The sequence below is a fragment of the Hakea prostrata genome, chromosome 1 (assembly GCF_041222555.1).
Source record: "Hakea prostrata isolate BN-2017 chromosome 1, UWA_Hpros_2, whole genome shotgun sequence".
In the NCBI taxonomy this organism is placed as follows: domain Eukaryota; kingdom Viridiplantae; phylum Streptophyta; class Magnoliopsida; order Proteales; family Proteaceae; genus Hakea; species Hakea prostrata.
The window spans coordinates 15,399,213-15,541,834 of NC_142600.1; the positions used below are offsets into that span (position 1 = coordinate 15,399,213).

The window sequence follows — 142,622 nt, forward strand, 5'->3', positions numbered from 1 at the left end:
TTAAATTTCAAAAATCGGGGGGGGGGGGGGATGGCCCCCTCGGTCCCTACGTGGCTCCGCCACTGAATTTGGAAAGCATATACCAGTTTGATTGACTCCTCTGACAATACAACTGCTACTCAAACATACTTCGAAATATGGAAAAGTCTCCAATTTTACTACCCTAAATTTGAGAGAATTTCCCATAAGAAAGGTCCCATTAACATTAAATGGGAGGCACCTATTCAACCTCAGATCAAGTTAAATGTAGATGGATCATTCTTTCAGAATAGACAAGTTGTGGGATATGGAAGCATAGTGAGAGACCATCAAGGACACATGTATTTTGTTTTGGAAGAGGTGTGGAAATTCAGGATATCCTTAAAGTGGAAGCATTAGTCATTCGACAAGTAATGATCTGGGCTCGAGATTTCAAATTAACTTACATTGAGGAAGAATCTGACAATCATCAATATCCTACAAAATTCCATCACAAAGGTTCCTTGGAAGGTGTATCTAATAGTTGCAGACATTTTGCACATTAAGGAATCTTTTGCGTCTATCTCGTTTAGACATGTTCTACGTGAGGCTAATATGATGGCGGACTCCCTAACAAAGGACTGTGCACTCACACAAAATGCCTTCTTAACTATAATTCTCCTCCACCCTGTATTTACTAGCTTTTTTGTAATAGAGGTTAGTCATTTTAATAATATAATTTACTTCTTACCAAAAAAAGAAAGAAAGAGGGTTTTTCTAACTATAATTCTCCTCCACCCCGTATTTACTGGCTTTTATAGTCATTTTAATAATATAATTTACTTCGTACCAAAAAAAAATATAAAAAAAAAGTGAGGGTATCATCACTAGGGGTTTTCAGACAAAGCTTTTAGGTTAGAATTATCCCAAATCTGTGGTGTTTGATGTTGTGATTTAATTGTGGTTGGTTGATAATGTTGGGTAAATCAGCTCTTCCTTATGGAGAAAATCTTTTTAGCCAGTGGAAAGAATATTAAGTATACACTCTTTTACAATTCAATTCATTTTGTCTCAAGTCTATCCCTAATAAAAAACCAAAATAAGAGAAGAAAACAGCTAGCCTCATAAATAAGCAAGCCATTCGGAGCTTTTCTCGGTTGGTTGGTTGGTTTTCTCTCTCAAGCTCATGTCTGGGTCTCTATATAAACGCATTAAAACGCAGCTTCCTTTGTCCTCAATCAAACGCTCTTCAAGAGGCTCGAACACTTCCATCTATTATGTCCCAATAAATTTGGTTGTTTCTCTGGTTTTCATTCCCATTTCGACAAACCCATCAAGCAGATCAGAGGAACAATTATATATCAATATTCTATTTATCAATTTTCTTTCCACAAATAATTTCATCATGGCTCCCAAGATGATTACAACTCTCTTCCTTGCCTTCGGTCTCCTCTTCGTCCAAGGAGCTCTCGGTATATATATACTCATCTCTGCTTCTGTTAGCTGGGTTTATGATGGTGATCATATATGATGTTGATGTTGATGATGATGATTTGTTGTTATTAATGACTACTGTTTCAGGTGAGATCGTATGTGAAAAACTGCCAAACGAACTGTGCGGATTCTCAATAGCTTCTTCAGGGAAGAGGTGCGTATTGGAGAATTACAAGTCAGAGGAAGGGAAAATGGAATATCAATGCAGGACTTCAGATGTGGTGGTGGAGAGAATGAGTGGATTGATTGAGACCGATCAGTGCGTCAGAGATTGTGGTGTTGATAGGAAATCTGTTGGGTTATCGTCTGATGCTTTGCTTGAGCCTCAGTTCACCGCCAAGCTCTGCTCCTCTTCTTGCTTCCACAGATGCCCCAACGTCGTGGACCTCTACTACAACCTCGCTGCAGGAGAAGGTATTCAATTTTGTTTGATTCCTTATTGAATTTCAATGCAGCCATTTTGTGAGAATTGATTTTGATTTTTTACTTTCATTGAATTATTGCATCTGATTGCAGGCGCGTTCTTGCCCGATCTATGCGAAGGCCATAACAACCCTCACCGAGCAATGATGGAGCTCCTCAGCTCTGGGGTAGCAATGGGTCCAGTCTCCGGTGGATCATCATCGCCATTCTTTGCATCTGCTCCGGCGCCAGCTTCTTGAGCAAATCAGAGAGGTTTCTTCTGATGTTGTTTTCTTTCTTTTTTTCTTAGACCAAAGATGTTCGTTCCTTCCTGATATCATCCGTATCAACACGGACACGTGGTGAGTGAGGTGCTCTGTATAACCCCAAAAAAAAAAAAAAAAAAAAAAAAAGATAAAAAAAAAGTGAGGTGATTTAGGGTTTACAGGGAATTTATTCAAGTATTATTGTATATTTACCCGTCCCTTTCCTTTTATGTTCACCCACCATTTGTTAATTCTTTATTATTGCTTAGTAAAAAGGGCATTACCTTAATTAAATTACAATATTTAAATTCATATCTAAGAATTGTGTACCATCTTTGTTTTCATTGGCTTCTCCTTCATTTAATTGTCATTCGCATTTCCATCTCAAAATGATAATTATCTTCGATGGTTTGAATAACCATCATACGCATATATAAGATGAATAATAAGGAAAACAATCTTTTAGTTGCAAGAAAGAGTACTATCTCTTAAATCTTATTTCTAACCATAGGACCTTCAGTATTTCTCATCCTTCTCTTATATAAAAAAGGTAAGATGCTTGCCAATGAGCCCCCAACATCCTCCTTTGCAAAAGAAAATTGGTTATTCAAGAGGTTCAAGAGGACAATATAGCTTCAACAGAGTCGGATCAACAAAAAAAAAATGAAAGTAGATTAGTATGGGATGAATTTGTACTGCTCTGAGGCAGTGATGGCCAGCCTTGAAGGGCCATCACAAGAGAAATGAAAGATTTTTTTTCTCAACTGTAGATGATTGGGTCGATCCTCTCTACAGAAAAAACTGAAACTCTTATTCAAAAAATACAGACCCAACTTTGTTTTTCTTTCAGAAATGAAATCAGTTTCTGCTGATATTAATTGGTTATGTAGTTTGTGGAGTTGCAGTAAGTTCGTGTCGGTTCAGCCAAGGGAAGAGCGGGAGGTTTGGTGTTTTGTTGGTGTGATTCCCTAAAAGTTGATGTCATATGGTCTTCTTCATGGTGTGTACATCTTATGTGTGAAGATGCTTCTAATATATGGTATTTTACGAGTGTGTATCTAAGCTCTAATCTTTCTATTCAGCAATATCAATGGCAAACATTGGAGAATCTAGCATCATTTATTGATAAACCTTGGATCATCGGGCGGGATTGGAATTCATATCTATCTTCTTTAGACAGATCAGGTGGGACATATCTCTAATGCACTTCTCTCTCCGTTGCAACAATTCTCAGTTGAATATAATATGATATGTCCCCCTTCTAATGGACCCAAATTCACTTGGACCAACAAACAGAAAGGGCCCAATCGAATCGAAGGCTTGTTAGACAAATTCTTTTGCAATATGGAGTGGTTTCATAAATACCTAGAAACTAGTGTAACACATCTAACAATGATACATTCGGATCACAATGCTCTTTTGTTAAGTATGGAAAGATGGCATATCAATCATAATTGTCCTTCTAGATTTGAATCTTTCTGGATACAAGAAAATTTTTATGGACAGCTACTACATAATTCCTTGATGTCATCTTCCTTGATGTCATCAATTAGAGGGTCACCTTCTTATTGCTTAGCAAAGAAACTGGAATTCTTTCCAAGAAACTAAAGTTGTGGAATAGAAATACTGTCAAGAATTTGGAGGAAAAAGAAGCTAAACTTCGACAGGAAATTTCCCAACATGAACACCTTTTGCCGGTCCTGAGATATGATTAGTGGTTCATTGAAGAAAGTGATCTGCTGGCAAAATTAAAACTGGTCCTCCATCAGCAAATAGACAAATGACAACAAAAGACATGTCTCAATTGGAAGCTAAAAGGAGATAGGAATATTCGCTTCTTTAACCAAAGCATTCTGGTTCGCCGAGCAAGAAACAAAATCCGATCTATTAAACACAATGGGATTTATTTAACGAAATCTTCATATATTGTGAATGCTTTTGGAGCACATTTCAAAAGTTTGTATTCCACGGTCTCTCCAACAAGCAACGCTAGACACTTCAATCCCATCAGGAACAGACTTAATGATTCAAATCTGGTATGGCTTTTAAGGCCTGTCATTGAAGAAGAAATAGAAGAAGCAGTCTTTAGTGTCAATGGCCTTAACTCTCTAGGCCCTGAGGCTTTCCAGGAATATTCTATTAGAAAGGATGGGAAGAGATAAAGCTTGATGTTCAAAACATGGTACTTCAATTCTTTAACTCAGGTACATTTTCCAAATCACATAACTACACTTTCTTAGCACTAATTCCAAAGGTGTCTAAGCCCAGTATCGGTAGGTGACTTCAGACCTATCAGTTTATGTAACATGAGCTACAAAATTATCTCCAAAATAATGGTCAATTGCTTGAAAAAGATCATTCCCAGCTTAATTTCCTTTCAACAAAATGGTTTTGTCAAAGGACGGCATATTCAAGACAATATTTTGATAGCTCATGAACTAATGCATAAAATTCACAGGCACAAAAAAAAAAGGAAAAAGGGATTGATGGTTGTAAAATTGGATATAAGCAAGGCATATAATAGAATTGAATGGAGCTTTATGGAAAAAACACTAAAAGCCTATGGTTTTCCAAAGAAATGGTTGAAATGGGTGATGTTCTGTGTTACTACTGTAACATACACACCACTGATTAATGGCTCACCTTCTACTTCCTTTTGTCCTACTAGAGGTCTTAGACAAGGAGATCCGTTATCTTCTGATTTATTTGTACTTTGTGTGGAACTGTTGACATCTCATTTATAAATGCACATACAGGAAAATAAGTTAAAAGCCATACAGTTGAACAGAGGAGGGGAGAAGATCTCTCATTTAATACTGTTAGGATAGGTTACCACAAAGGAAGCTAAAGTTTTTGTTATTGTCATCAAGAAGTATTGTGAATTCTCTGGACAAGAATTGAATATTAGCAAAACAAGAGCTCATTACAATCCAAATACTCCACCGGCTATCAAAAGAGAGTTGTCTTCACAATTTCACATTTCTCCAACGTCATCTGAAGATATATATTTGGCATTCCACTTTTTCTAGGTAAGCTGAAAAGAAAGCACTGTCGTACACTAAGGACAGAGTAAACAATCGGTTATGAGGATGGAAATCCAGATACTTGGCCTCACCTGGAAAAACAGTATTGATTCAATCCACTCTTGCCACTATGCCCTCTCACTTTATGTCTTGCTTTCATCTCCCTTCTGTAACAATTGAGGAAGAAAATGAGATCCTTTTTCTGGTCTAATGGCAATAAACAGTAAGGTTATATGCTCACCAAAATCCTCAGGTGAATTTCAAATCTCTCTATGACTTTAACCTAGCCCTTTTGTCTCGTAAGGCATGGGATTACTCAAAAACCCTCAATCTTTGGGGGGGAAGGTTGGTGCTATAGAAATATTGCAAACGTCTCTCTTTCTTGGAAGTTGCTCCCCTACATAACAGATTCATGGGGGTGGAAATCTTTACTAATGGGTTGGGATCTTCTCAGTAAAGGGCCTATGTGGCAAATCGGTAATGGACAAGAAATACATCCCTGGATAGATAATTGGATACCCAATACAGGTTTGGACAGAGGCTGTTATCCGTATGCCCATAGAGCACCTACAAAGGTATCACACTTCATAGATCCTCGCACTCATTCCTGGAATAGAAATACTCTTCAAAATTGGTCGCCGCCAGATATGGTAAATCGGATTCCCACAATTCCTCTACCACTGTCAGTACAATTGGATAGGTTAATTTGGCATTGGACTACAAATGGAAAATTTTCAGTCAAATCAGCATACAAACTTTATGCAGTAGGAGAGTTAGGGGTTGTATGGTAACGATTCTGGTACACTTATTCTGTGCCATTTGCCCACTTTGGCACAGAAGTCAGCAAAAACATGTATGGTAAACTGGTTCAACTTTTCTGTGCTAGTTTAGCAAAACTGTGCTGAACTAAGCATTTGGCACAGAAGCAATTCTATTTGGAAATGCGGGGCACATGTGAGGCTGGTGACGGTACTTAGTACTCCATGGGAAATATTTACACCTATGTATGAATTGAACAAGCATATTTACTTATTTTTAATTATTTTTTAAAAATATTTTATTAAAATAATATGCCCATTTTGGCACAGAAGTCGTACATACCATACAAGATTCTGTGCCAAGATGGGCCAGAGAAACATGCCCATCTGTACCCAACCATACAAGATTATGGTAATGATTCTGTGCCAAATTTGCCCACTTCAGCACAGAAGCATAAAAAGTGGATTCTGTTCTGAAGTGGAAATTTTGGCACTGAATGGTGGCCATACAACCCCTAATAACAACTCAACTTCACTTTAGCCACAGATGATCCCTTGGAATAAACTCTAGAAATTGCCTTTAAATCCAAGAGTCACTCATTTCATATGGAAAATATTGCACAAAAAGCTTCCACCTGTCTAACTTTTATTCCAATGAAGATGCTCATGCTCCCCCAGTTTTCTTTGATGTGGTGAAGACAATCCAACCCCAAATCATATTTTCATACAATGTCCATTTGCACTGGAGGTTTGGCATGCCCTTCAATTTTTTAATCTGATCATCACTGGAAACCATGAGAATAAAGTCTTACAAATGATAACTCGAAGTCATCCAGCAACAACTTCAGCATCCACACTCAAGATCTTCACTACACTTTGGCTATATTGGAAAGCATATACTAATTTGATAGACTCCTTTGACAATACAATTGCTACTCAAACATATATCCAAATATGGAAAAATCTCCAATTTTACTGCCCTAAAATTGAGGAAATTTCCCATTAGAAGGGTCCCATTAACATTAAATGGGAGGCACCTATTCAACCTCAGATCAAGTTAAATGTGGATGAATCACTCTTTCAGAATAGACGAGTAGCGGAATATGGAGGCATAGCGAGAGACCATCAAGGACATGTGATATTGTGCTTTGGAAGATGTGTGGAAGTTCAAGATATCCTTAAAGCGGAAGCATTAGCCATTCAACAAGCAATGATCTCAAATTAACTCATATTGAAGTAGAATCAGACAATCAGACAATCAGACAATAATCAATATCCTACAAAATTCCCTCACAAAAGCTCCTTGGAAGCTATATCCAATAATTGCAGATATTTTGCACCTCAAGGAATCTTCTCCGTTCTATCTCATTTAGACACGTCCTACGTGAGGTTAATATTGTGGCAAACTCCCTAGCAAAGGATTGTGCACTCGCAGCCACACATAATTTTATTCTATTTTTTTATTTTTTTATTTCTGGATTTGAGGTCCAGGCAAAATTTATAAATAACAAACATAAATAAATTAGCAAACTAGAAGAAAAAAAAAAAAAAAAAACAAAACAAAAAAAAAAAAAAAAAAAAAAAAAAAAACAAAAAACAAAAAACGAAAAACAACCAAGCCAAACCCAACCAAAAATAAGAGAAGAAGAAAAAGGCTAGCCTCATAAATAAGCAAGCCATTCGGAGGTTTTCTCGGTTGGTTGGTTAGTTGGTTGGTTTTCTCTCTGAAGCTCAAGTTTGTGTCTCTATATAAACGCATTAAAACACAGCTACCTTTGTCCTCAATCAAACGCTCTTCAAGAGGCTCAAACACTTCCATCTATTATGTCCCAATAAATTGGTTGTTTCTCTGGTTTTCATTCCCATTTCGACAAACCCATCAAGCAGATCAGAGGAACAATTATATATCGATATTCTATTTATCAATTTTCTTTCCACAAATAATTTCATCATGGCTCCCAAGATGATTACAACTCTCTTCCTTGCCTTCGGTCTCCTCTTCGTCCAAGGAGCTCTCGGTATATATATACTCATCTCTGTTTCTGTTAGCTGGGTTTATGATAGTGATCATATATGATGATGATGATGATGATGATTTGTTGTTATTAATGACTACTGTTTCAGGTGAGATCGTATGTGAAAAACTGCCAAACGAACTGTGCGGATTCTCAATAGCTTCTTCAGGGAAGAGGTGCGTATTGGAGAATTACAAGTCAGAGGAAGGGAAAATGGAATATCAATGCAGGACTTCAGATGTGGTGGTGGAGAGAATGAGTGGATTGATTGAGACCGATCAGTGCGTCAGAGATTGTGGTGTTGATAGGAAATCTGTTGGGTTATCGTCTGATGCTTTGCTTGAGCCTCAGTTCACCTCCAAGCTCTGCTCCTCTTCTTGCTTCCACAGATGCCCAAACGTCGTGGACCTCTACTACAACCTCGCTGCAGGAGAAGGTATTCAATTTTGTTTGATTCCTTATTGAATTTCAATGCAGCCATTTTGTGAGAATTGATTTTGATTTTTTACTTTCATTGAATTATTGCATCTGATTGCAGGCGCGTTCTTGCCCGATCTATGCGAAGGCCGTAACAACCCTCACCGAGCAATGATGGAGCTCCTCAGCTCTGGGGTAGCAATGGGTCCAGTCTCCGGTGGATCATCATCGCCATTCTTTGCATCTGCTCCGGCGCCAGCTTCTCTCTGAGCAAATCAGACTGCTTTCTTCTGTTGTTGTTTTCTTTCTTTTTTTTCTTCTTAGACCGGAAGATGTTCGTTCTTTCCTGATATCATCAGTTTCAACACGGACACGTGGTGAGTGAGGTGATTTATCTACCAAAAAAATCAATGAGGTGATTCGTAAATGCAGGGTTGATTGAGTGGTAAAGATCCAAACTACTCCGTAGAGAGGTCTTGGGTTTGACCTTTGTGGATGGCATTTAGTTTCTAGTATTAAAAAAGCACAAGAACAAAAAAAACAAAATGAGGTGATTCGGGATTTGATTGACTGGGATTTTATTCAAGTATTATTGTATATTTACCCGTCCATTTCCTTTTATGTTCACCCACCATTTGTTAATTCTTTATTATTGCTTAATAAAAAAGGCATTACCTTAATTAAATTACAATATTTAAATTCATATCTAAGAATTGTGTACCATCTTTCCAATGCATGATTTTTTTTTTTTGGTAAACAACAGATTTATTCCAACCGGACAGGGAGTGGGGTGGAACAAAGTTCCACCAACCACAAAGTGGCAAACGACCATTTTTTGGGGCCCGAAACCGAAAGAGCATTCCTGGCTAAGAGATCAGCTATTACATTAGATCTCCTAGGGATATGGGTAGGGATACAGTGAATAAAGTTATCCATTAAGTAATAAATATATTGGATCAATAAATATATTGGATCAATGGCTCCACTATCAATGGGGGTTGAATCTCACCTTTAAGATACCGATTAAGCTGCTTACAGTCAGATTCAATAAGAATCGACTCATAACCACTTGTAAGCGCCTCCAATAATCCTGCTCTAAAAGCGATAATTTCTCCCTCTTCAGCTGAATTATAATGTCACGATATCGATGAAGCACCCAGAAGTTTGCCTTCGGCATCTCGAATAATGATGCCAGCCCCACCTGCCTTTGTTCTTTCAACCCATGATGCATCGGTATTGACTTTCACAAAACCCAATGGAGGAGGTTTCCAAATCGGCCGCACTATTTCTTCACATTCAATCCCCAAGTCTGAAGTTGGATTGACTTGTTTTTGAGTGTCCCAAAACTCTTGCAAGGAATAGCTCGCCTTGTCAATTACTTCTTGTGGCGTCCAACTCCTATCACCTATGATTCGATCATTCCTAGCTTTCCATAACCACCATACTACAAAGGAACAAAGGCTTTTCATAATTTCTGCATCCCTCTTACCCATGCATGATTGATAGTGTGGTAGAGATCCATCTTTGCTTCTCCTTTATTTAATTGACATTCGCATTTCCATAACCATCATACGCATATATAAGAGGAATAACAAGGAAAATGTTATTTTAGCTGCAAGAAATAGTATTATCTCTTAAATCTTATTTCTGATTATAAGACCTTTGGTATTTCTCATCCTTCACTTATTTTTAAAAATTCACTTAAAAAGAAAAGAAAATTTAAAATTAGATTTTAATACCTACTTGCTATTTTATTTTTATATTGATCTTCAGTGAGGTGTCAGTCATAGCAACCCTTTAATAGTGAAATTGTTCTTTTCGTTTCAAGTACATATGAGAAAAATTCCTAACCTTAAAACTCGAAGAATTTTTTGATTAATATTTTTTTTATATTTATATTTTCACTTGGCTCCTTAAATTGAAGATTTATGCCAAACTTTAGTAAAAGGAGGATTATTTTTAGCTAACTTTTTGTTTAATTATTTAATATTAAAATTTTGTCTATTAAGTATTTTTTATGAGAACATATATTTTTATATATAAGAGATGGAGATATTACATATGTTCTACAAAGAGTTGAATTCATGACTTTTTCACTAAAAAGTATGGATCTTATTAGACCAACCTTGTATTGACAAAATTAATATTTCTATTGTACTTCTTTATTTATCCAATGGTTTTTCATTTTAAAAGTTAGGAGAAAATAGAACATTGATTGCTAAATTCAGTAAATTTGATGTTTTATCTCGTGATTATGATTATGACGTTGATTGTTTAATAATTTTTATGTTCAAGGTATATAAGTTAGATCTACAACATCAGTGTTGGATTAAAGTTGAAGACTTAGGCGATCAAATGTTATCTATAGGCACAAGCACTGGCGTTTCTATCACGGCACTTGACTATCGTGGATTTATAGGAAATTCTATATATTCTACAGATGATTACTTTCATATTAATTCAGTCATACGACCTCCATCACAGTTTGAGAGAACAACTCTATTTATTGGCACAAATATTGGAGTTTCTATTTCGGCCCTTGACCATCCATTAACATTCTTCCATGGCACTAAGCATATATATATATATATATATATTTTTTTTTTTTTGGGGGGTTCAATAAAGTCATTTATTGAAGCTCAAAGGGGAAGGCCAAGCAGAGCTCCAGTAGCCACCGATTGGAACAAGGCCACTCGCTTGAGCAAGAAAAACTGAGGGCTTTCGTGGCCAAGAGGTTGGCAGTAGCATCGACACTTCTAGGTACATAACTAGGCTTAAAGCCCAACAATCTTGAAGACAATTTCCTGACTTTCTATGTTACCAAATCTATTGTGATGTAACTTGGGATTCAAATTCTATGGATGAGAGTCGATGTTGCACAATTTGAAGTGCGGTTGGGAGCTCTGTAGCAGCTAAATCAAGAGTTTCCCGAGGCATTTCAACCACTAAGTATTGAACTAGAGGTGATTAGAGATTCTATTATGTTAGCTAAGTGTTGAAACTTTTTGAATATTCAGGTCTACTCCGACTGCCAACTAGTAATTTTGCCTCCCAGTCGCTAGATTAGGCTAGTAAGAATTTGGGGACAGATATTTAAATTTGTATTCCTGTTTTTTACTTGCATTTGGTTTGTATACATTCAAGAGCAGAATTAAGATTCAAAATTTGGGGGTAAAGAATGAAAGTTCAGGTAATCTTCCTGTTGGAAAAGTACTAATGTATTTTTTCGCCACACATATTGTGTAGACCTTTATAAGATTCATTAGGGGTTCTACCACACATATTGTGTAGACATTTAAAAGTCTACATATATTTTGTGGGACCCACACATATAGGTAAATTAAAACAACAATACAAAAAAATAATGCAGATGACTTTAACCCTAAAAGTTTAGATGCAAAGTTTTTTTTTTGGGTGGTATCTGAGGTTCATCCGGACCAGTTGCGCACACCTCGATTACATCTTCAAGGGGGAGTTTTGTCGTCTGCAGGATTGAACCCATGACCTCTCCATTGAGAAGTATAGATCTGACCACTCTACCAACCTTGCAAACCAAAATGCGCTTTGGTAGGAGATACAAACCAAATTTTATTTATTTATTTTGGTAAGAGATGCAAACCAATAGTATTTAGTTATCTTACTAACTATAGACATTTTATTCAAAATATAAAATAAAAAAATAAAAATTGCTGAAAAAATAAAGAAACAGATAATAAAAAATCAAATAAAATGAATAACAAAAAAATGAAAAAAAAAAAAGGAGTAAGGATAAATATTTGAGAAAGAGAAAGATTACCAAATAGTGGAGAATTTTTGTTTTTAAAATTTTGTTAACCCACATTTATAAAAAAGAAAGAAAATAAATAGAAAAAAAAATGGAAACAGAATAAATAAGAAGAGAAGTAGAGAGTTGCCAAAAGTGGTATGTTAAAGTAGTTAAAAACCCAACTTCCTTAGGGGAGGTCTTGGGTTCGCACCCACTCGGCGGCATTAATATAAAAAGCTCACCTCCTAAGGAAGTAAATCGTGGTGCGCGCAAGTGGAGATACTAACTAGGAAGAGAAGAAGAGAGATAAGACAAAAGAGAATGACAATTTGAATATCTAATAAGAATTTTTTTCAAAAAATTTCTTTAATTCATTTATAACAGAAGAGAATAAATATGAAAAAAATATGAGAAAGAAAGAAAAAAAAGAAATAACAAATAGGGATTGAGGATTTAGCTTTTAATTAGGAATGATATTTATAGTTATTATTTTATTTTTAAAAATTAATCTCAATATTAATGGGCCAAATATAATATTACACATGTAAAAAAAGAAAAAAACTGAAAAAATTAAAAAAATTTAATATAAAAATTTTAAAAATAAAGAAATTAATAAAATAAAATAAAAAAAATCAGCGTGTAACCGTAACTCGCAAGTTTTCAACGAAACAATGAAAAACAGAGTCATATTAGAAGACTAAAGAGGTTAAATTCTACTCGAAAAAGGAAACACAGAGATTTTAAATAAAAAAAATCCCCTTATAAATACAGCGAGAGGTTCGAGGAGTCTGAAACTCGGAATCCAGCAACATAGATAAAATACGCTAGAGCCCGAGGAGCGGAAGCGGAAGCGGAAGCGGAGCGGGTGTTTCTTCTTCTTCTTCTTCATCCAGGTAGTTTCTTACTTTGTTTGTTATATTCATTGCTGTAGTTGGACCGACCTAGGAACAGCCAAGCCTCTCTCAATCTTGTAACTTAGCTTGTATGGCTTCCTCCTCAAGTGCTAGAAAGCGTTCGAAGGTTTCAACTGCAAATTGCCATTCTGGTGTAAAGAATAATAGTATCCCTAGTAGTACTATTGCCCTACTTCCAGATGAAATTCAGATTCTGATATTAAAAAAATTAGACCTGGTGGGCTTTCATCGTTTCGGTGCTGTGTGCCGGCAATGGCGGCAATTGCAATCCATCGCCATTGCTGCCAACAAGATATGGCAAGGATTTCTCCTCAAACCTCAATTACCATGGCTAATGCTTTCCTACACGGAGTCAGAGTGTCATCTTCATCATCAGGGGTTTTTCAGTCTCTTCCATGACAAAGTTTTTAGGTTAAAGATGCCTAGAATTCGTGGTGCTCGATGTTGTGGGTCTAACTGGGGTTGGTTGATAATGTTGGGTAGTAACCGAAACATGTTCCTTCTGAATCCATTTACTCGTATCCGTATCAAACTTCCACCTAAATACACTCTTCCCGATTTGGACCCTGGAGATGTAGCGATGGAATCTGAGTCGAACCCATATTACATTCGCAAGGTTATGTTGGTGTCGCCTCCTTCTGCTGCTGTTGCTAACGATTCCAATTTGGATGAAAATTTTTCTTCGGCGGTGGCAAGGGATGATTGTTTGGCTGTAGTGATTTATATGAGCCGTCATTTAGCCTTCTGTAGACCAGGAGATGAGGCATGGACCTCCTTAACAAAGACCTTTATAGAATCAAAAAATTCTGGATATGAAGATCTCATTGTCTATCAAGGAAAATTATATGCAATTAAGTACAGTTATGATCTTATACTTGTGGAGTTGTCTTCTCAACCAACAGAAACAAGTTGTAACATTGCTCCTCCCCCATTGGACATAGGGGATATGTGTTCTCTTTATTTGGTGGAATGTCATGGAGAGTTGCTAGTGGTTACAAGATGGACCAAATTCATTATATTCGACGATTTAACTCGCAATTATGATTATAATGCTCAACGTAAGACAACTTATATGTTCACGGTGTATAAGTTAGACCTCCAGCATCAGTGTTGGATTGAAGTTAAAGACTTAGGCGATCAAATGTTATTTATTGGCACAAGTACAGGCTTTTCTATCTCGGCACATGACTATCCTAGACTTAAAGGAAACTCTATATATTTTACAGATGATTATTTTCACGGTTATAATGCCATGTGGCTGCCTAGATCACAACATGAGAGAGCAGCTTGCTATGATATGGGTGTGTTTCACTTACAAGATAAAAGCATTGATGCTATTTTTCCAAATGCTTCACATTCCTATATGTCTGCGCCGGTATGGTTCACTCCGGTTTCTTGGTAGAGAGAAAAGGCATCTGATTTTATTTTATTATATTTTTTTTCTTTTATTCTTGTTTTTCATACTTCTTATGTTTTTGTCAATTGAATTGGCTTCCTTTTTATCTTTTTCTGTATTGGCTTCCAGATTTTTAGAAAGTTCATTCATTTCATTTTAAGGACAAAACAGAATTGGATTAGTTAATAATAAAAATTCGACCTATGCGTCCTGATTGGGTTACAAGGCAAAGCAGGGTTTGTATACCTGTATGGTTACATCTAGTTGAAGTTTCAATGGTACAAGCGGTCAGTCTCAGAGGAGCGTGCTGGTCTCAAATTGAGTGGGTTGGAGGTCCTCAACTCCAAGGAGAATGTAAGTTAATTGTAAGGCACCAAAGACTTGCTGGGGAAAAAGTGGGCCACTATAGCTGTTTGGTTTTTGGTCATGTCATGGTATGAACATGTTGGATGAAGCATTTGAATCCTCAACTGCCGAAACCATTAGAAATGGGAATGGATTCTTAAGCTGCTAATTAGAAGGTAAATTAATTAAACTGAGGTTCTCAGGTTTGTCAGTTACAATCACTCAAGGAGACAAAGACACAGGTTGTTCCGTTTGAGTGTAGCCACATTGTGAAGCTTTAAGTTCCACTTGCAGAGGTTGAGGCCATCTTTAACACTAATCATACAATTGTAATTACAGGTAGGGCAGAGGATTTTACAAGGGATTTAGAACAAACATGGCATTCTTCGAGCTAGAAAATAGTAATTGTAAAATATATGTGCTCAGAAAGTTAATACTTCATAGATCTTGTTTCAGGATAAAGGAGCTTAAAGCTTCAATTCATAGTTTTCTATTCCATCATCATTCAATTGATTACAAATATTTAAATAATAAAAATAGGCATACTTCAATACTAGGAGTTTTGGTAATTTAAAACTCTCAAGATAACTGATCATGATATGACGCTTTGTTCACTTTTATCTTTATATATATATATATGGCAACGTGCTTAATTATTATTTATCTCGCTCTCCTCACTATGAGAACAATTTCTATGTTATTTTGATGTTTCCATGAACCTGCTATTGTTCTAAAAAAAAATTTTATACAAAGAATTTTCATAAAGAGTACAAAGTTACATATCCAAAGCCAATTACAAATATTTGGAGAAGCAATTTAAAGAGGGGTTACATTAAAATTACATATTCAAAGCCATATACAAATGTTTGGAGAAGCGTGGCTCGGTGAGTTCTATCGATGCTCCGCGCACTTTAACTGCCTTCGGCAGTTCAGGCGGCGTTCTGCGTTTGTTCAGCACATCAAGTTAGAGCATATACACGAATTGAGGCACAGGAGGCAGTCTGATTGGGTTGTAGATGAGATGCGTTTGAGAATTGAGACATCACTTTTTCATGGTTATCTCAAACGTCATTATTCTGTGTTGTCCTGCCAACACTGCAACCAGTTTTTTGCCGACGTTAAAGACTTTCGGGCTCATCTTAGACAACACCATTTCCAACAATATGTTGTAATGCAACGGGCATATGAGGAGCTGCGTGCAGAGGCCGTTATGTTAATATAGTTGCCTACAAGGCTATATTCATTACACACGGGGGAGCCTGTGATGCATTCAACTAGTACCTGCATAGGGTCTTTTATTCATTACACATGGGGAGTCTATGATTCTTTTTACATGGTTAACTCCTTACTTTATAAAACCAAACTAAATAACAAGTATTATGGTTAATATAAAATTACCACCTTATCTTGTTTGGACAATCATTCAATCAAAACCAGGTCTTAAAAAGTCAAAATAAAGAAGAAACTTCAATGTATTCAGTCCTCAACTCTGATATGGACTATGTTAAAAGTTTTATTTAATAGGTGTGAAGCTCTCAATTATAGTGGATTGTAACCATTAAAATAAATCTGTTTTAAAATATTATATGACAAACTTGCAACTTGCTTGCAGTGAATAACGAAAACATTCAAATGATTTCAATTTCTAAAAAAACAAAATCAAATAGAAACTTTTTAGAGTTATTTTGTGATAAATTTTGGAAAATCAACTTGCATTCTATATCAAATGCTTCAATAGTTAAATTATTCAGTTGATGTATATTCTTCAGGAAATTAAATAAGTATAAACATCTATCAACCAACAACACATTCTAGATTTAAGATCCCAATTAATATCATTGATTCAAGTATTTGTAATTTCTTAAAGCAAATTGTAATAGCTAAATTAAAAAAAGAAGCAAAGCTTATTATATGGGATGAGGCTCCAATGACAAAAATTAGATATAATAGGTTTAATTATTCTTTATATGTATTAAATACTAGAGTTCCTTTTCTTTTCCTTTCAATGCTAATTTTTATTTGAATTTACTATTTCAACTAAATTTATTTATTTCATTATTATAACATTGTTTGTTTAGCATATAAAGTACAACAAGGGACATGCAAATTATTACTTCTTTTGGTCTCCTCTGCAACTAGGGATTTTGTCCTCTTCCCTGTCTACTAGGGATTTTTCATTGCTCTTTCTAACACACGTGCCGTTCCGCCTCACTAGCAAGGCCTGAATGTCACTGGGCTTTCGCCATTGAATGCCTTCTCCTTTTTTTTTTTTTTTTTTTTACAGGTTTTTTTCCTTCTCTTTTCACCTTGTAGTCTTGTGTCTTCTCTCCTAACAAGATTCTATTTTTGAGAACTGGTATTGTCTCTTTACTTTATTACTTACACCATTAATACCTTATGTATGTATTAGTTTATTCTCGCTTTGTTTACGACATTCATTGCATTCTTACGGTTTATCAGGATTTGTGACTATCATAAATTGTGTTTCACCCTTTGCCTACACAAATACCACCATTTTTCTTGTTATTTTTATTCTCTTTTAGGTTTCTCTGTTTTTTTATTCCTTCTCTGTTCAGGTTTGGATTGATTAATTGAAATTTCATTGGAAAATTATTTTGTTAACCATTTTGCAATTAAAATTTTTTTCTTGCTTAATAACTAAGACATTACCTTACTTAAATTACTATATCCAAATCCATATTTAAGAATTGGATGCATTCTTTGTTTTCATTGGCTTTGCTTTTGTTTAATTATCATTCGATTTTCTCCCCGCAAAAGTAATTATCATTGATGGATTCAATTTGGGGTGTCAATAGGTTAGCTAGGCTAATCTGGGTTGGGCTTTAACCAGGTTTATCAGTCCAAAAAGATTGGATCTAGTACTTCATGTTTAGTCTTTAGTTCAGTCCCAAGTTGGGCCATATCAGGCCATGACTGTTTGGGGGCCCAATTGGGCTTAATCAAGCTATGGTCTCGCCTAACTTGGCTATGATCACACTTTACTGATTTGTGAATCTTCTATGAATTATTGTAATGTTAAATTTGAATGATTTTTTTTTGGTCAAAAGATTTGAATGATTTACACTAAAAGAATAGAAGGAGACACCTAAATATATACTCTCTCCTCTTCTATATATTTACTAATCATGCATGGTAGATTTGCTGCAAACTTATCCATCGGACTTTACTCAGATCGGTAGACTTTACCTGCAAGGCTTGCAACTTGTTTAAGTTGGGGTAGGTTGAAAGACTTATTTTCCCATTTAAGGAAAATGATCTTCTTTGCTGAAACGAAAAAAAAAAAAAACGTTCTATTAGGGGCAAGGAAGAATACCCTATTGTCTCTATATTTATCTCTTAAATATTCTTTTAATCTTAGAATCACCTGCTATTTCAGCCTATGTTGCCTCTCCACTAAAGCATGAGAAAACTGTTTGCTATGATTTAGGGTTTTTTTTTTTTAATGAAGAAAATATTTTATTATAAAGAAAAATCACGATTACAACCTAAGGAGAAAACATCATACAACATTAACGATCTAAGATGATTTAGGTGTGTTTCATTTAGAAGATAATAGCATTTGTACGTTTTTTCTTAAATGCTTCATATTCCTATCACCAGTTTTTCAGAAAAGAGTTCTTAAAGTGTTGTTGAGGTGGGCATTTGAATTTTATTTTCTTTCTTTCTTTTATTTTTCTTCTTTCATACTTTTTATGTTTCTGTCAATTGAATTGTTTCCCTTTTATCTTTTCATGGATTTTATATAATGTTCATTTATTTGATCAAAATGTTTATAAGAACAAACAGTTGGATTCATTATAATGAAAATTCTCTCTATTTGGCTCTATCTCTTGACCAAGTCTAATTAATTTTACTAGATTGACAAACATATCAACTAACAACTCTAACAACTATCTAACTTAAACAACAAGACTTAAGAGAGTGAGAAGGGAATTTAGGTGGAACATAAAGACTAAAATTACAACTCCATTGTAACTAATGAATAAAACGATTAAGATACTAGAAGGATATTTCTGTTTTTTTATTTGTAAAAAATAAATGATCTTAAACATGACAAATATCTGAATGCTCATGATCAACATAATTTTATAATTTAAAATAAAAGTAATCTAAAGGTTTTATATTCAACATATACTTACGAAATTAGTTTTCTCCAATGTCTCAATCTTTGTAATGGAAAACTTATCATTAAATTTTTTTTTCTCACATTATGCTCACAACTTACATTTTGAATGATAAAGAGAAAGTTAAAAAAAGGAAAAAAATGTATAGGGAGACAGTGTTAGACTGAATTTATCTATTTAATGTCAATAATACATGCAAGTTGCATGACTACTACTCATAATTAAAATGCCTTCTATTATTACTTATTTTTATTTATTTATTTTTATAAGACTTTTTAATTGTTGTTTAAACAACACTTAGTTTGCATTTTGTGAAAGCAAAATAGTTATTATTTTGGGATGCTTTTAGAATATTCAGCTTGGCTATCAAAAAAATATGAAACTAAAAAAAAAAATTGTATAATACCCTTACCTAAATTCTTAATACATTGGTGTGATGTAGGGTCTAGACCCAATGACTTGGTGATGCGGGACAAACAAATGTCCTACTGATAGCACAATAGTCGAGTTCCAACCCAAATTAGGGAAGGCTATAAGGGTATTAGACAAATTGTCCTTCATATAAAATTAGGGGTGTCAATGGTGCGGTTTGAGGCGGTTTAGAGCTAGGCCTAACGGTTTCGAACTGAAAAACACCTAATCCAAATATGGTCCATTAGCAAAATAACAGTTTCAGACTGGTTTGGTTTGGGTTCGGGCTAACTAACGGTTTAGACTCGGGTTGACTAATGGTTTATGTGAAAAAAAAAAAAAAAAAAAAAAAAATCCTACAACAAAAGTCAAAATTCTATGAAAAACAAAATTGATATTGGTCAATTTCCATTAAAAAATTCCACCCATCCTATAGAAATGAAGAGCCTAGATATTAAGTAGTAGAATGGCTATTTGATCTTTGAATCAATGTATAATTTTTTTAATTGTCTATAACAACTACCTAGTGATAATATAATGATTCAAATATTATTTAATGTAAAATTATAAAATAGGTTGTAAAACGGGCTATAACGGGTTGCGGTTCGGATTCGGGTTATTGTAGGCTCCGCCACACTCAGCCCAAACACAACCCATTAAAGTCGGTTCGGGCCGGTTCAGGCTATAATGGGCCGGTGCGGTTCAGTTAATGGTTCGGACTCCAAATTGACACCCCTATATAAAATAAAGATCTTTAAATCCAGAGAACAATTGTAAAAAAGAATTGAGTCACTTGGCTAGTATCAATGGAGCTACTCCAAAAGGTGGGTTGGGGTCAAATACCTCACTAGTGGCACAATAGCTAGATTACAATGAAAATGTGAATTTGAGTAAACAAATAACTTAGCCCTCCACATGACAATGCCAGTAAGAAAAGACATTAGCCAATAAACGTATTTGTTTTTTATTGATGCCGAAGTATTTCAAATGTCAGAGAACTAAAAACCCTCCAAAATCCTCTCTTCGAGGAATAGCTCTATGTTTAGGATACAAGAAAAAAATAAAAAGGATCAGAAACCAAAAAGGGCATTCAAGGTTTGCTACACATTCAGATCGAGTTTGAAAAACCTTTTGGACTCCTTAAAAGATCTGAATGGCCCTTTTTTGGTTTGCTCCACATCCACCACATAAGAATGCAAGTTTCAAATGAGAGAATGAGCTAGTGATTCTTAACTCTTGCATCTAGATTCTCTATTCACATAAAGAGGAAAATTTTAAATCTACATGATTGATACTTGATACATGACTAATATAAAAATAAAATTCTGATTTAAAAAAAGGAGAGAGAAAATTTAAATTCTTATACTTTCAAAATTTTCCTTAAAAAAAACTTGTTTTCAAATTGATTATGTGCCAAACCTCCAGTCATGTGGATAAGAATTTCTCCTCTCTGTGTTGAAAAATCTAAACTCATTTTATTTAATCATGTGGGTTTTGTGATCAATGGTCATAAACATGCAACCAACATAAACTAGTCAATAGACACCACGAATTCCATAAAATATACAACAAATGGATCTCCATTGCTTCTGATGATTCCATCCTACTTGGTCAAAGATACAATAGTGGACTGCAGTCATCAATGTGGATTCACATGATTTATTAGTATTTTGATTTTTGCAATTATTTAATTAAAAATATACAGAAATTAAATTGAATAAAAATTATGAAATGATTTGATGAAAGAGGAGAATGAATCTTTCCCTGAGATCTGTGAATCTTCTTCAGTCAGATTTGTAAGGAAATTGACAACCCAACTAAGGAAAAGAGAAAACAATATCTCTAAAGAGGTGGTCCAGGTTTGAATCTCATTAAAGGAGCATTGAATCTGCTCCCATTTGAAAATTGTCATCCATACGATTTGGACTTTCATAAACCTTTCAGAAAGCTGTTGTAGCGCAAGGAGGGGACACTTGCCTATAATTCTCCCATTTTCAGGGACAAAAACCTGAATTGTACATTAAGGTTTTGTCTTTCAATCCTTCATTCATTGACTAAAACATCCACGAGAAATTCTGTGCTCACACATTATCTCCTGTCAAAGATACTGCTGGATCAAATTCGATTCCAGAGGAAGAATCAAATCTGTGGTCTAGACCCAGCATGATCCACTTAGGGCTTTGCCTTGGAGCCAACACTAAGAAATGGGGGGAAAAAATACTGTACAGATGGAAGGAGAGCTAGAAAAACTCTGTTGTATGTGGGTCTTTTTCTCTTTTCGTTGTATGAAAAGATATTGATCAATCTTCTCTAATTTGGAAACACAAAAAAAATGAAATCTGGCATTAATCTCACGGGGTTGGTTCAATTAGTGAAGACCACATTGCTCATAGTATGGGGTCAAGCGAATCTTTTTGGGCGAAGGCTGAACCCAAACCGTATAGTTAAACTGCGTAAGAAAGTTACCTTGAAAATGTGGTCTACGGGTGTGTAAGCTGACCTAGATAAATCTCAGATCCACCCCAAAAAAAATCATAAAATTGGAAGATAGAACTTATACTTTTCCATCGGATCAAATAACTGAATAATTTTGTAGTAATAACATATAAAGACTTAAATGGTTAGTTTGAAAATAGACAGGATTTCTTTTCTATGATTTTCTTTACAATTCCCATCAAACAATCTGAATCTTCTTCTTGTTCCTCTTAAACGAATATTCGTCACTATTATAATTTAGAGAAAAAATGGTTGAAATGGAAGGGATTAAAGGTATCAAAGGCAAATCAAGAATGTCCTTAGGAGAAATGATCCGAAAAAACAAGCATAGAACTTATGCCAACTCATTACTTGTATCAAATATGACTTTTATTGAGTTGGATGGAGAAAAATGGTCCATTTACACATCCATCCATGGAATGTGCTGCCGTGTCTCTCTCCCTCTCTTTCTAGATCTCTTTCTGTCTCATAATCTCATAATTTTATTCCTTGACGCTTTGCTGTAACGCAGGTTTGCAGTTGCTCTTGATAATCAATTAATCATGGTTGTTGGCTCAACAATGATGGGGTTTGGGGAGGAAGCTTCAATTCAAAGTATGGGAAGAGGGAAGTTCTGATTCAACGCTAAGATTGCATTATGGCGAATGGGATCCACTATTTCAAGAGCTGTTTGTAGGTGAGAAAATGAATGAAAAAAGTCCTCAGAAGGAATAGGATCCATTTGTCGTTTTTTTAAATTAATTTTGACTTGTCTTCCTTGTCTTCCTTGTCATTCTTTTATATGGAATTTTGTCCCTGAAGGGTAGCAATCAATGTGCTTAAAGGTACACGGTTTCAATGTTCAAAAGGACTTCATTGAAGTCCACCTAAGTGACCACATGACTTTGGACATGTCTACCAAGGAGACATAAATGAAGCTATATATTCCTATTAATGGTGAATGATCTGGACTAGGACAAGAATCAATGCAAAGATCTTATGGAACATCATGAAAATCCCCAAAAGGGTCGACATGAAACATTACTGATCGAAAGCAATAATTCAATCAACACCCACTTCCACGCTTGCTGTTCCATCTCTCTATTCATCTCCACTACAACTACTACTCTATGTTCACATTGATTTCTCCACTCCCCCCACAATCTCAAGCCAACTAGCTGCTAGCTATATCCCTCTTTCCCCTTCCCACCAAACTCTTCTTCATTTTTGGGTTGATCCACTTTGGCCTCATCAAGAAAGCCTATCTAGGGTTTGAATGATCATGTCTTGCACTTGCTCATGCAAGAATGCAAGGGAGTCTTTTAAGTGTTTGACATTTTCAAAATGAAAAAGACTGTTCAGCATGCTTTTAAAATTTATTTTTTTAAACCAATCTTAGACAAAACATAACAAAATCATGTAGAGTTACAGTGAACCCTTCTAGGATGAATGGTGTCTACTGTTCATATGTTGTCTGCTACTTATAAGTAATAAGGGCGGTGAACAACCTGGAAGATTCACCTGAAACACTGTTTTATTTGCTAGAAGGCTTACAGCACACAGAGAGATCCAAAGAAAGTTGAAATAACAAACATTAAAAAGAAAGGGAGAAAAAAAATGAAGGGAAATTAACTCAGATATATAGATTGATCCAACATAGCTAGTAATAAATCATTGTTAAAATTTGATAGGCTTGGAGAAGGAGAAGATGATCGATGGTCACTTACGTAGATTTTCCTTACTGTTTCACTTACCCAGAACAGATCCATACTTACTGTTACCGATCAGCCCAGGAAGAAGAAAGCTAAAAGTGCGTCACTTGATCCAAACTGTTATTATTTTCCTTGCTTTTGCTTTGGAAGCGACCGGGGGAGGATTCCAAAAGGATCGCATGATCCCACGCTCAGAACCATAACCTCCACAGTTTCCATGCTTTTAGAAATGGAGTGTTAGGGATCAATGCGATCCCTTTGGATTCCTCCTCAAGCCGCAGCAGGAGATGATCCGAACAGAGATCCACACACAACACCTCCCCCCCCCCCCCCCTCTTCTCTCTCTCTCTCACTTTCTGGAAAGAAATTAAAAGGTGAAGAAGGGAGCCCTTGTTCAATGTAAAAGAGGCATTCAACAAGGATTTATATAGGATTTCCTCATACCTTTTGTTTAGGTAATCAGGATTTCCTCATACTTGTGTTGTTTTCTTTTTTTTTTTGGTTCATACTTGTTGTGGTGTAACTACCAAGTATACTTTCAGATATTTAATTGAAATGAGGTAGCATCGGTCCCATCCTCATGTAATTAAAAGCAGCATAATCAAAAGGATTCACCAGTAAGTGGGTCATCATCTACCCTCCTCGTTGAAAAAATAAAGAGGAGATGGGGTGTTTGAAATTTCAAGAACACCTCAAAGATATATGATGAAAATAAAAAGCACTTTAGAACTATGTCAACTTGGCAATTTTCATTTTTCCAATAGAAATGTATAATGATAAAATGTTATGGGAGCGTTATCTTCTAGCTTCGAGGGTAGAGGAATCAGGCTTGTTACAATGCATTTATGCCACATGACACACAATGGGATAAATCGAATCCTAATCAGCTTCACTAAAATGTGTTGAATGATCGTTGACAATTTAGCCAACCCTTTGGTAGTAAAGCTTTGACGCTGTTAGATGTATTCTACTATATGTATGATGTGAGCTTGATGATCAAGATTTATGACACTCCAAATAGTGTAGGATCAAAATCTAAAATACTCCTATCAATGTCTAATCTCACTCTCAATATCATCTAATTTGCTGTCATGTTCATCACGATCTCATTAGTCATATTTCTATTACTGCCCAAATCATCATTGACATCCTCATCAAGTCCCCTTGGCAGTTAGATATGTGTTTTAGTCATAGAAGCAAGATGTGAGTTCTTGATATTCACTCTCACTCTCCAACTTGAAGGAATAGGATGAATTTTTTTTTTTTTCCGTCTTAGCACTTTTTCTCCTTAATGGCAAAATGGCTATCTTATTTAACACCTTCAAATTTCGATAACTGTTTTGTGGTGGACTTGTCAATAGATATCATTCAGAATTTGGGTGCTAAAAACAGTAGGTCCGAAACTAATTCAACCGACCATGGTTTGAGAGGGATGGGTTAAAATTCTGTAATTTGATTCCAGTTTATCCAAACTAAATCAATACGAATATCATATTACTGTGACCGATGATTTTTCATTATTACATTTATTTCGTTCCTTTTTCTTATTGATTTGTTTCTATTTTGAGTATTGATATATATATATATATATATATATTCTTACTTGTCTCCCCCATTATCAAGATTGATAAAAATTTCATACTCTTAAGACTTAAATTCATGTCTCCAACATTTTTCCTTATTGTTTGTGTATATGACATATGGAGGTAAACATTAATTCTATGTACCAAAAGAAAGATTAACATCAATCATTCAAAGTCATTGATCATCCAAGCAACTTACTGCATTGTGAAGACATATATATGATTGTAAACGTACCTAGGAAAGATGGGTGAATATCTTTTCTTGTTTTCTGGGTGGAGGAGGATGGGTGAATATCTTAACTTAATTACCAATGTTTCAGTACTATTAAAATTAATTTAATTTATTCATTAAAGTCAGGAAGGATGAGGATCACTGTCAGCCTACCAACCTATACCTAATTGTGCCCTAGAGCTTATGCACATGCGAAGGTGGATACCTTTCAATGGACCCAACTTTCATGTCCTCTCACCCTTTAATCAACTCCCTAAACTTAATATTAATTTTTCTTAATATCATTATTCTAATGTCTGAGCCTTAACCAGAGTACCATCGAAGCATCAAGGTTTACATGGGGCAGCAAAAACAATACAAGGACGAAACCCTAATCCCCTATGGTTAAGAGCACGATGAAACTGTTCATCAGTTATGACCCAACAAAAAAGGAGACAAATTCAAAAATAGTGTCATGACATGGATGACTGGCAAGGAAAATATGTCCTTCCATGTCGAGTCTAAGCTCTACATGGTCACCTGGTCCTAGAAGAAAGATGAGACAAGGGGATAGGTATGGGAAAACAAAATTAAATAAGAAATGAATTCCAGATCAACATGTCCCCAGATTCAAGGTGGCCGCCTAGGATTCCAGCTGCTCTATCTATCAACTCTCTATACAAACCTAAGCTCATTTCCTTTTTATGTTATTGAATTGATTGATTATTCGCTATAAAGCTCTTACTTTTATGTGATCAACTGGTTAAAGTCTCTTTGGACAGCGCATCTGGAGTAGTTCATGTTCAAATTACTGTGTATGTTAAAAGGTTTAGTAGAATGGAAATAACAGACAATGGATATAAAAACTTATATGGGTCGGCGGCATTAGTTACATACATGAGAGATGAGAAACATTTTACTATTACTGGAGAATATAGTTTTCGTTTTTGTCTAAATTGATGAAGAATAGAGTTACAGTGGTAGTCTTCAGACCCTTTTTTACATTGAGATTATCAATACCTTCAACTTCTTAGCCATCTCAATGGGATCAACCGAAAAGCCAAATGATGGAATACAAGACATCATGCAGTGAAACAAAGCTGTGTCCGTTAACCTAAATTTTTTTGTTACTAGGGTCACTGCATATTAATGAGTTTTTTGCGACACATGCATCCCTGTTAATTCGACCAATGGAACTTAAGATTTTTAGTTTATAACCCTTATTAAAGCGGTTGGGTGTATCACTTACAACTAACATTTCAGGGTTGCACTTGAGAAATGAGGAACAGAGAAGCTAGTGGCAATGGATTAAGCCTCTTAGTACAGCTCAATAATCCAAGCAAGTGATACTTGAGTGTCAAAAAGATTGTTTGGCTGTTAGAGTTTTCAGGCATGTTAGCCGCTAGGATCACCCCTGATAAGGAAGAATTATTTAAATTCAATTACTTAGGCTCTTTTTGGTATCAATTTTCATTCTCAATTATGAGATTTTTCATTATTTTAAATTGTTTGACACTTATTATCAGTTTTATTTTATTCAAAATAATAGAAAGACCTCCAAAATCCATAATAGAAAAGTCTATTATGGATTATGATGAGACTTTCATTCTCTTCATTTATGTGCAAGTTTACTTAAAGTTTTATAGTTAAGATGAGGGTAAAATAGTCAATACACTTTTTTTTTTTAATAAAAACCATATTTTTTCCCTCTTTTCTCACTTGCTCATTATCATTTTCTAATAATTTTTATTTTGACGCCAAATTTATTTTTGACAAAATTCATCAAACAATTTTTCATTCTTGACCAATAATGAATTCTTGTACTTATTTCTTTTAAATATATATAATAGAGAATAAGAATTAATACAAAAAAGAGCCTTAGAGATAATCTCTATTAAGAAAAAACATTTACATCGAGATTACAAAATCCCATAACTAAATGTATCTGACTTTATTGAGAATAACCTGGCGGACATGAACACTCCATAGTGTTACCTATGCTATAGGTCTCGTAGGCCCCCACAATGTCTGTAGTCATTGCATTTGTCAATGGGAGCTGAATAGAATAGAATGTGTTTCATCGACGCCCGTCCCATGTTGTCCATTGAACGGCATGGCATCACAAGAATCCACCACAGAAGTGGAGAAAATGAATGAATTATATACGAACTAGATCATGTAGAGCTCATTGGCGGTGTTGACGATGTCATACCTGAATCATCACGGGATTTTTCAGATGGTAATCAAAATCTCTTAATGAAGAAGTTGTGGATTTGACCTTCTATGATAGGTATAATAGTTGAGTCCAAGTTGACTTTCTGTGGGAAGTTAATACTTTTTCACCACATATTAGGGAGGAAGAACATGTGGGACCCACTTTTGAATTATTTTATTGATGTCCAAACATGACCTAACGCCTATCGTATGGTGAATAAGTGTTAGGGGAGCGGTATGTGCGCTTTCCTAACAATGAAGTAATCCATAAAAAGTCTTAGTGGAACCAATTCGAATGTCATTTCTGAATTAATTTATTAATTTTCAGATGTGGACAAACAAAATTACAAAGCTACCAGCTCAAAAAAACAGGGGAAAAAATCATACCTAAACATGTAGTTGTTTTGAGTCATATGTAGGACACCGCTGAGCAAACAACCGTTCTAGGAACCGAATCTCTAGAACAGTGCCGACTACTCATACAAGAAGAATTCGGGAAATCCATGTGGGTCCATGTTGAACGGGTACACTCCTTGGCTAGGGTCGTCTTGGGACTTTCAAAATGTTAGAATCCGGTTTAGACTAGTAGTCCGGTCCAACCCTAGTTTTGCGCCCGGAAGCGACATATGTGTTGAGTGATCGAAGCTTTGCCATAGGATCCTATCCTTGCCATGTGTGCCACTGCCACCACCACCGCCACAGACTCCATCGGTAAAACAAGGTTTTTTGGTGCTAAGGAGCCGAAGAAAGGTGGTATTGGTACCTATGGAGACATTGGTGGACCAAAGAGAACGTCTCTGACCACTACCAGAAGACGCTGCTATGAGATTCCCATTGAAGGTGAGGAGAGAACTGCGGAGGAATCGTTAAGTGCATTAATTGCTCTATTCGCAACCTAAACCACGGTGTTTTTCAGGAATTTTGTTGTACTAAATTCCAATGTATCTGTAAGGACAAGTGTCAAGACTGAAGAAATCGAACGCGAAATTGCTTCCAGTAGAAACGAGGAATTGGCCATCCGTGATGGATATTCAAGGGGCTTAAGTGCTTAACGTATCTCCGTTTGAAGAGATGGAGACACTGGTCAAGGTGCATAACTGCCAAAAGAAAAGGCAAAACCTTGTGAGAGAAAACATGGAACCTGATGACGATTAATGCTTCTTTTTTAACTCAAAAGTCAGAATTTAAGCACAACGATTACATCGAAAATCTAACAACCATTACCCTACTCTACATATAGAGAGAGACAAACATTGTTCTTCTTCCTTCGTCTTTTGTTGCTAGCCTTGATTATATGAAATGGATGGAGGTACTAGAAACCATCGGCTTTCCATTTGCTTTCGTTATGGACCACAGCAAAAGGCCTTCATTCTTGACTCCGACAAAGTCGTACGTTTTGGAAGCGCAAAGACCCAATTGTGCCTTTTGTTCCTTCCAGGTATTTCTTTAAAGTAACAATATCGTGCCCTAGAAATAAGGCTTGAAGCACCCCTCTCAATTTCAAGTTTCTTACTAACCAGAGCAAAGAACTCAAGATTCTTTTTTGGTTTGTAGATAGATGGGCTTTCATTAGCCGAAATGGATCGAATTACTAGAAACTTCGGACTTTCGATTTGCATTTGTTATGAATGATGAATCACATGTATAAAGAAGGTCAACTAGACCTCGCTCTTGACTCTAAATCAAGTCGTTACATTCTGTCCAAGAATATTGGACGGTAAAAGAGGCGATTACTACAACGATGCTTCTTCTAGCTTCTCGAAGACCTGGTGCTCAAGGTATGGACGGTGGGTATCTGTAGCCCGTCAAGATGGGTGTTTGTGATGGGTTGGACCTTGGATTTGGTCGTTTATGGATCTGGGCTGCAACGATGGATTTTGATAACCTGGCATCCATGTAAACCTTAGCTCGTGGATATAAGCTCCATAACCGGACCCATGCTTTTGAACTCATAAAGTATATTTGGGCTTTCTTTCCGATTCTATTATGTCTACTTGTGGGATTCAAACAACAAGTGATAGGGTACTTAAGATTGTCATTCCACGATTCTTGGTATAGTGTTATAAGACCCCTTTGATAAATCACCCAAAAAACAGTTTATGATGTTTCAAAAGTGGGTTGAAAAAAGTTTGATAAAACTGTTTTGTTTGGGTAAATTTTGCAATATAATGTAAAATTTATGAAAATTTATGTTTCAAGAAACACATCTACTTCTATTTTTTAAAACAAATGTTGAATACACTAGTTGAAGTGAAATAGCTTTACATAGAAGTATTCATGAAATTCGACATCCTTAACATAAGAACCTTACTAAAACCCTTGTATATGGCAATAAAACTCTTTCATTTTTTGCTTCTTCAACTCTAACGATCGAGATCATTTGACTCTTCATTTTCTCTATTTATAGTGACCAAAGTTCTCAATATTCTCTATCTCTGATCAAACCCTAGTCCCTGTCTTTGTTAAAGGGGTTCATGTCCTTCATTTTCTCTATCTTTGATTACTGTAATAAAACACTTGTGGATGTTGTTTCAACTTCCAAAAGCAAGTTTTGTCAAATGCCTATAAAAATGTTTTTCTATAAACGCCCTAAACTATTTTTTCTACAATTTATGTTTTTTTTTTTTTCATATTCTGCTTCTTGTTCAATTGTGATCTGGTTTAGATTTTCTTTAGCGGAGGTTAAGGTATTGCTTTGAACGGTGACTGCAATTTGTAAATATACTAACTACTTAAATATAACTCTTGAATCAACCATCAATTTTTGGAGGAATGGATATGAAGTAGACTAGCTAGACCTCTGATATTCCCTTCTTGGAAGGAAAAACTTGTGAAAAACTCTTTATTGGTCCTTGTTTGCTCAGGTGCATTGTTTAACTTTGTTTCAGCTACATCTTCGTTGAAATCTCTTGGAGATTGATTGGATCTATAGACATGATATTATCTTGATGGAAATGAGCTGCAGTTTCAATTTTGAAGCAATACTTATCTTGAAAATGCGTAGACGTCATCCCTGTTAGTTGGAATTTATTAATGAAACAACGTCTATGTTGTGATTTTGAATTTATGGTATCAATTTCAGTCTACTGCATCAATCACAAATTTTTTTAACAGTATCACTCTTCTTTCCCGACTCCAACCTCTTTTCCCCCTCTTCTCGAACCTTTCCGGTGTGTGACTGGATTTCTCTAGGTATTCATTAAATTTTCCTCCTTTGGATATTCTTGGATCTAAAATACACTGCTAAACTTGAAGCATAAATGTTTGCAGTTTGTCATCTCAGCTGTTCTAAATACAATGCTGAAGTTTCAGGATATCATAATGCCTTCCAGTCCTGGGAGACTGGGGAGCATGCATCTGTAATGGATATGGGGTGGGGATACACATTGTGCAAAATACTGCTTATTAATGAATCTATGTAACCTAGATATCAGGTTCTCAGACTACAAAAATCCCAAGGAACTCACCATTATGGAACATTTAACTTTTCAGAACAAATATTTTCACAAAGAACTTTTGCCCTCCCTCCCTGTTGGACCTAGCATATTCTCCTTTGATTTCGTGTAGAACTTTTCATGTCGAGTCCTAATATGAATGAGAAAAACATTCATGTCCCGAGCTACATAGTTGAATTTGTAACATTTCATCATCCCAAACCTCTCTCGAATGTTCTTCTGGAATCCTTCATCCAAACGGCCGTTTGCGATTTCAAGCTCGCGCATACGCTGTTTTTGCTCTAGGTCCAGTTATCTGGCATACTTAAAATGGTCGGTATGGTGAATTTAAAGATGCCTGAGAAACTCCTCACGAGAAGCAGTGGGCCCGTTGGCAGCCAAAGCTTCTCGGACAATGGTAGAAACCTGGTGGATAAGCTCCGCAAAAGAATCTCTGAGAGATTATCAGATAAAGATTATTTCTTGCGATTTCAAAAGAAAAGAACTTTTAAAAATAAAATAACCTTTGGCCATTTACCTGTGTGAAATTAAGTTCTTGGCCGTCTTTCAATTTCGTCCATTGCAGAATTCTGTCAGACGAATAAAAGAAAGGCACTTATTTGACATCACACTTTCAAAGAGGTAAGTAAAAATATAGAATTACTACTTTCATTTTCATACTTATAATTCGATATAGTTTATAGTCATATTATGATACTTGATGAAATGAACTATGTTTGTGTTTTTTTTTCCTTTTTTCGATATAGTTTATAGTCTTCTTCTTCTTCTTCTTCTTTTGTTTTTGTTTTTGTTTTTTTTTTTTTTTTTTTTTTTGTTTTTTTGTTTTTTTTTTTTTTTTTTTTTTTTTTTTTTTTTTGGGTTTAAATGAATGTGATTCTTGAATGTTTGCTTAGCTTATGATAGAAATTTTTCAGTTTAAAAATAGTTGTATTAAAAAAATTTGACTCAGCCGTTTTGATCACCTCGTTGCCGCCTAGGTGCCGCCTTGTCACCTAATCACCTAGGCAAAGCCCCAACTGCTTTGGTTGCCTAGTTGTCTTGACAACCATGGTTTAGTATGATTTATAACTCTTATTTCTCATTAAAATAAATTGATTTAAACATAAATTCATAAATAGATCAATATCTGTTTATGATTTATTGTCATAAATTGTTTATGAGGGTACCATCAACGACCATGTGGAAAATTACTACTTAAGTAGGGTTAAAATGATAAAGTTACAAAACATTACTTTTCTCTCTTTCCAACCTCCACCTTGCTTACATCTCCAAATAATAACATTTTAGGGATATTAAAACTAAGCTAAACTAATAAAATGAAGCAATCAAAGCCGAAGCCAATATTATACTACTATGATAAAAGCATGAACTCAAGAGAAATGCCTACATTTTTATTTCCTTAAAAGTTTTTAATCATTTGATTTGCATGTAATAATTGTAACTTTATTTCACAATATAATAATAATCAATATTAATTGTAACCCCATTTTCAATAATACATAATTACTTGATAATCTTTTTCTTTTCTTTTCTTTTATTTTCTTTTTTCCTTGTGTGTTAACTAATTTTGTGATTTTTTTTTTTTAATTCCTTAGCATTTTGTTTAATTTATGAATTTAATTATTCTCTCAACTCCTCTAAATTATAGGAGATAAGAGAAGTTACTTGCACACTACTATGGAAGAGAAAAATAAATATCTATTTTTTTAACCAAAATTAAAATATTAATAAACACTAAAAAGTATTCTTGTCAAATACAGCAGTAATTCCAATACAGTTTAACTCCACAACTATAAGAATATATTATTCAGCTAATTCCAATATAATAATATTTCAAAATTATAGTTCATGTCAAAAACCACCTAATACGTAAATTGAAATATATAAAATATTGAAGGATTTAAATTTAGATAATCATTTAACCCACTAAAAAAAATAATAGTCTAATTTAGTTCATATTGTTATGAAATTAGAAATAAAAAATTACCTAAGATTTTCTTGTTGTAGATTAGTATTATTTTCAATTGCCTCCAATATATCAAACTTATTCTCCCAAAAAAAAAAAAAAGAATTGAAAACCATTGCGCTCAAATATAACTAAATACATAGAATAGCCACAAAAATTTTGATTATCAATGCAAATTTTGTATAGTTATTTATTATCCTCAATCATGCATTATGTATTTCTAAATAAAAAAGAAAAAATTTCAAAGACACCTCAAGAAAATTGAAAAAAAGAAAAACTTCCCAAAAATATCAAATTAGCACAGACACCTTAAATTAATGTCTCTTACTTTTACAATGGCACACTTCATTAGCAAATTATGTCAAATCATGGTTAGATAATTTCATAACTCCTACAATACCCTTCGTCTTGATGACTTTACAATGTTGTCCCTAAAATTTTGAATCCTAAATTTCATCTTATTTTTTCCTCCATGAATTTCTTTTTCTTTTTCAATTTGCCATTTTATATTGTAAGGTATAGAATAATACAACTAAAGGTATATTCTTCATTTCATTTAATTAATTAAAGTTTCTAACCGAAAAGAAGGTGATTGCCAATTTGACAAAGTTTTGGGGTATTTATGCTTTTTCCCAATTATCGGGGTGTCCCTCAAATTTTTCCAACAAAAAATCATGCATAATGTATGAACATATTAGTTCTAAATCACCAAGAAAACATAAAAAAAAAAGAAATGAGGCACTCTTTAAATGCCTCACGTGATTAACATTTTTAATGAACATAACGATTTAAACATTTTTTTGTGTTCACTTAATTCACTTGTATTCACTAATTTACATTATATAGTTGAAAATATTAGTTGTTTTCATAATATATTCAACAACCTTATAACTAATGGTCACCTATGAGTATTATTTGGGATGGATTTATGAGTTTATCTAGTTGAGAGCTGGCTCAACTTAATTTTGATAAGTTTTACCAAATGTCCAAACTCTATTGACAAAGTATTATGAGATCTACTAGTAATTTTGTACATAAATATGAAAAGTAATTAATTATCATTTTTTTTAGAAATTAATTATCATACCATATATGTTAGATATATATATTACTCTCCTCTTTTGTTTTATATTTTTTCTCTACCCTCATATATAGCTACTTGTGCATCTACACATGGAGATTTACTGCTAAAACCCCGTTCACTAGGTTAAGAAAAATAAACCAATCCAAAATCAATGTGATGATATATATAATTTACATAAGCTATTCCAAACCCATTTCTTGTTATATAATATATTATATCTAGTAGTAAGCAAACAATTATTGTTTATTATACATAACCCATTATCACAGTGACTATTCATAAATATCATAAACATAAACATAAATTTGAAATAAGAACAAATTTGCCACTTCGTTTGGAAGGAAAAGAAGAAACGAAGAGATTGGGTGGGCTGAAAAAAGATAGGCGAGAAATTAAAGCCATGAAGTTAAAAAGCATGAGGAAATTTGTTTCTCTCTTTAAGTGCTCCTTTGTTTACTTTGTAGTCATTGCTTTAAGATTACTTCGCAGCAATTCAAGCTTCCCGACATCATTCCTTTATCAAAATGGAGGTTGATGTAATACTTGTGGTTGAAAGACATTGTACTTGCAGATTCCCTGGAATGGATATTCTGATTCAGCTCCTTGTCGCTGATTCTCCCCCTCTTTGAAGGATGAGGGTGCTTGATATAACAAAAACTAGTTGTTCTGTTTGGGCAGTTCTGATAAGGCTCTACAGTATTGTGGAGACTCCAAATTTATTCTGTTGTCTCCATTATGTTATTTTAATCCAGGATGAGGTAGTTGATGCTTTACCCTGATCAGGATCCATCATTACATGAATCAGATGATCTTAACCTTTGATAAATCATTAGTAGAAGGGATGGGAAAATAGTTTTCCTGGGCACAGTGAAGTGGGATCAAGCATCAGATTGAAGTCACTTCCACCTTATTAGTCCCTTTAGGTTTACAGTCAGTTGGTGGCAAGTTGTATGTAGCTCATGTATCATGGTTACTGTAAATGTTGCATCTTTGGCGTTACGTCTGCAGATGCTTTCATGTATCATAAATTTCACAACTGCATTTGTTTTATGCACTTTCAACACTCGTACAAAGGTTTTTGAGTAAAAATATACTAATAAATAAATAAATTTTGAAGGAGTCTTTCTTACCCTTCTCCCCTCCATCCTCTCACTGTGAGCAATAATCTTTCTATGGTCGCATTGTGGTGTGGCAAATGTTTATTTATCTCAATCTGGCAGTTTAACAGGTAATGTAGGCTGTAAAATAATTATATCTGCAATACAGTATGTCTTCTAACATTGTCTAAGTCCTTCTAAATGCTGATTAATAATGTTTTATCCGTTCTTGCTAGACCCAATGATATTTTGACAAGTGTCAAAGACAGAAACCATTTGAACAATGTAAATCAGGGTATTTTTCTTCATTAACTATCTTAATGTTATTACTGATGGGATTAAAGGTATGTATAATATATTAAAGTTCAGGGTTGTACAGTTTAAAGTATAAGACATGCGGGATTCTTGAAGTGATCCTGCGTTCAGATTACATGAATAAACCGGCACTGTGATCTTAAGGTACTATATTTACTCACCCCAAACCCCAAAAACAAAAAAAAAAAAAAAAAAAAGAAGAAAAGAAGAAGAAGAGAGAAGTATTACATCATAAATTTTCGACAGTACAGGTGGAAGGACTGAAGTGACCTGGATTAAAATGACCAAAAAAGTCATAAATATGTGTATGACAGGGTGGAGAAATGAGATTCAACATTCAAGTTAGTCGTGCTTTTATTTCTCCATATTTAATTCGTAATCATTTAATTCTCCACATTGTGCAGAATACTGTTTATTAATGAATCAAGGTAACCTACCTATCAAAAACCTAGCTATCAGGTTGTCAGACTACAAAAGTCACAACGAACTCACCATTATAGAAATTATCTTTTCAGACCAGATCTTTTCACATAAGAACTATTGCCTCTCTGTTGGATCTAGTGTATTCCTCTCTAATTTCGTTGTAGAAGTTTTCGTGTCTTGTTTGCAAGTGAATGAGGAAAACATTCATGTCCCGACCAAGATTTTATGGTGAATCTGAAGATGCCTGAGAAACTCCTCACGAGAAACATTGGCCAGTTGGTAGTCAAAAGTTTTCAGAAAGTGGTAGAAACCTTGTCCATAAGCTCCGTGAATGAATCTCTGAGAGATTATTAGGTAAACATTATTTCTTGCAATTTTGAAATAAAAGAACCTTTAAAAATAAAATATCCTTTACCTGTGTGAAATTAAGTGCTTGGCCAGTCGCCGCCCTTGGTCGTCATTCAATTTCTTCCATTGCATAATTCTATCAGATGAAAGAAAGAAGACTTAGAAAAATGAATGAATGAAAGAAAACAAGAAAGAACAAAAAAGAAAGAAAGAAAAATGAATGAATGAAAAGAAAAACAAAAAAGAACAAAAAAGAAAGAAAGAGGACACAGAAGTTTTAAGGAGTGCATAAGAAAGAAATAAGGAAAAGTAAACAAGATACCTCTGAAGAGTTAACTACCGAGCTCGAACTTTCAATACATCTTAGAAGAGGATAACGACAAAGTCTCGCTAATGGGAGAACGAAGATGCAAATGAAGGACTCTAGTGGGTCTGAAAAGAAGGTCTATGTGGCTGATGTGCAGATGTGGGTGAAAAACACAATTTGCCAGGGGGAAAAGTTAAACTGGTGGATATTTTATAGTTGTCCCGAATTCAAAACATCGGACTAGACTAGTAGTCAATGGCTATTTCTTCTTCTTCCTTTTGCTTTTCTCTTTTCTTTTCTTTTTTTTTTTTTTTCTCTTTTTTTATTTATTTATATTTTTATTATGGTGATGCCTTTTTTTTATTTAGCAAAACACCCCAATCTTAACATTTATTTTTTCTTTTTTTTGGGTGTAAAGCTTTATTTTCTGTTTATTTTTGCCATGATACAATTTTCTGTATGTGAAAAATAAGGTTGGGAGCTCATTTCTATTTTATATGAACAGATTTTTTTTTTGGATAAAAGTATAAATATATTTCGAAACTAAATACTGGTGGATGTAAAACAAATATAAAACCAACTTATCTTCTAATTTGTCCACACTTGTCTAGTATATCAAATAAAACATCACTTGATAAAATGGATAACATTATAGAATATCAAAATCTTTGGATTGATTTTGAACTCTTTTTATTAGGTATACTTTGAGTCATATATAACTTATGTTATAATGTAGGTCATTGGACTAGTTAGAGCCTAGTAACATAGTGGGTCTCGTGGGATATGGATTCAAATCCTTTGCGGCCATGAACTCTGCAGCAATCCAGCGGCATTCAACCAAGGAATGCCATCTGTCCTTCTTTAATTTTAACCATTAGATCTTTACAACCTCTGATTAAAATTTAAATCGGGTTAACTAATGCTCATAACTTGGGTCAAACCAAGCATCAAACCAACCCCTAAACCTTCTTGTTCTTGAAAGCTCTTATTTTGCGCATCCAACTTGCAGTGAGTTTTCTTAATAGTTTGCTTTTTCGATTACAGATCTACAGGTTTTCTTTTCAAGTCTATGATTTTTTTGTTCACATCTACAAGTTCTCTTGAGTTTTTGTCTTTGCGAGGTCTTCAGATCCGCTCTGATTTGGTATTGTGGTTCTGTTTTTTTATGCTCTGTTTGATCCTTTGTTCCTTTGTTTGGAACTTGGATTTCTTGTTCGACTTTTTTTTCTTGTTTCACATGTAGAATTGTTGTTGAATTGTTTTACTATTTCTTGAACTTTGTTTGATTCTTCATTCTTGTTCTTCTGTGTCTTGAAAAAACACATATAAGTAAATATATTTAGATTCTTTCAGACAAATAGTTGTAATCCATAAAAGCAACTTCAATCAGGAACTGAAAGCAGCTTCGGATACCGAAACAAGTATTCGAGATACAATAAAATATGGCGGCGATGTGTGATAAACAACAGGCAAATAACAAAAGGAACACAAACAAACAAAAGACAACACAAAGCCCCAGGCGAGACCAAGCAGTAGTAATCAATAAATACAAACTATGATGGGTTAGTTAGAATAACCCAAATGAGTAGTATAAAAGGGGAGGTCCCAAGCCAATGCATTGCTTTCTCTTTAATCTCCCATCATTGAGAGAGAATGAAAGATCAAAGATCTTTCAAAGGAGGGCGCATTCAAGACTTTGAAGTCAACGTCACATCAACTCGGGATTCGATCAACGATCCAAATTGAATATTTTATAAATCTTATGGATTCAGGTAAATTTCCGCACTTAATATTTTCTCGATGATTTGACATGTTTGATCCTGGGTTAATTAAGATTCTACATGGATGACAATCACCGCCACCAACGTTGAGAGAAAGAATGGGACGAGGCGAGTGAAAAGTGAAAATCGGATTATGGTTTGGTTTGACCCAAGTTTTGGCATTAGTTAACCCGATTTAAATTTTAATCAGAGGTTGTAAAGATCTACTGGTTAAGATTAAAGGACAGGCGGCATTCCTTGGTTGAATGCTGCTGGATTGCCGCAGAGGATTTGACCCCGTGGGATATACCATTATCCATAAAACCTAGTGTTATGTATATATAATAGTGTTTTTTTTTTTTTTTTGGGTCAAATTTGTATAATTAACACTTCTTTATCATAATGCTACTGATTGACCTCTGTTTTTTTCTTTTAGTGTGAATCTTATGTCAACTCCAAGGGTAAGAACAGGTCCTTTGGTAGCATTGCAAAGTATTAACCATTGATTTTTTGATCACCCCATTGAATCTCATCCACCCATGTCTCTCCTTTTTACATATGTACTTTGTAACTATTATAGGAATTCTTATTTTTTGTATTTAATAATGTGTTTGTTTCATGGATCAAATTTAATTGTTTAATGTGTATATGAATTAGTATCAAGACATAAGCATTCATGGTTGGACCTATTTACCTTTTGCTTGAATGATAATTTCATCTTGTTTGCTGCAATAAGCCAAGAACCATCATTTTAGGCATTATTTAGAAACACATGGGGTACCAAATCTAGCAATGGGCCTTGAACATGCATGATCGCTGGAATGCACTGTCAAAGAAAAATGCAACAGGTTACATTTAGCAACTATCCCACCTAATCCAATATCATCCATGGCTAAAGGCTTTCATCAATCATTCTAGAATTTTTTCTTAAGGCTTCTTTCAATCACATAAAAGACTCTCATTAGCCACAAAGATTTTCATCAACCATTTTTTCTAAAGACTTCTCTTAGCCACATAAAATGTTTCTCATCAGCCTATATTTTTTAAAAGGAATTTTGCATTAGACTTCTGAGTCATCATTTCTAAAGAGCTAATAGTCTACCATGATCAATATACTATTTAAGCTATTCATACAACTTCTTCAAGGGGAAATAATCTGAAGGTTTTAAGTTCAACATATACTTACAAAATTAGTTTTCTCCAATGTCTAAGTCTTTATAACAAAAAATTTATCATCAAATTTACTTTTCATATTATTCTCACAACTTACATTTTGAATGAAAAGGGGCAACAAAAAAAGAAAAAATGTATTAATGAAACAGTATTAGACTGAACTTTATATTTAATGTCAATAATACATGTAAGTTGCATGACTATTTTCATAACTAAAATGCCTTCTATTTTTTATTTATTTTTTGGATAAGACCTTCTAATTGTTGTTTTAACAACATTTCGTTTGCATTTTGGAAGACAAAATAGTTATTATTTTTCATAAAAGATTTGTGAAAATTGTGAATTTTTGATAGGTTGGGTTGGGATAGATTTTTCTGTTAATCAAATGAATTATTATATATATATATATATATATATATATATATATATATATATATATATATATATATATATATACATTGATCCGTTGTCTTTGTAAATTATAAATATTTGTTGACTATACCTTCAATTTATTGAAGATTTTGTCGTTGTCTATTCATTCTTTAAAATACGTTGGAGACTAGGGGTGTCAACGGTTCGGTTTGGGCCGGTTTCGGGCTGAAAAACACTCAGCCCAAACACGGCCCATTAACAAAATAACGGTTTTGGGCCGGTTTCGGGTCGGTGTGGTTTGGGTTCAAGTTGACTAACGGTTTAAAATTGGGTTTACTAACGGTTTGGGTTCGGGTTCGGGTTTACTTGCGGTATGTTTTATTAAGTTCTCTCCAAGTCTCTTGTATTTGGTGTTCAAACCAAAAACTTTTTTCTACAAAGAAGTAAAAATTATAGAACTAATATATACAAATGAAAGTTGGCATCTTGAAAAATTTTAGTGGGTTGTCTCTACTTATTCTACTCCCTCTTCTTAATACTTGTAAAAATGGATAAAAGTAAAGCATTTAAAGATTTTCAAAAAGTAATACAATTGCTAAATATTCACTAAACCCATCTTTCAAGTGGCAAAGGCTTTGACTGGCTTGTTGTTAGCATGTTCCAAAACAAAACAATTAAGGAAAATAAATGAACACTTGGGGGTTTTCTTGTCTTTTACATTTAAATTTAATTTATTTCATTTATTTATAACAGGTTTAATGGGTTGGTTTGGGTTCGGGCTAGTTTCGGGCCAAACGGTTCGGGCTAGTTTCGGGCCACACACGGGCTGGCCCAGCCCAGCCCTAACCATTGCGGGCTGAAGTTGTTCAGCCCAAACACAGCCCATTAAGCTTCGATTCGGGCAGGTTCGGGCTATAACGGGCCTGTCCGGTCCGGTTTTAACGGTTCGTGATTAGGTTTTGACACCCTTATTGGAGACTAACTCAAGACATGTAATGATTTTTAATATTTTATTTTTATTGAAAAATTGACGATGTCATTTCAAAAACTTTGTCCTTAAATTTTATGATGATTATGCATAAAACTTAATTATTACTAGTAGTAATTTTATACAATGAAGTCGAGTTTATAAACTTTTTTTTCTTCTTGTTTTTCAAACTTAGTTTTTATTGTTTTTAATTCTCACTTTTTCTCTCCTTTCAAAAGGGCTTTTTTTTTCCTTCTCCTCCCTTAAACAAATTTAATACAAACAATGAGTTGAATAGTACACTTTAAAATCTTGAAGGTTAATGAATGTAATGAAAAATTGACATTTGTTATTGCAGTTATAGGATCATATGGTTATTGATAAGTACGTAGAAGCCACATATGTATCAAGGGGTTGAAGCTTTGCCATAGGATCCTATCCTGCGTGTGCCGTGTGCCACCGCCACCACTACCACCGGCTCCGTCTTGTAAACCAAGTTTCCGGTGTTAAGGAGCCGAAGAAAGATGGTATTGGTACCTATGGAGACGTTGGTGGACCAAAGAGAACGTCTCTGACTGCTACCAAAAGAGACTAAGATTCCCATTGGAGGTGAGGGAGAGAACTCCAGAGGATTCGTTAAGTGAGTTCGTTCTATTAGCGACTCAAACCACGGTGATTTCAAGAATTTTGTTGTACCAAAATCCAATGTATCTGTAAGGAGAAGTGTCTAACTCTGAAGAAGCCCAACGTGAAATTGCTTCTAAAAGAAAAAAAAGAATTGGCCGTCGGTGATGGATTCAATGGGGTTTAAGGTATCTCCGTTTGAAGAGTTGAAGACAGTGGCGAAACCTTGTTAGAGAAAACATGGAATCTGATGACGATTAATGCTTCTTTTTTTAACTCAAAAGTCAGATTTTAAGCACAACATTACTTAAACAATCTAACAAGGATTACTCTACTCTATATACATAGCGAGAGAGAGAGAAAACATTGTTCTTCTTCCTTCGTCGTTTGTTGTTAGTCTTGACTAAATGAAATGGAGGTACTAGAAACCATTGGCTTCCCATTTGCTTTCGTTATGGACCGCACCAAAAGGCCTTCATTCTTGACTTCCAACAAAGGAAGTGCTTGATCTATTCTCACCACAAAACCACATGAAATGGCCAATAGATTATGTCTTAAGTTTGATAAATATATTTTGTAATATTAAGAAACCTAGTCTGAAACAATTCACCCTAGACCACATTCCAGGAATGGCTTATATATATAACATATATATCCTCCATAAAACATCAAAGAAAAATAGAAGTCACAGATGTTACTAGTCTGTTTGCTTGTTCTTTTATTTAATACTAAGTTTTCTTTCAGTATCAAAAAAAAAAAAAAATCGTACATTTTGGAAGCGCAGAGACCCAATTGTGCCTTTTGTTCCTTCGTTCCAGGTACTTCTTTAAAATATATATGACTATTCCATTTATCCACATAAGGCAATTGAAGGCTTGAAGTTGAAGCACCCCTCTCTGACATTCAAGTTTCTGACTATCCAAAGCAAAGAACTCAAGATTATTTTTTGTTTGTAGATGGGCTTTCATTAGCCGAAATGGAGTTACTAGAAACTTCCGACTTCCGATTTGCATTTGTTATGAATCACCTGTATAAAGAAGGTCAACTGAACCTCTTATTGACTCTAAATTAAGTCATTACATTCTGTTCAAGAATATTGATAGAGGAAAGAGGCAATTACTACAACGACGCTTCTTCTAGCCTCTCGAAGACCTGGTGCTCAAGGTATGGACGGTGGTGGGAATCTGTAGCCCGTAAAGGTGGGTGTTTGTGATGGGTTGAACCTTGGATTTGGTTTATGGATCTGGGTTGCAACGATGGATTTTGATAACCTGTCATCCATGTAAAACTCAGCTCGTGGATGTAAGCTCCATAACTGGACCTTGCTTTTGAACTCATAAAGTATATTTGGGCTTTCTTTCCGATTCTATTATGTCTACTTGTGGGGTTCAAACAACAAGTGATAAGGTTACTTAAGATGGTGATTCCACGACTCTTGGTATAGTGTTATAAGACTCCTTTGATAAATCACTCAAAAACAGTTTATGATGTTTCAAAAGTGGGTTGAAAAAAGTTTGATAAAACTATTTTGCTTTGGTAAATTTTGCAATATAATTTAAAATTTATGAAAATTTATGTTTCAACAAACCCTTTTACTTCTATTTCTTAAAACAAATGTTTAATATATTAGTTCAGGTGAAATAGCTTTACATAGGAGTATTCATGGAATTCGACATCCTTTAACATAAGAATCCTATTAAAACCCTTTCATATGGCGATCGAACTTTTTCATTTGTTGCTTCTTTTTTCGCTAATAGGATCATTATATTAAGCGAAGAAGAAATATTAAAAATACATCAATTAATACCGTATAAAGAACAAACCTTCCTTTACCCACAACAACTGTTGCCTCCAATACACCCTTCCATATTGGTTCCTGCTCAGATTAGAAAACCACCAACTTATAAAACGAAATCTATAACGTCTAGAGACTGAAGATTTTTTTCATTTGTTGCTTCTTTAGCTCTAACGATTGAGATCATTCAACTCTTCATTTTCTCTATCTCTAGTGACCAAGTTCTCAATATTCTCTCTCTCTAGTTAAACCCTAGTCCTTGTATTTGCTAAAGGAGTTCATGTCCTTCATTTTCTCTATCTTTGATTAGTGTAATAAAACACTTGTGGATGTTGTTTCGACTTCTAAAAGCAAGTTTTGTCAAAAGCCTATAAAAAAAAATCTTTCTAGAAATGCCCTAAACTATTTTTAGAATTTATCAAAACAAAAACACTTGGTGAATTATTAAATATTTTCATATTTGTTGATTATTGAAAAAGGTCAGGTGTCCCATGGGCTAATCTTAGTTAGGGCTTGCAAATTTTGGGATTTACCGTTTAGAGTGAGGTAAAGCTAGTGGTTCAATTATGCAAATTTACAAAATATTAAATAAAAAATATAAATATAAATTTTTATAATTATACATATATTTTCACTCTTGTAGCTTTTTTTTAATTTTTGTGGTCATATAGGGTTGGAATAACACTTTGTACTCTCGTCAGAAAAGTGATCTAGGGTCTCCAGCTATCGGGTGCAAATGTGCGAGAGGATAACAGTCTCAATCCCAAGTCAATCCCAAAGTCAAGATCTTAATATTTGAAAAGGATTGGAAATTCTTATTCGGTATGACCGGTTCTATTTTGGACCCAGGATTTGGATTTTGAAACTTAATCCGTTAATTCGTTCTTCACGCTCGTTGAATCAGGTTGAACGAGATTGGAGGTCCGAAAGATCCCCAAAACACTTAAGTGAGATAACCGCCGCAGGCTAGATTACGGAAAAACCCTCAAAATTCTTTCACACTGTGTGTTAGTCTAATATTCAATGGAAGGGTGAAGCTGTCAAATTAAAACCAGCAACGAGCATATTTCCAGCCATTACCCCTTACATGAATCCGTTTTGAATCTTCGAACACATTCTATGGAAGGGTGAAGCTGTCAAATTAAAACCAGCAACGAGCATATTTCCAACCATTACCCCTTACACGAATCCGTTTTGAATCTTCGAACCACTTAAAGGAAAGGGTAAAGAAGACATTACGAGATAGGACATATGAGTATTTAACTGAAAAACACTTCAGAAAACTGGAAAAGAGCGTTGGAACACCTACCCTACGAAAGATTTCAGCTGTCTTCAAGTTCAAGCTACAACTGCAGTTAGGCGGGTAAGTACAGCTGCGGTTACAGAGGCAGCGAGAGCGGAGAGATGAAAGAAGAGGAGATAGCAGCGGTTGCCGACGGGGAGGGGTTCGATGGTGGCGATGGTGGAGAAGGTGGTGAGTGTGCGAGTAAAATTGGGGTTGGAGATGGAAATGGAAACGGCAGCAGTCGAGTCGGCACTGCGTCGGAAGATCGAGTTAAAGGACCTTGGTCGCCCGAAGAAGATGCCATTCTTAGTAGACTCGTTAGCAAGTTCGGCGCCAGGAATTGGAGCCTTATCGCCCGTGGAATCTCCGGCCGTTCTGGCAAGTCGTGTAGGCTCCGTTGGTGTAATCAGCTCGATCCTGGCGTGAAGCGAAAGCCCTTTACTGGTAATCTCCACGACCTATCATTTTCCTCTCCTTTTACCTGTGAATCGATGGTTTCATATTCTACTTCTTGTTCAATTGTATTCTGGTTTAGATTTTCTTTAGCGGTGGTTAAGGTATTGCTTTGAACGGTGCTTGGAATTGGTAAATAAACTAATTACTTAAATATAACTCTTGAATCAACTATCAATTTTTGGAGGAATGGATATGAAGTAGACTAGCTAGACCTCTGATATTCCCTTCTTGGAAGGAAAAACTTGTGAGAAACTCTTTATTGGTCCTTGTTTGCTCAGGTGCATTGTTTAACTTTGTTTCAGCTATATCTTCGTTGAAATCTCTTGGAGCTTGATTGGATCTATAAACATGATATTATCTGGATGGAAATGAGCTGCAGTTTCAATTTTGAAGCAATACTTGTCTTGATAATGTGTCTGTGTCATCCCTGCCAGTTGGAATTTATTAATGAAACAGCATCCATGTTGTGATTTTGAATTTATTGTATCAATTTCAGACTACTGCATCAATCATGAAATTTATTTAACGGTATCACTATTCATTCCCGACCCCAACCTCTTTCCGCCTCTTCTCTTCTCGTACTTTACCAGTGTGTGACTGGATTCTCGAGTTATTCATTAAATTTTCCTCCTTTGGATATTCTTGGGTCAACATTACACTGCTAAACTTGAAGCACAAATGCTTGCACTTTATCATCTCAACTGTTCTAAATACAATGCTGAAATTTCAGGATGTCATAATGCCTCCCACTCCTGGAGGAGCGTGCATCTGTAATGGTCTTGTATTCAGTGAGTTCAGAAAAGGATCAGGATCAAAATACTTTTGCTGTTGTTGTCTCTTTCTGATGCAGACACACTGTCTTGGACTGGTCCAACGCAACTGGCTTTCTAGATAGGATGAATTGGGTCCAGTTCAAGTCATGGATCATAGTATTCAGGGAGATATGTTATTTGGGGAGATGATTTCTTTGTTTATCTTAATTTTAGTTACTTTAGATCTCAGATTTGTAGGATATTCTGTTTTTAATTTTTTTTTGTTTCCTAATTTGAATTAGTTTCTTGGGTCGAGGCTTAGTGTTATTTTGGGGGAAATAATTGATGATTGTAGGGCATCACATTAAGGTTTCCATCATATCTTACATTTCAAGTATCAAGGTGTCATTGATTTACGAAAAAAAGGCCATCGAATTTGTATTATCAAGTGGCATTGATCCAGTGATATGATACTGTTAGGTGGAATAATTTGGCTCATTACACTAGTTTTTCTCCACTTCCACCAAGACAGGGATAACTGAGGATTTAATCACCCATGGATGGTAAAGCATGGAAGTACTCATTAAATTTTTTGGGTAACCAAGACAAGGAGCTAGTATGTTTGGTATAATAGGCCAACTTAGCAGTTATTAAAGTTAATATAAATCATCCGTCCCAAAAAAAGTTAACTTAAAAATCATTCTAGAAAAAAAGGGTAATTTGGGAGGGGAGGGGGATGATCTTTTTGGTACCACTTACAATGCGAAAAATAAAAAAGGTTTCAACCCTCAATACTCAAGTGTTTTATTGCAAGGTACCTTGGGAGATTGATTCTAGGTTATTATGGCTGGTGGAATTGATATCCTTGAATGGGCCACTTGCAAATTTTAGTAGCACATCTCAAACACTATAATAATGTGTAGCAACTTGGAACTTGGTAGAAACTTAACTTAAAGACATGCCCACTTAATTTAGGCATTGACCAAACTAACATGTGGTAGTTAATATGTATGACCTGGGATCAAACCTTATTTTATCTCCAAGACCAAAAACTGATCATTTGGGACAAGGGATCAAGTCTTAACATAAGCTCTTGGGTGAACAATCTTGGTACTGGAACCATATAAGGATGCATATGTAACATGTTAGAATCTGTGGGAGGTTTTAATTCAGATCAATCAAGATGGATCTGTGAAAGATAGGCCGTTCTCCAAGATTCCATTTCAAGTGCTGATATTGCCTGATCTACCAACCAGATTGATGGCTACAATTACTCAGATCTAATATTTAGAAGTTAAAGGTAATTACAAGTTGTGTTTGAGATTTACTCAAATTTCAAGAACAGGCAATGAACTAACTAAATAGGAAGATTCATGGGGAGTTTATAGAGGAGACAAAATAAGGAAGTTGGAGTCTAAGATTACGATCTAAAACTATCAATTGATGGAAGGATAAGGAAGGCAGAGAAAGCTGACAATAGTTGATGAAGCGAGAAGGAAATATTTTATCTAGTATATGTGATCCATGGGAAGAAAATGAGGATAGAGAATGTTGTATGTGAGTGTATGTAAGAGAGATATGAATCTTTATATTCTCTTTCAAGTTGTAATTGACTGTCATATCAGTGTAAGCTACCTATTAGGTTAAGGATTGGGTTATTTTTCTCCTTTTAACTGTAGAAGTCTATCTTTTTAGGCTTCTATATGCACTTATAACAGGGATAACTTTAAAAGCAAATTGGTGAACAGAATTTTGATTGTGCTTATTGCTACTAGTGAGGTACAATGGGCATTGCATGGTTGTATGACCATCATCTTCCCCAGCCCCCTATTTCTTATGCAATTTCTTCTCCTTCAACTTGCCGAAAATTCTTGCAAGTTCAAGGACATTATCCATTAAACAAGCTGATGTCAAGGTGTTTCTACAACAACAATAAATTTAAAGCATTCCCAACCCCGTCATTCTTTGTTTAATCCCCTATATCGAAATCATTGATTTTTGTTTTTCCACCCATCACTTGGTCACATACCAAACTAACCATCCAAACATCCCGAAATCAGGTTGGGATAACCCTTTTCATCCCTTTGACCCTTGATCCAAAGTTGGCCCAATGCTGTACAGCTAAAACCCTAAACTTCCCACAACATCTGTAACATTTTGTTTCCATAGACAAAAAATTACTTTTAATCCAGCCATCAAGCTCCTTGCAAACTTTGACCACATATTTTCCTAACCATTAGCGAAACTCAATCTCCTTCTCTTCCAAATCTAATCACAGTAACCCTAAGTTCCCTCATCTCAGATTCTTCTCAGGAAGTTCTAAAATTCTCCCAGCCCAAACCAATCATGATAATTAACTCTAGTTCTGACTAATTACTTCCTACACTCTCCTTATAGAATCATTCAAGTTTGGTTGCATTATGACCAGTTGAAACCCTAGATTCCCTCATTTTTGAATTTTCATTAACTTGAAACCCTTACCCTTAATTGTATCCCTTTGCAGCCTCCCTCAGTCATCCATGAAATCCCAAACCTTCACTGGTAGACTCTAGGTCTTACCAACCATAAATCTTTTGACCTAACACCCCTAAATTGACCAATTTGATGATGTAGGTCCCAAGGTCTACGCCAAGTGGAAACCCAAGCCATGGACAAGTCCTAGGCCTGCTGCCAGGCAGTAACATCGGGCTTGAGTAGCCATGCTTAGTCCTTTCTCAGAGTTTAGGATTTCTCCCCCTCTCCTGTACTTAGTCCTTTTCCAATGTAGTCCTTTTTAAGGCTGATGCATGTTGTTTAATTTTTCTTTATTGAGGCTGATGCATGTTATCTACTTAATCCTTATTAAGTTGATAGGTAGTCCTCTAAGAGTTGAAACTATATAACCCAAGCTAAGTTTGGGTTGTTTTTCTAGTTGCTCAAGTCCTATTTCCATTAGGGCTTTAGTCGAGGTTATAGATAGGCTCTCCTCCCAGTCTATGGAATAGAATACTTAAGATTATTTATGAAGTATTTCAGCTTTGCTGCCTAGTCTCATGTTCTCCATTTTGTTCTTAGTTAAACTGGTATACTCAGCCCTTGGCAAATCAATCTTGACTGTTGTTTAAGGGTTCTTCGTAAAGTTGAGCAAGATCCTTATTTGGTTCTGATATTCAACCTTCATCAACTGGTCCAGCTCTTCCATAATAAAAGACAAGGCTCCTCCACCCATTTAGTGGCAGCCTGTATTCCCCCATCCCCCTTCTCTCTTCCCCTCTAATTTCTTTTTATTTCCCCCAACCCTTTCAATCCCCTCTTCACCCCAAAATCAAGACACCCAAGAACTCCCTTGATCACTTTTATCTCAGTTTTGACCCACATCAACCCCTCATCTCCACTAGCCTTCGATTGAAGTCCCATCAATTTCTAACCAGCCAAACACCTAGATATCCCAACTCTTGTTTTGAAACCATAAATTCAAACCCCAAAATCAAAAAGTTCAATATCTTGAAACTTAATCATTAGAATCCTACCGGACTTGGTTAGCATCTCCTTGGGATTACCTTAAGGTTTGATCCAGGTTTCAGCCTAAACAGAAGACCCTGAGGCTCCCAAAACAACTTAAAGGAATTCATCCCATATCCCCTTATGGGCTGAGTATCCTAGAAAACCTTTGAGATTAATGGGAATTCTTATATAGATTAGACGTAATTTTACCATCGATTCCATCCCATCACAGCCCATATCATGAAATACCAAACCTCCTCACACACCACCCCCCCCCCCCCCCCAAAAAAAAAAAAAAAAAAAAAGAGTACCACAGCCCTAACTGAATTTACCTTAAAACTGACTTGTTTTGAAGCTGGTTCTTGCCTTGATGTTGGTTGGTGGCTCTAATTCAATCAAGGCTACATCTTAAGTAGCCTATTCATTGAAGATCATGTTCTCGGCTCCTTGTTGATATCTCATCGTTGTAGGACTGCATCACAGAGACTCCTCACCTTTGTGCACTGTTTGATCCAATTATGGTATACTTTTAAGGATCTTTGACTTCAATTGATTTAGCTTTAGCATTTGGTCATAGAACTTCTAGTCTACTTTATTTTTCGTTCTTTAATTTATGGTTTGGTGACTTTATAACTTGCATAATTTTGCAAACATGTCTTGTATGCCCACTTTGGTTGAGTGAATATCATTTTTCATTAGGAATGGCGAGTTGTTGGTACTTTGAAGAACATTGGATTAGGCAATGGTACCAAACTAGTGTGGATTGGCCAAGATGAATCTGCAGGTGATGTACCAATCTCCAAGATTCTGTTTCAAGGGCTGGTATTGCATAGATCTACCAATCTGATTCAATGGCTGTGATTGCTAAGAATAATATTTTAAATTTAAAGGCCTGGAGTATCTATGAAAATTTTGGATGAGACAAAATAAGGAGTGGGGTCCTTAGACTTATGATTGGAAACTATCAATTGATGGGAGGAAAAAGAAGAGAAAGCTGCAAGGTGATTAAGAGAAGAAAATATTTTGTCTAGTAGATGAGATGAATGGAGTATGAAAGGAGACGGGCTAATATTGACTGCTGCCCGAAGAGTCAGACAAATTAGAGAAGAAGGATAAGATAAGGAAGAAAAAGATGGAGAATTGGATAGGAGAGAGAAAGACCCAACTAAGTTATTACAAAATCAAACAAGATTAATCCTGAACCTACTCATAGGGGGTGGTTACTTCTATTTATGTTAAAAATACATTGGAAATTTTCTAACTTGAGGACCTGTGTACAATTAATCAACATGTCTGATGAGAGCCCTGTTTCTTAACAGCCACAAACAAAAAAATAAAATAAGATAAAATAAAATGAGAAAAACCTTAACCTTATATTTTAGTAAATTATGGTATTTTATATTTAGAAAACCCTAATGATTGCTAAACATGAACTATACAACCCTCCAGAAAATTCCTATATAAAAATATCAGACTTATCCATTCATCAAAAATTCACATTTTTCAATAAGATAATTGCAGTCTGCACCTGGGTTTTTTCATAGTTTTGGGGAGGGCAAAGGCAACCTTGGATTCATCCTGGCTGACTTTGACACTTCAAAAACCCAACGAATAAAACCATGCTGGTAAGACTTCCTAATTTCCAACAGACACAGAGTCCATCAACATGGCCCTGATACCACACAGCCTTGGACCAATCAAAGCCCCCTTGGGCATCCAGGCAAAGGTAAACTGGGTCCAATTAAATTTGGGGTTTTAAGAGGATACTTTATCATCTTGTGTTTTATTCATTGAGCTCATCTTGTACTGGGGTTTTATTTAGGATTAGCATTATTTGTGTTAGGAGTCCCTTAAGTTATCATAAAGTACTTGTGTAATCATTGTTTATTTTCAGGTATTAGAAAAAATGGATTGAGTTTATGTGCATGTGTGCTTTCTTCTTCTGCACTCCTTCCTCCTCCGTGAGTTTTCTCTCTTCTCTCAATAAATCAGACTCTTCTCAGGTTTCCCAACTCCTCCCCTTCATTTTCCTTCTCTACCCAATTCTTCACTTTCCCATTCCCCATTAGGCCTTATTCAATATTAGATAGTGAGATAGAGTTATTGACTACCTTATTATCAACTACCATTGTAATGTAAGCCACCTAAGTGACAAAGCAGTCCTCATGGATCGTCATTACAAAGACATCAACAGCAGAGAAGTTTATAATCTTTAAAGGAGGTGACAGGAAAATCTAACCAGTTGATGACCCCAAGTCTTCCAGGATAACTGTATATAGCTGTCTTTTCGTTTTAACCTCGTCCCCTACCTGTTTTTCTGGTGGAGTCCCCCCCCCCCCCCGGCCCTTCTTTTGTATGGGGGCTTGTGTTCTGGTACTGGAATTGGTGAATTTTGAAGGTTCTGTTGGATTTGAAGTTAGGAGGTCTTTCAATTTCCTTCTAATTTTAGCTGGCTATTGTAAGTGAGAAAATTGTTTGTATTCCTTGTATTTTTCTTTGAGCTTCAGGCCTTCAATATCCTAAGTTCTGACGTTGGTTTTCTGAAGGTAATTGCGCTTATTTTCCTTCTAAGTTCAAATCAACCCTGGATTTATTTGGGAGAGTGGAAAGTTGGGATGCAAGGGCCTCAATATGTCAATATTACCCTTTGGTTGTCTAGAAGTGAGACGAAACTTTTGTGATCATATATTTTGTGGATGATCTGTTTATCTGAATTCAATTGCTTTTATTTGACATTGGTTCATCTCTTGGTGTCGTCCTCTGAACCTCCATTAATTTCCTTTTCTGGAGGACTTCTTCTTAATGCTAGGTGTGGTTCCTTCAGTTATTGCTAATCATTAATCTATCAATTTTTATTTATTGTTTCTAGTTCTAGAAAGTTATATACTTCTTTTTCTAATTACTAAGTTCTGTTGAACTTGTCTCTCAAAAATTTTAATTAACACCCGAGAACTTAGGTATGGGTGGCTGGAAACAAATTGTAGAGAGTCTATTCAAGAGGAAATTTTGGACTCAGCTACCCTGCTGTTAGTGATGAGAAAAAACTTGGCCTTGATGGTGTAGACGTGCAGTGCCTTTCCTCTCACTTTTTCTAGCTGGGAAAGGGTGCTGTGCTTAAGCTTGGTTCCTTTAATTGTGGTTCATTTTGATTTTGAAGTAATTAGTTAAGAAATTTATCAAGCTTTATCCTTCACACAGTGTAACAACATCAACAGACTGAATTTACTTTCCTGGTCTATGAGATAGGTTCTCTTTTACTGCCCTTCTTTCTCTCTTTACTCAGGCAGGTCTTAGGCAAAGTAAAAGCTTGTATTCTTCTTGGAGATTTTTCACTACATAGGTTCTCTGTACCAAATTGTGACTCCACTATTTCTCCATTCAATTGAGCAGCAGAACTCCTCCCTGATCAAGTGGAAGCCTCATTATAGGCCAGGAGTACTAGAAATAGGTGACTAGCAGAGCTAAAATGATAATCAGAATAAGTAAACCAGAAGAAAATGTGATTTTATTGAAATTGGAAAAGTCATTTGAGGGATATTTTATAAATAAAGCTTCATCCAAGGTTGGTTTAGATTCATGGTAAATGAAACTAGTACTGGTTTAGAGTTTGAGTGGAAACACAAAAGATACTTCATCACTTGATTGATTGCTTTGATTTTGTATGTGTTCCGTCAGTATAAAACCACCGCAGTTTTTTATTTGATGGGGGTAGTGATGCAATTTATTGGTCCTTTTGAAAATGAATGTCTTCAATTCTGATTGTCAATTTCTAGTTGAATCTTTAGTTATTAGATCATTAAATTGCATATTGGTAAAAGTCCTAGCTGGAAGGTTTAGAGCCTCTTTTGCTTCAGCTACAGTTCATTGTATTTGTTAGGCAAACTCTTATGGCTGGTTGTTTAACAGGTAGGCTGGATGTTTTTAGTTTCAAATGCAATCTTCTTGGGCACTTTTAAATGGTTCAGGCATGGATTGAGACTTGAATATTAAGCGTTTTCAGCTATACTTTATGTGCTTTTTGGTCATCAATTCCATGTAATTTAGCTAGCATGCTTGTGGTAGTAGCTAGAAAGCTCAATTAGCATATGCTGCTTCTATCCTTTTGTGCATGAAAATATGCTATCCTTTTATGCATGAAAAATATACCAAATTACATTGAGAAAATACAAAATATAAGAGATCCAAGATCTTTTCAAGCCACCATGCTGCCCTTGTATCCATCTGTTGTTTCTAGCTTCCACACAGATTTACATGGATGGACACATTCAAACTTAGTATTTCATTTGTTTTTCTTCCATATTAGTATGCACAGACTGCTTTATGAGGCTAATGGAACAGAAATTATTGCAGAGGAAGAGGATCGGATCATAGTTGCAGCCCATGCAATTCATGGAAACAAATGGGCATCAATTGCCAGATTGCTACAAGGTAGGACAGACAATGCAATAAAAAATCACTGGAATTCTACATTACGACGCAGATGCATGGAACTTGAAAAGTTTAAGTCAGCATCTGGTGATATGCTGGAAGATGCCAGTCTGGACAAAACGAGAGCATCTTCAGAAGAAACTCTATCATGTGGGGATGTTGATTCATTTAAGTCACTGGAAGGAAAAGATTACTCCATGGAGCATGTATCAGCCCAGTTTGAGGACAAGGCTCAAACAAAGGAGAATCATCTCATTTATGAAGCAAACAATCCCCCTACTTTATTCCGTCCTGCTGCACGTTTTAGTGCATTTAGTCAATATTATCATCAAGGTGCAACAGCTGCTGCATCCTCCTCGTCAAAAGTTGTCCCATTGCATGGACCTTTGGTTCAAACCTTGAAACCAGATTCTGGGATTTGCAAGTTGCTAGAAAGTTCATATTGTGAACCCCTTGTTCCTCTACAATGTGGACATGGTTGTTGTGGGGTACAAGGTGGGGGACACACTCAAAGCTCTTTGCTGGGGCCTGAGTTTGTAGAATTTGAGGAGTCTGAACCATTCTCAAGTCATGAGTTGGCCTCAATAGCAACAGATCTAAGTAATATCGCTTGGCTTAAGAGTGGCTTGGATAAAAGTAGCACCAGGGCGATGGCTGACATCACTGGTCAGGCAGCTTCTCATGGACCACAAATCCAAATGGCTCATGTTGAAGGTAACAGGAAGACTGACCATTTGCGTTTTGAAGAGGGAAAGAACAAGCTTATGGGCATGATGACAGATGTTTTATCATCCCAGATTTCCGGGCCACCTTTTGCTGTATCTGCTAATGTTGAGGGATTTAGTTGAGTCCCATGCAGGATTTATCTGTTGAAGTTCTCAAGTTTTGGTCAGCAAGTTGTAAATCCCCGTGCTTGCTGATCAGGTACTTGATCGCAAAAGATAGAGTTTCATCTGATGCAAGGAAGGAGAAGACCTTCGGGGTATCCAGGTGAGTGATATTAATGGCGGCTTATCTAGATACACCAAATGAGAATTGGAAAAACCAATTAGGCCAGTTAGTAGAGTGAGACCCAAAGACAAAACCATAAGACAAAACCATTACAAGGTCTCGAGCTTTGTTTAATTTGGAAGCATGGGGACCTATAGTTTCTGTTTCCCTGTATCCTGTTCTTCTGTTACTGTACTTGTTCTTTCTTTGTTGTCGATCCATTGTTTCCATAGCAACAGAATTTTAATTATCAAACTTGTTTCTGACCACATCACAGACATGCTTTGAAGTTGGATCATGTACCCTGGGGTGTGGGGGATGGGTCCAGTACACATACAAGGTCCCACCTCCGAGACCTAGAGGTGGTGCTGCTTGGATCCATATTCTTAGTTGGGTGATGCAATTACAGTCATAGGAAACTATAGGGTTGGTAAAAAGAGGAAATAGGCATGGATACCAGGTGGTTTGGTCATTTTCTGGCCTCTTTTGGCCTCTTTTGGGAAATCATTTGCTACGGTTCAGTGGATTTGATTTCGCACAGGTTCACAACATATGGTTTTGCGCAGGTGGGTTGGGATTAGAACCTTCCAGTTAAGGTCCTGTCAAGCCCAACTTTCGGTTGTGCCCTTCAAAAGACTCAGCCAGCCATGGCAGACTAAGTTGAAAGAAGCCAACAATCATCTTCTTAAAGAAACTGCAAATATTTATGTGAGGCTGCAAACATAGCCGATTATGTGATGTGTCAGTATAATCCAATCACATGTTAGGTGAAATCTTATTATTTTCCACGCTTTATTTGACTAACTCAATAACACAAAACGTGACCTGGGATGTTTTTTTCTCTCTTGGAGTTTGGATTCTTAAGGGTCCACATTGATTGTTAATTTTTTTTCCCTTGACCCGCAAAGGAGGAGAACAATGTAGGCGTTTTCCATGAGAAAAATATAGTACAATTATTCATCTAGAATTAATAATAATAACCTGGGGTCTTCTACTTTTTTTTTCTTTTTTTTTTTTAAAGAAAATTTTGTATATTTTATACTCAGGGTTTCTTTTTTTTAGTCAACATACAGACTATTCTATAAGTCTTCACTATTGATCAGAAGATAGTATATGAGTTAATTCATGTGATAGATAATTTAAGCATTTCATGAATTTATATCCTTTCAACTCTAGGGCATTACTCATTAAAAAAAAAAAAGAGTCCAGGGACTTTTTTTAATTTATTTTATGAATTCAATGGCTAATATTTTTAATGGTGCAACGCTTTTATGGGGATAATGATAATCTGCATCTAGTTGACACGATTTTGATGAAACAAAAAATAATTACTAGAACCACAAAAACTGTCATCTTATTTTTTATATTCATCTTCGTTTAATGATGTTTTGATATTTTTATCAAAATTTTCAATAATAATCTGAGCTATTTTAATTTCTTTATTTTGGACTAAAATTTGGCTATGTATGTGGGTTTAGGTCAGCTGTCATTTCTCATTTTATCTATTTCTTTATGGTCCGATAAAGGCAAAGAGTCTTGTCCGGATTCATGCAAATGAGGAAAACATTTTCATGAGTAATACCTACTTTTATCATTTCTTTTGGAAAACCAAACATTTTTTTTGTCACGTTTAAATGTTACATAGTAATTGTACATTTAATTAGTAATTGCAATGGTAACACATTGCTTTCTGAGAAGCAAATTATATAGCAGATAGCTTAAATGAAATGGTCAAAAGCATTGGTATTAATGTGAGATGGTTAAATGTCTTAATCTTTGTCAAGACATTACAAGTTTATAAACCTTAGAATTTATGGAGGAAAACTAATTTTATAAGAAAATAAAACCAAAGGTAGAGAGGGAGTCAATTCTTACCCTTATTGAAAGCTAAAATATTCTGACCTTAATCTGCCCTTAAGTCAGAATTTTGAACCCAAACTCTTTTTAAATTCTTATTAAATTCATATCATTAAGGCCAAATTTGTTCCCTAGACAAAACACTTTAATCTGGTTTTAGGTTTCCTTGGTACATGTGTATGGTTTTGACTTATGGGGGGAAACAATGACTTGAGCCTTGTATGACATTCCATTCTGATCTGAACAAGAGAGAAAAGCTTGGCCGAGGCCAGAGGAATAAAGAGAAAAGTTAGTGTTAATTCATAATCAAAGACTTGTAGACCCAATTTCTGCCGACACCCTCCGTGTCTTCTTCCACTTTTATCATTCTGGGTGTCTTTGTTTCATTCCCCAAAATTGATTTGCAGCTGTTTGGATACTTTAAATAATGGGTGTAAATCTTGATCCATATGAGATTTGGGTTACTGTTTAAGAGGCTAAGCATTTGGTTATTCAACATTAATCTTCATTAAAAGGAGCAGTTTGGATCTACTAGTTGGGTTCTTTTCTGTCTAGATCTCATTTGACCTTAATTGGATTCTATGGATTATGATGTTCTAGGTAACGTGTAACTGACACCAAAAACTGTTAAGTGTGATGCAAGATTGGTTGCAGTGGTGCATTGGAACAGATGGAATCAGTGGTTTTTGTTGGATGATATATAGAACTCTTATTAATTCATGAATATACTGCAAAAGAACCAAAGATGAGGTTGTTGGTCTTCGTATCTTTTCAGTCTCTTTTTCTTTATCATTTCTTCCTTCGTTTCATCCTTTGGTTGAACTTAATTTGATGTCTCTTAAACTGTGACTGTTTTCTCGTGGCTACGTAGCAGAAACTAATAAATTTCATCTTCGATCTACTAGTAGTTGCTTCCACCCAGTAAAAAAAAAAGAGAAATCTCTGAACCACTTCATGACTATAGTCATCTGTTGCAGCCACTCCATGGACTCAAAAGGGTGAAGAAGAATCACCAAACGCCACCAAAACCAAAAGAGTCCTAGTGTAGTAAGTACTATATAAGTCAAAGAGAGTGGTTCACCTGAATGATAATCTCATCTCAGATCTGGTCATTCCCATTCATGGCTCAAGTTATCGGTATTGTATCACATATGTATTAGTAGTTTTTCTTTTTTCCTTAGTGATATTAATATCAAGTTATAAAGTATAATTGATACAATATGGACAAGAATAGCATATTTAAAAAAAAAAAAAAAATTTAAGGTTCACTGCTTTATTTATGTATTTATTTAGTTTTGACAGTTGATACATGATACATGGGATGGTAATGATATTAGAAAGAAAGAAAAAAACGAAAAATAAAATAATTGTCACCTCCTTCTGTCACCAACACAACAGAATATACTTTACTATAAAAAAATAATAATAAATAAATAAAAAGGAAAAAGGTTTATTAATATAGCTTTCCACATAATCAAGTTGATCAGATACTTTTAAATGATATGAGAATTTTTTTCAAGTTCTTTATGTAAACCATCTACTAAGAATAAATCATAAAAATTCGTATTTAAGGTTCCTAAATTTATCAAGGCCTGAAGGGGATCAGATATATCAACTTTGTTTGTATTTTCAAAACTCAAACATATGATTAAGAGCTTGGCAAGTTAGTGTTTCATCAATGCATCAAACATTATCTAATAATGTATTATATATACTTTTGATTCTTTTTCTAATTTGAAATAAAATGTAAAAGTCACTTACCAAACACCACGCTCCATACATTTTTGCTCCTCATGAGACTGTGAGTCTTGTATTCAGATAATTCATTCATCTAGAAAAGAAAATTTTCAATCCATATGATAAGATACTTGATATACGTGTTTAATCTAAACACAAAAAGTCCTTATTTTTAAGAAAATTTAAGAAACATAGGAAACCTTTTTTTTTTCTTTTTTTCAGACAATTTTATTTTTAGGTTAGGTATGCTGCTATGTGATTTAAATATTTTTTCTCCCCTTTCAACATATAGAAGATCAAAACTCTGCACTATGGTGCAAGGTCGGCAATTGAATATTTACTTACCCATTGTGTTGGACACTTTTTTCTTTAGCACCTTGTGTTGGACTTGGACACTTTGTTGTAAGAAGATTAGCAAATCAATCCACCGGTATTTGAACCCAGTTTGTGAACCTTGGGATTCCACCACATTAACATCTCCTGAAACTTTTCTTTCCTTCCTTGTGCAAATGTCAGTGACTCTCCAGTTCCTGCTCGTATACAGAAACCTACACACAGTCTTTTGCTTTTTCCTTTTCTTTTTCTTTTTTTAATTCTTGATTGATTGAGTTGATAATTTAGTTCTTCCCATTTTAAAGTAAAATGAAAAAATAAAATAAAAAAATTCCTCCAGCGAAGGAACATCAATGATTGAATGTCTAAGCCATGTAAGACTTCATGTTGAAGGTTTCAATAGCAGAATCTACTACACTAACCAGTCATCTGCTTTCATTTATAGAAATTTTTTTTATCGTGCCATTGTTTTGTTTAACAGCAAATAAATAAACAAAAGTACTGAGATCAACGTGAAAAAGACAAGGATAAATTTCCATTACAGATTTCTGTCTTGTTTCAATATTTAGCTTTTCCTATAAATGAATTATTTTAAACTCATTTGTCACTCTGTCTCTCTCTCTCTGTCTGTCCTCACTATATATTTCTGGGTAATTGCAGATTGTGCTCCTTAACCCACTTCTAATGTATGATGTATCCTTTCTTCACGAGTACTCATTATCTCTTCTTACAGTGTCTTCCGTGAAGCGGCATAATCACTACAGTGAAGCCACGATTCTCTAGCCATGATTCTCTGCAATAAGGACTGTTCACCTGAGTATCTCAAATCCCTTCCTTCGCAGAACTGTTCGTATTTTGTCTGCTCTCTATCTGTAGATTTACTGCAAACAGCCAAAATGATAAACAGATCACCTTCACTCAAAAACTCAGTTGTTACTTGTTAGAGAGTTAAAACAAAATCCCCCAAAATACTAACTTTACTCTGATTGTCTCTTCTTTAACTTTTTCTTTTTCTTTGCTCGGCTGCCTTCTTTTTCCCTTTAGCCCCCTTCTGCCTATTATTGAACCCTTCGAAGCTTCAACCTAGGAGGGTTTAATGCTCTGCTTTTGCTGTTGCCTCCTTTATATGAAGTTTCTGGTTCTGGGTCTCGGAAATGGCAGCCATAGAAAAACCGCATGTTGATGTTGCAGGAGAATGGAGTCATCGTCGTTCCGTTGATGGTAGCGAAGAAGGGAGTGAAGTCAGCGTATGCTTCTCAGATGCTGATGACCAGTCGTGGCATTCTCCGTATGATTCCACTGCTGGTGGGTCGTACGATGATCGCAGGTTTTCTTGCGTTTCTGATCCCGAGATAGGAGATGTATCAGATCAACGCAGGAACTCCTGCGTTTCGGATTGTTCGGTAGAGATACATTTGGAGTCTGGAGTTCCGGAGATTAAAGTGCATTTGCCTACCAAAGTGGAGAGAGATTGCAGGATTTGTCATCTGAGCTTAGATTCTGTTAATCATGAATTTGGGATTCCTATCGAATTGGGTTGTTCGTGCAAGGAAGATTTGGCTGCGTCGCACAAGCAATGCGCCGAGGCCTGGTTTAAAATAAAAGGCAACAAGTGAGTAAAAACTCCCCTTGCTTTGTCTGCTTTCAGTCATTATACATTTTCTTTTGTTTATGCAGCTCATAAAAGTCACCCACCCCTCAAATCTTTCCTATTAATTTGCGACTGGGCAACCCTTGCTATTGATTCTGTAAAAATTTTGCTACTAAATACTCCTGCATTAGTTGAAATTTTACTGTTCGTGGATGAAGATATGATGATCAATTGGAGTTAATTTGCAGTTTTTTGGCTTTCATCTTTTCGTCAATTTTTAGAATTAAATCCTTAAAGGTGAGTTTAGAAGGTTTTCTATCCATTCAGCCAACCCAGATGTTAGTAATTCGCTCACTCTATTCACTTATCTTTAAAAAAATCAAATAAGAACAAATTTGCCACTTCGTTTGGAAGGAAAATAAGAAACGAAGAGATTGGGTGGGTTGAAGTTAAAAAGCATGAGGAAGTTTGTTTCTCTCTTAAGTGCTCCTTTGTTTGCTTTGTAGTCATTGCTTTAATATACTCCCAGCAATTCAAGCTTCCCTACATCATTCCTTTATCAAAATGGAGGTTGATATTGTGGGTGAAAGACATTGTACTTGCAGATTCTCTGGAATGGATATTCTGATTCAGCTCCTTGTCGCTGATTCTTCCCCCCCCCTCATTGAAGGATGAGGGTGCTTGATATAACTAAAACTACTTGTTCTGTATGAGCAGTTTCTGATAAGGCTCTACAGCATTGTGGAGACTCCAAATTTATTCTGTTGTCTCCATTATGTTATTTTAATCCAGGCTGATGTAGTTGATGCCTTACCCTCTGGATCGATCATTACATGAATCAGATGATCTTAACCTTTGATAAATCATTAGTAGAAGGGATGGAAAAGTAGTTTTCCCTTGGCACAGTGAAGTGGGATTAAACATCAGATTGATGTCACTTCCACCTTATTAGTCCCTTTAGGTTTACAGTCAGTTGATGGCAAGGTGTATGTAGCTTATGTAACATGGTTACTATAAATGTTGCATCTTTGTCATTATGTCTGCAGATGCTTTCATGCGCTCTTTTTCCTTTGGGTTTTTTGATTGGACACCCGTGAATGTCTGCTTGTTATCATATCTATTCTATTACTGTTTGCAAAGGCCAAATTCAATAATTTTCACTCATTTCTTAGCTTGGAAATCCATAAACAAATTTCACAACTGCATTTGTTTTATGCACTTTCAACGCTTGTACAAAGGCTTTACCTATCTGGAAAGGAGAGGAAAAATATACAAATAAATAAATAAATTTGGATGGAGTCTTTCTTACCCTTCCTCCCCTCCATCCTCTCACCGTGAGCAATAATCTTTCTATGGTCACATTGTGGTGGCAGATGTTTATTTATCTCAATCTGGCAGTTTAACAGGTAGTGCAGGCTGTAAATAATTATATCTGCACTACAATGTCTTCTAACATTGTCTAAGTCCTTCTATATGCTGATTAATTATGTTTTATCCGTTCTTGCTAGACCCAATGATATTTTGACAAGTGTCAAAGACGAAACCATTTGAACTATGTAAATCAGGGTATTTTTCTTCATTAACTATCTTAATGTTATTACTGATGGTAATTTTAAGATTAAAGGTATGTATAATATATTAAAATTCAGGGTTGTACAGTTTAAATATAAGACATGGGGGATTCTTGAAGTAATCCTGCGTTCAGATTGCATGAATAAACAGGCTACTGTGATCTTAAGGTACTGTATTTACTCTGCCCCACCCCCCCCCCCCCCCAAAAAAAAAAAAAAAAAGAAATTTAGGGTATTGCAATTCCTTGATTGGATTCCACTTACTGTTTGGGTGGGGTCTTGAACAATCCAACTTGGCTGAGGTTTGGAAGCTGAGATGTTTTCATGCATTGGAGCTTACAAACACCTCCATTTTCTGTATGAGCATGCTGAGCCACCCTGCATATTTCTTTTTTCAGGCAATAGGAAACATATCTTATAAAATGGTGAAAAACTTTGCTTAATTTATTGGAAATTCCTCTTAGGTTGTTATGCTACAGGAAGATGTCCAAAAGTGTATTCAGTATTTGGTTTAGTAAACCTTGGGTAGAGGGAATTAAAGCTATGATGTCTGTATGCATGCATTGAACTTCCAGAAGCAGATTTGAGGCTCCAACTGTAATCTATTCATGTTGAAATATCATAAAGGTGTATCGAAAAAATAGATAGTGCATTTAAGAGCTTTCTATGATTGAAGATTTTGAAATCCTGCATCTGTGTAATGTTCTATATAAATGGTTGTAGCTCAGTAATATTCTCACACATATTTAACTGTGATCTCTTATACAGTGACGTATAAGCCTGCATGCCCATGATTTTTGTTTGTTTTGTGTACTCTAGCGATACTGCAAAACATCTGATGTCAATTCTTCATGAAGAATCCCATAACATTGATTAGGAAGCTTTTATGGGCCCCTAACTAAGTCACCCATTAATATTTATATTGTCTATTGATATCTTACCTGTATTTTTCTACTTTAGTTGGATAAATGGCATCCAATTTATAATTAACCATCGCTGAGATGGAAAACTGGTTATGGATGATTTTTTTTCTTTTTTTCAATCAATGTGGATAAAAACATGGGCAGAAAATCTGCTCATTGCAAACCGAGTGTGAGAGAGAGATGCTTATTCTACCTGGTTCTGATTTTTTCCTGAACAAAGGTACCATTCCTCTAATTTCTAAGAAATCATCTCCATGACTCCAGTATTCTTTACTCTGTTCCAGATTGATGCATCTCTTTCAAATTCTTGTGCTATATTGCCTCAAGTTTACATCCCATCCAATGGAGTAGAGGTACAATCATCCACGTTTAAGTTCTATAGATATGAGTTGTTGCTTCATGAAGACAAAGCTTAGAATCGTACAGATACATTGATAATTTACAGAGCATAGTATCTTGAGTTGAATTATATTTGACCACTTGTCAGTGGTAATTAAGATGTTATGAACCTGCAGTGACTATTATACAAAATCCTTTTGTGCCTACTGCAGTTACTTTATTTCAGTCTCATGTTTCTTTATTAAATGATGAGCTTTCTGCTAAAGATTGTTCTTTTTATATCTCTACTTATATTTATATCTTGTAGGACCTGCGAAATTTGTGGTGCAACTGCACGGAATGTTGTTGGTGCAAATGAGACCCAGTTTATGGAACAGTGGAATGAGACAAACACAGCAACAGTCACAACAGGAGCCACAGCTGCAGCTGCTCCATATGCTGAGAACCGAAGCTTCTGTCATGGTCATCGTTTCCTGAATTTCCTGCTTGCTTGCATGGTCTTTGCCTTTGTCATATCTTGGCTCTTTCACTTTAACGTGCCATCATAAACTACTGTAAAGGGGATTCCGTTATTTCTTTCACCATGATGGATGAGAAGCAGCAAACAAGCAACACATCAAGCTCCAGAGTGTAGGTAACAAATGAAGTATCTCCCACTATTTCACCCAAATAGCCCTTCTGCATCCAAGGGCAGTGGTTATATCATAATATAGTATATCCTTGTATTTTCTCCTCAAGTCAGAGCTGTTTTATCTTCAACCCCTTTTGGGTTCTGGAAAACGAGTTGGTTTGGTTTTGTTTGTTGGGAATATAGTTCAGTGAAGAGAATCAGGATAAGTTACAAAGCCTGAAGCACACCAACCCAAGAACCCTCCAACTTTTCTTGCTCGCTCTGTTTCTTCTTTTCTTTTCTTTTATATATATATATAATAATATGGATTATGGTGCTGCTTTGATGATTTCTTTCTGTAATACCAATGGCGACTGCCCCTCTCACAAGTTCTTTGGTCCACAAACTTATCAAATCGATTCCAGGTGGGTGGTTGAATTGATTCTATATTGTTGCTTTAATTTTTTTCTTTTAATTTTTTTCTTTTTTGAGGGATGATTAAATGGTGAACCTCCCTTCCCCATGATTTAAGTATTCTGGAAAGAGAAAAAGGACAAAAGGAAAAAGGAGAAAACAAAGATGGTGTTCATGGTGACGTTGAATAGGCGTCCAAACCATCCGAACCAACTAATCCTTACCCCGTTGTCAAATATGCATACGAATCCCAGACACGTCACACGTAGTGGGTCGGTGTTTTTGCCCCCTATTCCATCAGGACAAAGTGAAAGAAAGTGCCGACCTGGAAAGTATCCTTACACGCAACTTCATGTGCACTTTCCGTTGTTCTGGCTGATTTCATCTTCTAATTTGATTGTAATGGGGAAATGTTTATTGTTTCGTTTTTTTTTATTTTTTTAATACGAAACTGAAAAGCTTCATTCATGAACCGAAGAAAAAAAATGCAGACACAATAAAGAAAAGAAAGAAATACAAAAGATAAATGCATGAGAGCACAAGGTTCGATCCAAACCAGGGAATGAAAAATGACCAAATGTCACACATGTAATAGACAACGTCATCCAGGTTAAGGAATGGGTCGAGCCCAATCCCTTAGAAAAGTGGCCTTAACAACCACAACAACAATTAAGCACAAGGAATACGACACACGTATCCTCCATAAAAAATGAAAGAGGCAACACGCCACAAAGGCGGATATAAACACGCCACGAGGACGGAAATACACGCCATAAGGTCGGAGAGATAACACGCCTCAAGGGCGGAGACAACAGCCACGGCAAAGATACACTAGCGGCGACCAACAACACGAGACTCTCGCAGTAGCAAAGCTTCCAGATCGACGGAAGATACTTCTAGCTCTGGTGTAAAACCTTCAGACCTGCAGTATGCACTATCCAATCTCGTATCAACCTGAAACTTTTTTTTTTTTTTTTTTGTCCTTCTTTAAACCTTATTGTTTCGTCTAGTTCAATAAGGAAAGACCATATATGAACGGTAATCAAAATCAAAATTTAAAGTATCCTATGAAACCATATGTATCCATATTTCGCCCAACCGATACGATACATCTCAATGCGTCTCTCCATTGAATTACACTAAGTACATAAGTAGAGCGATACAATACTCGATACAGGATGATACGTCTCTTAAAATCGCATGATCGATATGATACTTGATACCGATACTTTAAACCTATAAACCTTGATCAAAATTACAAATTGGGTGTTCTATTCAATAGAATTGTTTCTACCCTAGAAAAGAAAAAGAAAATTCCAATTGAGTTGTTGGATACACTTCTCTTCTTCAGTCATCCTTCAAATCACGTCGGAGAAGAAAAGTATGTTGCTACACCCAGCTTACAGGAATTTTCCTGCCACCAAAAAAGAAATGGAACAGGCATTTCTCCTTTGGGTCTATAAACTTCCGAGGTTTATTATTTTCTGAGACATACAATGTGGATTGTAGCATTGTCTCATTATTAGCGGTAATGCTCTATTGCCAAGACCATAGACTTAAGTTGAATTCTTTGAGACGTATTATTAGTTGTGTGAATTGATTAATTGTACGTATGTATATATCTGTATCCGAATTATTGCCACACATGAACTTGCAATGGTGACCGACAAGGGAAATCACAGGAGTGTGGAGTCGAACATTTGATTGGACTTGTTACGGGTATTGTCTCGCACCATAAGGACATCAAGTATGGGACAAGAGAATGTTATGGGATCATGTAACAACTGTACCAGTAGACAAGGAGTTCATTAGAGTGAATGCAAGAGTAAGCTGATTATATGATAATTTTTAGTCACTGGATCCTGCTTGATGCTACAGCATATTCAAGTTCTAACCTCTCACTGCAATAGCAAATGTTTGTGACAGAAGATAGAGCATTGAAGTGTGGTACCTCGCGAAGCACTGATCAAATTGGATTATGTTACACTGTTACTAGATAGGTTGAATCACATGGAACAAATAATTCGATTTCAAAATCCTTACATGTTTTTAGTACTGAACTTTACATAACTCCAAGTAGAGCCAGAGGCAACTGCAGTTTTCTTTTACGGATTTATGTTCATGGCTTTAGCAGCCTCGCTGGTTTTGAAATCCACAACAGCCTTTTCAAAGGTGGTCCTCACATGTTGGCTCATCCCCATAAGATCCTGGAGTGCATCTTTAAATACTTCCTTTGCTGGATCACCTGCAAAGCCCCAAAGGAAAAGAATATACTGCATATGATTACAGCTTGACCATTAAACCTTTCATACAGAAGAACTGATAATAATTTCCAGGCAAAAACACAACCCTTGTTCAATGGGTCGGGAGAAAGAGAAGTGGATGTGCAATCTTTCAGTTAAACAAGAACAATGACAAATAAAGTTTTACACCATAAGAGGGGATGTTAACTACAGGGATGGATGCTAAAAACTAACATTAAACATGACCTGAAATAAGTTGTCAGTGAGAGTTGCATGCCAAATACCTGTAGTCTGCACCCTTATGTTAATGCGAGCTTCTGAAGGATGAGGAGTACTATACCCACCGACTGACACCCTTGGACTGAAACATATAATGGAAAACAAGCTTAGGGAGACTTCAATTGGAAGAAGGGAAAAAGGAGGAAAAGAAAGAAAGAAAGAATTCTTCATTAAACATTGAGTATTACTCTTAACAGAGTGATCATTTTGGACATGGAAACATATTGCACTTAAATCAAATCTACATCTAAAATGTTAACAAAGGCATCACAATTATCCAAGGGGCTTAAAACCACAGCCCCAAGAAGACAAGGTAAAGGCCAAAGATGACAAAGATCCGAAAATCGTGTTAATTAAATAGTCTCTTAATTCTGCAGAGAGTAAAATTCACATAGCCAATATATTAGTAAGGCTAAGGTTTGGTTGAGCTGGGAATTGAGGGTGTAATACAATGTAACAAGGTAGCTACTACGATCATGGCAATAAGAGCAACAGATAGGCGGGTAACCAAGAACTTCTAAACAGGGTATTTCCCTATAAGGTGTTTTATGTTTTTCTCTTTTCCAGTGACTCGTTATTTGACCTATTTCTATCAGCTGAAGAATTGTAAGATTATTTGCTTTTTCCTTGACAAAATCGTACTTATTGGAACGAGAAAAAACAAGATCCCATGTGCAGAGAAAATAGAAAGAACGAATAATTTTGTACGAACTCTTGATTCAAGGCATATCTGAGTGAAATTGCAAGCGTGTGATCCTCATCAGTCAAAGAAAATGTTGCCTGCGTATTATCTGCGGAACCGAGTTCCATATTGATTGATGCTCCTGCACACAGAAAGAAAGGTTAAAGATCCTTTAAATAGAGTAAACAAATTAAACCTTCAATGAAGTCTAACTAATGCAGTTTCGTTCTAAGCAGAACACGATATGCAGTTATGAGCTACCGAGGCATCGATCAATAGATGATAAGAGATGCCACTAACTGCCTAAAATATGCAACAACTAGTGAACATATCGGATTTCATCAACAACAACAAAAATAAATAAATAAATAAATTGCATCACTAGTTTTGAAGTACATAAAAAGCCTTGAACGATCCAAGCAAATGAATTACAGAGAAAGCCTCACCTGAAAAAAAGGAGGAGTTGATGCCAGAGAGCGATGCACAGTGCTCCGTTATCAGAGACCGCTGCGATAAAAGAAAGCCAGAAAGGGTTGGGACTTGGGAACGAAGGAAAAGGGGTTAGGGTTTACTGGAGGGTATTTTAGGTATTTCGAGGACAACTACGCGTCGCCGCTTCGGAATTGAGGAGGGAGAGTTTACTTCCTACATCTTTTTCCCTTTAAACCCTTTCAGGCTCTGCTGTTCGGTCTCCTCGTCAGTTAGGGTTTATTTCTGGTTTTGCTGGCGGTGGCATCTCTGAAAACCGAGAACAAAACGTCAGACAGATTACAGGTAAGGTATAGCTTTAGTCCTTGAATCTTATCTTTGCATCTCCAAAACCTTGGATTCTAATGTTTTTTGCTGGATCTCCAAAGCCTTCCTCGTCTATCTGATGTTCGTATGCTCTTCTTCTTAATTTCGTCTTCTAGCTCTGATGGCTGCCAATAACCAGCCCACCGCATTTGACAAAGAACAGGTACTTTGGATGTTCTAGTTACCTTGTTCTTCTCAGAATTACTAGTTTTATAATTCATATTCATTATTCGTGAACTGTTATGCTCAATTCATGTTCAATATTTAGGAACTGCAACTGCTCCTAGACTGCTCTTTAATGGATTTTTATTTTATATGTTTTGGGAAGTCGGTAATCGTTCTATTGATCAAGCAAACTTACAGGAATTTGAGTCAGTTGTTCATGACTTACCAGAAAGAGTGTCTTTTTGTCAACAGAATTGCTTAAGATAGTCAGCTTCTACTCCCTAGGTCTATTAAAATTGCACTGGCTGCGCCCCCCCCCCCCCCCTTTTCCTGTCTTACCAATTATTATTCAACTTATTTGCGTGATTCTACAGATCTTTGGGATGGCAGAAAAAGAAATGGAGTATAGGGTGGAATTATTCAATAAGTAAGTTCACCAATATCATTAAGCTCTTTAAATGCTATCAATCTTATTATTTTTGGATTCAAATACAAGTAAATTGTGATTGGAAGATAAAGTGTGTATCCAATTCCATGTGCATTTGGTAGCAAACATATACATGATCGTATACAACACAGCTTTTCTTAGTGCATAATGTGTCTTGACTGTTTTCTCATTTGTTAAAAAAAATTCTCTTTCTCTCACTCTGTCTTCTCTTCCAGTGTACATTAGATTCTGTCCGCTGCCACCAGCTGGTTTGTTGAGCTGTGTTTTCTTTTCTTTAATCAAATTTGCATTGAGTCTCATATATTGCAGTAGTTTTTACTGTAACAAGAAAAAAATCCATTGGTTACTGCAGAAAACTCAGGCAGAAAGGAAGAAGATGAAGTGAAACTTGAAACGATGAAGATTAAATATATGGGAAAAGGGAAGGGGAAAACCTAGATAGTAGACACAGAATGGGATTTTTTCCCCTTTTTCCTCGTTGTTGTTGTTGTTGTTGTTGTTGTTGTTGAGGGGGGGGTGGCTTGGTGGGCAAAGCTCCCTTTAACCATGGGATGAAGTCATAATGTTATTGAATGAACTCCCCACCCCTCACAGTAGTGGTAGGTCGTGCACTGATGGATGCCTTTTTAGGGAGTTCACAATCTTTAAATAGAAACAGAAGCTAGATTCTGATCAATGTTTACTTCTTAACAAGTAATAACCACTAATCTACAAAATAGGACTCTTAAAATAATTAGAAGAGATGCTAACTTGACTTGCAGCCAGAACTAAGCCCCCCTTCAGAAAACATTACTAATAAAACATAAGCAAGAAAAGATTCTGCATGGAATTTTTAAAGATTAAGATTAAGCAAAACCCCCGACCCACCTGAAAAAGAAGTTATTACAAGAAACCTCAGTGAGACATAATCTTCTACCACAATGGGTCTTGGCCATATCTAATATGGAACTGCTTAGCATCTGGCTCCCAAGCAGTCAGCCCTTTGCTTAATGCAGCTGCATCAATTTATCTTTGGTTTTTCTGCTATATGCTCCAAACCTTCTTCTTTTGCGAAGTTTGTCGCAACCATTGTGGTCTTGGAAGCATATTTATTTAAGCATCCATTTGTTGTTCTTTTATTTGTATGAGTCCACCATAATAAAATTCGACTTTGAAATCCATTTAAATGTGTTTATCCAAGGGAGCTTGCTAGTAATTGATGATTGGAAAGTCTCACAAGATAAGATATGCATTAAGACATATCTTGATATAACATGTTTGATCTTTTCTTTGTCTTTTGATCCAGGCTTACCCATACATGCTTTAATAAATGTATCGAAAACAGGTATGCTCGACTTCTCTTTTCTGTATCCTGAGCATGCATAGATGCTAATGCAATTCTTTGAAATGGAGAGGAGAGAGGAAGGGGGGGGGGGAAGCAACCAACCTTCCATCAAAGTCCTCGTGTCTCCAAATATTTATATATGGGTGCTTTTGGGGTTAAATCGACTCTTATTAAGAACTAGGCACATGCTCCCACTTGAATAGGTTTTGTAAATAAGAAACAATTTGATAATACTAATTTTATTGAGAGCAGTGTATATTTTAGATCTAATAATGTCATTTTCAGTATCAAGAAGCGTATATGAGTACTAAGCATAGTTTTCTGAGACGGATTTTTAACTCAACTTATGATCCCCGGGAATTGAGTGTACTCCCGGAATTATGTATTCTAGTAGAGGTATGGAAGAGCTTAGGAATTAATAGAATAACTTGGCTTAGTAGTTAAAATTATGAGCACAAGAAAAATACCAAATGAATGAGGGAGAAACATTGTCGTTCTGAATGACATAAATAAAGGTGATATTTGGAAGCTGTAAAAACTATGGAGGAGTAAAATCAATGAACCGCTTTGTGAAATTGTATAGAGTAATTGACACCTGTCCATGAGAGAAGCAGCCAATTTCTTTGGATAATCAATTTGATTTTATGCTAGAAAAATCAATCACAGAAGCTTTCTCTGGTGTCTTGAAAATAATTAAGAAATGTAAGAAGGATCTCTGTATTCTCTTCCCCCCCCCCCTTTAGATGAAGCGTATGTTAGAATCCTTGAGAGATGGAGAGTAGAAGTGTTTTGAGTAAATATGTGGACATGATATGTGTAGAACCATAAGTATTGTAGGGAGTGAGCTGACTAGCATTCAGTACCAGATCCCTTGGTATATGTTTTTGCTGATGATATTGATTCAGGGAGTGAAACAAAATGAGGATAGTTGGACTTATTGAGATAACCTTTGAATCAAAAGGCCTTAAGTTAAGAGGAAAATAATAGAGTATTCCATTGTGTAACGATATTCAGAATAGGATTGATTGTGAGGTGGTGAAAATTGATGATAGGGGGATACCACTTGATGTAGGACCCACAGCCACCCCCGGAAGAGCCAAGGAAGACGCTGGGAGGTTGCCAGAACCCTGTGCCTAGGGGATTTCAGCCAGCATGAAGGATATTTTGATCATTTTGGGCAGTCCCAGTCAGGCTCTATTAGGTCTAGTTACAAGTAGAACACAAGTAGAATACAAGTAGAATTTTATTTGGAGACCTACTATACTCTTTACTTTGTAATTTGAGTCAGCCAATGACAAGTTAATTAAGAGTCCTAGACTAGTTAGGATTTCTATTTAAAGCAGAATTCCCTTAGTTGCTATTCTAGTTTCATTAGGAGTCTAGTCCTACTTTTATGTTGTTTTTTGGATTGGATCAGTCTAGGAGTAGTCAAGTTGGAGTCTTATTTTACATAAGGTTCCTTCTTAAAATAAGTCTTCTTTTGGTTTTGCTATCAAACTTGAGTCCTAGTGGGAGTCTTTCAATATAGATTATAAACATAGCCTATTGCTTGTAAACAAGCCAGTTTTGGGAAGGAATAAAATTATTGAGGATTACAGCAGAGAATAGGTGCATTTGTGAGCTCATGAGGTTCTAACTCGAGAGGCACTTGTTGCAGCCAGATTATTTACACCGGGTATTCAATTGATAAACCCTTATATCCCAAACCTTCGCCCTCTCTTTTTCGCCCATCGCAATCAATGCTAAAAGCCCTTCACTCTCATTTGCCCCCCCCCCTTTTTCTTACCCAAACCCTAGAACTACATATCTCTCAAGCCTCTCCTTCAAATCCCTCCCTCTTTTTGAATCCTCACCCCCTCCCCCTCCTTAACACTCAATCCCAAAACTAACCATAACCGCCCACTTAAAACCGCAACATTCGGGTTTGTATTTCATTCCTCAACTTCTAAACCCTAGCCAAACCTAGTATGCCATCCCTACAAACCCTAAAACCCCTAAAGAGCCCTGAATCCCTAACCGCAGGGTTTTTAGAAACCCTAATGTCCTGCTGATTCTCCTTATTAGATTCTCAATTATGGCCTTGCCCCAGTGAGGTTACATCCCCACTCAGTGAAAATTTTAGGTACCTAGGTTTAAGTATGTTGCACGGAATTAGAATATGGTGGACGAAGTGATGGTGTGCTAGGAGTACTTCTCCTTTTTATCCCTGCATTTTTTAAAATTCAAAGGAAAACTTTCTACTGTTGTATGACCAGTGATGGTGTATGGAGTTGAATATTGGGTGGTAATGGAAAAATATATAAGCAAATTTGGTATAGTTAAATAACGAGATAGAGATGATTAGTGGTAAAGCTATAAAAGCTAAAATAAAGAAATGAATAAATTAGCATTAATTGCCTAATTTGGAAGTAGATCTGATCATGTGAATTGTGAGGAATCCCTTTGTGTGGCAAGGATGTCACTAATAGAGGCCTTTGAAGGCTCGTATATTCTACTCTGGAGGGGTGATTAAATTGAAGGAACTAAGAGACCAGGAGTAGACCTGAAATGACTCTATGAGCATGGTGAGGAAAGCCATGCATGGCCTAGGAAAGTAACTTGTGCAAAGGTGAATGCAGGGGGGGTGGCCCAGGGGAGAGAATGGTGGTTTAGTATCTGTTTCACCTTGTTAACATTCCTAGCTCATTTGCTGCAGGATACCTTATGACCTCCAGTTCACCTGTGGTGCATTGTACAAACCTTCCCACAGATAACCCAAACATGAGCCTCCTTTTCATCTAAAACCCTATAATATTGATATGGTGCTTCAGTTGTTGCTAACTGGTTAAAAGCCCTTTTTTTTTTTTTTTTTTTTTGTTTGGGGGGGGGGGGTGGGGGTTGGTGTTAGAGAAGAGGGCATTTTTTTTAACCATCCAGCTTATATTTCATATGCTTAAATTCCCAAGATACTTTCATCTTTTGCAGAAGGGAATGATTCATTGTGGCTGTTTCTATTTCAGGCACAAGGATTCCGAGCTTAACATGGGGGAAAATAGTTGCATTGATCGCTGTGTGTCAAAATATTGGCAGGTTACATTTGGAACCTCTCTTTCTTTGGTGATATCATGACTCTGTAAAAATCAAGAGGCCAATTACCCAAAACAAAATACAGATATGATGAAGGAAGAACAACCAAATCAGGACTAATGACTCGCAACATGTAAAAAGCAGTTTTAGGCCCATACTAATCCTTTGTCTAGACTAAAGACTTGACAAGACCATCTACCCCGTATCCTTTTTTTGGGCGGGGAGTGTTGGAGCTTTGGTTTAAAGAAGTGAAATGTTTTAAAACTAGCCTGTGGAGTGACATGCAACTCTAATAAACTCATTTGCGTGCCCCTGGATCTTCACTTAGCCAGGGCAAGTCTCCCATCCATCGTAATTTTGTAGACATCTATCCCAAAAAGCTCTAGAGCTCATATCATCTGCTATGCTGTTTAGATTTCTGACCTGTTTAGTTCTTGATCAGTTTTTTCCATTCTTCGTAGATAGAGGTTGTGCGTGCCATGAACCTCAGCTCCATGCAAGAAGGCATCTTAAGCTATTATTGAGCCTTAGGATGCCAAACTTGGCATAGTGACCCAAATCCACTTGGAAACAATTTCACAGACAAAGAGCTAAAAGCTTGTAAAAATTAGCGATGCTGCTAACTATCAAATGGGGAAAATGCTTGTTTTATTGGTTCAACTTCTGCATTATTCCAAAATATTCACCACCCAGTCTGCTTGGAATTTGTTTTGTTCCCCCTCCCCTCCCCCTCTATGGCCCCCTTTGGTTTGGTTCAAAGGCCATATTCCTCGTCACTCTCTTACCCTTTGGAGAGCCCTAAACATAGCCTTACCAACCCAGTCATTCCTTGCTTCCCGCCACATCCCTGTGAACCTAAATTGCATTCTTTGTTGGAATGGCTCCGAGGACATCGAGCATTTGTTCTTTTCTTGCCCTTTCTCTAGTGCCCTTTGGAGAAAAGCCATTAACTTCATTTGGCCCCGATCCCGACGCTCATTTGGGTTTCTCAGGGACTGGTCTTGGGTTTTGAGTAACTTCTCAGGTACCTCTATCTGTGACCGAATAGGTAGGCTTGTTTTTTGTGCTTCAGTCCACCATCTGTGGTGGGAGCGAAACCTTCGGCGTTGGACTTCTAAATCCCGATCCATAGATGCTATTTGGAATGCTATTTATTTTGATGTATCCTCTAAAATTTCAGCTTTCCCCTCCCCCTCGGTTGTTGACTCCCCAAGGAACAGACTCATTGTTGTTGCCTGGGGCCTCAACTCCCAAATCCATTCTCCCCCATGATCCTTGACCTTTGGATCTTTTTGTATTGTTCTCGTCTTTTAATTGATTAATTATTCATCCAAAAAAAACCTTCAGCATTAGAGTCTGTCACCCTAGGAGGATGCCAAATGAACCATTCAAGGTTGTCAGCAAACTTTAATAGTGAAGCATGATTTGGATCTATTCTACATGATCACTAATGTATGGTTTGATGTATCATTTTTATTTGTGATCATGTCATGGCATTTTAAATCCTGTTACTCCCACCTTTGTGAGTCGAGTTAATTAACTTGATGAATCCAATTCCACCTGCATTTTTTACCTGATTTCTCTTTGATATGCCCTATAGGCTTCAAGATGAAACTCTGGTGCATTTGAAAGAGTAAGAGAAGAAGTGATAAGCCAACCTTAAGTAACTAGCTCAAAATTTGAGTGAAGATCTCAAGTTTCAAGGAATTCCTCTACAATCCACCAACATTCATTTTCACCCTTTTTAAGTTAATATTTTAGAAAATTTATTAAGCAAAATATGAAAAAATTTGAGGTTGCTGTTCTCTATTCCTTGAATTATTTAGTTTGTCTATAAAAACTATGGCTGGTTGATTTTCGGTTGATTCCCCTACCAACTTTTCTTTTGTGCAGCTTGAATTTGATAGCACAGTACGCCAAAGAAAATTTAAGAAAATAGATCCGCTTAATATGCATATATTTACGCCCCTCCCTCCCTGTATGTTTCGCAGGTTACAAATTTGGTTGGTCAGCTGCTTGGTAGTAATCGACCTCCAATGTGATGCAAGTTTTGGCATATCTCAGACCATGCATTCTTCTCAGGATCTACCTGTTATGCATATTCCATTGATTATCATTTTTGATAGTTAATAACTGGTTGCATCGCAACTATGTTTTCTTTTTTAGCCCTTTCTTTTAAGTTCCAACCAATGGCTCGCTTGCAAAGATCAACAGAGTTCTGCGGATATGTTGTGGAAAGTAATTCTATGAAAATTTTGGTTTTTATATGTAGACCCAGTATTTTTGTTGCTTATGTGGTGCTACCGTAGAAAATATGCTTGTTGGGTTGCCCGGCGGGTAAATTTTTTTTGGGAGGTAAGAATAAAGTCAGTTAACATTCATTATTATATCAATGAGTGTAGTTTAGTTCTTCCTGCCTGGTTGCTCTTCCTGCCTGGTTGCTCTTCGTCTTCTTCTTCCCAAATGGTTAGCTGAATTGGCGGAAAAGAATTATTCTCAGTGTTGTTCATTTTTCCTTGTTGAAATTTAATATCCAAATTGCCCACTTGGAGAGAGAGGAGACAAAGCGAAATGGGAACAAAACGGAATGTGGAGAAGTGTCCGAACCCCTTCCAATCAACGTCGTCTCTCAAAGTGAAACATGGTCTGTTGACGGAGTAGAAATTGAACTTTTTTAACTCTCACTTCTTCTGTTTCCTTCTCCTTCCATGCTCGAACGCTACCTAGTTCTCTTCTTTGCTCGTCTCTGTTTCTTCTTCCATGGCGTCTATTTATCATAAATTTTTTCCCGATTCAAATATGACTTCGGACTGCACAATTGAAAGCTGTGTTTCCTTCAGCAAACGATACAATTATTTGTTCGGATTATGCTTGCCCTAATCTTTCTTGTCTTAGTCCTCCCCCTCCAAACACCTATTATTCCTCTCATAGATTTTCCCCAAATATAGTCATCGTGTTCGCTATTCTTGGTGGCGCTTGTCTTCTCCTTACCTATATGCCTTCATCGTGAAGTTCTGTTCCGGTGGAATTGGATGAAAATTTCTCCACCCTAACACGATAATGACTATAAGGGTTTCTTCGATGAAGATCTGGGACCTGTTATAGATCATCCCATCTGGTTAATTGAAACGATAGGTCTCCCTGATAATATCGTCAATTCCATCACCGTCTGCAAGTATCATAGAGGAAGGGGTTTGGTTGAAGGGACTGAGTGAGGCTCAGTTTGTCTAAGTGAGTTCCATGAGGAGGATGCGTTGGGGCTATTTCACATGTGTAGCCATGCCTTCCACCTTCACTGAATCGATATGTGGCTCAGATCCCATACGAATTGCCCTCTGTGTTGTGCTCCAATAGTTTCTAATTCCATCCTCGATTGTGACTGCACTAATTTCGAGCAGTTCCAAGTACAGTGGGTGAAACCCAGTTGGGGATTTTTATTTTTATTTTCTTTTTCTTTTTCTTGTAATGGTGCATCAGGAAGTAATTAGAGCAGCGAAGGTGGGATTGGTACTGGAACAGATGGACCAAGTTGAATCACGGGTTGATGATGGAAGAAAGGATGCTGAGACTGAAAAAGAGGCTGTGCTATCAAACCCTGCAAATTATGGAGCTCAGATGGCCAGCATTGATTTCCGACGGGGGAGGGGGAAGGTGGGGGTGTGGTGGGGACAAGGTTGAGGGAAAAATACCTTCAGGCTTCACTGCTTCACCCACGGACCAAAGGGTTTGTTTTTTTTTTTTTTTTTGGGTAAAATCCCACCAAAGGTTAGGAAAAAGAAAGAGTGTACAAAAGGAGATGGAGGCATTATGGTCACAGTAACGGATAATTTTTTATTTTGTTGAAAGCAAACAATCAATAATTTTAATATTGTGGGTCTTCCCTCATAAGACATTGAATTTGACTAACAATTTGGTGCCATTGTCTCTCTCAACCTCTTTTGTTGACAAAGAACGGAGAAACAATGACTTTGAGAGTTTTTCTCCTTATTTTCTTATTAATTGAAAGAGGTTTGCCTGAGGAATGAGCAAAAGAGCGAGAGAACTCATCAAGTACAGGGTTTTGAGGGTTGAGTGAGGTGTTTTCTGTGTTTGAAGAGTGTATAAAAGGAGATGGAGGCATTATGGTCACACTAACGGATAATTTTTTAACATTGAATTTGACTAACAATTCGGTGCCACTGTCTCTCTCAACCTCTTTTGTTGACAAAGAACGGAGAAACAATGACTTTGAGAGTTTTTCTCCTTATTTTCTTATTAATTGAAAGAGGTTTGCCTGAGGAATGAGCAAAAGAACAAGAGAACTCATCAAGTACAGGGTTTTGAGGGTTGAGTGAGGTGTTTTCTGTGTTTGAATAGTGGATTTGAAACTCTTCAAGGGCTGAGAGTCGGAGTTGAGAAAGGTTGTCCAGGGGTATTCAGTCTTGGATACAAGGTTGAGTTTGGTTAAAAATCCAAACATTGTACAGCTGTTTTGTATTTTTACTTTTTCATAGTGAAAAATTTTATTCAACCCGTGGATGTAGGCAAAGCCGAAGCACATATATTGTTATTTCTGTTTTTCTTTTGTGATCATTTATTTTGTTATCTTTCACCTGGTTCTTGCGTAGGTACTATCCACATGGGCCCCACACAGACATTATTCATATAGGCATCATTCATAATTCATATACACTATTCACAAATACCTTTGTTGTATTTCATTTTCTCCGTCGATATTTTACAATGGTGGGAAAAGAGTGAACCACCGTCTATCGATTTTTTTTTCTTCCAACAAATGATATTAGAGCTTAATTTGCATGATTGTTCATAAAACATTGTCGATGGAGTCAAGCACCGTAGGATAGATGATCAGCTTGAACAAGTGCAACTGGATGATATAGAAATCAAAGATGGAAGATTTGCTATATTGCAAAAACTTGTATGCTCCGATAGGACTGCATCATCAAAACCAGAACAGATGTCTAAAGTAGAATGGAAAGTACTAGATTAGAAGGCTGTTGATTTCATTCGTCAATGATTAGATGTTTCTGTTTATCATCATGTTTACATAGAAAGTTCAGCACATTCACTATAGCAAAAGCTAGAAGGTCTGTATGAGAGAAAATCCGCTTGCAACAAAGTATTCCTTATCAAGGGACTTGTAAATTTCAAATACAATGAAGGGAGCTCTGTGGCAACACATTTAAATAAGGTACAAAGTATTGTTAACAACTCAGTTCTATGAAAATGACACTTGATGATGAGTTGCAGGAGTTGTTATTGCTTAAATGTTGCCAAAAAGCTGGGAAACCTTATCAATAACTCGGCTCCTGAAGGGAAGCTCACAATGGATATAGTGGCTGGAAGCCTATTTAATGAAAAATGACAAAAACAATTAATGAGAGATTGTTTTTCTCTCTTAATCACCCCCTTCCCCATCTATATAGGTTTGTTTGAGGAATGAGCAAGGGAGCAAGAGAATTCATCAAGTACAGGGTTTTGAGGGTTGATTTAGGTGTTTTCTGTGTTTGAGTAATGAGTTTGAAACTCTTCAAGGGTTGAGAGTCTAAGTTGAGAGAGGGTGTACAAGGATATCCAATTTTGGCTACAGGGTTAGGTTCGTTTCGGTTATAAATCCAAGCACTATACAAGTATTGTGTATTTCTACTCTCATAATGAAAAGTCTCATTACGCCCGTGGATGTAGGCAAAGTCGAACCACATATATTGTTATGTTTGTGTTCCTTTTGTGATCATTTATTTTGTTATCTTTCACATGAGTCCCATAGATATTATCTATGTAGAACCCCACACCAACACCATTCACAAATACCTTTGCTGTATTTCTATTTTTCGTCGATCTTTTACACAAATGGAAAAAGAATGAACAGTCCATCGATATTGTTTCCCAACACTTAGGTGGGTAGATCAGAATTTCATTTCACCCCCACATAAGTGAGCTAACGGTAGAAAAAACTCAATTTAATGTTACAATCATATTACTCGTTCTAAAGAAAAGAATTATTTATTCTTGTGTCAATAACTTGTGATTACCCTCTTATCATGGTGGAGGTTTCTTTTCCTACAATAATAATAAAAGACAAGAGAAACAATGGTAGCCAGGACTTCAAATTGCAAATCCTAGATTTCATTGCGCGGTTATTAGTGAATGCCTTACGGACTGGTTATTTGCAAGTCTAAGCTTTAAGATAAACGATGGTCTAAACATTGAAGGATAAAGCTAACAAAGAAAATCATATAAAAGAGCTGTGAACAATAGAACTCATCAAGAGGTTGCACGCATTTGATTGATATAATTAAAATGATGGTCGCTCCTCCACACTTTCTTGAGCAACACCCATTCATCATACAAAAGCCAAGATCTGTACCAAACTACCAACAAACAGAATCTCCAAATGCATCCTCCCTTTGTTTTGCAAAACATTCATTTGAGAAAATATATGAAAAAATTGATACTAGATACTAGATACAAGATGGTAAATAACAAAGACTAAGGCAGAAAAATGAAAAACCTATACACATTCACTTTCTACTCGTTCGGGCCTCCAAGTGTGTGCCATCCCTTAGTGTCTCCTGTGCGTCGGTCTCCATACCAATACTGAAGAGAGCGGCTGCTTGAAGATAGAAGGCAGTGGGCCAATCAGGTGATAAAACCTGGGCCTGCATAGCATCTGCAAGAGCTTCTTGTGGCTTGTCATTCATCAGGAAAGACAAGCAGCGTCTAGCACACACGGTTGGTGATGCCATGGATCCACTGTCTATGAACTGCACATACACAAGTAAAGGAGTGTATATGTTTATTATTGTGAAGGAAGAAAAAAAACAGTATTTACTCTTGCATTGCAAACTGATAACAACAATTTGAATTCAGGCCATAATTTTTGAGTAGATGGTAAGCATACAACAATGTTCTGAATATCTTTACAGAAACAAGTTTTGACTTTATCCATGATTTTGATATGGTCAGTTTTGAATTATATTCTTTAAACACACAAGGACTCTCTTTCCTATGATATGGTTGCTCTATTGCTTTTCAAAATGACAAATGAAAAGAAAAGAAGCTGCACTCTGGCTTTATTTTGAGCGACTGTTCTGCATTAACATTCACTGCATTTTGACTTCTACCCAGACCCCAGAAGCAATCTTTCTTTACCTAGATTTTATATTAGCATCTGACATAATGAAACACATTTTACTTGATCATAAAACTTTATAGACATGCGAAGAACCAAAAGGTCATATGCTTGTTTAAAATAAAAACACAGACACATTTTATATTCAGCCAAACAACTTCTTGGCTACTCATATCCAGAAAAACATTCGAGATTCCTAAGTAAAGAACTCACCCTGGTGTACCAATCAATGGCAGTCACGAAATCTTTAGCTCGAAAAGCAGAGTCACCTTGTTTCTTATAATTCAACATCTCTTGCATTTGGCCGGTCCACATTTGAAAAGAAAGCTGTTGGCACAGAGTAATTGAAATCATTGGAGTTAAGAAAATCCATCCAGGTTTTTTTTTTTTTTTTTTTTAAAAATGAAATCACCAAGCAACAAGAATTGATACACAAAAGAAATCACTATCAGTTATGAAAGAGAATTAATTGAAAGCATTACCAGTCAACTATTTGCTTTACACCTTCCTGTCTCATCATGAAGATACAAGTATAATTGATATAGGGTTAGTGTTCTCACAGACCAAGTTTTTGATGGTGTTTTGATCTGTTTTCCAGGCACTTGACCAAACAGGTAAGATCCTAAATCTGATGATACTGGGACAGAACTCCCAGAAAATCTCACGAAGTGGCATTGATGCTGATCTAATTCCTCAGCTGTGCAAGGTTTAGATAATATACAATTTGAGGACTGAATGATACACAAGAATAAGGCCCAACCGATAAGTTCTAAGGATCCTAAATTACTCAAAATATTCAGGGTAACTAGAAAAACAACTAATCACCCAAACAAGGAGATGAAGCATAACCAAAAAGAAGAGAATCTCTCAGTGGAGAGTTCGTGGGTTCAATCTTGCTTAATGGTATATAATGTAATACCCCATCCCCAATATACAAGAAATTGTCTGTTCAAAAATAATAATAATAATAATAAAGAAAGAAGAGAATCCCTCAATTCAGACTACATGGACACGGTTTGAGGGTTACACATCTCCTTGAGCAGACTAGCTGCAAGTGTAGAACCATCATCAGACACCAATCAGTAACTAAAATTTTTCATCTGCTACAGAAGATTATTTCCAACACACTAGTCTCTCTATAGAATACCCAGTACAGCTGTAGAGAATACTCAAATCAACCATGTCAGTTTGGACCTTATCAGTGAGCATCATGTCTCCAATGGCACAATGTAAATTCAAGGAACTCCAGCACAGAGTCAATAATCACTTGAATCTACAGAACATTTTCAAAAATTGAGCACAAGTGGCATAGCACATTAAATCATAGATGGAACACACTTGCTGTTCACAAATATATGACAAAGAAACTGCAACTGCAGGTGAGCACCACATTCCTTCCAACAAAACCAAAACAAAATTTCTGCCAAAGAAATTAGTCAAGTACAGCTCGCTAAAAAATGTCAGGGTCCTGGACCTTGCTGATTCAGCAATTCCGAGTTTTAACAGTCAAATGTCATACTAGACACTGGTACTGCCTATTGATAATTGTATGCACGTTAGCTAAAGCATAAATCTGAACTGAAGGCTTGTCTTTATTGTGCTACTTGATATTAAGAGTAATGAAACTCAAAAATATTATATGGTTCATACAAAGAAACTAAAGATACAAGGTTAATTACATTGAAAATTATATAGAATCCACAAGTATATTCAATGAAAAGACTAATTGAGGTTGAAGCACTATGTGTAAGGTAAAACAATGCCAATGACTATCTTAAGAGCAGAACATAGCAAGTTCTAAATATTTTGTCTAGGTTCAAGTTCATAGCAAGATCCTCGCATATTATACCCCAGAATGGGAAACCAACACACTCAAAGCCAAACCCAGTATAAAGCAAGGCATGGAATATTTGATCACTGTTTTGAATCAAACCATCATGCTTAGGTGAACCACGCACTTGCGGCTTGTCATTCTCTCTTTCTTTCCTTGGTTGTCTTTGAATCATTCCTTCTACTTCTTAACGAGCATGCAGACATTGGTATGAGAAGGAGGTGTATTCAGAGATCGAGAACCGGTATCCTCAGCAAGACATGGATCCCACTGAACGGCTATGGGACCAAGGCCCATCATCACCCACAAAATTCTGGACCAAAGTAGTTATCTTACATTCTAGCCTATGAAAGGTACAATGTACCTTAAGCATAGTTGAAATCTTGTTTCATCTCAGTTTCTCGATGCAGTCGAGACCACCAAGTGCCGAGATTTTGGCTGAAATGTTGCTGAAACCTGATACAAATTCTGCCAGTTTTTGACATATTTTGGTGCATTTTCTGCATTTTGTGGGTCTGGTTCTTCTTGAAGGACCTATTTTAAGGCATATTAACATATGTCCCTGGTTAGTTTGACTAAAAAAAAAAACTCTATGGCCTTTAGGATTCGCACTCATGCTTAGTTGTACGTGGTTGAAACTGAATGTTACATGCATAAAATGCTTTTACAGACCACTGGAGAAATCAATTAATTTCTTTGAAAGAAATAAAACAAGCAATTATTTATCTAGTATTTTTCCCCTTACCCATAAATTTTTACCATAGAAAACCATTTTTTAAAACTTTTCGAAAATAAAATTGGTACACCATAACAAATCCGATAACAAAATAATGGACAGCACTTGAAAAACATGTAGAAAGCCCTTTCGCATTCTTCTATGATCTTCAAAACCAAAGCTGGTATCCCCCCCCCCCCACAAGTTTTTGTAATTCTTATATGATCAGTTTAACTTTTGCAAAATAGAATAAAAAACTTGTGGGGTGAAAATATTTTGACACTGTCAGGCCGTATAATACACCTAGCATATACTTCATCTACCCATGGCGTTCAACATGTTTCCATCACCATACACTACATTTATCATATGATACCTTTTTGAAGTTTTACATAAGAAAATAGATTTCTTTAACCAGAAAAATAAGAAATTAATACATATTACTCCATTGTTTTCACCTGTTTGCTGGTGTTTTATGACAAATACCCTTGATTTGAAAGGAGAGATTTTGCTTAAAATGATCAAAACCCCTTTCTTGTGTGGTTTCCTATCGAAACCAAGTCTCTAACCAAGATCTTGATGAGATTTGGTTTTATTAATTTTTTTACGCAAGCCCCTTGAGACACCAAAATATCGAGATAAAAACTGAAATGTTTGTTCAAAAAGTTTGACTCCCAATCTCGTCTTTGGTTTTTTTTTGGGGGGGGGTTCAAGATTTTGCAAGATTTCACCATGGCCATGAGTGATGGAGTGACATTTTGCTCAGAAGACAGAAGATGAAACCAATGTGTAACTTCTATGAATTTTTCAATCATTTATTATTCTACAACAAAGCATTGATACAATCCCCATCATCACTTACAAAGCATTCAAAAGATGTAGCTGTCATTTACCATAGACTACGAAAGGTAAAATGTGGCTTGAGTGAGGTGTTGAAACTAAAATATAGTTAAGCTTTTGGTAATGAGATAAAATAGATCGAACTAATTCGCAATTTGATGAGTTTTCTAAATCATTTATTGTTCTATAATAAAGCATTGATCCATTTAAAAGAAGAGAGAGCAAAGCTGGTTCAGCCGTTGGAATGTTTGAATGTACAAGCTTTAAAAAGCCCAAGAGGAAAGGTAAAATAATACCTGAAATAGTTTCTGCAATGCAAAAATGAAAAAGTAACAAAAACCTAAGGAAACTTATAGTCATCCAAAACATTATTAACATTTGTCCGGCCATTTCAAACATACGGATATGACCAATAAAAACAAATATAACCACCACACACACACAAAAAGAAGTAAACGGCTGCATAACATATCAGAGCAGACACTTAAAATTCATATGAAATATAAAGTCTATTCAAAAAACAAGTAACTAACCTCATTAGCGACCCCGTCATCATCCTTGTATCCAACTTTCTCGAAGATTTCATGAATGGCAGTGAGGTCCAACCTAGAACATGCTTCACCTAGCGGAGTTAATGGCAACTGAGTTGAAGGTAAATCTCCATGTTGAATGCCCATCAACACATATGATGGCACCTGAAAAGAAATACGTGGGATGAAAATATGTACTTCCAAAGAAGAAATTTGTTACATCAAAACTAGAAAGATAGAAGCTCTCCTACAGCCCCCCCCCCCCCCCCCTCCCCCCAACTGAAACTCATTACATGTTCTTCTGCCTGTTGGCTGATGATTTGGCAATGTAACTACGATTTGGTGGATATTACCTACAGATCCACAGTAAGCCAATGTTTCACCAAGGTGGGCACCTTGTCAGTGTCACCTAGTGCCAAACACCCTAGCACAGGTCACTTAGACGCCTTGACAAATATGACCTGGACAGACCACATGTATAATTTGTTGACCAATCTGTCCCACCTAGATTTTACCTGTTTCACTTTCAATGATCACAGAAGGGCTCAATGGATTTCATGGGGTTAAAGGATTCTCCTTTGACGGTTTCTCATGGGTTTCGCTCGTCAGATTTCAATAATTCATGATTTTAAGTCAAGAATTCAGGTTTTCTGGTATCAAGTTTGATGAGATCAATTCAATTTTCATTTTTCCAAAAGCCACATATCAAGTAGAAGGTTTCATTTCCTGCCGGCCAAAAAAAGTAATGATTCCGTTCATGGAAAACCACCACCCTGCTGTGTGTGTATGTGTGTATGCATGGCAGAACCATACTTCTTTTATGAGAAAAGCAACTTAATTAGCAAATAACCACATCATAACTCAGAAAAGATCCAGACCATGCCAATGGAAAGTATTCAAAATATATGGATATGATAGGAAGGTACAGAGGCATGACACTTTAATAGCAAGAAAACTGTGTCCAGATAAATGGCAGAAACATACTTATTTTATGAGAATAGCAACAAATTAAAAACTAACCATCATAATTCAGGAAAGATCCACACCATGCCAATGGAAAGCATTCAGAATACATGGATACAATGGGAAATTATAGAGCGTGAACCGTTAATAACAAGAAAATAATGAGATCTGCCAAAGGATAATGGCAACCTTCCCTAAATTTACATGAACATCCTCTCAAGAAAGCCATCTCCTCCATTAAACTTTAAATTCAACTGCCCTAGATATGAGTGAACTTGGCAACTGTACAGCCAATGTTTGCAGGGGTCTAATGCTTAATAATGATGTTTACTTATGTGCAACATTGACCTAAACACTCAGCACAAAAAATTTTACCTCTTCTTCTTTCTGAAGAGAAGTTAGAGCGGTCACAAGGGACTTTACATTTGGCCTCTCACGAGGTTCATACTGTAAACAACGAGTTGCCAATCGCACCACCTCAGTTCCATCATCATTTCTAATATGACCCTCCAAACAAGAATCCATCAGCGTCAAAAGATTCTTGCCACGTATTAGGTCAAGTGCCTGTCAAAATGACAATTGAATCAAATTTCAAAATACTTAAATTGAGCAAACATTATGAAGCAAAACCAAATCCAACAACTACAATGCAACAGTAAGACTGATTATTTTCTTTAAGGAATATGAACACATCCACAGTATTGCAACTAGAAGGTGTGAGCAGTAAAACTAATTATTCTCTTGCAGGAGAATAAAACTATCCTCATTGCTGCATTTCTAAGTAGCATCTGAACTCTAGGTATGAAATCACCATCATAACTCTGATTTTCCCCCAATATCCAGGGAACACCATGAGCCTCAGAGAATTTCAGCTAAAATATTGAGCGTCCGTTAAGCAATAGCATACTCAAACCTATATATAATAAGCTGAATGAAAATTAATCCCAAAAAGGAAGAAAATTTTGATGAAGTTTAACATATTTTATTGCGTCTATCACTGTTGTTTTCCTTTTCTGGGAAGAGATGTTGCATACCTCCAAATCCCTGTATTCACCATAATCAGATGCTCCAATCGTTCAAGTTTAGTTGCTCTCTTTTAAATGCGCTTAATTATTGAATGAATATTACCTAAGTGCCCTGTTAAGAAAGGTTTCCTGCACAAGCCACAGCCCAGATATCTGCCACATGGCAGCTTCACCATCATTCAAGTATTGTGGTCAGTGCTGTTGACATCATCAACCCAGTTGGAGATTTCCAGACCAAGCCGGTTCAACAGCAACAAGAAGCCTTGTCCCAACTAAATGGGATCGACTACGTGGATTCTTGCCTTCCAATCAGCTCTATTTGGGGTCCTGATAGATACAAGGCCGGAGCTATGCATATCCTGTCTCAGCACTTCTCTTAGGCTCTCTTTGGTATGGTTTTCAAAGCGTCTGCCTAGGCAGTAAGGCGGTTGAAAACCCCCTTATTTGCCACCGTTTTGTTGACGTGTGCTGCTTTATGGCCTAATCACTACCCCTTGGTCACCTTGTGCGCTTTATTGCCGCCTAAATGCTCAAGTGATCACTTTTTTGACATTTTGTACATAATAATATTTTTTTTCTTGACTTTTTTTTTTAATCAAATTTTATTCTACAAAGCCATATATGAATTTAATAGTTAGTCATTTCGAAATCAAGATTCAACGAATCGTTAGATGGACAAGGCACTTATTTGGCATCACACTATCATAGAGGCAAGTAAAAATGTAAAATTACTACTTTCATTTTCATACTTATAATTTGATATAGTTTATAGTCATGTTAGGATGCTTGATGAGATGAACTATGTTTGTGTTCTTTTTGGATAATCTTTCATAATTATGTTTCTTGAAAGCTCTTCTTTTTTTTTTTAATGAATGTGATTCTTGAATGTTTGCTTAGCTTATAATAGAAAATTTTCAGTTTAAAAATGTTGTATTGAAAAAATTTGACCCAACCGCTTTGGTGGCCTTGCTGCCTTGACAACCATGGTTTAGCATGATTTATGACCCCCTATTTCTCATTAAAATAAATTGATTTAAACATAAATTCATAAATAGATCAAGATCTGTTTATGATTTATTGTCATAAACTGTTTATGAGGGTACCACCAACAAACATGTGCAGAATTACTACTTAAGTAAGGTTAAAATGGTAAAGTTACAAAACATTACTTTTCTCTCTTTCCAACCTCCACCTTGCTTACATCTCCACAAAATAACATTTTAGGGATATCAAAACTAATCTAAACTAATGAAACAAAGCAATCAAAACCAAAAGGCCAATATCATACTACTATTATAAAAACATGAACTCAAGAGAAATTGTTACATTTTTATTTACTTAAAAGTCCTTAATCATTTGATTTGCATACAATAACTATAACTTTATTTCATAATATAATAATAATCAATATTAATTGTAAATAATACATAATTACTTGATAATCTTTTTCTTTTCTTTCTTTTCTTTCTTTTTTTTCCTTCTATGTTAATTAATTTGTAATACCTAATTTTAATTTTTTTATTCCTTAGCATTTTGTTTAATTTAACTATTTAATTATTCTCTCCCCTCTAAATTATAGGAGATAAGATAAGTTACTTGCACAATACTATGGAAGAGAAATATATATATATATATATATATATATATATATATATATATATATATATATATATATATATATATATATATATATATAACCAAAATTAAAATATTAATAAAAACTAAAAAGTACTCTTATCAAATTAATCTAATACAACAGTAATTCCAATACAGTTTGACTCCACAATTATAAGAATACTTTATTTAGTTAATTCTAATATAATAATACTTCAAAATTATAGTTCATAACAAAAAGAACATGCAAAACCACCTAATACATATATGGAAATATATAAAATTTTGTAATTGAAGGATTTAGATAATCATTCAACCCACTTAAAAAAAAATAATAGTCTAATTTAGTTCATATTGTTATGAAATTAGAATAAAAAATCACCTAAGATTTTTTTTTCTTATAGGTTAGTATTATTTCAATTGCCTCCAATATATCAAACTTATTCTTCAAAAAAAATATAAATTGAAAACCATTGTGCTAAAATATAACTAAATACATAGAATAACAACAAAAATTCTGATTATCAATGCAAATTTTGTATGATTATTTATTATTCTCAATCATGCATAATGTATTTCTAAATAAAAAAGGAAAATTTTCAGAGACACCCCAAGACAATTGGCAAAAAGCACAAACACTTCAAAAATATATCAAATTGGCACAGACACCCTAAAATGTCTCTTACTTTCACAATGGCACACTTTGTTAGCAAATTATGTTAAATCATGGTTAGATAATTTCATAACTCCGATAATACCCTTCGTCTCTGATGAATTTACAATGTTGCCCCTAAAAAATTGAATCCTAAATTTAATCTTTCTTATTCCTCCATAAATTTCTTTTTCCTTCTCAATTTGCCATTTTATATTGTAAGGTATAGAATAATACAACTAAGGGTATATTCTTCATTTCCTTTAACTAATTAAAGTTTCTAACCGAAAAGAGGGTGATTGCCAATTTGGCATAGTTTTTGGGTATCTATGCTTTTTACCAATTATCTTGGGGTGTCCCTCAAATTTTTCCAATCATACATAATGTATGAACAAAATAGTTCTAAATCACCAAGAAAACATAAAAAAGAAAAAGAAATGAGGCACTCTTTAGATGCCTCACGTGATTAGCATTTTTAATTAACATCACAATTTAAACATTTCTTTGTGTTCACTTAATTCACTTGTATTCACTACTTTATATTATATAGTCCAAAATATTACTTGTAACTAATGGTCACCTATGAGTATTACTTGGGATGGGTTTATCTAATTGAGAGCTGGCTCAACCTAATTTTGATAAGTTTTACCAAAATGTCCAAACTCTATAAACAAAGTATTATTAGATCTACTAGTAATTTTGTACATAAATCTGAAAAGTAATTAATTATCATTTTTTTTAGAAATTAATTATCATACCATATATGTTAGATATATTAATCCCCTCCTTTGTTTGATATTTTTTTCTCTACCCTCATATAAAGCTACTTGTGCATCTGCACGTGGAAGATTACTACTAAAACCAACCCGTTCACTAGGGAAAAAAAAATGAAACCAACCCAAAATCAAACTGATGATATATATAATTTACCTAAGCTATACCAAACCCATTTCTTGTTATATAATATATTATATCTAGTAGTAAGCAAACAATCATTGTTTCTTATACATAACCTATTACCATAATGATTATTCATAAATAGGTCATAAACATAAATATAAACTATGCCAAAGAGACCTTAAGGTTATCTTAGGTCTGTCCCTAACTCTTCTAATTCCTTCAGTCTAAGATTATATCACTTCTCCATACAACGGCGGGCATTTACACGCCTCTGTTGAACGGGTCGTGCTACCTCAAACGACTTTCTCGTAGTTTCTCACTTATCAGAGCTACTCCTAAACCAACTCTAATATGATCATTCTTTATCTTATCCTTCTTAATTTTTCGACTCATTCATCTTAGCACCCTCGTTTCTGCTACACTAAGTTTATCTATATGATTCTTTTCAACAACCCAACACTCTGCACCATACATCATTGCTGGTCGAACGACCGTCCTATAGAATTTTCCTTCAAAGTTTAAAGGAATACATCTAACACACAAGACCCCAAACGCACCTTTCCACTTCATCCACCGTACTTTAATTCTTTTGGAAACATCATCCTCTATATCACTTTTTTTAAGCATGATTGAACCAAAGTACCTAAAACAATCACTTTGAGGAATATCCTTATCAACAAGCTCCACCACCTCATCATCTGCCCAATCATGACCAAAGTTACAAACTAGATATTTTGTTTTCGTTCTACTTAGTTTAAAGCCTTTTGATTCCAAAATTGTTCTCTATGATTCTAACTTGGAATTAATCCCTACTTGAGTCTTATCTATCAACACAACATCATCAGCAAAAAGCATACACTAAGGAACCTCGTCTTGAATGTCTTTGGTTAATTCATCAACAATAAGTGCAAATATATATGGGCTTAAAGCTGATCCTCGATGTAGCCCAACCATAATTGGGAATTCATTACTTTGTCCTCACACCCGTTCTTACACTTGTCACTAAACCATCATAGATATCTTTAACTATGTCCACATATTTACTTGCAACGCTTCTTTTCTTTAGTACTTGCCAAATTAACGCTCTAGGAATTCTATCATAAGCTTTTTCTAGGTCAATAAATACTATGAAGGTCTTTTCTACACTCTTCATACATTTTCATAAGTCTCCAAATTAGGTAAGTAGCCTCCATTGTAGATCTTCCCGACATAAATCCAAATTGATTCTCCGTAATTGTGGTAAAGTCTTTCAACCGGGTTTCAATCATTCTCTCTCATAATTTCATAGATGGTCATCAATTTTAATGCCTCTATAGTTATTACAACTTTGAATATCTCCTTTATTTTTGTAAATTGGAACTACGATCTTCTTCTCCATTCATCTAGCATTTTTCCTGTGGTCATAATTTTATTAAACAACTTGGACAGTGAAGCTAACCTATAGGTTCCTAAACTTTTCCATACTTTTATTGGGATTTCATCAGACCAAGCAAGTTTGATAATGAAAATTCAAATTTGGCAGCTCTAGACAAACTTCCATTAGACTGTAAGAATTCAAGGGTAAGAGTCATAACAAGGCGAACCATATGGATGGGTGCAATCTAAAGCTTGAACATGGCTAAGCTCTATACATGGACAAATAGGCAAAACATAGAGAAAACTCTCCACACAAGACAATAGAAAGATTGTCATACTTGTAATCTGTCTAAGGAAATATAAGTTCAGGTGGTTTAAGACTCACTTAGTCAAGTGAAATACCTAACCCTTCAAAAATAGGATCTATTTGAATTTGTGACAACATCATAAAACGCTCTTGAAGTTTTCAAGTTCATTCATATTCCTTTCTCTTAATTTCAGACCTCTTTTTATCTCCCACATCGCCAAGTTGAGATTTTGGGTTCAAGACTCAAGTTGGCAAACGCATGTACCAAAAAGTCATTTGACAACCCTAAAAAGGTCATGGCAACAAAATGTCTAGGAGTTCGGGACAATAAATAAGCCAGAAATCTTATTGAATGTCAAAAGAACAAAGTATAAAAATTTAACCATGTAACATAGCTGAAATGGAGTGAGGTCAACTTACGTGACTTGGGGGAATGTGTTTTCCACTGAGAAGATCAAGCAAAAGAGTGCCAAAGCTGTAAACTACGCTTTCTGATGTCACTCTACCTGCCAAACAAAGAAGAGTAAAAAAAAACAAAGTGACATAAGTTTACTAAAACTAGTGACACACATACATTTACACACACACATACTATAAATTTGTTCTGTATAATGCTCAAGTCAACTCCCCATATATAGAGCCATTCCAGAGGACTCGCATCGTGCCAACTAAACGAAGCCTTATGTCAACTATTCTATCAGCCTATGTAGATTTTTACCTCACGATTCCACCTATCCAAGGCCACAATGTCTATGCACTGAAAAACCATGAATTCCTTTCTTATTACTTTCAAACCATATAAGTGTTGTCCCTCCCTAAGTTGCTTATGCCCTTTCACTAGCAACACAGTAATCAGCACTGGTGCAGTTGTTGGCCTTTGATTCAAAAAATCAAATCATGTCAGATAACTTACCTTCATCTTTTCTAATTAGAAGGGAGGGAGGATTGGGTAAGAAGCATATACCTGTCCTCATATATTCTGGAGGAGTGAAAGCCAAGTTTGTACTATAGCTCTTGCCATCTCTACTATTCTTCATGAGGCCAAAGCATGACAGCCTAGGATTGCCTTCCTGTCAATCGCCGTTCCACAATAAGGACTAGTGAAAGAAAAGTGGGGTGTCTAATGACATGAAATAACAAAGTAGGCCCACACCAAAATGAAAACTTCACCTGATCAAACAATACTCTGTAAGCATTGAGGTCATGATACAATGCACGTCCTCTACTGCTACAGTATTGCAATGCTTGTGCCAAATACAAGGCAACTCGTAACCTCATCTCCCATTTCATGGGCTGGCTCTCCCCTATATAAGTTAATTAAAGAAGTCATTAGTGTGTAGCTCTCCAGGTAGTAGAGGATTTGGTAGAGTTTCGTACATTTTCAAGTCAATAGCAAGAAAGGATTCAAGGAGTCCAGAAGTTTGTATTCTGATCGATTGAAGCTCATACAAATAATCAATAAGCCGCTATGAAGGCAAAGAAATTCTCAGCCCAGTACTTTCAACAACCACCAAACCCAGCGTTCGAAAAGAAAAGAAAAAGTAGAGCAAAATTCAAGGCTGCAAATGATCAATTAACTTACATTCCAAATTTTCCACTAATAACTTTCTTAACGCAAATATCACATCTGAAATTGTCTTACAGCCAGATTTTCTTAAGAAGAGTAATGGGGAAGAAATGAGAAAAGTCAGAGAAATTGAGTACGGAAAGAAAGCTTACAATGAAAAAGATGCTTGGCAAGGGTTTCATTGGGCATGAACTCAGCAACTAGTAACCTCTCATCACCTTCACAGCAACATCCGATGAGATTAGCCAACCGCTGATTCCGAAGCTGACCCACCGATCGCGCTTCCTCCTGAAATTCAATTCGAAGAAAATAAGCAACAGAGAAAACAAAGAATGGCAAAGTAGAAGCGACATGGTAAAGAAGAAGGAAGAAGGAAAGAGCAACGAACAAGGAACTGGCGCATGTCAGGCCAAGCGGACTTATTGAAACGCTTAACAACAATCCATCGCTTGTCCTCAAGCCTTCCTTTATAAACAACATTTGGAGCTTTCTCGCCGTGCTCGGAGACAATGTTGTCCACGGAGAAACCGGAAGTGGCCGTTCTAAGCTGCTCGAATCCAAATTCGGTGAAATAAGAGCTTGCGCGATCATTTGACCCAGACTCTGCACCATAAAATTCCTGGTGAGTCGAGGAAATGTGTAAACAGATAGAGGATCCGCACCAGCGGAAGGAGAGAATGGAACATTACCAGAATCGGACGATTCACCAGCGGGCTTGAGACGAGATGACCACCAACAGAGAGAGAACCTGGAACAGCGAGCTCCCATTGCCGAAGATCTATTCCAAGCACTCACGAGTCACGACAGCGATGATAGGGTAAAGGGATCACAGGGAAGCGAGTTTCGTTGGTTCCGTCAAGCCAATGGGTCGGAAAAGCGGGAGAGGGAGGAGAGCTTTCATCTGTGAGTCTTTCGGAGAGAGAGAATAGGGAAGTAGCAACAGCAGAGAGAGAGAGAAAGAGAGACAGGGAGAGAGGGAGAGCACCAGAGCAGATGTAAAGACTTGTGGATCCAAGGTTCTCTTTTTTTTTTTTTCTTTCTTTTCAATATTAAATTAATAATGTGGTATTTAAATTAAATATTTAAATATACGAAAAAGAAAAGAAAGAAAATTATCGTAACCGTAGTGATGATAATGGCGTTGATGATGGCGATTACGAGAGGAGGCCCAGTTGGTTGCAGTTTCTCTCCTCCGGTCCTCCCTCTCTTGTCTGTGGCTTCTACTTTTTCTACGTATGTATAAATATAATGTATATTTGTTTCCCTCCTGCGGTAGCCATGATAGGAATGTTGGAGAAACCCATGTTCTGATGTTCTCCCAACACTCTCTCTTCTGGGCTTTTTGCTTTTCCTTTCTTCTCTTCTCCCTTTCTCTCTCTCTTTGTTCACCTCCTCTCCCGTCCCCCTCTCCCTGATTCATTCTTTACTTCCTGTGTTTCCTTCTTTTTTTTTTCTAATTTTTATTTTTATTGAGAAATTTTATTTTTTTCTGGGTAGATTTCTCTTGAGAAATGTTGGCCGTTGGGGAGTTGGAATTAAAATCAGTTAAAATCGGGTGATTAGTGGTTTGTTATGGCTTGAAGCCTTGAACCCACTTGTAATCACCATTTAGCATTTACTATTTATTACTTATTATGGGTTTCTTCCTCCAACTTTACTTCCTGTAAAAGCCTTCCAAAGTCTAGCCAAGGACATGTAAGTATGTAACTTTGTAACGTGTGAAAATAAAAACAGAAGTGCCTTTTAGCGGCTATGCCAGACAGGTATGATTACAGGCACCCAAAACCAAAAGTCATGTCCTTTATCGCCATTTGGATCTAAGTATGCTTTGGGAAAACAAACCATTTTTTATTTGGAGAGTATTATACGCTAGTGCTTGTGCTTTTCCATTCTCTTTCTCGATGAAATGGGAAAGAGACTTAACTTTACAATCTTCACCAAAAAAAACTTAACTTTACAAATATAAAATTCAAACACTGATGAAGGAACAGTTTGAAGACAAGTGGACTTGCGGAATTCGTTGAGCTCAATTTTTTTTTTCCTTCGTTGTCATATTTAGAATTTGTTTGGAATCAAGACTATTTGGATAAAAAAATTGGGACATGTATGAATTAAATAAAGGGTAATTTTTATTTGGACTCCTTGAGGTTGGCTCTATTACGTCATTTTGTAATATATTATTGTTTTTATAACCAATTTGTTCTTATTCTTTTTTTTGAAAAATTTTCACTTGAACTCTTGAGGTTTGGTTTATATTTCATTTTTAGTCTAAAAAATTGAGACTTTGCATTTGCCTCCTCTGTGCAATAGAAGAAGTCAATTTAAGGATAAATTATCACTTCTATAACCAATTTGTCCTTATATTTTTTTTTAATTTAAATTTTTTACATACAAACCTCTACCTACCATGAAACTCGTAACTCCCCTTTTAATCTAAAAATTATAGAAAAATCTTAAAAATCAAATAAATTTTAAATTATGACCAAAATACTCTTATAGTCTTATATATTAAAATGACTCAAGTACCCCTTAGCTTAAACTTTATTTACAAAGTAAAATCTTAGCCGAGATGAATGAAGAGATTCCCCCTTCACCCATCTTCTTCATTTCCCATTTGCTCAACTCAACCAAGAAGCAAACACCTATCTCCATTTAAGATATTAATCTTTGTAATAGAGTTTAAGCAAAGGGGTAACTAAGTCATTTTAACATATAAAGATATTTTGGTCATATTTTAAAATTTATTTAAATTCTAAGACTTTTTTATAATTCTTGGACTAAAAAGGGAGTCACAAGTTTCATGACAAATGTGATGTGTATGTAAAAAAATTAAATTAAAAAAATAAATAAAGACAAATTGGTCATATAAACGATAATTTGCCCTTAAATTAACTTTTTCTATAGCACAAGATAGGATATGCAAATTTCAGTTTTGCTGGGTTAAAAATGACATAGACCTCAGGGGTCTATATGAAATTACCCTTAACTAAGTCTTGAAAGCTCTGTTCAAGGAATAAGTCTAAGAAAGTCTTGGCCTGACTTCACCTTCGTCCCTCCTCGTTTTCCCCCTTTCTCCTCTTTTCATGCTCTATGCATGTGGGTCCCATGCCTTATGAAAAATCTAAAATGATAAAAAAATAAATAAATATATAAAGCTTGAAATTCCGAATATCTGAAAAATATAAATAATGGTCAAAGTCTCATTTTTTTCCCTTTTTTTGAAAGGAATTCCATTTAGTATTTCCCTTTCTTTTTTTGGGGGGGGGGGGGTGGGCACCAAATATTTCAACAATAAATGGGGTTAAAAATCACATTACTAATTTAACCCTCTGATTGAGTCTTTTCGGTCTTGTAAGACATCAAGAAGAACAAATCCAAGCCACATAAAGGTTGTTGCAATGGTATCATTTGCTAATGTAGGGTTGTATAATTGACCAAACAAATACTTATTAATGAAGGGATCGTTGATTTAACTTTGCTGATAGCATATGTAATATTCTTATTTTTTGTATATAAAAAATGTCTTTGTACTAAAATAATAAAAATAAAACTATTCATTTGAGAGAGTCAAAGAAAGGTAAAGAATTCATTTATAAGGGCAGTTGGTAAGTTTATGGAGCTAGCAAACACCTAAGGTGTACATCCCATTGTAATGTATGGACCTGCTTATCTGGTCCTTTTGACCAGGAGGTTTTTTTTTTTTTTTTTTAGGCAGATTTAGTTATTGACTTAGGAAAAGAAAGGAGATTGGTCTTTCTTTTTATCTTTTAAACTATTCTTTTGCAAGTTGTAAACTGAATAATATCGTATATAAGAAACAGATTTTATTTAGGTGATGTGTACAAATAATTAATTTAAGTAGTTTACATGTATATTTTGGCCAAAAAATATCATTTCAAGTGAAAGAAATTCGATTTTTCTTTAAAATGAACAATATAATTGAATAAAATTTAATGAAATTCATGTTGTTTACATACAATGGTGGGCATTATAGGCACCACGCCAAACACACTATCCAACCAAAATCTATGAGAAACACTTTTTGAGAAGTATTTTTTTCATTTTGGTAAAAATACTTACTGAGAAATAGTGTAGCCGTACCCGACATATACGATGACCTACCATATGTGGACTTATGGAGAAGGTGAGGCCCCAGGGCGCTTGGTTCAATGAATGAAACTTTTGCTGGTCCATTATAAGTGCGACCTTTGATAAAATGAGACTCAATGAGCGAAAAGGAAAGGTTGAATGTGGTTAACATCTTTGGCATGCTTACGTGGATTGGTCTAAAAAGATGTCTTATTTTCCATTTTTTCTTTATTTACCAAAAAAAATCTCTCTTTTTCTTTTTGTGAAGAATGATGTCTTATCTACTTAATGATTAAAATCATTCTTTCAACTTAGAAGATGGTCCTTTATGATAAGAATACTAAAGCTTGGTTGTTTAAATGTGTTTTTTTCTTTAAGCTCTGTTTGTTCTGGTGTTCAATATTTTCACGACAAAATTAGACTTTTACATCAAAACAGTGTATCTAGCACTTCCGTAGAAATTTCCTTAATTTTTGTGTATTTCATTATAAGAGTGCACTCAAATGTTAGTCTCAAAGAACCTTTCTCTTTATGAGCATCATCTCTGCTATGATTTATGTGGATTGCAGATTTAATTCTTGTTCTATTTTATTCCATGAAGGACTCAACAGCATGCAGATTCAAAAACAAAATAAAAGCCTAAATTCCGTGGCTAAGGCACTAAGTAATAGGTAATGGAAGAACAAGTGAAGGTGATGAATTAGAGGCTATACTCATGGCAATTTGGTATGGATTACAAACAGTAAAAAAAACTACAGATTTGCATTGAGGAAATATGGTGCAATCAACCAGCAGTAGTAAACTAACTATCCAAATTAGATCAGCTTGCTTGCCCTTGGCCTCTTATTTATACACTATTCTTGGTGAAAATTCTACTTGCAATATGTGCTTCGTTTTGTAACTTTAAATTCCCCACCCTCCTACAAGCCTTCACTACTGCTATATATTGTAATAGCCTCGTGTTGGTGCAAGAAATGTTATATTGGCTCATTGGTTCGCTCTAGATCCAGCCCTTGTTCCTGAGACCAAAGCAATGTGAAAGTGGGCCGCCTCTGAGGACAGGAAGCCACCTTCGACGATCTAGTTAGCTCAGGCCAATAAATAAAAGGCTCCATAGAGGAGTGAAGACCCCAAGAAACGATGAAGATCATCCTCCTGAAGGGTTCGAGAGCTAAAAGAAAATAATGGCTGGAGTGTATAGAGCTTACCCGTTTTAGGTGTGAGGAAGGATTATATGATGGACCCTTACCCTTTTTCGTGACTTCTGGGCAGCTGTGCGAGACAAGGGTCCCTTCAGCCGCCACCGTCTTACGGCGTGCAAGATTCAACAGAGATCTTGTTGTCCCTGGGCTCAAGGAGATCTCAGATCATGCTAGACGCTGAGTTTATTTGGATATTTGGCTCAAGCACGTGGGTCCCCTACCACGTAGGTCCTTTGTAGGGGATGAACTGGCTCGAGGCTTCTTAGCTGTCTAGAACCGGCCCCGAGACTTATCCTTCTGGTTCAAAGGTATCCACAACCACAACACCTCGTAACTAATTCTACCGACATTAGCCACGGTTCTTACCGGATGCTGAATTGTAACTCTTCAAACTATCTTTAAGAAATGCATTTTGTTTTTATAATTCTCAAAAAAAAAAAAAAAAAGAAGAGCACTAAGCAATAGGCAACTGAGGTCAAGGAAGACTGGGTGGGAGGTAGGGGGCTAATTTGAGTCAAATATTTTGTGGCCATGGGTTGTAATTATGCAATTGAAAATGGCCCAATGGGACTTAAGGAAAAGGGAAGAGAAAAAGCGGGGTGGCACTGGAGTGGCTTGGTGAGTCGGTTGGGTTGGTGGGGAGAATGTGGTGGTCCAAACATGCATACATGGCCTCTTGGAATGATAATAAAAGGTGAAAACTCCCCTCTTGGAATGATAATAAATGGTGAAAGCTCCCAACTCCCTAGTCTAAGCAGGCAAGCTCCAGCTTGGTTTCACTGGTATGGCTTTGGTCAGTCTGTTTCTTTTATTGGGCTTCTTCTACTAGAATGCTGCATCTAGCTGGCTACAGCAAAACCAGAGTACTTTAAACTTTTCCAGCTTAGTGTCGTTTGCTACAGCAATCCTCTTTCAGTTTTTTCCTACAGTTACGGGTGGTTGATTCATGCGATGACCCCACCCCCATATCACCCAAACATGGATGGGCCTCTGAGTTCCGATCATCTCTCATGACAGAAAGTACACTGCTCTCTCTATGCCTTTTGACGACAAAAATCAAGGCCACAGAAAAATTATTAAAAGTGAGACACTATATTCCTTCCAACTCCCCTCCCTTAGAATCCGGATCATCTCTCCGTCGGGGGAGCACAGATGGCTTCCTGACCACAAAAACCAGTGGGGCCCACTGGTAAAATTATTTTTTTTCTTCTAAAAAATGTTCTTCACCGTGGACCCCACTAATTTCGGATCACAGATCTGGACTCCCTCCCTTACTTGTGGTCAAAAGGCACGGGGAGCAAGGAGGTGATACGGACTCCCTCCTCACAGTCTGAACAAGAACCCACTCCTACTCTTCTCCCGAAAAAAGGGTGAGAGAGAATATAGTGGGTAATACCGTCATAGTTGTGCTGCTTGTGCATCATACATTCTTATGTATTCTTACTGATTTTTCATTTTATGACTGTTCTTCTGCGTACATGAATTAGTTACTCTTATATCCATGTCTTCATTTTTTTTAGGTCAACATTTAATGTCTTCATTTTTATTCTTTGAAGAAACCTTAAGTTCTTCATTACACAGTATATGCGTGTGCCTCCAAAAAGGGAGATCCATTTTGACGCAGAACCTTGAAGAGAAGATGAAATTGCATTCCCCAAATCTTCGTGTTGAAGCTGCTGATAGTACGAGACCGACCCATTAGAGACCCATAGGTAATGCCTTCCGAGGCAATTAGCAACTTCAGATGGCGTGCACTCACGTACTAGAAACTCACTTACCAGGATTTCCTCTTTTCAATCCATGCCATTGATTTGATCTGTCTAAGTGTGTGTCTCATTTAAAAGATCTTGCTTTAACAAGGGGCCAAGAATTGGAATCAAAGATGAGCGCAACAAAACCCTAAAATTTAAAAGTGATATTATACACGTTAATGACGGAATGGTATAAAACCATGAATTAAGGAAGCAAAACCCTAAAAACCCAACAAAAAAATTGGTGGCAACATACAAGGTGGTGATCGAATGGTATTAACCATAAACATAAAGGGAGCATTACTGAAGAAAAATAACAACTCATACTGCATTACCACTAGAATATGCATCAAAGTCTACCACATCTAAACTAGTCCACACGAGTCGAGGTCACACAGTCTCAAATTTCAGTCCTCTAATAACACATCAGCCAACTCGGTGCAACAAACTATTTACCGTTCATAGCCGAATCTGCATGGACTGCACTTCCATCTTCCAAAATCTTGCCGTTGACCTGTGTTCTCTGTCTCTGGACCAACAGAAGTCACCAATGTCAATATCAGCAAACGAAGGTTATTGGGTTGGGTTGACAAGAAACAGAAGGGAGGCTGCAAGGAAAAGACTGTTCATAGTTCCATCATACCCAGTCTGTAGAATCCCCTGAGTTTCCATTCAGCAGGATGTGGTGCTCTTCTTTAGTTTTGTTTGCCTTGTCTTTACTACTCAACGGAATCAAAGGAGTTGATGAAGCATTGGTCCTGTCTGGGAGTTCTGCATGGAGAATACAACCAAAAAACTGACTTTAAAAAAAATATCTAGCATTATTTGGGTCAGTAAAATTATTCATTTTTGCCCAACCATTTGTCCAAATGATATAAACATGCTATTAAAAAAAATGAAAAATTAACCGTCCACTCATTTAAAGAAAAGACAAAAGTCTCACAATTGGGGGAAAAGCTAAGAGATAATCAGAGCAACAGCAAGTTTTAAACTTTCACCTGGCAATTTCTTATCCACGAAGAAGACCACCAGATTTACAGTATACCTGTAGGTATGATATCAAAATGACAAAAGTCAAAGATGGAACAAGTAATGTTCTTTGAAAATCAAGAGCGAATGACAAAGACATTGCACCATGCAACAACGACGTCAACTGTGTAGTGCTTGCGTGATGCTATGATCAAGAGGCTCTGAATTATAGTAATCAACCATGCAAGTTGCTTGATGGTCCTGAAATCATGAATCAAAATAATAACTACCAGAATTATGGGGATGCATATATGGAACAACTGCTACATATTACTTTTCTTATAGAGCGAAACTCAGTAACAAAAAATTATAATGGGAAAGTTATAACTATGTTTGACCCAAAAAAAACAAGGATGTACCTCTTTGTGCCATATTTCTGATATGTGCGCACAAAGACTAGAGTAAAGATCATGTGAGACGAAAAAATCAAATCACCACAACCATAGAACACCCCCCGAGGAACTGTGTAAGATCAAAAGAATATCATTCAGTTTTTATGAGGGCACCAAAATTAAAACTCAAGTGTAAGATAATATTAATAAGGCAAGCACGGCTACCTCTCCTAATTAAAATTAATAATAAATCAACTGTGTGTGTGTGAGAGAGAGAGAGAGAGAGAGAGAGAGAGAGATCACTTACAATTAATTAAGAGCACCTCTAGTACACTTTTGGGAGGAGGCAGCCTGGCATACTCTGAACCCTACTAACATCAGAAGGAAGACTCAACTATTGGAAATTATCGTGACTAAAGCTTACATTTAAAGAATATAAAATCAAATCATAAATTTACCAAAACCCCAGTTATGACCAACCAAACATAAAAAAATGCAACATATCATGCATTGAATCAAAATCCTACCTCGTGACAATGATAGTTTGGACCAGGAAGTTGAGTAGAATAAAATGAGAAGATCCGGAGGATTTGAGAAGCCTGCATAAAAATGCATATGGACGAGAAACTGTCAGTCGTGTTCCACTGATGTTGGAGATGATGAAAGCAGAAAATAGCAGGCACTGTGAGCATTGTTCCAGGTGCACATTAAATCATAATAATAATAATGCATGATCCAAAGTGAACTTACAACTAGAAATGCCAAGACCCTGCACCATAGCAGAACTGTGTGGAATTTTTTACTCTGAAAAATGAAAGGATGAAAAGTCCACTGCAGCCAAATATACACATTAGGAAACAATAATCTAAAATTAAATGTTTCATGCTAGTTAAAACAAAGGAAATAACACCACAACTTGATTTACAGAACAAGCAAATTTGAAATAATATATTGGCATCCATGTGCAGAACCTATAGACTGCAGAGAGTTACATCTTTCTCATTTGGAGACCTTTATCTACAGTAAACCCGCCCCCATCCCTTCTCTCTCTCTTTTTTCTTTTTCTTTTTTCCCTGTTTGAGGATGAATGGTGCTAGAAAACAAGCTATGAGACAATCATAAAATTTTGAAGAAAATTAAAGATTAGAAGGATTACATAAATACAGAAGATAACCAACAGAAAGACTGGCATTTTACTTGCATCCATAACCACCATAGCTACCATACTGAAATAACAAGTCTCAACGACTCAACGTCAAACTAAATTGAGCCAGCCTCCCCCCCATTTAGCCCTTATGCATGGAAGGAAAACTACCACAAAAAATGAAAGAAAATGGGTTGCATACTTCTATTAAACTGAGAAACCAGTGACAAACGTATTGACTAGAGTATAAAGCTGGAACGATCAATTCAGCAAGAGCTTGATCAGAAATGGCTCTTATGTGATAAGCATTGCTTACCACGATCATTTCTTATAACTTGTTTACAATATATTTATATATAATCGCCTCCCTTCCACAGGGCGGAGTATTTGTTTGCAGTCCATAGTGGAACTGGTAAGCAGCTGACCTGTAATGATCTATACTATCAAGGTGTTTAAGCCTTTAAGGACAGAGGACAATTACAAGTTCATATAAGATTACATGATTTATTACTGCATGTTCATGGACACTACCCCACAATCACATATATGTAGAAATAGTTCTGAGAGTTTAAAACCAGATCACTTTTCATACCAGAAGAAGCCTATGTATGTTTAGGCAAATAGACTACAAACACTGCCACAACTTGCAATATGGTCCACATGTTCTTCATCAAGGAAAGTGAAAGGGAAAATCTTCTACAAGCTGCTGGAAAATATTTTCACAGTAAAATTCTATAACAAAATAAGATACTTTCATCTAAACTGTTCTTTAAGCTCTAGGACAACCCTGATAATTTGTATATTTTGCTTCATGACAGGTAATTTAGGATCCACAGGAAAATATATATATACCCAATGCATGCAGCCTTCATATACTCACTTTCAACATGCAGCTACTGTTATGGAGAATTAATTTGGATTTATGATTGGAAGATGCATGACACTATTTACCCCATTAGAGAACTTAACAGAAAGATTTAGAGATTGCTTGAAGGATCTCTATATGATCTTTATTGACCTAGAAAAAATGTAAAACAGAACCTCCTAGAGTAAACCTGGCAAGTACTAGGGAAAAGAAGTATTTCAACTAAATATGTGAAATAATTAAAGAGATATATGAAAGTGCTGTTATAAGTGTTAAAACTGTGAGGGACCAAGATACTGAATTCTCAATTACAATTGGGGTACATCAAAGATACACTTAAAGCACATATTAACCACAGATGTTCAAGCTGAGATTCCTAAGTGTATGCTTTTTGCTGATGATAGTGTTTTGGTGGATGAGATGGAAGTAGTGGAGCTTACCCTTGGAATAAAAATGTTTTGAGACAAATGGATGAAGATGGGAGTATATGATGTGTGACTTTGATTACACTAGTAATGATAATGACATTGTGAAAATTGGTGATGTAGACTCCATGAAGTGAATACTTTTTAAGTAGTCTTAGCTTAGCCATACATGAATAAGGTTATACAAAGGATGATGTTTCACAAAAAAATTAAAATATAGAGACTCCATTTAACTTAGGTTAATCTAGGCCGGAGGAAGACCTACTTCAAGGTAACTGATGAATGAAACTGAGATGTATGTGTAGAGTTTAGTGTGATTGGTTAAGTTCTTTAAAACTAAAAGGAAAATTTCATAGGACAATTATTGTATGATGCAAAATACTGGGCAGTTATGCAACACTTGTTACCCTTATCCCAACTAAATGGGTTGGCAACATGGATCCTATATAGGTTATGACAATAAGAGAAAAGAAGAACGAGGAGTTAAATTACGTAGAGACAAAATTAGAAGGAGACTAAGATAAAGTAGCAGTTAACAAGCATCATACAAATAAAATCAGTGTAGCAGAAATGAGGGATGTGTAGAAATGGATGAGTTATAACATTAAGAAGCATAAAATACGAAATGATCATATTAAAGATGGTCTAAAAGTAGCTCATACATGATAAGCTACAGTAATGAGGTGGCAAGGCCATTACCAACAAAGGCTTATGGATACTCCAGTATGGAGTAGTGAATCGGCTCAGATTGAAGGAACAAAATAACAAGAGATGAGTCTAAAAATGACTTACAGAGAAGCGAGGAATGACAAGCATGCTAAGGCCTCATTTCAACTTTCTAGTTTCCACTATAACCACAAATAGAGTTGATTGAAGGGCAAGGATCCATTTGTTTGTATGTATATACATAGGCCTCGTCTATTGACATGGCTTGTTGTTGTTGTATGTCATTAATTGAATGCATTTGTTTCATCATACTTTGTTTTCTTTCCATACATGATATATTTTACACATTTGGCTATGATACTATTTTATGGCTCAAAGCTGTATTCAGCATGCATCCTAGTTTCCGTATGTTTCTTGACCATTTCCATACAGCTTTAGCGTATCTTGCATCTCTCTGATATGATGAGATACGTCTGTTACACTCATCCATCAGGCTACGATAAACTCATAAGCAAGACCAATACTTTAAACTTAGAAATTATCCAATATTGTGAATAGTATACCAATAAGACCACCAGAGTTCCAACTTCAAAAGCAGTAGTCCTCTCTAACAAAATAGCACACACTTGCATGTGTGTGTGCATGACTGTGTTAGGACTACCTATGTAGAAAGAGAGTGAGAAAGCAAAAACATGATTAATTAACTATGATGGGACATAATCAATGCTTACAATGGAGATAAATTAACAAAAACATGATAAAGTTATTTTATAGCCATGATAATCAATCAATACATACGTAATAGAGAACAGATGAATAACTTAATGACCTGTAGAAACCCTTCCAACCCCCCCCCCCAAAAACACACCCCAAAAAAAGTAGTGCCCTTTTTCTGTAGGCCTCCTCCCAACCAGTTGAAATTTTTAGGCAGGTCTGATCAGCAGTGCCCAAGATATTCATCTGACTAACTATACATTTAAGGAAACACTAAGAAATAGTGATCATAAAAAAACAAGGCCGAACTTGGTGCCAAAGGCTTCCACAAAAGCAGAGTCCAGGGGGTAATTCCTACACAGCCTTACCCCAGCAATTGTTGCTGAGAGGCTGTTTCAATGCCTTGATCTCAGGCTACACTAAGAAATCATGATCATAAAACTATAGAAAACTATATTCTTATGCACAAATGAGAAAAACCATGTATGTAAATAGGAGAGAAAATATACCACGAAGAAGTTACCAAAGACGAAGGTGAACACTGTCTCACTAATGTAAGAATTGTCTTCCCCAAGTTCCTAAAATGGCAAAAATGCAATAAAGCAAATCCACAGATGGTTAGCAAGTGCATACAGTAAGATCAAAAGTGAACTACATAGATCAAAAGCAAGACAAGAAACTCAGACACACCGGAAGAAGAAAGAAACCAACATCCTGAAGTATAGGTCCTGGTCGATGAAAATAATGAACTCCTCGAGCAGCTAATCCATGGATATACTGTAAACAGAAGCATATTAAAGACACAAACCTCCAGAATTACCACATTATATATCTGAAGCCCCATTAAGAAAAGACTGATAAGGAACAACATTAATAAATTAAGTAGGTATTAAAAGTTTCATGAATTTCTTTTCCTTATTTTAATCCAAGTAGCTGAATAAATTTGTACATAAAACACATAAAATTGAACTAGTTAAAGAACCGCAGAACGGTGTAAACGTAAGTACATGTTCCACCAGGCAAAATACTTTATGGAACGTAAAGCAAAGGAGTTAAAATGAAGTTAATTTAGGAATATCACATAATTTCATGTTTCACCCACCCAAAGACCAAGACCTAAGAAAAGTTACTTGTTAGTTCATAAAACTAGAAAGAAACCAAGCTATATTTTGTGACCGTCCCAAGAACTGATATGTTGAAGAAGACTAGGCGTCTGAATGAGAACTAGCAAAAAGTACAACGAACCAGATTGGTGATTTCCCTACAGGGCCACACCCAAAAAAAAGAGTAAAATGCTTTGGATGGGTACTTAATGAAAGCTGGTCAACTCATCCTTCCTTGCCTCTCTTCTCAAGTGGATACTAACTGATATAGTGATATGAAATATACAATAACATGAGACTTTATCACTAATTTTCTTTGTTGAGGCCGATCTTTTGCATAGAATGACGACCATAACCAAGGCTGACACTATATGCCCCATCTTTCTAAGTCCAAGCGTTTGCTAGAAGCCTAGAACAGCCTTTTAGCCCAAAATCTGCAGGCTTAGTATCCATGGAATCAGAAATCCTATGCAGTAGCTTTTACTCGTGAAATGCGTGAGAGAAAAACAAAAACAAGTAAACCGAAAATTCTAGCATCTAAAAGATAAAAAAGGGAATAAAAAGGCAGGTAATAAACCTGAAAAATTAATCCGGCAAGAAGAAGCTTCCACTTCTCGCCAAGAAGACTGAGTTCTACCTTCGTCTCTATGCAAATCCTCCGCCATACCTACTCAAAGAAAGAAGGTCAAAGGATCAATCGAAACACAGAAAGGCAGACGCAAGCAAATTAGGCAGAGAAGGGAAAGAAACAAGTATGAAACCTAAGGGAGAGTGAGATTAAAGGATAGACAAAAGGTAGCAAAAAACGAACCTTTGGGGCTTCGCGAGCAACATGAAACGGCATTTTTCAATCTGGGAGCCAGTGCCATATTACTTCATAATTTGACGGTTAAGGTCGACATGACTCATAGAGACTTGAGAATTCAAAGTTAGAACATCTATTTCCCACAGAATCCCAACACGCGAGTTCTACAAATAATCAACTTTGGTGGGAATTAAATCCCCAACAAATTTCCTTTCTCCTGGAATGAGTCTCAGGGTCAAGACTGGCCGCCGCTCGTGTAACCGAAACCAGTTTCGACGAATCAAACCGTCAAAGCACGATAGGAATGAAGATAACCGATCGACGACTACCTCCGATCCCGCGGCAACTGGCGTCGAAAAGCAGTTTCAAACCTGGAAACTGCAGCAATTAATTCAAGATGGGCCCTAGGAAGACCTTCAACGCCAGCAGACGGGACAAGGTTGAAGAAGAAGAAGAAGAAGAAGAAAAAAATCACTTCACTACCTATCTTTATCTCTAGCGTTCCCTCTTCGTCGGGTCTTTTCTCTCTTCCGCTAAGGCTGCTTGAACGCGGATTGAACACGGCTGGGTCGGCTGAGGAGTATTAAAAGTCAGATATGGCCGCTACGTCACTCCTTTATGAAAAAGACGATGAAACGAAGGGTTAGGTTAACCCAGTTTCGTTGGTAAGTCCAAGTTGGTCCACGCCTGGTGGGGTTCTGTGTAGAGCAAATGTCTGGAAATGTTTGCCTTCCTCCTCCTCCTCCTCCTGGAAGGGCTAAGGAGACTGAGAAGATGCAAGGAAGCTCTGCCTGTAATCTGATATCCGGCAACGGGAGATGATCAAAGCAGGTAGAGACTCTGGTGAGGTAAGGTATTCTTCCGAGGCCGGATCAAATGATAGTCAGAGGAATCTTCCTGAAAGGTCAGTCAGAGAAGAGAAGAAGCAGCAGCAGCAGCAGAGCAGAAAGGCTTTTTTACCGGATAGAAGAGCAATTCCAGTAAGCTCTTCGGTTCACGTCGAAATCGATTTCGCCCGATTTCGAGGATCACCCAATTCCAGTTCCACCCTCTTCTCCCTCTCTGTTTCAGCTTTTTCCCCTTTCTAGTTGCAGAATGCAGATCACCACACCACAGGTCCACAGGGGTATATAATGCATTCCCCAAACTCCCAAGGGTAAGATGGCAAATTTCTCTTCTTCTTTATGTTATGCACTTATGCTAGGGTGTAAACAGGTGGTATCAAAGATTATATGACTCTAATTAAAAATTTATCTTGTAAACAATTACGAGTCGATGTCACGTTCAGTTAGATTGGAATCCGGACACGTGTCAGTTAAGATAAGAAACCGGTAATTGAACCGGCATCGACCCATTAAAAACCTGCTTGCTTTTTTATCTAATATTTTTATGAATTGATTTGGTTAGTTAGAGTAATAGCCAAGTTTTCTAATGGTTCCAAAATTGATAAACCAGTAGTTAAAAGATTGCATGAATTATAATTACCTAATCAGATACACAATACAAGGAAACTTAACGTTTTGAAATCTGTTTAGGTATGAGCTTAATAAATTAAAATTAATGAGGGTTTGGTAGTAAAATCCAAAAGATTACAAGTGTTGTTACTTAACATTAACATCATGAACAAATAGTTGCAAAGGAAGGAGGGAAGCATACATAGGCTTTGTATGGGCAGATTGGAGAGAGAATTTAAATTAATAGATAGATAGATAGATCATAGATGGATAGGCAAAGGACGGTTGTCAGGGAAAAGTTAAAGAGTATCTCTGCATTTGTATCAGAAATGTCACATGCGAGTCGTTGTTTGAAATGAAGGAGGAGGAAGTGAAGTAGTGAAGTGTCCCTTCCATTCTATAGTTCCATTAACTACTTCTACCGCATAGTTCTTTAAACGGTATAAATAATAGAATAATACAGTATGTCTCGTTTCTTCAAAATTCCTTTGGCAGAGAAAAGGATTTATTTATTATTATGTCAGTGAAACCAAAAGTACGGTTGTGCCCCTGTAAAATCAATAATAATTGAAAACCTCAAAACCCTAACTACACGAATGGCTGCTGCATTCCTCATCCCTCTTATTGGCGACTCATCATCGGCGGTTGGACCCTGCTGTTGTTGTAAGGCCCACCCACCTTGGCCCACCTGGTAAATCCAGGCCCATCGTGCCACATGGGATGATGATCGACCACGCAAAACCCAAAGATGAAGAAGATCAATCACGGGACCTTCGTGGGAAGGAAAGGAGGCCAGGCAGGGTCAGGACTCAGGAGTCAACACACCTTTTGTGAGACTTTTCAAAGAGGCGGACTTGTGGTTTCAAATTTTAAATGTCAAATGCGTGTATCTCTTTATCTTTCTCTTTCTCTCTCTCTCCACTTGTATGCCACGGAAAATAAAAATATGTGGTTGAATAATTAAGAAAATGGTTCTTTCAAAAGGGAGAGTTGAGTTAGACAAGAAGATGATTCAGGGAAAAGACATACATGAATGATGGCCGTTTAAAGAAGACTTTTTTTTTTTAAGGATTTTTCCGTTGTTATTATTATTATTATTATTTATTATTCATGGACGGTTCAAACTTCAAACTTCAAACTAGAGAGACGACTACGCCCAACGTCGTCCCTGGTCTTGGTGTTCAACGGACGCAATTGATTCCAAAGCGTGACTTTTTCATTACTTTTTCGGTTTTTTTTTTTTTCTTTTATATGGAGAATTGGGGATAGGGATTCCAAACTCGAATTGGATTGTATCAAAAAATCTTTATTTATACTTCAACTTCTCCCGTGTGAACAAAATAGAATTACTGCTGCTAATGTATGAAATGTCATACTAGTATTACAAAAAGCATGGATTTTAGAGAAATTACTATATTTCTATTTTCTTACAAGTTTTTAATCATTTGTTATATATAAAATAATAAGGGAAGGGGTAGGTGAACGGAGATATAGGTTAACTGAACAATTTCAAATTTCTAATGTTAGATTTGTTAACAAAATCTCTATTTTCTTTCCTATTATTTATGGGTTAATTAAGATAACCTTCTTTCACCGGTTATATTTTTTAAAAATTAAAAAGATAAAACCACTCGATCGCTAGTAGTTAGAGTAAGATTAAATTTAACACATAAATAATGTCGTGATTTTAGGTTAAACTTAACTAACACATAATTAATACGAGGAAAAATAGGAATGTTATTGGATGATTCAGGTTTAATTTAACAAATCTGTGAATATTCAAAACCGTTCACACATAATTAATACGAGGAAAAATAGGAATGTTATTGGATGATTCAGGTTTAATTTAACAAATCTAACTGTGAATATTCAAAACCGTTCAGCTAACCTATTCACAAGTCGTCCGTTCAAATACATTCGATATTAACCGCATTCTCATGTTCAATAATGTATAATTACTTAATCATCAATTATCCAAACAAAATTTACTTAATCATCATTTTTTTCTATATTAATTAATTTTTGTAATGTCTAAATTATATTTTTTTCAATTTAAATATTTTTTTTCTCATTCCTCTTAATTATAGGAGATAAAATAAATTACTTATCTACTAATCTGGATGAGAAAAAATAAATGTAACTAAAATTAGAATATTAATAAACACTAAAAAGTAGCCTAATCAGATTAACCTAATGCCCAACTAATTTCAATGCAACCTTGCTCTACAGAATTTTAATTATATTCAACTAATTTAATAGAACAATAATTCAAACTTACAATTCATACAAAAAAAACGTAAATAAGCACCTATGAAAAAACATTTTACCAAAATTCGCCAAACTTCGATGGTTTAGATGAAAGGCGAACCGAAATAGCCACCTACATTCGAAATTGCAAAATATAAACCAATTTTTGGGCGATATCTCACAATTTATCTTTGATCGTTGATATCTTGCAAATATTGCCGGTGGTGCTATAATTGTTGAAGATGGAGAGGGAACCGAAGGCCGCGGGGGCCTCTTTGCCTAAGTTGGAGGTAGTGTTGCAGAGGACATGATCGAGTTTCGTCCAAGTCCACCGCCTCATCTATTGTTCAGATTTTTTGCAAATTTTGGTAAAGTGACAAAACTTGCAAAATTTCGCTTCTTCCTTTCGTTTGTCAAAGCACCTTGCAATAAAATAATACTGGCAAATTTTTTGGCCTCTGTGACTCCAATTATTCCTTTCATTTAGGGAAATACCGGCGAAATTTTCCAAACTTTCATATCTTGTAAGCACCTCCTCTGTAGATTTAAATATATGCAATTTGATAATTGAAAGATTTGGATAATTATTCAATTCATTAAAAATGAATAGTATAATTTAATTTATATTGTTATGAATTTAGAAATATAAACTTACTTGAGATTTATAAGCTTGTAGTATTACAATTGCCTCCAGTATATCAAATTTATTCATAAAAAAAATTGAGAATCTGAAAATCATCATGTTAAACTATAACTAAATATGTAAAATAACAAATACATTAGCCACAAAACATTATGATTAACCATGTCGATTTTGTAAGACTATTTATTATCCTCAATCATGTATAATGTGTTTCTTTTAAAAAAAAAAAAAAAACACCCTAAAAATACATCTACTTGGCAGAGATATCCCAAAATATCTCTTAAATTTTCACAATGGTACACTCTTGTTAGCAAATTATGTTAAATCATAATTATACAATTTCATATTTCTTAAATTACTCCTAATATCTTGTATCTTTGCAAATTTGCCCCAATAAAAATTAAATCCTAAATTTCGTTGTATTTTTCATTCAATTCGTCATTTTATGTTATAATATATATATAATAATACAACTAAAGGTATATTTGTCATTTCCTTTAACTAATTAAAGTTTCTAATGAAAAAAAAATGAAGTGATTGCTAACTTGGTATAGTTTTGGAGTAAATGCTTTTTGCCAATTATTTTGGGGTATCTACAAATGTTTTTTCAAAAATAAAAAAAAAATCATGCATAATGTATGAACAAAGTAGTTCCAAATTATATATAAAAAAATAAATGAAGTATTCTTAAGACACCTCACGGGATTAATATTTTTAGTAAATATCACAATTTTAAATATTTTGAATTCCCTACTTTACATTTTGTTGTTCGAAATATCATTTGCCTTCATCATACATCTAAGAGCCTTATAACTAATAGTCACTTATGAGTATAACTTGAAATGAATTTATTTTTCTACCAAAAAATAAAAAAATAATTTATTTGGTTGAAAATTGATCCAATCTAATTTTGACAACTTTTACCAAATGTTCAAACTCTATAGATGGAGTATTATGAAATCTATTAATTTTGTCCACAAAACTAATTAATTACTATATTTTTTTTAAGAAATGAATTATCATGCCATATATATAAAATATATCACTCTTATCCTTCATATGATATTTCTCTTCTTTTTTTTTTTTGGTTTGCCAACCCGGTTTTTTATAAACCGATGGTTCGACCCGCGTCGCACACCTGGCTATGGTGGGTGAGTCTCCCAGCGGGATTTTTTGCATCCACAAGGATTTGATACCGGAACCTTGTTTAAGCGAACCAAGCTGCTACAGCCTACTAATGCATATTCATGTGAAAGTTTAATTATTTAAGTCAATTTATGGGGTTATGGTGGTATTTTTGTTTGTAATACACTTGTTTAGATGATTTTTTTCTTTTTTATATCTAGAATTTAGCTTTCCAACTTGATCGAGTGAGAAAATGACATTATAAAAAACAAAGCTAAGTATAAATATGCTTAAGAAGGAAGTTTCTTTCACCTTTTATCTTACAAAAATAAGTTTATCTCAATTGGTATAGGGTTAAAAATTGCAAAGCCACCGTTTTGGTTCATAATCCTCTTTTAATATATTTTTATGATATCTTGTGTGTGCATCTGAAGCTACCATGGTCGGCCAACATGAACCAATATTAGTAATTCCGACTGGAGACATTTTCTGTAAATGTCCCAGGTGCATTTATGGTTTATTAATTATGTATAAATTGTTAAACAATCTATTCTCCACCCCCCTACAACTCTTTCCAGCAGAGGTTATTAAGTTTAGGATACAAATTGAAAACCCAAACTATAAAAAAGGACTAAATCAAGTTATTTAAAATCAAAGTGATCAATCAAAGTGATTTAAATTTGGATTTAATGTCAAATATGAAATTTCTTTCAAAATACTTATTTTTGTACTTAGTTCATCTTTGAAGTGCAGAATTTTATTTTGTTTTTGTTGAACTTAAAAAACCTAACTACAAAATTATTTATATGAAAATGCCTACATCAGAGTGAAAATACTAACAAGGTAAAAGTACTTATTAAAAAAAGGAGGTGAATGATATTTACACATAAATAAATATATTAGGTTTCTTGGTAAGATTTGAGTTAACTTGTTTTAGATTTTCAGTAAACTTACAAGCAATTTCCTTGTTGTCTTCATAACATGAAGTTGTCCCTTTTGACATTAAAAGATTCTCTATTTGAGTAAAAAACGTTCGAAAAAAAAAAAATTCATGTTTTTATTATGTACCTGGTTTTAATTTGTGCCACTAAAATCATTTCGATTATATCTCATCTAATATTAACCATAAGCACCACCATCCCAAACGTACCAGCTTAACAAAATCCTTGAAACATGGTGCACAAAATGTTTGTTTTCTAATTTCTATTTGTTGATATCTCTCTTATCAAAGTTTATCACAAAGGGAAATAAAAAAATATATATATAATAAATTGTTCTAAATGCATTTGAAGTCCATCTCAAATTATTTTTCTTGAGAAAGTATTTTAAGGAAATTTAAATCATGATTATTAAAAATAATTTAATATTACATAGACTTGTAGCCACATATAAAAAAATCCGGATCCTTTATCTATATGGAGAGAAAATTTTCAAACTCATATAATATAAAACATCAACATTTCATCAATAAAGTATAAGTTGATCCGATAAAATATGTTATGTTTTTCAAAAGAGAAATGCTAAAAACTCTACCAGCCTTTTTTTTTTTTTTGGTTGACTTGTTCTAAGATTTTAGACCTTGATTCAGTCTTCTTTAAATTTGAAGCCATCTTTTTATAAATGTATCAAACAAGTTCTTTGTTGTTCATGTTAGATTCACCAGATCTATATTATTGAATATTTGTGGAAATAATCTCAAACCCAAATATTACCGTGATGGCTATGGGGACCTAAGAAATTATTTATAATATAAAATTCTAACATTTAACTACACTCACAATAATAAAAGGTTAGTAATACCCCTAAATGAATATGTGTTTAGATAAAAGACTAGTGATGTTAATTAAGCCACAAACATAATAATTCATACTTTAATTATATATGTGTACAAATATTAGGAAATTCAAACATTTACTATTAAAGAATAATTTATTTTTATTTATTATTTCATAAACTAGAAAAGTTAAAAAAATGTTAGAACACCATCCATTGAATTTAGCTTAAGAGACAATTCTAAACAAAATAAAAATAAAAAGTCTCTGCCATGCATGATATAAAATAATTGACTTGTATTTCTTATTTTTTTTAAATTAAGAAAAGGAATTTCAGAAAAAAAAAGAAAGGAAAACATGAAAAGTGCAGAAAACATACCCATTTTTGCATTCACTATTTGCTAAAGAATAAAATCTCATTAGCCATCGTTTAACCAAAAAAAAAAAAATAAAAAAAATCTCATTAGCCATCACATTTGACTCATTCAGGGACTTGATATGGATACTTTTGGGGGTACATTTGAAATGGATTCTTAGAACTCATACAAGATGTAGAAGAACTTAGGAGTTACAATCACTGAGAAAAAAGAAAGAAAAAGAAAGCTGGTGATAGCCATCAGGTACAGTATAGAGATCTTTTTGGCTGATTCATAACAAGTGGCAGCAAGCTAAGGCCAAGATAAGTTACGGGTCCAACTAACCCAAAATGGAATTTTTGTCCGGATCAGCAGCAATGACTCATCATGAGAGTGTTGGGTTGTCCACTTGTCCCAATAAATAATCCAAGCAATCTCATCTACAGGAAATCTGCAGAGTAAAAAGAGAAAGTGAAATCAAGTCAGGGATGTACTGAGGAAACATGTGAGGGGCAGACCCATGTCACCCATCTACCCATTTCTTCTTCTTCTTCATTGATATAAGTGACAGCAAAGGTTATGTACATTGGTTCTTGTTTTGCTGTTGGAACTTGAAGCGTTAATGGCGGCTTTTGGGCATTTGTGTCCGTTTATTATAATCCATGTGATGTGATGTCTCGCTACCTTGATATATGAATGTCTGCCACATTGCAGTTGGGTGGAATTCAAAGTTTGTGTTGCTGAGTGTTGCTTTCTACAGTAGAACGATTCGAAGCTTTGCATGCCTATACCACTAACCGATGCTTGCCACTTGGGTTTCACTACTTAAAGCTCGAAGAAGGAGTTTGTCACTCATGTCAAGGTAGCAAAACACTTTAATTTCTGTGTAATCTAAGTTGATGTTCAACTGTTCGAATCAGCATTCGAAACTGTCCCGTGAATGTGTTCGAGGTATCTGAGAAACATTTATTATTTAATTTTACTGAAAAGCAGTTCACAATGCCAACCTCCGACCTTCATTCCTCTGCTTCTGGAAAGTAAGGGATGTGTTTCACTTTATACAGCCAAGAAATTAAGAGACGATGATGACATTGAACCAACTTTCAATCAATGACTTCTATTGCTTACAGAAAGATTCATTTCGCTGTTTAAATTCCTTTTTTTACTAAGTAAAACTACTCAAAATTTTCTCTGAGGATTGTGCTTTTTTCACCCACTAAGGGCATCGGTGGTGTCAAATTGAAAACCCCACAAGAGGGATTAGACAAATTGAGATGATATCACTGCAATGTTAGAATTATATGAAAAGAGAAGCAAACCAACTGGTCCACCCACCTCTAATTTTCATATTCCTACCGATGTATTACTACTTGTGATGCATATGAATCATACTCTGAATTTCAGATTGTGTGTTTTAGCTTTGAGAGTGACAAAATGGTTGCAACCTATCCCTTGAGAGAGATTTGACTTAGGTTCACCCATGAGAATGTTTTTACATGCTTTCAGGCTATCCAATTGGAAAAGAAGCATTACCTTAGATCCCATTAAACTAGAAAAGTTACACTTATATTTTGTGGTCAATCTTTTCTTCTCCTAATTATACAAAATGCGTGGGGGTGTTTAGTGGAGGCTAGATGATTCTACCATTCTGCCTGTTGCAATTTCATTGGTTGCAAATTAATAAACTTCATTGAAAACACAAGGAAGCCTACATGATTCATGCGATTGATAATAACATGTGGAAAGTGGAGAGATTACTCAAATCAAAAGCGGGTAGTTATAACTTCATTTTCATTCTTCTTTTTATTTTTTAGCTGATTTTGAGTTTTTATCTCAGACTGTTTTTCATTGGAAGTTGAGATGTGAGAAAAGCAGACCATCTTTTTAAGTTTATTAGATTAGATTTGGCACACATGAAACGAAAACGAGAGGCATTAGTCTTGTATATGATAAGCACTTTCGGCAACAAATTTGAACAACCTTAATTATATTCCTACTTGAATATATATACCATCATCCCCTTTAAAAAAAAAAAATTCCTCCAAAAACATCATTCCATAATTCCATTTGACACCTATGCCTGATCCAAAAGAGAAAATGCATGTTGTTGGTCTCGTCAGCGCACCGTCATATGAAGGTGGTTCTCACCGTCATATTTGGTTAGATATATTAATCTTTTCTTGTTGTGATATTTGGGGTTCAAGAAACCAAAATTGCAATAAGATCAAGATCTAAATTGTTGAATGGTGAATTGATGCTCAATGTCTTTTTATATATAAGGGTTTGCCGGGCTCTTGTGGAGTGAGAGATAAGAGAGAATCGTATACTTCATATATAGCTGGATTCATGCAGGCTCGCTCTAGGTCCCCACCGACTTTGGGCTTTGCTTGCATGAGAAGAACCGTGTGGCCGGCGGCCATGCAAATTAAGAATGAAAGCTTAAAAAAAGTGCTTGGAAATGGCAATGACTCCCTAACTCAACGGCTATTTTTCTTAATTTAAGATACAAGGTTGACCCATAAACCAAGATTAACTATTTAATCAAATTGACGAGATGGGTAGTGCATGATAATAAATAAAAGAAATGACGATTCATGGATCGATTCAAAACACTTATTTTATAAGAGGAGAGGGATTGTTCCATATGGGTGTCAATATCCATATTATAGAATTGGATATATAAGAACCTTTCTGTGGGTCAAGGTTGATTAGAGAGGGAAACCAAGCAATCTACTTTGCTATTAAGGTTTTAAAACGTGAAGTTTGAACACCATTTTCACATGGATATCTTTGAAAAATTAAAGAAACAATGAACCAGTCAATTATTGAGCCCGTGATGGTTTTACCAATTTATTTGAGAAATGATCAATTAAGTGTCAGCGGCTGAATGATACGTGGCGGTCATCCAGATTGGCTGCTGGGATTTGGCCACCGAGGATTTGAACCGGTCTAGATTACCTCTATCACGGGAGAAGAATGTGCTCCATTGATGGTTGTTAACCCACCTAATAGGGGGTGGGGTCTAGCTATCTATAAATATATAAAAAATAATAATAAGTGAAACTCCATGGGTGGAATACACTCCCTCAAGAAGCACATTGTTCTCTCATATGACAAGAAAGTGAATTGAATTGAGGATGGGGAAGAAGGGATTGTAGTGTCAATTAACTTGCCTGGACCATAGTAAGGTTTGTTAAATAGATTCAGAATATGACTGAACCCTCTTTTATCAAATCTGCCGTGTAAATCAAAGGCTTAGGAGTCGGAGATAATCTTTTCTTTCTTTCCATATTGAGCAGAGTAGCAGTGTAGCTTTTATGTTTCACTTTCTAACTCAATAATAACTAAACAATTTATGTTCTATTTAAGTGTTTGAACTGGTATGAAATTAGATTACTTGAATTGGTTCTGGGTAGGGTTGTTCTCATCTAAGATCAGATGAGTCCCTCCTTGGGTTTTGGAAGCACCACTTTTCCTATTCCTGTTCAATTCTTATCGGCCATGGATCCAATTCTTGTACTTAACCATTTCATTTTTTTTTTTAAGGTTGAAAATTCTTGTACTTAATTAGACACTGGAGAAATAGCTTTGCTATATTCTACCATAACTACATAAGCAGTATATTTAACATAATCCATCCACGGATCCACCCCACCTGAACCTTCCTAACATTTTTAATCCTAAGCCCACGAGCCTACCCCAACCACTTGATCCCTCAACCCTCTCCTAACACCAGACCAGCCCATCTGAGCCCAGTCGGCCTCTTTCTAACCTGAAACCACATCATCCTACTGGCCCTCCTAGCCCAAGCCCTTCAATCACCTCAACCTGACCTATCTCCAGCCCACCTCCTTCTAACCAAAACCCCACCTAACCCTTACTGCACACCCTGCCCAAGCCCACCCAAGCCCTTTAATCACCTTAGCCCACCTTCCACTAATCTTATCGTTCCAAATCCTTCTAGCGCTCCCCTCACTCCACCTAGAGTCCGGATCATTTCCCTAACGAGGGAGCAAAATGTGCTATCGTGATGCTTTTTTACCACACATGTTGTGAAAGATCTATGTACATGAGATCCATTGGAAGTCCTATTTCTAAATTATTTTATCAATATTTAGCATGTGCCCCACAAAATATGTGTCGTTAAAAAGTGTCGGGGAGCATATTGTTTTCCTAGATGGGGAGGTGATTCAGACTCCTCCACTAGCCTACTGCATACCCTTCGCTAGAAACTCTCTTCCCTCACAGTCTCAACCGATTCCTCCGATCCCTTCCAAATTTAGCCTACTCCTGTCATAGACTTTCTAGTATCCTATCCTGTGATTCCTGTCTAACCCAACCCATCCCTAAACCCATGTCCATGAGCCCACCCCACCCTTCACCAAAAACTCTCTTCCCTCACATTCTCAACTGATTCCTCCCCCTCCCTTCAAAATTTAGCCTACTCGTGTGAGAGACTTTCTAGTATCCTGCCTGTCTTCCCCAACCCATTCCTAAACCCATGTCCATGAGCCCACCCCACCCTTTGATTCCTCAACCCACCCCTACCTCTTCTTCCAACTTCCCTGAACTCTCTCCTCCTGAGGACTGAGGCCCTTCCCTCCCTCCTCTTCCATTCTCATCTGATCTCTACCTCCTCTCCACCTGCTTTTCCAGAGTAACCCCTTGAACTTAGGACATCCAATGTTAAAAGCTTGGTTAGCCCATTCTCTATCATCCCTTCCCTTAACTCCTTGATTGTGGGCAGTCGTCTCCAGTAAAAATCACTCTTCTAAGGGCGCACCTAGGACCAAGATCTCTTTCGCTTTGTATGCTTTGAGGTGTGATCAACCTAACAGAGATATCCTTGTTGATTTCACGTCTCTAAGGAAAAAAAAAAAAAAAAGATGGCCCAGTCTAGTGTGGCCTATTTGCTTTTCCTTTTGGTTATTGACCTAGTTATTTTAAGCTTTTAATTTTTTTCATTGCTCGCTCTTTCAGCTTTTTTGCAAGGCGTGGTGCAGCTCGTTAAGCCCTTAATAATTTCTCTCCCTGTTTTTTGGCTAGACTTTGCCCATTGGTTCTCTTGATCAGTAATCTTCCCTTCCCGCTTTCTCTCTTTTTGATGATGTATTTATTTATTCGTAAAAGAAGAAAAAAGAAAAACTTCATCAGTTCATATACATGTTCATCATTCTCTAGAAACTGACATATGATCTAAATGCCAGTCATTTTTTAAGTGCAAGTCATTTTGGACATATATATTAAAATACATAGACTCAAGGAATCAAAATGTTTGCTCAAGGCATCTTCGAAAGTCTTATGAATCATCCAATATTCTCCTTGCATGCTACTCTTAATTCTTTTTAATATGTTTCCAGACCAAATTGGTTGGTTGCTTAGTTTACATGGAATCAAACTTTGATTTGTTTTGCCCTTATCCTATAGCAGCAAGACCTAAGGAACATCTTGTGAGATTTAATTAATTGCAAATTTCCATTTATACTTGTAACCCAACATTACAAATTTCTTTATTAAAGTTTTGTTCTTGGTGTTGGCCAGGGTGTTTAGTTCTTGACACCCAAAAAGGTGGAAGATTTACTATCGGATCTTCTTCTACCTGGCCACATCTTGGTTTCAGTGGGGGCAAGAAAGAAGGTTGGTGCGCATTCAAAGTACACTTGTATAACTACAGTTATAATTGGCTATAAAATCCCACCCTTTAGGTAAAGTGGTTAGATTACCCCAAAAAAAGGAAAAAAGTAAAGGGGGTTGAGCTCTTAAAAGCGCTTTAAATTAATCTTCTGTTATGTCATCAATTAAATGAAGAAGACTATGATGATAATCATTCTAACAAATCAATAGGTTAAAGGTCAGTATGTATAAATGTGAGCCCAGCAGGTATAAGTATTTGTTCGGTTAAGCATAAACAAAAGTGAGAAAGTAATGGTTTGTCACTTTGTAAATTTCTTCCTTGTGATTTGATCAGATTCCGAGTTTGTTCAGCATCTTTGCTTTTAATATTTTAGTCTTTTATCGCCTGGGCTTTTAATAAAGTAATTAAGTATGCCATGATCATGTCTGATATTGCCAGCCCAGATTGGAAGACATTTGAATTATGGAAAGAAAAGCAAGACTATGTAAATCCACGCTTGGATATTCAATCTTCTTTGTTGGGAATGGAAAAGATGTAAAAGTCACAGGAAACAATTGTAATCCAACTGGAAACATGAAAAAGAGAGAAGAAAACACAACAGGGGTGTCTGGTCTCATGCTCACAGGGTGAAAAAAAAGTAAAATTCAGGCCCAGAAAGTCAGAAGTTATGGAGATGTGTTGGTTTTTTATTATTATTTTTTTGAGATTCCAATTAATCTGCTTGCAGATGAGGTTCGAGCTTCAAAATCTTGAAAGTAATCCAATGCAAATGTGACAGCAGATAGGACCGGCGTGCTGTCCTGCTAATTTGAGTCTTTTCTTCTTTATTAGATTTTTGGTATCAACAGTAGGAAGAAAACAAAGATTATCAATAACGTTTATGACTTATTTGTTGTCAATCAGTTTCAGTGGTTGAGTCTTGACTCTTGAGAGTCTTGAACCTTAAAAGGGTGATTGATTGCACCGATTGTGAATGAATTTGGGTCTTCAGGATTGAAAATGCTATGCTCTAATCAGGCCGTAATCATCGGTGAAAAATGAAAAATTTGAGTGGGAATTGAGCGCGACCAAGGGAAAAAACCAAGGACGCCACAACAAGGAGAGGCCCGGCGGCAAACGCCGACAGGGGCGAGAGGCGCGGGGGCGCGACCCCAGCGACACGAACAAAGCGGCCGGCGAACACCGACAACCGACGACCGCCGGAAGCCCCGCGCACCCGCAGAACGCAACACCCGAAGCGGCCACCCGCGGAACGCCACCGGAACCAGGGGAGCAAACCCCCCCCCGCGCGCAAGACGAACCGCCGCCCCACAACCACCGAGACCAGACGGAGCAGAAGAAGCCAACGACCCAGAAAACAAGACGCGCGAAGGGAGAGAACGCCCACAGCAACCCCCACGCCCACGGCAGGGGAGCCCAGAAACCAGCCACGAGCGACCCAAAAGAACAGGCAACGCCCAGCCACACCCGCCGCGCCACCACCCACACCACACAGCACGAACAAACACAAGCGGGCACACACAAGAGAAACCAACCACGGAAAGCCCGCGAACAGGGAAGGAAACGACAAAAAAACACCGACATGCGGGGGCGCCGGCCACGCGGGCCGGCACCCCGGGAAGGGTGTAAGGGGTATAGAGGAAGATGTTTGTTGTCAAGGCGACCACGGCATCGTGAACCAGAGCGCCGGGTGTCGGTGGACGCCCGGGTGGATTCAGCAGCAACAATTAGTATTTCTAGATTACTAACCATTATATTAACAGTAATTTTTTTTTTGGGATAAGATATTAGTAACGAGTTTACTAATTAAAAAACGAAGGACGGTTATTGTAACTTAAGATACATATATTCTCAACTTCTCTAACTAAACCGATTTCAAGAGTCAATTGGCTAAAATGAATGGGGTTTATTGTAAGTTAAGAAATATATGGTTTCTAATTTATCTGTGAACAAACCGATTTCAGAAGTCAATTGGCTAAACTAAACGGGGGATTGTAAGCTAAGAAACATATATTTTTTTGGAATTAATCTCTGAATAAAGCGATTTCAGAAGTCAAATTGGCTAACTTCATGTTACAAAATGCATTCTTAAGGTTTGTACCCTCTACAATCGCTATCCAAACGGTTATGATTTGGTAGTAATTAAGTAACAGAAGACATATTAATTAATGAGGTGAAGAGATGTCATTGGGTGGAAAATGAATTAAGCGGCCAAGGAAAGGGACGTGGAATTCAAGTTTTAATAAAATGAAAGAAACATTGAACAATCCCATCTGACGTTGCCCAATCTCCACTCGACGTGAAATCCAGTGTTCATCTTAAAATGCTTACAGTAACGGTAACATATTTAAGAATGATTTAAGAAGGGAATTCAGAAGAATTGTAGGCTTGAGGTACTTAATATGATAATTAATCTCAGATTAAGAAGAAATAATTAATTTCTATATAGTCATGGATTAGGAATGAAGTGTTAACGTGCAAAGCATAATTGAAGAGTGGCGGACACAAATTTAATTTTATAAGATGTCACGCTCGGGTCTCTCGTTGGTGTATATCGTCTATTTTTCTATTTCATAATTTTCATTTTTTTTAATGTAACCATTTTAAGATAGAAAAAAAAATTGTTGTCACCTTTCATGTGACAGAAGCAATCATAGTTATTGGCTGTATTGGAATAGATTTTCTTTCGGTGGGGGTGGTGAGAGGTATTATTGAGATGGATAAGGGTGTTGAATTTAGGTCTGAAATCGTAAATTTTCTTACTAAAACTCCGATTCGACCGATCCGTGTTCAATTTGTAGCATAAAAAGTCAAATCCAACCGATTTGGACGATTCAGAATATCAACCTGTCTTATTTTGTTTTGGGTTTTGAGGGAGGGGTATACATGAGAATGACTTTGTCGTTTCGGAATCGTAGCATTGAAGATAGCCACCATACCAGTCGTCATCCCGCACCGGCAGCCGACATTTCGGATATTGTAACTTCTTTTATCAGAAATAAAAAATAAAAATTAAAAGTAACTTCAAACCTACAAGTACTTGTTCAAATTATTGACTAGCTTACCAGTTACCGCAGCTGATTCGTTGTATAAGTACGTTTAAGCTGGGGAATTCTGTTTTGAAATTACAGTACAAAAGCACAATGAATTGATATCCAAGACCAAGAGAGAGAGAAAGACAGAAACACAGAAACACAGTGAAAGAAGAGCATTGGCAGCAGTAAGTAGATCGATGTGATGTGCGGGCGTGCAGTCACGACAGTAGGTAAGCATAGCATTGGTGGTGGGGTCACAGTTAGTAGGTAGTGTTCACCAGCTGCTACCTTCCCTTTTGAGTCTTAAGACTCTCTACTCTATCCTTAATTCCTCATACACCTAATTACAGTTTTCACTCTCTGGTGGTGGTGGTGGTCTCCTTCTTCTCTGTTGATAACAGAAAGCCCAGATCCTATCAATATCATTATCCATTAAGGGGGGTTTTCTCTGAATTCTCTCTAACTGGTTCCCTGTGACCGAACCAGTGTTCTCCTTCATGATGAAGAGGCTCAGTAACAATTATGCTCGTGAGGATGGGTTGGAAACCGTACTGGAAGTACCCATTCCGGAGGAAATGTTCGCTACCAGCAACAGGAACGGCGGGGGAAGGTCATGGCACAATATGAAGTCTTGGATTCGATCTCACGTCGATAAATCATCACCCCCCTCTTCCGTGGGCTCACGCAGCACCGAGCTACAGCTCTTGCTTGGCGTGGTTGGTGCTCCTCTTATCCCTCTCCCTGTCCGTTTTGATCGCTCCTTCATTACCCGAGACAAATTCATAGACCGTCCCATTGTAAGTATTATATGATCTCTTCAGCATCACCATTGTTGGGAATTTAAAATTTTGAATTGAGGTGGTTTTTAATTTATGGGTTATTATTGTGTATCACAGGAGGTGTCGATGGCCAAGTACATCGTGCAGCAATACATTGCAGCGGCAGGAGGAGATACTGCTCTGAACTCAATCAAAAGTATGTGTGCGGTGGGGAAGGTAAAGATGGCTGCCTCGGAATTTAGCTCTGAGAATGAGAAATTTGGGCACAAGGGGATAGTCAAGGCCAGCAATAAGGGGGGACGACATGGACACGGACATGGACTTGGTCTTGGACTTGGAGGGGTAGGAGAGGTTGGAGGGTTCGTGCTGTGGCACGAGAGACCGGGCAAATGGTGCTTGGAATTGGTTCTCTCAGGTTGTAAGATCAGCGCTGGGAGCGATGGGAATGTGGCCTGGAGGCAAACACCTTGGCACAATTCCCACGCTTCCAGAGGTCCACCTCGACCTCTCCGTCGATCCTTACAGGGTCTAGATCCGAGGTTGACGGCAAACTTATTCCACGACTCGATCTGCATAGGAGAGAGAACGATCAATGAAGAAGACTGTTTCGTGTTGAAGCTGGAAACAGAGCAATCGTCTTTGAATGCCAGGAGTGGCAACAACGTGGAGATCATCCGGCACTCCGTGTGGGGTTACTTCAGTCAAAGAACAGGGTTGTTGGTTCAGCTTGAGGATTCTCATCTCCTTCGTATCAAGACCGCCAGCGACGACAGTGTCTTTTGGGAAACCACCATGGAATCTTACATCCATGATTACCGTTGCATTGACGGCGTCAACATCGCCCATGCCGGCCGGACTTCCGTCTCCTTATTCCGTTTCGGTGAGACCTCCGATACCCACTCCCGCACCAGGATGGAAGAAATCTGGAGCATCGAAGAGTTCGATTTCAACGTCGAAGGTCTTTCCAGGGATTTCTTCTTGCCTCCTGCTGACCTGAAGAAAGATACAGTCAAAGAACAGAAACGGAAGCAGCAGCAGCAGCCGATAGAAGAAGGATGTGGGAATGGTCATCATCATCATCAAGAAATCAGTCCCATTACAGCCAACGTTCGTCAGATTCCCTTCAGGTATCGTCCGCCTTCCTCCGCCGCTAAGGTCGGCTGTTCTAAGGTAGCAGCGGTTAACGTGGATGAGTTGGAGATAGTTCCATTTTCAACACAAGTCGACGATGGTGAGGAATTGTAGTCTGTCCTCTTGTCTCGTCCTGTATATAGGAAATTTTAAAATCATAATATCACATACAGATAAACAAATCTAATACAGCCCTTAATCTCTTTCGTCATTCATCGATCTCTGGTTAAACAAGGATCGCAGACATAATTCTCCCTAATTTTGATACTAAACCAGAGGAGTTCCAGAGTCCTAAAGATGGTTTCTAGAATTAGAATTACAGGACTTATTTATTCTTCATATTGTTTCTGTGTTGCTTAACTTGAAATGTAATGATTAGAGGATTTAAAGAAATCAAGAAGGTGAAAAGCAGGACCCAATCCAACTTGGGCAAGTAGCCCTTCTTTTCAAATAATTTCCCTTGTGTTTATGCATCATTTAAAATTTCTGCTTCTGAGAATTAAAAGTTAAAAACTATATCACGGTTGATGCCGAAGCTATAGTTTAATGTCTCCATTATGAACACCAGAGTCTTTTCTCACTTATTGATAAGTGTCTTAATTAATCAACAGAACCACGCATGGGAGATATAAATATCATATCTTATCTTTTATTGTTAGTTGGAATGTCATTTGGAGCCATAGAAGCCAACTGTAACGTAGCTTCGACCTGGAGATCTTAAGGAAAACATCCTCTGTTGTCCATGCTGTGCACAGCAGTGCACATAAATAAAAAAAAAAATTGAAAATATGACTGAAGAATTATTTACAAGTTTTGCCCCCATCACTTAAATTTGGATTCACCGGCTCCAAACAGATTGCACTCAAAAGGAATATTTCTGGAGATCCTTATGTTCTATAGGAAACAGCTTGGGAATCGTATTGTGCTTTATTTTTTCAAATTCATTTTATGCTACAGTAGAATGAACGGGTTGCAGGAACTGTGCAACAAAGAAGGTTATGAAACTAGTTCTGATTAATGCAGATGGGAAGCCGTGGTTACTAATGTATCGAACTATATTGCAGACTTGTACTTCAAGATTCCAATTAGAGATGCTGAAGCGGCAAGGAAATTATTTGGTGGAGTATCATGACTTTTTTGGGTGAATTCTTTCAAATGTTGTTTCAGCTGTTTTTCTATTTCAGTATCACTTCTAGTGACCTATTTTCAAACGCCACTGCGATTATTAGGAAATGTTCACCAAGTGAAGTTATTTGTGGCAAATTGATAGCCAATGGGGTTCGGCTTTTGATTTGGGAGCCTAACCTAGAAAAACAGTTGGTTTCTATTTCAGCCAAGAATGTTAGGAGGCCTAACGAGTTTAACCATTTAATCGATCAACAATTTACTTTTCCAATTCACTCTTCTAAAAAGTGACTAAAGTGGGTCATCTGTCAGTTTATCAGATTGGGTCCATTACTCCATTGCATGATAATCATAAGCCCCAGAGGCTAACCAGTAAAATTGAAACATAGTAAATACAAATATTATTTTCTGCTTACATATCTTCCTGCAACTCTGATTCATTGCACTCTTATTGTACATTGTAGTCGATTAAGCACAAAAAAAAAGAAAAAAAAGATTGCGGGTTTATGGTGCATTCCATTCTAACATAATATGCGTTTCCAGTTCCAACAGGTTTCCGCCCAGTATAAGTTGATTCACCATACGTGACCTATCAGAAGTCAGTGATATTTTCCTTCAAAATAACAAGGAAGCATCTTGTGTGAAATCAAACCCTTCCAACCGGAGAAAGGGGTGGGAAAGGGACATATATTGCTGGTTCAACCTCAGCATGGGCCTTTATTCTATCATTTTCGAGGGACATTGTTCCCTGTGAAACTTTCCCATCGAAAATATTACTGACTTCTGATAGGTCGTATGGTTTCCTACTGTTTATAACTGCTATACAGATGGAGAATGCCTGTGGCAAAGTTATCGAACCATGGAAATCAACGGAATAAATTCCTTTCCTCAATGGGGCCAAGCTGAAGACAGGCCGGTCCTCTTGAGTATCTCCCTGGGAAAAAAGAAGATAATTAGCCAACTCAACTACATATAGAGCTGGTAGAAATGTTGGCCCGTCTGGGTCCCCAGCAAAGTTAATTTACCTGAATGAAAAGATCGAATTGATCGGGGGTGAAAGAAACTTTGGATGAAATCAAGTTTTCACTGGATTGCTGGTCACTAAGAATTCTGAGTTTGCAACCCACATCCCAACCTCCGCAATCACATGATCCACCAGACTTCCATCGGTCAACAAGGGATGAAGGCACTCCTGCACTTGGCACGCTATGAACACCACTCGGAAGGATCACCACAGTGTTCCTTTCAGTTCCTTCACTATTTTCACTCCCTACACTCTCCCCTGAGTAGCTCAAGCCTCTCCCATCCAGCTTACCACTGTTCAGTCCCATATCAGAAAGATCTTTATTTTTAACGCTCTGCCAGTCATCATTTGTGAAATCTCCCAAATGCTCTGTCGGAAGCTTGACAACAATGGCAGCAAGCTCACTGTTTGGGTGAATATCCAATGTTTCTTCATCAGCTTGTCTCATTTCAACACCAAATAAAACAAACTTTCTCACCAGCTGGTCTTTAACGTTGTTTCCTGTCGACATAGGACACTGAGACAGGGAAACCTTCATCAATCCAACAACACTGGAGGCATAACCATGACCTTTCCCTTTACTTCCCTGATTTAACCATCTTCCACTTTTCTTCTTAATTTCACGAACAGTGTATATAGTGTAAACCCAGCTGTGATTATCCTTCTGGGTTGCACTGGCACTTTTCAATGTGGCTACAAGAACATCAGTAGCATTGTCCACCACAAAAGTAAACAAAGGCAATCCATTCTTAACCGTGACTTGCATAAGGGCATGTATCATTGATTCGACATATTTCTCACTTGGACATGAATCATGCTCATTGATGGGCCCACACCTTGACAAAGAATTACCTTTCATGGACTTGGCAGTAGAAGAATCCACAAGACCATCAAATGATTTAGAAGCTCTATGACTGGAGATTTTTTTTGTTGATGGTTCAGGGTGATTTCCAGCCTTGGGCTTCAGTAGAGGCTCTAATAGCCTTCTCAAAGGGCTTGACCTGCTTTTGCCATTGGCATTTGCTTTATCTCTAGTTGAATCATGTGAACAAGCAGAAACATCTGATCTCACAGGACCAGATTTAACAGTAACATATGATGATTTCAACTGTGGGACAGTTGAACATTCTTTAGAACTGAGACTTCTGCTCAGCCTGCCCAAACCAGTGCTGGACTGATAATTAGGAAATTGATTTCTTACTTCATCAGGTTTTAGATCCAATCTCTCAGAAGGTCTATCAGCTGAACTTGATGGCTTATCTTCTCCCACATGTTTAGCCTTCCTTTGACCAGTTGCTACCTCATCTGGAGTAATTGTAAAATAATACGCATCTGATGGAACTACTGCACCTTCGGCACAAAAAGTGTTGGGAAATTCCATGCCCAATTCTTGCCTGCCTTCAACTGTACAAGGAAGTGGACATGAATGTGGGACATCAGAATTAATAGCTGCAAGAGAAACCTCCCCTCTGTGATGAAGGCAATCTGAAAATCTTCTATGATTTGATTTCGTAGATCTTCCATTAACTTCTGTACCTTCACATAAACAATTGGGCAATTTCATGATCGACTCTTGCCTACCTTCAACTGTAAAAGAAAGTGGGCATGAATGTGGGACATCAGAATCAATATCTGCAAGACAAACCTCATCTTCACGACGAAGGCAATCTGAAAAGCTTTTACGATCAGTTTTTGTTGATCTTCCATATACTGATGTTCCAGATTCAACCTGGTTGGAGATTTCCGAGGAACTCTTATGCGAACAATCTTTAGGCAAAATGTGAACAACGTTTTTAAGTTTTCCAGGGCCTGGATGGTGGGGAAAATTGAGATTAAGATGATGAAACTGTTCTGCTCCCCTTTCAGCTTCATCATCTAGGACCTTCATCTTTCCCTTAGGATGGAGTGAAATCTCATAATCTTTCGACCTAGATGATGGTAGCTGCCTGTCAGGAATGATCTTGGGATCTGATTCTTTTCTTTTAGCTGCATTCTCCTGCTTGATTTTTGAATTGCTAAAAAAGTGATCAGTACAGAGAGGATCCTGCTTCTCCATGAAGGAATTTTTAGTCACAGTTCTAGTTTCTTGAAGACTCCTCCTCCTAGTAGATCTCAAAATGTTATTAGGTCTGTTGTTTTGAGTTGAATGCAGATTAGAATGTACTGAATGAGACTGCTTCTTCTGCTGAGTAGAAGATCCACTCTCACTTGTACCAGAAAGGGTAGAAGATCCAAAAGTTGCAAATGAAGAAGAATCACTACTAGTTGATGGATCATTTCTAGTACTTCTGATTGGGATCTGTTTGTTACTGTACTTCCACTTCTCCAGCCGTCCCCAGTCAAGGACTCCAAAATTCAAAGCCTTCTCTTGGAGGTTTTGTCCTTTCTCCACACGCTGCAGATAACATGGTAAATTAGACATGTACTTAACAAGCTCATCATTTTTAATTGCCTCCTTACTGTGCTGTTTCTTCTGTGAAGATCTAGCAGGGATCAATGGTCTATGATCATCATCATGTCTTGCTTTATAATGGACTCTATCCTGTTCTGTTTTGTAAGAGATATCCTTATTTGAGTTGTTGGTGAACTTCTGTGTTGTCAACTCATCTCGCAACTTCAAGGCATGGTTTCCTTGTCGCAATGGGATCTTTTCTTTAGCATCTATTGACATATGCTGATGCCTAGAACTTGTTTTGAGATCTGCACTGAAATTCATTTCCTTGACTCAGAGCTCATTATTTCAAACATTTTCACCCTTCTCCGCCATCTGAAATTCACAAACGGCTGTGTACAAAATATATTTCAGTCATCTGTCTTAATTTGGAGTTTATATGACACACATATATTTTATCCACTAATGCTCCTACGAGAAAGAACTCCTAAGTTTACCATGCACCCAAACTCAAAGAAACTTGGCATTATACCCATATAGATATTTGAACCAAGGGTTTCAAGTAAGTGAATCAAATACCATTCATTGAGTGTCAAGATTAACATTTATGTGAGTATGCAAGCGAAACTCTTTCTTCTGCACCCCTATCAAAGCAAGCAAAGCAAGCACTAGTGTATGAACGGAAACACAACATGCAAGAACAAAATCCTTCATAGCTAACTACAAATTGGTTAAGAAAATGATGAAGTTTGTTGATACGACAAAATGAAAGAGGAAATTTTTTCTAATTAACAGATGAATCCCACTTCTTTTAGTAGATTGAAGAAGAGAAGCAACCCACTACAAAATATAGGCTAACTACGTTTAAAAACAATTGACACCACTACATAGAAGCCATACAGTTGCTCCGTGGATCAACAGTTAATTTACTCTACAACGAATATCCTCTGAATATCAATTAAATGGATTAAAAGACGGTGCATATTGCAAAAGAGGGAATCAAGTTCCATTGTACTTCCATTTTGTGTCTAAAGAAGTTGGTGAGACAGTTCTGATGACATACTAGTTGGTCAAGTGTATCTAACAATACGAAACTCCCCTCTTTAGCTGGTGTAAAAATGGCACATTATTTGATATATTCACTCCAGATCACTGGCTGCAGATGCAAACTACCAAATTACACATCTTACATGATTTTTTTTGCTTGTAAAGAAAAATAAAATTAAAAGAATACCGCTTCAGCGACTCTGCATCTTAAAAAATGTATTGTGTTTTCTCTCGACTGAAAAAAATTGCAGTCAATGAGATTTCTATTCTGATTTTGCGGATTCAGATATAGGCAGCACCAGTCCAACATTTTAACCTCAAGCAATATATTCCTAATATTATTGTCAAGAAAAGGGTTTAAAAAACGGGAACAATGTTGCTGGTCTTTAATTCAAAATGGTTGTGAAATCCTAACGTACTTAAAGCTCACATGGCGGAACTTTATCAGTAAATTGTGAAATTGCGGTCCTTTCTCCTAAAGAAACAAAACAAGCATGCCAATTAGTGCATTTGAATCACCAGCAGCAAAGTCACTGAATTTCACAAAACCCCAAAGACACGTGAATGAGTGACCAGATTAAGCTAGTCTCCAGTGAGGCCATGGTAGTTAATCTAGAAAAGTTAGTGAGGTTTTGGTCGGCGCAAAATAAAATGTGACGATCAGAACGTACTCCGAAAGGGGGGAAAAAAGTCTTAATGGAAACACAGTAATTTCAAAGATGCAGATTGAATGGCAGAAAGGTTTAAAATTTTCCTCAAGGTAAGTGAGACTCGTCGCATTGACAGCGAAGCACTGAAGGCCAAAGGTAAGATGCAGATATAGACAAACTATGATGATAGACCAACCTCATATCTTCACTGAGTTTTATCCTGTCGTGGACCAATCGTTTCCATTTGTCTATGAAATGCCTTATGTTTCTGGGTCAAGAATAAGAGAAAGAAGATAGTAGAATAGGAAAAAATTAAAAAAAGTGATGATGGGAAATTCTGTGGCCCTTCTGAAAACTTCAGCCAGCAGGAAAGATCAAGAGTTCCTGGGAATTCCTGGGACATGGCCGCGAAAAGGGGCCATCTCCACTAAACTCTGCTGAGCACCAGAATCTGTGTCCCAAAACTAGACTCCGAACTGACGCAGGAGCCAATGTCTCAGAAATAAGAGTTGAAACTCCATGGATCTAGGACTCCTTCATCAAGAAAGATATCGCAGGAGCGAGAACATAAGTAACCCCATGAAAAATCTTAAGAAAACGTGAGAAATACCAGCAACTCTACAAAGATGAAGTTCAATATGTTGTTCCAAAATTCAGTCAGAAAAAAGTGAACTTACCGACAGAAGCCCAAGCCCCAAGGGATGCAAAAAGCAGTGGATACCAATGACGAGGGAAATCGACGTTCTCGAAGAAGATCTCGGTCTAGTTTGGCGCGTAATCTCCCGGGAAACTTGAAGGCAGGAGTGAACTTAGATTAAAAGCAAAGTAACGAATTTGGCGATGGAGTGACGGACCAGCGGACCGAAGCATGAGTAAGAAGACAAAGAGAATCGGCACTTCTCGGATTCTCCTCGTTATCTCCACAGATGCAGAGCAAGGAAAAGAGAGGCACGCAAAAGAGAGAGAGAGACAGACAGAGAGTAAAAAAAAACAGAAGTTGAAGTGTTTGCAGCAGATTCTGCACTGAGGCAGAGTGACGATTACAAGAGAAAGGGAGGAGGAGGAGGAGGAGGAGGAGGAGGAGAGAGAGAGAGGGAGATATCGAAGATGGGCAGCAGTGGGCTTTCGTTGTCATCTGACGGTTGAAAAGCAAGAGAGCGCATTAGGTGGTCACATCATGGAGAAGCGCGGGCTTTTGTAGCGGTGGCCCCACACTGATGTTACGTTGAAACTGTTTCGCATTTTTTCCGTAAAATGTTGAAATTGGAACCTCCCCAGCGCGTATTACGAGCGCATTCGGATATTTGGGGATCGGCCCCTACGCTCCCACTTGCATCATCCCTCAGCCTACGTGCGTGTCGTTTCGGCTGGCTCTCCGACAATTTTCTCAGTTTCTACTTTCTGGACCGAAAGCGTTTGGTTTAAATATCCTATAATTAATGTGCAACACATGCAGCCTGTGATCTATCACTATATTGTTTTACATATACTAAATGAACGGCCAAAATTAAAATCCCGATTGAAAATTTAATCTCGACAGTATAATACCGTACATTTAATACACAGTACTAAAGCAGACCCCAAACCGCAGTTTGTTGGTCATTTCTATTCTCAGATGAACGGCCGTGCATATGCTAAAGGGATAAGTCTAAGGATCTGTAGGTTAAACGGCAAGGCAAAAGTCTAGGTCTTATAGGGGTAGGAATGTCTTTTTATATGAGTCCACTTGGGTAGTTGGGTATTTGTCAAGCTTTCTTTCTTGTCTGAAATCATCATTACCAGCTCACGACCAATCCAAACCTCAAGACCATAATCAAATGTTTACACTCTATACCAAACCGTCTACTGATAATGATTGAAAAGCTACCAAATACTTTTGCCAGTAAAATTTTAGGAATATATTATGTAATTTTAAATTATTTTAGATGAATTAACAATAATAAAGAGAAGGAAAAACACAGTGGCAGAGTTAAAAAAAAGCTGAACAAAGGAGAAAATAGAATAATTAAACAAAGAATGGTACATCAAAAGGGTGGGTGGGATAAAAAAATTAATTTGAAAATTCAAAGAAATATGATACACAAGATAGAAAATTAACAATAAAATGATGTCGATTTCCTCTACAGGTTTGGAAGGCAACATCCACGTGTAAGGCTCCTTAAAAAATTTAAGTAAAAATTAGTAGTGTTATATTAAGGTGAAAACTATTACATTGCATGTACTATAATAATTGATATCAACTATTCTTTTTGGGGGAATTTGTGCAGGGGCATTGGCCACTGATGATGAGCTGAGCACTGTTATATGGTGGTTGACCTGGCTTATCTGCATTGTTGAGTACCTAAAACATCTTTAAACATTGTGTTAGGATGTCAGTTTACTTGGGTTGCATGGCTTGGTAGCAACATCCAACTCGGTGGAGTTGGGTTTTATCAACTCACTTTGGTTGATTGGGTTCAAGGCTGGAGAGGTGCAAGGTTCATGGAAAGCAGTGGTTAAGTATGAAACATAGGTCCTCAGTTTGTATGAGGCTCAAATTACCTCTATTGTTTGAGACATAAGTACAAATAGTCTTACTAGCCAAACTGTTAAGGGAGTTAAGGAATGTTACGGGACTTATAGTTACAAAACATTACATTAACTAATGTAGATTTAATATCTACCAAATTAGGTATTAGATGAATGGGTCAATACAATTTGGGTGGGGTATAGAAGAGAGGAGTTGTCGTCTTGTCATTTACCCACACTGCTTCTTGGATGCGATTTGTGTTTGATTTTGTGTACTATATGCCTTCCTTCATTGTCTTCACTAAAAGCTTCCAGTAAATTGCTCTTTTCTAGGTACCCTGTCTTTGCAAACATAATTTTGACATGTTCCATAAGTCCCACACTCCATCCTACTGTATTTAGAGATTCGTTATATACCCTTGCACATAGCAATGTAGTAGAGTTAGTATTTGACATTATACATTCAATGTTGTGGGTTGTGCAATATGGTATTTGTTTTACTAGGCAGCATTCTTATGTTAGCTCACTATGATAGCCAGAAATGATTTGCTTTCGAGAGAAGGATATGGAGCCGAACTAAAACTGTAGAAGTGGCCAGATAAGGCTATGAAGAGTTTGCCTCGATTGGGCTTGAATAAACCATCGAGACATGCAACACCTTCAAATTGGTCTGAGAGTGGATAACCAATACCTTCTCTCTTGTATTAATGGTTTTAATTTGTTATGCACTAACCTGTATACAGAGTGTTTTAGATGATCTTGCTCATCTTTAGAGTAGCTTGGAGCTTGTGTATTAGCCAATATTAAGGGTGTCAATTGCGTACTAAAACCGTTTAACTGTACTAAACCGCGTAGTCTAAAATTGCACCATTCAAAATTCGGTACGATACGTACCAAAACTGAATTTCTTCGATTCAGTTCCGGTTTTAAGTACTCATACCAAGTCCATGAATTCTCATGTATTTTGCTCTTAATCAAAGCCGTTTTATAAAAAAAATATAATAATAATAAAAATTAAAAAAAAAATAATGGAAAGAATATCTTTGTGGGTCTATCTAGAATTTTTTTTTTGTTGGGTCCTTCAAACTATAAGGACAAACGTTTTTTACTTCCACGAGTGAAAGTTCAATCACCAAGTTTGAGTGAGTTCAAAAAAACACATAGGTATTACTAAAAAAAAAAAAAAGAAAAAAAAAGGCATAGATTTTATTAAATTCGTCAAAATTTGCTTCCATAAGCTAAGTGCTAACCTACCTAGTTGAACTGGGGCCTTCAATTAATATCCAAGATTAGAAGAGCAATGACCCACTCAACATATCAGAAACTGGCGTCAGCTTCCTGCTTCCTTTCTGTAGACAACACCGATTCACTAATTAATTATTTACTACTTTATAATATTGTAAAGTAAACTTTAATTTACCTAAAATACTTTAGCATTTTATTTCTAAAATGGTATAATTTGGAAATGCCCTTTGATCTTGTTTCTCTCCATCTGTAGTATGGACTGATTGTCTAGAATCCGAAGGTTGGTATAACCATACTATTGAGTGAAACAATACTTGGAAGCTAAGGGAGTAATATTCAAAGGTTTTTTTTTTTCTTTTCTTCTTTTTATAATATGAAGAGACTGTTTAGTATTAATTTATTTACTCAAAAGAAAATAAAATAATTGTTAATGATGTGAAAATTTTGAAATTGGAAACCTTTAAAGATAACTCAAAACCCACTTACATTATCAATCAGTCTAATTTTTGGTGCATGTATTATGTAACACATGATCTATCATTACGCTAGAGGGGTTGTCTATTTTTCGCCATAAAACTTTGAATTGAATTGACATGAATTTTGACATTGCAATTGATGGCCTATTGATGATGTTGTTCCTCAAAGTATAATTCTTTTTCTATGCAAAACTGTACGTGGATCTTGGAAGATCTCTTTTCAGTGACTAGCTAGCTACTAAAGAAAAAGAAAGAACATCTTTTTTACTGGAGTTTTTAGTTTTTGGAATTAAACATGTAAATCCTGAAATTGAAGGGAATGGTGGACTCCAAAAGTAACAGTAGGAAAACAACACATTAGGTGAAACAGATGAATAATAATAGTAATTGAAAATAAACTGAATAAGAAAAACGAAGACACGAAAGTGGATGAACATGAATTCTTACTTTGGAAATTCGCATTTATAATAAACACTCAGAGCTAGGAATGTTATTCCTCATAATCTCCTTGCTGGTCATTTGGATCTTACTCTTGTAACTCTTTTCACTTATTTGACTGAACCAAACCATTGATCCATGTCGTGTGACATTGTAAAGTTGATTTTAATCATGATTAATCCATCTAAACCACCATTTTAGAAGCTTGTTGTGGACAACGATACCTCTCTAGCTAATCAATTTTTTATACGTTCTGATACCTCTCTAACAGGTGATTTGGGTTGTCATTTCTTCTGTGTTTGTTGTCTCCATTCTACCACTGCCATTTTTTTATGTGGTTCAAACCAATTCCCAGGAAGCTTGTCGGAAGGGTTTCAGTTTGGTAAGATGCCTAATTTAAAGAACATTTGAAGAAGGAAGTATTGGGTGTGGTGTGGTGGGGTACGTTGTCAAACCATTCTTCATTATAAAAGCGATCCGTATATGAAGGGAGTGGTGCTATTGAATCTGTTTCCTTTGCTTTATTATTTTTATCACCGACATTGTTTAGTGTCATTAGTGTCGCTAATAATGGAGATCTGACCCAGAGTTAAAAGGCCAGAACCCCCTCTGTATCTCTCATCATAATCTTGATCAAAACCACCATAGGCGGACTCAGGATCCAATATTAAGGGATCAAAGAATGAAAGCCAGATAACTTTTTTGTTGGGAAGCACTAATGCTTATTTGTCATATATATTGTGTGGGCCATTATAAGATTCATTGGGAATCTTACCTCTAAATTATTTTATTACATTACGAAATAAGCCTACATAAATTTTGTGGGCCCATACATATTTGGAAGAAAAAGTTAAATGCAGGTCAAAATTTTATTTGGTAGAAAATATAAATCAATTTATTTTTTTTAGATAAAAGATGCAAATCAATGGTAGTTAGTTACCTTGTTAACTATAGACATTTTATTCACAATACAAAATTAAATAATAAAAATTACAAAAAATAAAGAAACATAAAATATAAAATCAAATAAAAAGAATAAAAAAAAAAAATGAAAACTAAATTGTAAAAGAAAAAGAATACTGTGGAGTAGATTTTTTTTTTTCAAATTTTCTTAACCTTCGCTTATAGAAAGAGAAGAGAATAAATAAGAAGAAAATAGGAGAGATTGGGAGAATAAATATGGATTGAGGAGTTAGTTTCTAATTTAGAATTACATTTTGAATATTTAATAAGATTTATTTTCAAAATTTTCATTTAATCCATTTTTTAGAAGAGAATAAATAAGAAGAAAATATGAGAGAGATGAGTGGGGAGAATAAATAGGATTCGGATTAATTTTTAATTAGGAATGACATTTATACTCATTATTTTAACTTTAAAAAGTATTCTCAATATTAAGGGGCCAAATGGTGACATTTAACATGTGAGATAAAAAAAAAACTGAAAAAAATTAAGAAAATTAATATAAAAACTAAAAAATAATAAGAGAATTAGTATTTTTTTTTTAAAGTATTGTGTGAGTTCGGATCATAACTCTACTTACCTTTGATACCTTCCGTTACATATTTAAGAGAAGTACACACCTTTGGTCTATTTTGTCAATACTTATTTTTTAAAGTCCTTAAATATATTTTGTGAAAATTCATGTAAAGAATACGATCCTTTAACCATATAGATAGAAGATTTCCATTTGTTTTGCATATTTAAGTGATATGGCTACTTGACATGTGGCTAAGATTATCGTCCCTTTTATAACCCTGAATTTTTCATCTAACATTTTGCACGACATAAAATTATTGTAAATTAGGTGCCTCGTTAGTCTTTATCTTTTCCTTTTGTCTAGGAAAAGGAGAAACTTGAGACGTTATAATCAAATTTAGAATCCACTTTCTTCCTCTTTTGACTAATTTTAGCTTTGTTAGATTACAAAAGTACTCAAATCTTAGGAGAATTAGGATTTAGAGGCAACCCTCCCTTTTCTTCTTTTATTCCTCAAAAAAGCATTGTAGTTAACTCCTTTTGCTTCTTGCTTTATCCTTGTAAACTTGTCTTTGTTTGATTCATTGGTAAGTTCAAAATAATTTACTTTTGGGCTTCTCTTATTTATTGTTATATGTAGGTCCAAGGATATACTTTGTTGTCTTGACCTTTATTCTTTAGTGAAATGGGCAAGCAAAGCCACATTCTTTCATTGTTCATGGATGTGTGGGAGATTTTAATTTTTTTTTTCTTCTAAAAAACAAATTGAAAACAACACATTACCCTAAGAGGAATTACATATCTCTCAATCAAGTAGGACTTGAAGTCTCAAAAGTTAGGACCTTGCTTCAGTCCTGAGTAGTTAATGCGCATGACTATCATGCGGTACGTCTTGGTCTGTCAGATCAAAATTTCGATTGAAATTTCAGATCCTATTTGAAATTTTGCTTGACCGACATACACATCAAATGCACATGACTGAAAGGCAATTTTGCAAAAGTGAGGAGAAAGACATTATTGTCTCTTTAATTTTGTATTTTTTTCGACTAGAGTAGCCTAAAAATATTATCTCAACAAATAGACAAAACATCATCAGCAGATATTTCATTGGTGTAAAAATGACTGGATCCTAACTTCTTTCCTATATCCTAATCTATCAATAAACCCTTTTCACACACACACACAACAATTTTGTTATTGGAAATCGAACACTCCATGGTTACTCATCCACTGTTATTAGAACATGATTTCACTATTGGTGGCCATTTCTCCTTCTCTCTATCTTTTTTATATAAAGTTAAGGACATGATTTTCTTTCCCAGGTTAGAATTGAATAGTACAATTCTACTGTTGAGGGGGGTGGACACATGAATTTGATTGATGGGGTTGCAAGAGAAAGTTACTTTCCTTATCTTTCTGTCCACCACAGGAGATCCATTTCACAGCTACCAGTCAAACAATTATTTCCCCAGACGACCATAACCATTGGCTAATTTTATCATGGGCTGGAGATATATTAGTAAGATAACGAAAGCTCTGCAATGAATAATGAATTGGTCATATTCTCTAATGAAATGATGGAGCTCATGTAATCAAGTTGGAGGGAGCCACTGGAGATCAATGGAAAAAATCCTATGAACAAAAGTATCTTCTTTCTTTGTGAGTTATGGTTTGGGCCGTATACATGGGTGGCCCAGAATCAAGTTCAAATTTGTCATTTTATTAATCCAATATGGGCCTAAAATAAAGGCTTTTGTAATATTTGTGGGCCAGGTTAGTTTTTCAATTCAAGTGCATAATTGGTCATCATGTATTTTATGACTTTCACACATGATGCTTTCACACTTTATTTATTTATTTATTTGGCTAAACACAAGGAAATGCATTCAAAAAACAAATCCTCCCAGACGAAACATAGTACAAAGGGTCAAAACCTCTAGGTAGTTGCATCCACCAAACTTTAGACAAACCTAAACAACGGTCCCCCCTAGCCAAGAAATCCGCCTCAGTATTCGCTATTCTAGAAATATGTAAGACAACACAGTTGTTGAACCTCATCAAAGAGGTCTTAATAAGCTGAAGTAAGTTGGAACAGTGCCAATCTGAAGCACTAGAATGACCATGTAGATTAGAGACCATGGCTTGACAATCAGAAAAGAGTTTGATATTTGTGATCCCTATAGTAGAGGCCATTTGAATGATGTTGTATATTGCCTCCAGCTCCACTTGTTGTGCAGATATACCCCAACCTGCTTTCATGTGAGTAGCTATAAAAGACCCAGAGGAAGTCTTTATAATCCCTCCACGACCACAACGAGAATTTGTAGAATCCCATGAACCATCTGAAAAAAATATAAATGACATTTGTGTCATCAATATCTATCATTTGCGTATTCAAAGGATTAAATAGAAGACTAGAAGCATGCAACATATGAGATTCAATCATTCTTGTTGTGGCTGATGAAGAAATAGTCTTGAAAAAATGACCATGAATATCCTGCAACAAACCATTTAGGGACCATAAAAACATACTTATACTAGGTGCAAACCCTTCAAACCAATAAACATTTCTTGCCTTCCAAATTAACCAAGCGACTGTACTCCAAATTGTGTGCACCCAATCTAAATTAGCATTAGTCCGATAGAATGATTCAATGAAGTTCTATCTAAACAAATAGGAGAGACCTTCCAACAAAGTTTTGCAAAAGGACAATGAAATAAAATATGAACTATCGATTCATTAGCACATTTGCAATAAAAACACAAAAGAGTGTAGCAACCACCTCTTAAAAACAAATTTAAATTTTGTTAAATAGTTAAATAACAGTGGTGACCAAGCATCTTCGTTCATTTTATTAAACAATCTCGATTGTCTTATGTAGCATATTTTTATATTCTAGATGTAAGCTTTAATATTATTATTACTTGGTTGTTTTTGGATGAAGATTCTCGCTATTAGGTTGTAATTTATAAATGCATTTAAAAGTCTTGTTTGGAATACAAAATTGTAGATTACAAATCATTGAAAACGAGTAAACGACTAGATATCGAATAAACCATAAATATCAAATTAAACAAAATTTTGGTCCCATTACACCTTAAAACAATCAAAACTCAGATTCAACCAGAGCAGAATTTTAGTGGTGTCCCTCAAATCTGGGCTTCAGCTCGTGATATTTTATGGGCTGCATTGGGTGGGCCTAATGGGCCACGCTGAACATAGCCTAAGTTTTATGACAAGGAAAGAGGATGGTTCATTTCTTAAATGGATGGATCTATTTTCTTGTGAGAGATGTGTGACATCAATATTTACAATATGTGGAGAATACACAAGATACAATATGACAGTAAATACACAATCATAGGGGCACATTGGTAACCTTGTGAAAGTTTTCCATAGTTTCAAATCATAGTTAAATCATGTTTGTTGTGGATAAAATTTGGGAATCACAATATTGGTTAATTTTTTGATGTAATTTATAAATGGATTTCAACCATTTAATATGTTATTGGGACACATGTATACACAAGAAAATGAATGGTTAATTTCTTAAATGGACATTGTGATAAATGATTCGGCATCTATTATCATGATTATAAAATAATAGAAAAATCTCAAAATTCATAATGAACTAGGAAGTGCACTGTCCAGGGCAATGGTATAGAGATGGAATGTATTGTGGACAACCAAGAAAAGCTTGTCTCCGTGTGAGACTGACACAGTCATATATTTACAATATGTGGAGAATACACAAGACATACAATATGACAATAGTATAATACACAATCACCCCTTAGGTGTGTGGTCATTTTTGTTTTTTGCTACCATTGGTAACCTTAGTGAAAATATTTTGGGTGAACGAAGAAGGAGGACCATCGTTATGACCATCACATGGATGTTTGGTTACATGTAGTTCTTGTGGGAATGATTTCAAATATCTAGAAATTTCAAATCTATAGATTTCAAATCTATGGAGTCATAATTCATAAAATTAACTGTTTGGCTGCGGAATAAAATTTGTGGATTCATCCTAAAAAAATATTTAGTCAATGTGATTTTTGTGAATGCACAAATGTGTAGTGTTTTTATAGTGGCAATGAAATCTCTAGATTTCACCCCATACCCATAAATTTATGGAGGTGATGCAAGGAAAACCGAATCGATTGTTAAACTAATATTTTATTTGATGTATATTTTTGGTAATTATTTAATTGTTAAAATTAAAAGTTTATGAATCTCTAGAAATTTTCATTTTGACATCCAAACTTATTTTTCCATTGATTGTCGATTTCCCATTTGATTTACCAGAATTTAGGAAATAGAAATTTTGAATTACTGGTGAGTTCAATTGCAAGTGTCCACCGTTGGTGCTTAAATAAGTGGATTAGCCAGAAGTATTTATCAATTAGCTGAGAGCTCACAAGCTAATTGAACTCATATTAGCTCCTTCGTGTTGGTGAAACAATCAATAAACAGCCATACAATTAAGCACTACATTACCTTCCCATAGATGATAGAACACAATGCTGCGAAAGGATTCCCATGCACTGACAAAAGATCGATATATACCAAGTAACTTTTGAAACGGTGGATGGAGGCTAAGTGTTCAAAATGACAGAATTCGAGCAACCAAGTCCTCCAGGGATTGATAGGAAGAACCTCCTTCGATGATGGAAGCATTTGCCTTCTCCTTCAACGACGTAACCCTCTGTCTCATCTCCTCGCCTTCTTTCTCGACCATTAGCTTTGTTATATTTCTCCCAATCTCCCCTCTCTCCAACTTATTCTCCAGCAGCAACCCCACCCTCCAGACATCACTCACGAACCTCGCGTTCACCTTTTGGTCCCCAGAAACTGGTCGACACAGCATTGGCACCCCTTCACATATACTTTCCAGAGTCGAGTTCCAACCGTTGTGGGTCCAAAACCCTCCCACACTAGGATGACCCAACACTTCCAGCTGTGGAGCCCATCCAACAATGAGACCCTTTCCACTTACCATTTCTAGGAACCCATCAGGCCACAGTAGTCGTCGTTCAACCTGCTGTTCTGAACCTTCATTGATCAATCCGGACCGAACCACCCACAAGAAGGGGCATTTGCTATATGCCAGCCCCCACGCAATCTCAACAAATTCAGACTCATCCATGCTTGCTAGGCTGCCGAAGCTGACACACATTACAGACCTAGGTGCTTGATTATCTAGCCATGTGATGCAGTTCTGTTCTTGGGGCTTTAAGCTGCTACCTGAAGAAGCTGGGAAGAATTTATGGAAAGGGCCCATTGTGAACAGAGGGATTAGTGGAAGTTGTTGACCTAGTATTGCCTCTGATGACTGTTCAAGGTCAATAAAAGTGTTCGCGATGACTCCATCCGAGGCTTTGATTTGATTGACTTCGCTGTCGATAAATTGGCACATCATTTCTGTATCGTTGGTTTTAAAGACAGGTAGGTCCTTCACTTTGAGAGGTGGCAGCTCCATCACCGGCATCTCCAATTGAGAATCTGAGAATGAAAACCAAATATAATTCCGATAAATAT

General features: G+C 36.2%; 12 protein-coding genes and 1 pseudogene across 17 annotated transcripts in view; 8 read left to right on the top strand and 5 right to left on the bottom strand.

Moving 5' to 3' along the window:
* Window positions 1–1,217: 1,217 nt before the first annotated feature.
* LOC149027797 (uncharacterized) lies at window positions 1,218–2,244 on the top strand. Its single transcript, XM_089147424.1, has 3 exons — window positions 1,218–1,430; window positions 1,540–1,866; window positions 1,969–2,244. The coding sequence occupies exons 1-3, from the start codon at window positions 1,364–1,366 to the stop codon at window positions 2,112–2,114; spliced, it is 540 nt and encodes a 179-aa protein (XP_089003550.1). The 5' UTR covers window positions 1,218–1,363; the 3' UTR covers window positions 2,115–2,244.
* A 5,438-nt stretch (window positions 2,245–7,682) lies between these two features.
* LOC149027798 (uncharacterized) lies at window positions 7,683–9,013 on the top strand. The gene is made up of 3 exons (XM_089165958.1): window positions 7,683–7,919; window positions 8,026–8,352; window positions 8,455–9,013. The coding sequence occupies exons 1-3, from the start codon at window positions 7,853–7,855 to the stop codon at window positions 8,601–8,603; spliced, it is 543 nt and encodes a 180-aa protein (XP_089022084.1). The 5' UTR covers window positions 7,683–7,852; the 3' UTR covers window positions 8,604–9,013.
* A 3,914-nt stretch (window positions 9,014–12,927) lies between these two features.
* Window positions 12,928–14,691, top strand: LOC149027799 (F-box protein At2g26160-like). The gene has a single exon (XM_089147431.1). The coding sequence runs from the start codon at window positions 13,084–13,086 to the stop codon at window positions 14,413–14,415; it is 1,332 nt and encodes a 443-aa protein (XP_089003557.1). The 5' UTR covers window positions 12,928–13,083; the 3' UTR covers window positions 14,416–14,691.
* Window positions 14,692–44,495: 29,804 nt separating this feature from the next.
* MYB1 (myb domain protein 1) lies at window positions 44,496–55,420 on the top strand. Its single transcript, XM_089165967.1, has 2 exons — window positions 44,496–44,920; window positions 53,518–55,420. Exons 1-2 carry the CDS (start codon window positions 44,596–44,598, stop codon window positions 54,441–54,443), a joined length of 1,251 nt encoding a protein of 416 aa, XP_089022093.1. The 5' UTR covers window positions 44,496–44,595; the 3' UTR covers window positions 54,444–55,420.
* Window positions 55,421–59,119: 3,699 nt separating this feature from the next.
* Window positions 59,120–64,011, top strand: LOC149027801 (uncharacterized). The gene is made up of 2 exons (XM_089165977.1): window positions 59,120–60,124; window positions 63,244–64,011. Exons 1-2 carry the CDS (start codon window positions 59,667–59,669, stop codon window positions 63,482–63,484), a joined length of 699 nt encoding a protein of 232 aa, XP_089022103.1. The 5' UTR covers window positions 59,120–59,666; the 3' UTR covers window positions 63,485–64,011.
* Window positions 64,012–65,983: 1,972 nt separating this feature from the next.
* Window positions 65,984–67,707, bottom strand: RPC14 (RNApolymerase 14 kDa subunit). The gene is made up of 4 exons (XM_089165990.1): window positions 67,611–67,707; window positions 67,195–67,306; window positions 66,488–66,564; window positions 65,984–66,205 (listed from the first exon to the last, which is right to left on the bottom strand). The coding sequence occupies exons 2-4, from the start codon at window positions 67,290–67,292 to the stop codon at window positions 66,066–66,068; spliced, it is 315 nt and encodes a 104-aa protein (XP_089022116.1). The 5' UTR covers window positions 67,293–67,306; window positions 67,611–67,707; the 3' UTR covers window positions 65,984–66,065.
* A 57-nt stretch (window positions 67,708–67,764) lies between these two features.
* On the top strand, window positions 67,765–75,318 carry TIM10 (Tim10/DDP family zinc finger protein). Of its 3 annotated transcripts, none has more exons than XM_089166015.1 (6): window positions 67,765–67,938; window positions 68,022–68,122; window positions 68,499–68,551; window positions 69,858–69,896; window positions 72,896–72,965; window positions 74,954–75,318. In XM_089166015.1, the coding sequence occupies exons 2-6, from the start codon at window positions 68,081–68,083 to the stop codon at window positions 75,002–75,004; spliced, it is 255 nt and encodes an 84-aa protein (XP_089022141.1). In that variant the 5' UTR covers window positions 67,765–67,938; window positions 68,022–68,080; the 3' UTR covers window positions 75,005–75,318. The 3 variants fall into 3 exon arrangements, with proteins under 3 accessions (XP_089022141.1, XP_089022134.1, XP_089022126.1); XM_089166008.1 differs by having other exon boundaries at window positions 67,779–67,943; window positions 68,076–68,122; XM_089166000.1 differs by having other exon boundaries at window positions 67,788–67,938; window positions 68,076–68,122; window positions 74,954–75,296.
* Window positions 75,319–75,451: 133 nt separating this feature from the next.
* On the top strand, window positions 75,452–76,640 carry LOC149027804 (E3 ubiquitin-protein ligase Os04g0590900-like; annotated as a pseudogene).
* Window positions 76,641–78,979: 2,339 nt separating this feature from the next.
* On the bottom strand, window positions 78,980–93,422 carry LOC149027805 (serine/threonine-protein kinase BSK5-like). The gene is made up of 10 exons (XM_089166025.1): window positions 93,084–93,422; window positions 92,783–92,997; window positions 92,547–92,682; window positions 91,998–92,131; window positions 91,792–91,897; window positions 91,248–91,333; window positions 85,349–85,537; window positions 84,014–84,175; window positions 80,308–80,421; window positions 78,980–79,726 (listed from the first exon to the last, which is right to left on the bottom strand). The coding sequence occupies exons 1-10, from the start codon at window positions 93,160–93,162 to the stop codon at window positions 79,484–79,486; spliced, it is 1,464 nt and encodes a 487-aa protein (XP_089022151.1). The 5' UTR covers window positions 93,163–93,422; the 3' UTR covers window positions 78,980–79,483.
* A 6,277-nt stretch (window positions 93,423–99,699) lies between these two features.
* On the bottom strand, window positions 99,700–107,696 carry LOC149027806 (phosphatidylinositol:ceramide inositolphosphotransferase 1-like). 3 transcript variants are annotated; one of them, XM_089166046.1, is made up of 13 exons: window positions 107,003–107,696; window positions 106,526–106,890; window positions 106,292–106,381; window positions 105,302–105,388; window positions 105,121–105,189; window positions 101,548–101,628; window positions 101,325–101,396; window positions 101,105–101,165; window positions 100,825–100,927; window positions 100,571–100,666; window positions 100,435–100,481; window positions 100,080–100,207; window positions 99,700–99,965 (listed from the first exon to the last, which is right to left on the bottom strand). In XM_089166046.1, the coding sequence occupies exons 2-13, from the start codon at window positions 106,556–106,558 to the stop codon at window positions 99,885–99,887; spliced, it is 948 nt and encodes a 315-aa protein (XP_089022172.1). In that variant the 5' UTR covers window positions 106,559–106,890; window positions 107,003–107,696; the 3' UTR covers window positions 99,700–99,884. The 3 variants fall into 3 exon arrangements, with proteins under 3 accessions (XP_089022172.1, XP_089022165.1, XP_089022159.1); XM_089166039.1 differs by having other exon boundaries at window positions 106,526–106,897; XM_089166033.1 differs by having other exon boundaries at window positions 106,526–107,696.
* A 15,137-nt stretch (window positions 107,697–122,833) lies between these two features.
* LOC149027807 (uncharacterized) lies at window positions 122,834–125,128 on the top strand. The gene is made up of 2 exons (XM_089147434.1): window positions 122,834–123,583; window positions 123,683–125,128. Exons 1-2 carry the CDS (start codon window positions 123,284–123,286, stop codon window positions 124,808–124,810), a joined length of 1,428 nt encoding a protein of 475 aa, XP_089003560.1. The 5' UTR covers window positions 122,834–123,283; the 3' UTR covers window positions 124,811–125,128.
* A 573-nt stretch (window positions 125,129–125,701) lies between these two features.
* On the bottom strand, window positions 125,702–132,010 carry LOC149027808 (uncharacterized). 2 transcript variants are annotated; one of them, XM_089166054.1, is made up of 3 exons: window positions 131,612–132,010; window positions 126,847–129,629; window positions 125,702–126,755 (listed from the first exon to the last, which is right to left on the bottom strand). In XM_089166054.1, the coding sequence occupies exons 2-3, from the start codon at window positions 129,559–129,561 to the stop codon at window positions 126,468–126,470; spliced, it is 3,003 nt and encodes a 1,000-aa protein (XP_089022180.1). In that variant the 5' UTR covers window positions 129,562–129,629; window positions 131,612–132,010; the 3' UTR covers window positions 125,702–126,467. The 2 variants fall into 2 exon arrangements, with proteins under 2 accessions (XP_089022180.1, XP_089022186.1); XM_089166060.1 differs by lacking the exon at window positions 131,612–132,010 and having other exon boundaries at window positions 126,847–131,598.
* Window positions 132,011–141,687: 9,677 nt separating this feature from the next.
* LOC149027809 (UDP-glycosyltransferase 76C4-like) overlaps window positions 141,688–142,622 on the bottom strand; it is a 1,480-nt gene continuing 545 nt past the window's right edge. The window contains exon 2 of the mRNA XM_089147442.1: window positions 141,688–142,586. Coding sequence (XP_089003568.1) covers window positions 141,688–142,586 — 899 coding nt within the window. The remainder of the gene's footprint in view (window positions 142,587–142,622) is intronic.

Excerpts from the sequence above, each read along its gene's own strand:
- LOC149027797 (XM_089147424.1), top strand. The coding sequence starts at position 1,364 with ATGGCTCCCAAGATGATTACAACTCTCTTCCTTGCCTTCGGTCTCCTC. Across the intron at positions 1,431-1,539 it reads CTTCGTCCAAGGAGCTCTCG|GTGAGATCGTATGTGAAAAA; the intron begins GTATATATATAC and ends CTACTGTTTCAG. Across the intron at positions 1,867-1,968 it reads CAACCTCGCTGCAGGAGAAG|GCGCGTTCTTGCCCGATCTA; the intron begins GTATTCAATTTT and ends ATCTGATTGCAG.
- LOC149027806 (XM_089166046.1), bottom strand. The coding sequence starts at position 106,558 with ATGCCGTTTCATGTTGCTCGCGAAGCCCCAAAG. Across the intron at positions 101,629-105,120 it reads TCTTTGGTAACTTCTTCGTG|TGGACTTTTCATCCTTTCAT; the intron begins GTATATTTTCTC and ends ATTTGGCTGCAG. Across the intron at positions 100,482-100,570 it reads GTTGACGTCGTTGTTGCATG|GTATACTGTAAATCTGGTGG; the intron begins GTGCAATGTCTT and ends TCATACCTACAG.
- LOC149027799 (XM_089147431.1), top strand. The coding sequence starts at position 13,084 with ATGGCTTCCTCCTCAAGTGCTAGAAAGCGTTCGAAGGTTTCAACTGCA.
- LOC149027805 (XM_089166025.1), bottom strand. The coding sequence starts at position 93,162 with ATGGGAGCTCGCTGTTCCAGGTTCTCTCTCTGTTGGTGGTCATCTCGT. Across the intron at positions 92,132-92,546 it reads TGCCAAGCATCTTTTTCATT|GGGAGAGCCAGCCCATGAAA; the intron begins GTAAGCTTTCTT and ends TAACTTATATAG. Across the intron at positions 79,727-80,307 it reads CCATTGATTGGTACACCAGG|TTCATAGACAGTGGATCCAT; the intron begins GTGAGTTCTTTA and ends GTGTATGTGCAG.
- RPC14 (XM_089165990.1), bottom strand. The coding sequence starts at position 67,292 with ATGGAACTCGGTTCCGCAGATAATACGCAGGCAACATTTTCTTTGACT. Across the intron at positions 66,565-67,194 it reads AGATATGCCTTGAATCAAGA|TCCAAGGGTGTCAGTCGGTG; the intron begins GTTCGTACAAAA and ends TATATGTTTCAG. Across the intron at positions 66,206-66,487 it reads CATAAGGGTGCAGACTACAG|GTGATCCAGCAAAGGAAGTA; the intron begins GTATTTGGCATG and ends GGGGCTTTGCAG.
- LOC149027801 (XM_089165977.1), top strand. The coding sequence starts at position 59,667 with ATGGCAGCCATAGAAAAACCGCATGTTGATGTTGCAGGAGAATGGAGT. Across the intron at positions 60,125-63,243 it reads TTTAAAATAAAAGGCAACAA|GACCTGCGAAATTTGTGGTG; the intron begins GTGAGTAAAAAC and ends TATATCTTGTAG.
- LOC149027798 (XM_089165958.1), top strand. The coding sequence starts at position 7,853 with ATGGCTCCCAAGATGATTACAACTCTCTTCCTTGCCTTCGGTCTCCTC. Across the intron at positions 7,920-8,025 it reads CTTCGTCCAAGGAGCTCTCG|GTGAGATCGTATGTGAAAAA; the intron begins GTATATATATAC and ends CTACTGTTTCAG. Across the intron at positions 8,353-8,454 it reads CAACCTCGCTGCAGGAGAAG|GCGCGTTCTTGCCCGATCTA; the intron begins GTATTCAATTTT and ends ATCTGATTGCAG.
- LOC149027807 (XM_089147434.1), top strand. The coding sequence starts at position 123,284 with ATGATGAAGAGGCTCAGTAACAATTATGCTCGTGAGGATGGGTTGGAA. Across the intron at positions 123,584-123,682 it reads AATTCATAGACCGTCCCATT|GAGGTGTCGATGGCCAAGTA; the intron begins GTAAGTATTATA and ends TGTGTATCACAG.
- LOC149027808 (XM_089166054.1), bottom strand. The coding sequence starts at position 129,561 with ATGAATTTCAGTGCAGATCTCAAAACAAGTTCTAGGCATCAGCATATG. Across the intron at positions 126,756-126,846 it reads AATTCGATCTTTTCATTCAG|GGAGATACTCAAGAGGACCG; the intron begins GTAAATTAACTT and ends CTTTTTTCCCAG.
- TIM10 (XM_089166015.1), top strand. The coding sequence starts at position 68,081 with ATGGCTGCCAATAACCAGCCCACCGCATTTGACAAAGAACAG. Across the intron at positions 69,897-72,895 it reads AATAAATGTATCGAAAACAG|GCACAAGGATTCCGAGCTTA; the intron begins GTATGCTCGACT and ends TTTCTATTTCAG. Across the intron at positions 72,966-74,953 it reads GTGTGTCAAAATATTGGCAG|GTTACAAATTTGGTTGGTCA; the intron begins GTTACATTTGGA and ends TATGTTTCGCAG.
- MYB1 (XM_089165967.1), top strand. The coding sequence starts at position 44,596 with ATGAAAGAAGAGGAGATAGCAGCGGTTGCCGACGGGGAGGGGTTCGAT. Across the intron at positions 44,921-53,517 it reads GAAGCGAAAGCCCTTTACTG|AGGAAGAGGATCGGATCATA; the intron begins GTAATCTCCACG and ends AAATTATTGCAG.